Genomic DNA, 133,907 nt, shown 5'->3' on the forward strand with positions numbered 1-133,907 from the left:
GATCATCTAAAGTGTCAACAATGGAGGATGTGAGTAGCCCTTTTTTTCTTCACAATGGTGATCATCCTGGACTCATCTTTGTCTCACACAACTTAACTGGGAGCAATTACAACACATGGAGTAGAGTTATGGCCATGGCATTAACAATGAAAAACAAGATCGGTTTCATTGATGGAACCATTTCTCGTGCAGCTCAAACCAATCTCCTCTTTAACGCTTGGAATCGCTGCAATAGCATGGTGACCTCGTGGATTATCAACTCTGTTTCAAAGGATATTGTAGATAGCTTGATGTATATTGCTATAGCAGCCAAGATCTGGATCGATCTGCTGGATCGTTTTCGACACAGCAATGCTCCTCGGGGTTTTCAGCTCAAGAAACATCTTACAATGCTTTAGCAAGGATCTCTTGACATTAACACTTATTACACCAGATTCAAGGTTCTTTGGGAAAAACTCAAGAATTTTCAGCCATTACCGGCTTGTCATTGTGGAGGTTTACAAGCGTGGTTAGAATATCAGCAGTAAGAGAATGTGGTTCAGCTTTTAATCGTCTTAAATGATTCTTATGCCCAGACAAGGGGTCAAATTTTAATGATGGAGCCTCTTCCACATCTGTCAAAGGTTTTTGCATTGGTTATCCAATAAGAACGACAACGATCTATCAACAATGGAATTTCATCTTTGTCGGAGCCTCTTCATCTGGGTAATACAGGTTCTGCTTCGGTTAATGCTCATATTGGGAATTCAGCTTCTAAGGGAAAACGTGAGCGACCTCAGTGTAGCCATTGTGGATTGTAGGGTCATACCATTGATCGCTATTACAAATTGCATGGATACCCACCTGGGTACAAGCCCATATTCAGGACTCAATTGGGCCAGGCCCAAGCTAATCAGGCCATTTTTGTTGTGTCTGAGGATTTAGGAACCACAAATATGATGCTCAACAGTCTCTCCCCTAGCCAGTGCCAGCAACTAATTACCTTTTTGAGTTCACAACTACAACATAGCTCACCTACAATTGTGGAATCGCAACAACATGATGGTCCCTCAGTTTCTAGTTTCAGTGGTAAATTGACTTTCTCTTCTTCTTATAATTCATTCCCTCATAATTCATGGATTTTGGATACTGGGGCAACACACCATGTATGTTGCTCCCTTAATTTGTTCAATAATTTTTTCCTGTCCTTCAATTCAAGCGTTACTCTTCCCACTAGTGAATATATTACTATTACTCGTATAGGATTAGTCGAGTTATTTAACCATTTCACTCTTGAAAATGTCCTGTATGTTCCACAATTTCGATTCAACCTCATTTTGATTAGTGCTCTCACTCAATCTCATTGTTGCTTTGTCAAATTTGAGTTTGAATCTTGTTTCATTCAAGACCGTATGCAGAGGCAAATGATTGGGATAGGTAGGCGCGATGGGAATCTCTATGTTTTGGATCCAGCCAATCTTTTTCCCACACTTGCTCACACCTCAGGTCTTTGTAATAATGTTTCTAAGACTAATCATGAAATTTGGCATACTCATTTAAGCCACCCTTCCTATGTAAGACTTAATATGTTGAAAAATATATTGAATTTCAAGCATATTGTTGATCATTCACCTCATTGTTCTATTTGTCATTTGGCTAAACAAAAATGGTTGCCTATTCCCATTTCCAATTTTGTTTCACAATGTCCCTTTGATTTGTTGCATATGTCTACATATAGGGTGCTTTTCATTTACCAACACATGATGGTTTTCAATATATCCTGACAATTGTGGATGATTATTCTCGCTTTACTTGGGTGTACTTGTTAAAATCAAAATCTGATGTCAATAGTATTTTTCCTGCCCTTTGTACTCTCATTCACACACAATTTGGGCCCAACATTAAATCAGTTCGTAGTAATAACGCACCCGAACTTGCTTTTTCAGATTACTTTTGTAAAAAGGGGATTTTGCCATTCCACTCATGTGTTGACACTCCTTAACAAAATTCTGTGGTAGAGCATAAGCATCAACACCTTTTGAATGTGGCCCGAGCATTACTGTTTCAATCCAATATTCCTCTAGTTTACTAGGGTGATTGCATTTTAACATCTACTTATCTCATAAATAGAATTCCATCTCCCATTCTTTCTAATAAAACCCCATTTGAAATTTTGTACAATAGAGTCCCCTCATATAGTCATCTCCATGTCTTTGGATGTCTATGTTATGGTTCTACACTAGCACGTCATCGTACCAAACTCTCACCTAGAGCCATTCATTCAGTATTTCTTGGGTACCCATCGGGTTACAAAGGTTATAAATTGTTGAATCTTCCCATTAATGTCATATATATTACTCGGGATGTTATCTTTCATGAAACATCATTTTCTTTTCAATCCAACGGTTTGTCTTCCATTTTTTTTTTTTTCTGACAGTGTCCTTCCATCATCCCATTCCAGTACATTTCGTTCACATTTTCCTTCTTTTATTGATTCTAATCCAACCACTTCCACTAAGTCCCATGTTTCTTCTACTTCTCGGCCAACTCGTGTAACTAGACCACCAACTTATCTTCAAGACTACCACTATTATTCCGCCACACTTGCTTCCACAGCTACCTTATATCCACTCTCTAGTGTTCTTGGTTATGACAAACTTCCCCCTTCACATCAGGCTCTTGTCCATGCCATTTCTTCTCATGTTGAGCCAACTTCTTACACTCAAGCTGCTATGATTCCAGAATGGTAGGAGGCTATGAGAGCTGAACTCCATGCTCTTTAGGAGAATGGTACTTGGTCCTTAACAACTTTGCCTCATGGAAAATGGGCTGTGGGATGTAAATGGGTGTACAAGCTCAAGCTTCGAGCTGATGGGTCTCTTGAGTGGCATAAAGCTCGACTAGTTGCCAAAGGGTACACTCAACAAGAAGGTGTGGATTACATTGATACTTTCTCACCTGTTGTAAAATTGGTAATTGTTAAGCTTTTATTGGCTTTAGCTGCTATCCACAGCTGGTTTCTCGTTCAATTAGAAGTCAATAATGCTTTCTTTCACGGTGATTTAACTGAAGAAGTTTATATGAGCTTGCCTCAAGGGTATTCACATGAGGATGAGACACTACCATCTAACAATGTTTGCAAATTACACAAATCAATTTATGGCTTAAAGAAAGCTTCAAGGCAATGGTTTGTTAAATTTTCTGGTGTTTTATTGGACAAAGGATTTACTCAACCAACCTCAGATCATTCATTGTTTACCAAGCATAGTGGTTAGTCATTCCTTGCATTGCTAGTGTATGTTGATGACATTGTCATTGCCGGCAATGATTATAGAACTATTGAAAAGCTAAAAACCTTCCTTGACAATCAATTTAAGCCGAAGGATCTCGAAAAACTCAAATACTTTCTCGGTCTTGAAGTTGCCAGGTCACGAAAGGGTATCTCTGTTAGCCAAAGACACAATGCACTTCAATTATTATCAGATTCTGGTTTTTTAGGTTGCAAACCTGCAAGCACGCCCATGGAGGCTAACATTAATATATCACAAGATGATAGAAAGTTATTGGAGAACCCCAACTTGTATAGACGTCTAATTGGCAAGCTCTTATATCTTACAATCACACGACCAAATTTGGCTTACTCAGTGAATCGTCTCACTCAATACTTGGCCAGCCCTATATCAACTCATCTGTAAGGAGTTCATCGAATTCTACAATATATCAAGGGTACAGTAGGGCAAGGTCTTTACCTTTATGCTACATCATCAATTCATCTTAAGGCTTCTGCTGATTCGGATTGGGGAGCTTGCAAAGATATGAGGAGATCCATTAGTGGTTTTTGTGTCTTCCTTGGGGACTCCTTAATCTCATGGAAATCTAAGAAACAGGGCATTGTTTCTCGATCTTCAGCTAAGGTAGGATATCGAGCAATGGCCAACGTGACTTGTGAGCTGATTTGATTGACTACTCTTCTTCGTGATTTTAGTATTCAAAGCAAAGAACCTATTACACTGTTTTGTGACAATGAAGCGACTCTTCATATTGCGGCTAATCCTGTTTTCCACGAAAGGACGAAGCACATTGAAATCGATCATCATCTTATCCAAGAGAAGATACAAGTAGGTTGTCTCAAAACAATGCACGTGTCCTCACAGCATCAGCTTGTCGACCTTTTCATCAAGGCTCTATTTCCAGCACAGTTCAAATATCTCCCCAGCAAGATGGGAATTCATAATCTTCATTCTCCATCTTGAGGGGGAGTATTAAAGCATATTGTCATTTTTGTAATAAAGGCTGGTAGTACCCTTGATTATTACCCTTTCTTTGTTTTTTTTTTTTTTTTTATCTGAGTTGAGAGTCAGTTACGGTTTGTTACTCTAGCTCCCTTATAAAAACTAGCATATTTGGCTTTATTCTAAAGTAATGCAAAGAATAAAAAGAATCAGAGCATTCACTCTATTTTCTCTCTCTTTCCTTTCTTTCTGGTTAAAACAATAATATGCTTCTCTTTAGGAACTCTCATCGGGGCAGCATATTTTTTTTCTCCATTTTTCTTCCTCTCCCCCCATTTTCTCCATTTTGCTCCACACAGCCGACTGGGGACCAGCTTCAATTTTTTTTTCTTCCCCATTTTTTTTCTAGGTTTTTTTTCCCTTCGAACACCCACTGTCACTTTCCTTTCTTCACTCTACATTCTCTCCCTCTTTTCTAGCCTTCCTTCACGACTCTAGCAAAGACGCCAACCTTCATATTTTTTTTTTAGCTTCCATTTTTCTTCTCCCTACAGTCCTTCCCACACACTGCCACTCACCACTCGCACTTATTATTATTATTATTATTATTATTATTATTATTGTTATTATTGTTATTGTTGTTATTATTATTAGGAATTTGAGGGTAATCCAAACTATGGTAATCACCCCAGAGGGGGGAGGGGGGGGGGATAAATAGGGTGATGGTCTTTTTTTCACAAATTTAAACTATGCAAAAATAAGAGATAATTATATGCAAGTATATAATAAGCAATATAAAGACAATTGCATATAAATTAAAGAGTATGGAAGAGAGAAAGCAAACACAAGGGTTTATAGTGGTTCGACACAACCCGGCCTACATCCACTCTCCTCTAGCTTCAATCCCGAGCTTGAGGTTCTACTAATCCAAGGCTTCCAAACCAAGCCTTCAAGCAATACAATTGGATTATGGTTCCAATTCACCTTCTTGGACTTTTGGCTCCAAGCACCTTTTACATTTCTCAAGAGATATCCCTCTCTTGAACAACCCCTCAAGTGATACCTCACACTTGAGAAACTTCTTTTCAAAGGTTTACAAATAAAATGATCTCTCAAAAAAATCCTAGCACAAGAACTATAAGCTCAAATGATACAAGAGAAATTAAGATTGAATGGTGCACTAAAGATATGCAAGTTTTGGAATAATGGTGCATTAAAAAATACTCTTCCAAGGTTCAAATATAATCAAGAAAGATTTGGGAAGGTTTAGCTTGTGAAACAATGAAGTTTGGAGCCTTTTTATAGAAGAAAAAAGTCATACTAGCCGTTGGGGGTTCGACCGGTCGAGCTAGGAGTCGACCGATTGACTAGTCGTTAGGAAAAGTAACCGTTGGGCCTCAACCGGACCTCAACCGATTGAGGTTCAACCTTGATCGAGAAGAGAAGGCCACTAGGAGAGAGAGAAACTTTTTGGCCTCCCTCAACTGGCCCTCGACCAGACGAACACAATCGGTTGAACCGGTTGAGCCATTTTTTTGGCTCAACACTCAACCTTTTTCAACTTAAAACCTTTTAACACAAGTTTGAAAATCATTTAACATAAGGTTTTAGTTGAAAACATGAAATCATCCAATTCTTAAGATATTTAAAACAATATTACTCTTGGATGATTTTGGTGCATAAATAAAGAATGAAATGCATGAAAGTCCTAGTGCACCAACAACCTTACAAAGAAATCTTAAGAAGCTTTGGTCTTGAAAAACTCTTCTCTTTGAGGTGGTCTTCTTCTTCATGATTTATCCTTGGCTTGATTTGTCTTTGGATTGCCACTTTGGAAGTCGTCTTGCCTAATCACACTTGAAATATGATCATTAGTTCTAAACCTTGTTTTGTTATCATCAAAATCAAGATTAACCAAACCTTGGTTTCACAATTATTATTGTCGTTATTATCACTATATGTTTGTTTGTGAACCTTATGTTTAGGCTTTGTTAATTAATATGAAATTTAGTTTAATTTATTGTTGGTAAATTAATATGAAATTTGAGATAATTTATTGTTGATAAAGTAATTTAGAATTGGCTAATTTGGGTTAGATTAATTGATAATTTATATGGCTGTACTCCTTTTAATTATTTAATTCGAATATGATATAATATTGTGGTATATTTTGGATATGGGTTTGCATATTAAATTAAGTTGATTTCGATTGTGGATTTAGGTTTGCATATAAAATTGAGTTTGGATTATGAGATTTATTTTAATTTATCATGTTTTGGGTTTGATTAATTGAGCTTATATTTTGGCTATTAATTTGAAATTTTTATATTAGGGTTTATGACATGTGAGATATTTTTGTTGGGTTATATTTGTTAATTTGAGCCCAATTTTAGTTGCTGAAATTTATTGGACTAATTTGAAACTTGAATAATTATTTTAGACTCTATATATTTTTGGATATTTATATTTGTGCTATTTTTATTTTTGTATGAGCCCATTCTGCAATTTTGTTGGCTGAGTATGAATTTATGACACATGAAGCTTAATGTAAGTTTATTTGGATACATATTTTATTTCCCATTTGGTTTTATTTTTATTAGTTCTTGTAAATATTCGTTTGTATATATTTATTGAGTGTGTACAAAATTGAACATCGAACAAACTAGAAATTTTGTTTAAATGAGAGGAGGAATTTAGTAAATGTGTTTTGATAAACCAATAATTTTAAAATATTATTTTTACTAAAAGAAAGTTTTTTTTATTTATTTATAAAAATTCAGAAAAATGCATTTTGAAAAATTCAAAAGAATTGTTTTTAATATAATTCGAAATATAAATTTTTAATAAAATTGTCCAAAAATATTTTTTTTAAATGAATTTTTTTCCTCAATTAAAATTTCTTTTGCAAATAAAGTTGTGTCGTTTTAAATAATTTGTAAAAATTATTTTTTTAAATGAAAATGAATCAAAATATTTTTGTAAATAAAATTGTAAAAATTCATTATTTTATAAAAAAAAAAGCAAGTAAAATAATTTTTGTTGCCAAATTAAAATTTTGCAATAAATTTTTTTGATACAATGAGTACAAATAACTTTTTTTAAAAAAATTAAATATAAATAAAATTGAATCAAATCATTAATTGAAAATAAATTGATTTTTTTTTTGTAAATAAATAAATTAAAATCATTAATTCAAAATCATTCTTTATAAAATCCTTTGAAATTTCTTGAAAACTATTTTTTTAATATTTTTTTTACTTCAATAAATCATTTTGCATAATTCCTCGTGATTTATTTTGTATATTCTTGTAATTAGATTCCATCATTATTTTTATGTATATTAATTTTCACCATGTGTACATTGATTATTTTTCTTGGTATCCATAATTAATTAATTAATTACCACACTACGGCTCACCACCATACATTCCCAATAAGTAACTTGACCCGTACCCAAATTCGGTTTTTCACACACCTATTTTTTTCTTCAAGAGTCACACTTAGGGTTTTTTTTTTTCTTTATTTTGTTTTTTCCTTAAAAAATAAAACAAAAATAAGTGGCGACTCCAAGTCTTTTCAAAAAATCAAATTTTCGCCAAATAAATAAAAAAAAATGAGTTTCGCCATCAAGTGGAAACACATTGAGCAAATGGCGGGGTCCACAATTATAAATATTAAAAATGCTTCTTATAATCACTATCAAACGGACTCTTATTTTGAAGTATTAAAAAAAAACTAAGAACACTTTATAAAATAACTGTTTAACAAGCTCAAAGTTTTTCAACTCCTCAATTTCCATAAATGATGGAGGACGAAAGGGGGGACTTTCTGAAGAATCCTTCTCCCTACCCAAAGCCTTCAACCACAAACATTGGCCAAATGTCTCATATCCATCATAATCATCTAATGCATCCCAAGCTTGTGTGAACAATGCGATTGCAATTAGCAGGATGATATTCCTTTTCATTTTTTTGTTATTGAATTTTCTAAAGAAATTCAGACTTGTAGATATTTCAAGCTTGACCTATACACCTTTTCCACAAAAGTATTTTGATAATGTTTCTATTATTAGTATTTTTAGTGAAAATATTTTCTTTAGAAGTATGTTTGAAAAAACTAACCATCAAATATTTCTTAAAAAAGCATTACAATTGATGTTTTGATTTTTGTCTCACATCTTATTCTTCTTCAAAAACACCTTTTAAATTAGAAGTACTTTTTAGAAACATTGTCAAAAGAAAGATTAATTGGTTACTAGATTTGAATTCATCTCTAATCATGAATGCTTAATTTCATGTTCATTGTTAGATGTAGTCGCTGATTATGATGACTTTACGAAGATTTCCTATTTTAGTGATCGAGTAGTAGAGATTCATAACAAAACTATAACATGAAGGTATTAGTAGTCTCCCATGGTGGCTTTGAATCCCAAGGAATCTTCCTTATATATACCCTTATATTTGTACTTGTATTATATTTTTGAGTCAAGCTCTACTCTCTGAAAACATTAATCAAAATGAAATAACACAGACTTTATATGACTATATATATATATATTAACATGTTTATAAATTTTGTTGGATTCTATCGTAATCTTGTGATGCCAGGACTTATAGTAGTGATAAGGCTGCAAACCAAGATGTGCACCCCGTAGCTACTACTCTACCAAAACTACAAGGCCTTTTATTACTCTTTCGGGAAGCCAATTCCAATGGAGGGTATGATTATCCAGTGACCCCTATAAGAATTGCACCTTTGTCTTTAATTTTTTTCAGTTCTTGGTGCAAGACTGCAGAGTGCAGGTAGACTGATCAGTTGAATTTGTGGATTCTAAGACAGGGAGAGAGCTCGTACATCCATTGTACTTACCCGTCAATTAATTATATTTGAATTTTTATTTTTTAAATCAAATGTAAGAAAATAATTTTTTAAATATTTTTTTATTCAATACATTTCTATAATCAAACATAATATTTGAAACTTCATTCGTTTTTAATAAATCTAAAAATTAAGAGTTTGTTTATGAACTATTTTTTAGAATAATTTTGTATTCTCTAGAATAAAAAACATATTTGATAATTAAAAATTGTTTTTTGTTTTTTATTTTTTTCTAAGGATTATTTTAAAAAATAATTTTATATATATATATATATATATTTTAAACGGATTTTTTATTTATAAAAATTAAAAAATATTTTTTAAAAACCGTTTTTAAAAATAATTATTAAAGAAGTAATTATTTAAACTTTGCAAGCCTACTATAACCACTACTAGCTAGTTGCCTCACGGTAGACTACGTGGTTAAGGCCTGATGGGTGATATTTTTTAGAAGCCACCTTTCTCTAGCCACTAGATGGCAAGTGGTTATCCAATAAAAGAAAAATATTATAATATTTTATCTAAAATTGCAATAGTTATCTCATTAAAAACCTTATCCTAAAATTTAATAGGACAAAATTTGGACAAAAAAAAAGGTATAAGGCATTGGCATTTTCATCATCTTTGTTGCGAGGTATTTATTTCAACGCATTCGAATATTGTATATTAAGTGTCACAATTTAGTAATTAGTTGTGTGTACTTTTATGAACAGATGATCAATTAAGTTATCACTTCATCACATCTGTTAAATATTGATATTATTGCTCTTTTATATCTCATGAGTATAAAAGAAGTTAAAAAGAGATATATTTAGGAAGTATTTGATAAAATTTAATACTTAATTATTTAAGTTGATTTTAATTTAAATCATACTTAACTTGTTGATTTAAAATATATTACTTAATTCTTACTTTTAAGTATTAAGGTTGTTTAATAAAATTAATTTAAAATTTATTTTGAATTATTAAATTGACATATTTATTCTCATAAATCATAATTAGGGAAAAGGAAGTTAAGTAATATTAGAGGTTGTGGAATAGTAAAAGAGATCACGAAGGTAACTAAAATAAATGAGGATAAAAAAATAAAATGAAAATATAGATTTAATAATAAGTTAATTCTTTTTATTTATTACTTAAAGTTATTTTTTACTTTAAATCATACAATTAAGTTATTTTACAAAAAAATACTTAATTTACTTAACGACTTAAATTAAGTTATTAAGTCACGAAGTTGGTTTACCAAATGCTCACTTAGTTTTATCACTATTATTGGTTTTGAAAAAACTAGTTCATTTTTTACATTAACCTTATCTTTTCAAAAGACGAGATTTACATCAAATCCAAATATTTGTAATTTTAGAATTATTTTTAGTAATTTTTTTTAAAAATATTATAAAAATTTACACTACTCTTGAAAAAAAACCTTACATCGGTGGATCAAATTGTTTCTTATATAAGACAAGCTCTTATCATCCATCATAATCATAATTTATTGAGAGAGTATTTTAAACTACACAAGCTCTTATCATCCAAAATTGAACTGAAATGATCGATTTATGTATGTGGCTATAGTTTTATTATTATTAAATCAGGTTAAATTTGAGTATTACCTTGTTATATTCCTTTATATAATTAAAATAAAAGAAATACTTTTATTTCTTAAAAGAACTTCTTAACTATTTTTTGAAATGAAAATAAATATAAAGTCATTTTCTTAAAGCATTTTTTTTTTTTAAAAACCAAAAATAGTTTTTTTATTTTAAATTATCTTCATTGCTAAATTTTGCACTTTTTTTTTCCACAATAAATGGATAGCTGACTACCAAATATCACAAATCTACAATATGGAGGCTTAAACCGTTGATATCTAACGATGCGACATTAGACTAGTTAATAATTTTGTTATCATAATTATTTAGATAATAATAAATTTGAAAATAATAGAAGTAAAATAAACTAATACTTTTAAAATTATAAAATAACATGTATTAAATATAAAAATAAAATAAAATGATGTAATTTTCTTTTCATTTTTAATATATATCTTCATATTTATATTTATTCCTTCTTTAATTTCAAGAAAATATTAAACATAAAAAATAATATTATTGATTTTAAATTTTCTTATACATATTTTAGATTTTTTATAATTATTTTTAATATTAACAACATATAAATTATATACTTATAATATTTCAATTATCCATTCAATTATTAAATCATGAATTAATAATTTTTTTATTTAATAATCGAAATTTTAAGTCTACCCTAGACTTTGTAGTTACATGCCATAATATTTTTAATATTTTCATAGTATTTTAATAATATCTAATTAAAATAATATTAGTTTTAAAAATTCGGGCCAATTGACTCGCACTTTGCCCAAGACGTCCACATGCTAGTTAGTACAGCTAAAGGGTTGCCATATTTCCATAATAATAATAATAATAATAATATAATTTTCAAGTTACCTATCTCCTTAATGAAGCTTCTTTGGAGTCCTCTCTTTCTCCCTATGCTATAATGAGAGGCTCATTTTTGCTTCTCCACGTAGTCTTTGACTCTTTGTCACCCATTTGGTAGCTGGCCTCTTGACTCAAAGACAGAGAAATACGCCTTATGGGTAGGCCTTGCACCATGTGCGCACCACGGGCAAGCCAAATAGGCATCGCATGTGCACCAGACAGGCACCGCGAGCGCACCAGACAAACACCATGTGCACACCAGGCAGACATCGCGCTCGCACTAGGCATATGTTGGCTATGGAGCTGGTGCAAATGGAGGCCGAGGTTCATTTGGGAATTTAATTTATGATTATTTAAATATTCTATTATGTCTCCTCAAGCATATATGATGTTTCCTCCAGACATTATGAAAATGACCCGTATTGCTCTTTAAGGGGGTAGGTGACTCGAAGGGGCACCATGAGAAGGCCTTGACCGCACCAAGGGGGCACCATGGCACGACCTTGGGCGTGCCTAGGATACACAGATGACACTTAAGCACGCACACATGGGCTCCACGACATGTGTGGCGTGCACCTTGTGGTTGTAACGGCACAGGGCTTGGTGCGGCCTATTTTCTGCCCATGCAGGCACAAGGGCATCTAAGCCTTATGCAAGGGAGCCAACTGAAGAAGCCATGGGCGCAATGCCATGGCCTAATGGGGCATTAGACAAGCAGTTGACTCGTGCCTGATGCCTACACACAGCACATGGGCGCAATGCCCTGTGCACCAAGAGGGAAAAGTCATGGGCACAATGTCATGACTCATTGCTATGGAGCTTGACCTGATAATGGGAACACTAGCAACATGCTCAGGCCATGGGCACCTTGACATGGCATGGGCTGACACGTCAGTATGGGGAAGATACACTGATGCACTAGGCACCTAATCGGCTAGGTGGTGCATGCAGTTGATCAAGAGGGTAGCTAGTAAGTGCAGTTGGCTAGTGATAGCTAGCTAGGGCAGCAATTGATTGAGTCAGCAGTTAACTACAATGGACAGGCAGATGACTAAGGACTGATGACTGATGCAAGGAGACGCCTTGGGCTGAAGGAGTGTCACCAGCTAGGTAGTTCCATGAGCAGCTCACTAGTTGGGTGGTTATGCAAGCAGTTGTGGGTGGTTGTGGCCAGTTGCATAACCACCAAATTGACTCCATGTTTTGAATTTTGAAATTCAAATGTAAACTACAGGTTGGGTCTTTTAAAAGGGCCTCCTGCATCCTTGAGACAGGCATGAGAGATGGGGATGGTTCTCTGAATGCTTAAGGGTGTGAGCATTGTACTCTGATTCAGGGAAACAATTTTGTACCTTGTAGTGAGTGAAATAATACAAGTTGGGAAGGATTCCCGTAATTGTGATTGTTGTCTATTACTCTGTTTCTCTAAAGATTGGGAAAGAAGGTTAGCTAAGGAAGGGTCCTTAGCACCGCACACTTTAAAAAAATTGACTAAGATTCAAGGGGTGTGACAGTAGCCATACTTCCGATAGGGATTAATAACAAAGATGATTGGAGTCTCTCTTCTTAATTTCTTGAATAATAAAATGAGTAACAAATACGCTTCCATACGAGCGCCATGGCATACCATCCCCATCCTCGTCCTCGGATGAGCTATGGGATGGGGATGCTGTCAGACAACTTCTCATCCATATCATCCATTCCGAGTTTTTTACCATTTTAATTTCTAAAACCCTGTCTCGGCATTGAAGTCTGCTTAGCGTCAACAACAACTCTTTCATCTCACAGTTTCCATTCTTACAAGCAAAAAGGGTGAACGTGACTTGGCCGCGTTATAGCTTATTATAATGAGAGAAGGGAAAACACGGTGGATAGGTAACCGAGCTAGGCGGAGCGTGAACCACGTTGTGTTGTCAGATTTGTATTCACTTGCAAGAGCGAGCGTCCAACATGCATTTGCTAGGCAGCTCTTCCTTCTTCTACTACAATCAGCTCCTATTACTTCTCATTTCTCTGCATTTGCGAACACCATCCTCAAAGGATCACCTAAATTTATATTTAGTACAGTTGCTGGCATCAATTGGTAATATAATAAAGGTATTTAGTTCTTAAGAAATGTATGTTTTCACTAATAATTTTTGTCGGTAAGGATTGATAGTTGGGGAGTTCTGGACTGGCAATAAGAAGACTCCATGCATTCTGAACTCCAAATGGAAACAAATAGATGTTTCAAGCAACAGCCCAGCCACTCAGCCAGTATATCAAAAGTACCAAGGAAGAAGGAAAGCAAACCTGTTATTAAGCCAAGCATATACAGAAGGCTAAAGTAGTGAAGTTTGTCAGGTATGAGACTCAATAAAGGTATTGGAGCTTGCAGCGGTAATTTGTTGACAGATGTAGCTGCCAAAAGAAACACTAGTTAGGACCTACATATAGTATATCAAAAAAATTTATCAATTGGGCTTAATGAACATTAACTTCCCCCTTTTACTAGTAAGAATAGAGATACATATCATGGAATGTATTGCCAAAAGTTCATCCTGCCTACGTTACTATCTCCTAATTATTGCTTCAAGTTAACAAGGAATTGCAAAGTAGCATAGGCATAAAAAGAAAATGAGCAAATCTCTAAGCTCCCATCGACATCATCCATATATAAGAAAGGAGCTTCTCACCTGGGTTGGCCAAAATTAGTGCAGGGTCAATGTCAGGATTACGAGCTGCAACAGCTAGAGCAAGGCATCCTCCAAGAGATTCTCCAACAAGGTATATGGGTTTATTGGGTGAACGGTGGTTCTCTGACCTAACAGTTGTTTCAACCAGCTTCACCAATTCTGAACCATGAAAATTTAGAAAAAATTAATTTTTAAATTAGTTCTTATTTGACCAAAAAATAATTGAACATATTTCTAAAAATTTTAAAATAATAAAAATTATTTTAGAATTTATCGAAGTTGATTAAAGAGAAGAAGATGGTGATCAAGGAAGGTGAAATGGTAGAAGAGAAAAATGATAAGGACAGATTTATTATCATAACAAGGGTTAGGGGTTGAGATTTTTTAATGAATTCAAAAATGTTATTTTTATTTATTTAGAAAAAACTAAATATTTTGAGTTTTTTTATTTAGTAAAAAATATTTAAAAATAAGTAATAAATTAAATTAAATAAAAAGTTAAAGACAAACATCTAAAATATAAAAACAAATTACTTTCAACATGAGTTAAAAAAACAAACACCTTCTTTTCTTAAATGATATGAGCAACATATTCGATGAGGTTCTAATTTTTACTTTAAAAAAAAAAACAAAAAACAAAAGGTAGGACTTTTGCCTACTGTAATGATATTTTTTTGGTATGGATCGGGGAAGGAGCACTCCTATTCCAAGCAAGGAAATCATCTATAGCTAAACATTTTGCCTCCTATTTCTATTAAGCATATAAACAAAGGCTAAATAAGTGATCAACCTAGTTTAATTTAAATAGTATTGTATAATCAGAAAACTAAATCTAAACTATTTGGTAACTTTTCTATAAGGTAGGACTTTGGCAGTTTGCAAAAGGATTTTGTTGATGCCTGGTGTCACCGGGGTCTTCACGGGCACCAGATGGACGCTCCCTCTCAACTAAAGATGATTCCTGCCTCAGTCAACCTGCAAAAGATGTCCGGACAGGATGTTCGGACACACCCTCCGATGGTTTTGTTAGCCATTGCTCAGATGATCAATCTGCTCTTCTTTTTCCTGAGTCAGATCGCTTACCTCCCTCTTCGCATGAGGGCCCTTTTATAGTGTCAGAAGCTCTATCCCCCTTTAATGGTGGAAAGACTTTTTTGGCTTGTCATGATGGCACTGAGACGGTGGCAGAGTCATCATCACTCTGCAGGCGGCTATCAGAAATCGTGGGAGACGATTTGCCGTCATCCCTGTCCTTTCGCTCTGCAGGTGACGGAATGCGGGCTGTGATAGGCTGTCTGAAGTGACTTAGTATGGCCCGCGTTTTACGGCCAAGAGTCCGGACAACATATCCAGACAAGAGAGAGCACCGTCCGGCCGGGTAAAGGATTTGAGTGTGTCGTGTGCCCCCCTGAGGGAACCCGGGTAGAGAGCTGACGTGCCACGTGTCGCATGGGGGAATGTTGCGCGGGGTTGCCACGTGGGCACCTAGGGGTGATCCCTACGGATTTGACTTCTATTCCAGAAACACTTAGAACTCTTACCTTGAGGAGCTTGTAAACAAATACTTTATCCACTCCTACTATGTGTGTGTGTGTCCATTCAGAGGAGTGGGCAAGGGAAATTTTAAAGACTTTGGTGTTGAACTCTTATTGATTCTTATCAACTGGTAGAAGCTTTAATTCCCAGCATTGTTGAGCTCATTGATAATGAGTAAATAAGAAGAAAAAAATTATCTAATAGACACAATTTATTATGACTAAACCTAACCCTTTTGATAATTTATTTTTTTTTAGGAAAAGATTGATAGTTCAAGAACCATTTCGAATCATAGTACAATTAAACTCACAAAACTTGATTAAACAAGATAAACCTAATCTAATTAAACAATAGGATCTAACAAGGAAACTAAATCCTATAGCCCTTTTTATATAGTCTCATGTTGCTAAAGGTTTTTTATTTTTATTTTTTTATTCCTGTTTTTTTGGCTTACCCTAATTTAGATGGGGGTTTCAAAAGGTTTCATGTACAAATTTTGATTTTTTCTACTTCAACATTTTGTTACTTCTCAATTGGGATAAACTATCCATAACTAAGTCTAGATCTACTTCGATTGCAACATTTAACACTAAATACCTCCATCGCACCATTGCTTTGCTGACTCAAACTCTTGGGAGGATCATCCATTATCACTAGAAGTGAATAATGTGGTGATCATAAATATTTATATCAAAGTGATGTAAATGTTTCAGTGTTGGTGTCATGTACTTCATCCCTTTATAATGTCATGTGTGTGAATTAAAGTAAAATGCCTCATCATGTCTTGAATTCAAAGTTTGAGTTGCCTCGACTGATACTTCTAACATTATCGAGGGTACAATTTATTATCCTTCAACCTTTATGATTATACTTTTATTAAATTGTTTGTAATGGATATACTTATACCACTTTCTATACTTAAGTTTTTAGTTTCTTTTGATAATGATGGAATTGATGAGTGTTTATCGTTTCAGTAAAAAGGTTCAATTGTTATCGAGCCAAAAAGAATGTGAGAGGCTTTTTCATATAATGTCCAACTATGAGATTCGTAAGCTTACCAATAGTGGTCATTTCCTCTAGCTTCTTGGTATGATGATCTCTTTCTCTTTATCTCTCTCACCCTCACATAATTAAAGAAGCTTTGACTAGAAGTAGACATGTTTTTTTGGGAATTAAGAAAGGGAATATAACTATTATATATTAATAAAAAAGAAACATACTTTTGGTCATTTTAACACAGGTCTTTTACAATATATATCAGATTGTTAATACGAGACAAACTAGGCAAGTATCGAAGAACATATTCTAGAAACAAAAGGAAAAATATATTTAAATTTTAATCTAAAACGGAAGTGAATGAAAAGTAATTATTAATTCCTAGAATTGGTTTTTGAATATTCATTAAATGAGGTGGGTTTAGACGCAACAATTTGATCTACTCCTCATTTAATTGATTCATAAATTCATAACATAGCATCAATTGATGCTTATTAGCACAAAACTAATGGCGGTGTGCTAATAGTGGCAACAACATAGCATAATCATCCCTTCAAAGTTGTTAGCTCCAAGGGTTGAGCACTTCTCCAACTTCTACATGATGTTATTATCATGATAGCTTGTCCATTTATTACATCTAGTCTCCTGATGTTGCTCATGGTAGGCATTGGATGAGATTTTTACCATAGTCTATGTTAGCTTGCTTATTCTGCATATATTAAATGTGAAAGGAAACAAAACCTTGTGAAACTCCATCAGTAATGTGAAGGAAGTTGTTTTAGTGATCTCATCCTTGCATTAACTCTGTTCTGATTTTACTCAAAGGTGTATTAGTTAACCTTTAGCACTTGGTTCCAAGAGTCTGATGATGATCTTAGATTCCAATGTCGCATCAACTGAAAGAAACATCTATCAATTTGAAGTCTTGACATAGTAAATAGAATGTCCTTCAATCAACAAATTTATCTCTTACTCTAAGTAACTAAATAAAGAATTTTCTTAAGGCAATATTTCTTTACTACCACATAAATAGATAGAATTAAGTGTCACTAGATATTTGTACACCACAAATGGTCTACAATCTTCTGATATGGGATTAATAATTGATTATAACTCAAAGATAAGAAAACAGACTTTGTGATGGGGGGATTTGATTGGACATCTAAGTGGTAAAACAAAGGTTCAACCATTTAGCTATGCATCACTTTGGAAATATTATTGTACAATACAAATCCATATATTTACATTCACATTTATTTTTATAACAACTATTAAATTATAAATAAAAAATAATATAAAGTAATTAATATAATAATTTTTAAAATTTTAAAATAATAAAATACATAAACATATAAATAAAATTAAATAAAATATTTTTCTTTTCATCTTAAATATATCTTTAAACTTAAATATTATACATGTTCTATTTAATAAAATTTAATACATTTATATTTATCTTTATGATATAATTGAATATATCAACTATAAAAAATAAAATATTATTAAAATGTTTAATTATATATTCTTAAATGTATATAATATATAAATTATATATTTACAACATCAACAATTTGACCATCATTCAACCATTGGTCCGATCATTGAATCGTGAACTGATAACTTTTTTAGTTTAATGATCGATCCACTTATGAAAACATTAATATTGGTCGCATTTATAAAAATTATTTTTCACAGTAGTTGACTATATGGTTATGAAGTTTGAAGGTGTGAGTTTTTTTACTTGAATTGTTACTTAGCCAATTTCATTGATATAAATAAATTGTAGCTTCATTAATATGTAACAGGAAGATGGTGTTGATCTATTAACTACCATCAAAGGTGTTAGTTTTTATCGTCGTGCAAAATTCATTGACTATATTTCGGATTACATACCACTAACTCCTTCAGAATTCAACAAAGCAACTAAACCATTAAGGTAAATGACATTTAGTTACATTTGAAAAAATCAAATATGTTTTGAAATAACAATAAGAATGATCCATGCATGCAAATTACCCAATTAGTGTACTAATGCCATATTATTTCATATGTATCGATATTAAGTATGCTACTTGGTTATCATAAAAATGAATATCTAATTACATTTTGTTATTTATTAAATGTTTAGGAAAATGTGTTACCTTCATTTATGTAGACAAAAAGACATTCAAAACCGTTGCTTACCAAAAAAAAGCCCTTCATATTATTGTGACCATAAGTTAAGAAATAGAGAGACAAAAAAGTTATAAGACTTAAGAGATGGAGAAGAAGATGAATTGTGCTTTCCATATAGCTATCTTACTCATACATGCAAGAGGAGAGAGCATACATGATTGAAGGTGCAAGATGATACTACACAAGAACATTGTTAAATATTGGATAGTAATGGAATATTTTTATTAAAATAAATGTTTATATGTGCTAATACTCCATTTGAATTTTGAAAAGTTTTAAGGAAAGTACAAAGGAAAAAGTATAGAAAAGTAGAAAGAAAAAAATAAGGAAAAAAAAAAAAGAAATTAAAAAGTTCAAACTCAAATAAAATTTTCTTAAATACTTCTCCAAATTTATTTATTTCCTTTCCTCTTTTTTTATATAAAGAATGAAAAATATTAAAATATATAAAATTTTAAATAATTTTAATTATACTTGGTTTTTTGTGTACTTCCCAATAAACCAAATAAGATAATTTGAATTCTTTTTTGTTTTCTTATTTTTACTTTTTCTATTACTTGATCCAAATTTAGGTGGTGTTTATTTTTTGGATGAACAGAAAAAGTCAAAATATTTGACTTTTTTTATTCAACTAAAAATATCTTGTTGATATTAACCAACATAATTAAAGTGAACTTGTTATTAATAAGTTTAGTTTAGTTATATTGGTGACTCTTGATGAGTTACTTTTAACTAAATGAAAAAAGTCAAATATTTTGATTTTTTTTATTTAGCAAAACAAACACCACCTTAATCATTTTTTAATCATTTTACATTAAGAAATTAACTAATGAAATAAATAAATTTTTGAAAACATTGCCATATAACTAGAACTTTGTTTATTAAACAAAAATTATATTACAAATGTATATATGTGAGGTACTAAAAGGTACTAAACATACAGGGAAAGAACATAATCTTCAAGAAAAGGATTGTTAACTCATTATTTCCCCATAAATAGCGAAGAATGACAAAAAGGAAATCCTTCTAAGAGATCTTCTTCTTCCTTCCTTCCCTGCTTCCCAAGCCTTCAACTAACAAACCAAAGGCCGGCAACCAGTGCATCCCAAATCTAGATGAGCAATGGGGCTGCAGGAAGTGGATTAAGATACTTGCCGAGTCTTAACATCCTAAGCTTTTTGAGGCCCCATATGCAACCCCAATTCTAATATCCATTAATGACATGGTCTAGGGCATCCCAGACGTAAATGAACAATAAGTTGGCATGTAATGACTAAAAAGAAACAGCTTCCACATGGCCTCTAGAGGATGCATAGGCAAGATACGCTAGAAATCAGCCAAAGAGATACAGTTGGACAACTAGACTCCATAGTGAATGCTCATAACAAAACATCAAACCTCAGCATCTAACCCACCTGTGGCGTTCATACCATCAAACCCAACCTCTGGGTGATCACTGTTCACCACCTTTGTGCCCAAACTTTGACGGGTCTCTTTCCGACCATATATTTAGTGGGCCCTCTTAACTATGTAGACATATTTTAAAACCGTTTAAGGTTCTTTAGAGTTATAGTAGATAATATATTTACATGAGTGAATTATCAATAGTATCATAGTCGATTCCTGACTTTGATATAAGTTTTTGTTTGTCTAATCTTGCAAGGGATGTCCATCCGATGATACAATTTTGTGAGACATGAGGAGAACGTCATATCCACATGGGGATGATTGTCATGTTGGGCATGGGGATAATTTTCATGTCTATGTATATATATCTATCCTCTAGAGACTTAGGGGGTCACTAAGATTTTTTTTTTTTGTCAATTATTATAAATCATGTCAATTTTAAATTTAGTGTTTTGTACTTTTGTATTAATTCAGCTCTTTAGTTTTTTTTCCACGTCTACTTGTCATGAATATCTATTTAGTTCTCTAAGTATTTATATGGGAATTCAGTGTCTTAGTTTCGTTCTTATTGTATTCCCTGAAAAGATTCTGACTTCCATATAGATCTCAACCTTGACCTATGCCCTTTTTGTGGAAAATGCCATGTATGGCTTATTTCATCATTGGATTTGGGTTCATTTCTGATCATCAATAATTGGTTACATCTTCATTATTTACAGGTAGTCATAGATTAGAATGACTTAATGAAGATTCCCTATTTTAGGGATCATATAGTGGAGAATACGAAGAAAACTGTGAAATTAAGGTATTATAAGTTTCCCTTGACGGTTTTTTAACTTTTTTTCAAACCTATGCGGAATATTTTTTTTTGGCAGCGTTTTCACATGATTACTTTGTAATTTGTCTTTCTCATTTCTTTCCTGGTTTCTTTGTCTGAATTCCATCGTAATCTTGTGATGATAGGACTAATGGTAGTGGTGAGGTTGCAAACCAAGATTTGCACATGCCAGGAATTCTACCAAAACTTCGGGAAGCCAATTGAGACAGAAGGTATGCTTATCCAATGAATATCTATCAAGTTGCTTGAAATGCTTCCGATCGATCTCCCTTAAACATGCATACAAATAAAAGGATTTAAGTTGCAAGCAACCTAAACATTGGGCTAAGGTTTGCCTCTGCTTGAATAACACTTCCCAGGGGATTTCTGTCTTCAATTTTTTTTTTTTTTTTTTTCCAATTCTTAGCGTACACTGAATGACAAGAATCTCCATTTTGTGGTGAAGGAAGGAAGCAGGAACTAAGAGAAAAGGAGAAGGCTCATGAACCGTATTTGCATGTCAAATCTGAGGTTGAGAGTTGCCTTGCTTATCTGAAGGAGAAAAGGAAGGGTGATCCATATAGGAACATACTGCCCCGGTTATTGTACCAGGCCACACATGGCTTTACGTCTGAAATTCCCACATTTGAGCTTTGATTATATGTTTGGCCCGGGGTGGAGTAAGCCCCATTGTAGGCTGTGCACTCCAGACATGTTGTCAGGCGTTAGCCGTCCACTGCATGTCCCATACACCTTCCAAAAGAATGGACAAAAGTCGGCTCGAATTTATTTTTTTATACCAGACAATGGATTATTCAAATAAAACCCAGAATAGCAGTGACCTCAAGTTCTCTCAGTTACTGATCATTGGAGAGAGGGCATCTTCTTTTCCCCTTTTTTTTGGGTACAGGAGCCTTTGTTCAACTTCAATGTGGGTTGCTTCAGCTTGACCAAGAAAGACCATAGAAAATTTGATTGTGAAACAAAATTCTGCTCTATTTATTCCTTTAAAGGATGAAAAAAAGATAAAAATCTTTGGTTGTTAAGCTACTTTCATTGGAAGAGTCTGAGGTAGTTTATACAAAAATTTATGGTTTCAAAGTGATTCAAACAACAAAAGTACAATCGTCCGTTGTTAAGCTACTTTCAAAATGATTTTCTTTCTCGTTTTATCCAAATATTTTGCCCAATTTTTGCTACAATTGATTAATCTTTGGGCACCATTACCTATTCATTTAGTTTAGGTGATTCCATAATATGAGCATTATGTCAGGTTTTGAAGAGTACAAGGAAAAAAAAGTTCAAAAGCCGTCTAGCCATGTTTTTTCAAAATTATTTTTAAATTAAAAAAAAAAATAATATATTTTTTTTTATGTTTTTATAAAAAGAAGGGTATTTTACAAATTGTTCTACCTATAAATTTATCCTTGTTGATTTTTACAACAATAAATTTAATTACAACATAATAAGTTTTGAATCGCCAGTCATCATCAATTGATACATATATTAAAAATAAAACAACTTATGAACTTATTATTTTTTAAAATCTTTTGTAATATCAATAATTTCTTTACATTATCACTAAGTTATTAATCATTAATAAAAAATGTTTTATAATAGCATTCTAAATTAATACCGACTCATATATTTTTATTGCTTGATTATTTTCAAGATTCATTTCATATTATTTTTCTTAACTCATTACATCCATAGACAAAAAGATACCAAATAATATCAATAATTTCTTTACATTATCACTAAGTTATTAATCATTAATAAAAATTGTTTTATAATAGCATTCTAAATTAATATCGACTCATATATTTTTATTGATCGATTATTTTCAAGATTCATTTCATATTACTTTTCTTAACTCACTACATCCTGGACAAAAAGATACCAAATAATATCAATATAACATACATCATGAATCATAAGTCATTTGAGGAGATGATTAATCAATCATATGTGATAGTTAGGAACATATAAAATTGAGTTAAAATTGATAGGCTCAATTCTTATTGCTAAATATTATTTAATATTATAAAGATCATTAATTAATCCAAAGTGGACAAATACAAAATGTGTGTCGGCTATTGCCCGTCATTTTCATTACAATAAGACAAATTTAGTATCTCCAAAGATTTCATTTTTTCGAAAAATTAATGGGCATATTATATTTTATTTTGTAGTGTGACCCCACTTTGTTTTATTATATTGGAATTTAAAACCTAATCATTTTTTTAATCTCGTTCGATGCATGGAAACAATGTACTTTTTTTTATTCTATTTTATTACTAAGCCTTCAAAATTATTTATTTAAGTTTATGGAAGAAAGTGGGTATCCAAAGTGATCCTTCCTCGTCATATGCCAATACCATACCACCATGGGATGTCATATTTCATCACCATATTGTAGTGATTAAAAAAATTTAATTACAAGAATAATTATTTCATATTGAAATATATTTTATTCTATACATTTGGTGTACAAATAGGATTATTCGCTTTATTTCCTATGTTATCCTCACCACGTCGGCATATGTTTGTCACATTGTTGTATTAAACTTATCAATCATTAGTTTAAAATTATTAATAAAATTCAAGATGTTGAGTCATAACCTAACCTCTTAAATGGGAAAAAAAAATACAATTATTTATTTTAAAGAGACTAATCGGGGTTAAATTGACGATTATATTAAATAGAAAAATAATGACTTATTTAATTAAAAGGATTATTAAAAATCTAATTTTAAAAATTTAAAATTTTTTTTTTAAATTTTATTTTAATAAAAATATCTTTATTATTTTATTATAAAAATAATTTTTTTTTTTAAAATATACGGTAAATATTTAAAATAGTAAATAATATTTATATAAAAAATGTGTTACTTTTTAAATAAAAATATAAAAATAATAATAAATTTACTATAAGTATTTCTCCCCTTCTAACTAATTGTTTAAAAAAGAATTATTCTTAGAAAAAATACTTCTTGAAGTAATTTTTACTTCTACCCTTCTAGTTTTTACCAATTTTAATGGTCCAGCAGCCCTCCTGCCGCGTGGATACGCGTGGATATTTCATGTAGACTGAGCGATGATCCGAGTCTTCTTTGGTATACTTTCTTCAAACAAAGAAAATTAAAGGAAAACTGAGCAGATTTTCCTCTCAACTCAGAATGTGCTTACTCCACCTATGAACCCACGCCTACAGTAGGTCAATCAGAGGAAATTGGGTCCATTACGGAAGTGGGCTCCAGAAATTTCTGACGCACGACATCACACCCTCGGACGATGGTAGAATCTCTTGGCGGCAGGTGATGCGATTGATCAGGCTTCCAAGCACCAGGTCGTACCTTCTTCGTCATCCAGTGAGTTAAGACTCGCCAGGTGTCAAATTTGGCATAGTTTCAGTTGAGATGGTGTCCAAAACTTCTCATTGATATTATCCATTTTTGACCTTTGTTTCCTAATTTTTGCAACATGTGCGGACATTGAAGTCTGCTTATCAAGCACCAATCAACGGCAACTTTCCATTCGTACAAGCTCGAAGGAGTAAGAAAGTGAGTCGCAAAGTTACAACAAGAGAAAGGAAAATGCGATAGGTATAACCGAGGCCAGGCGTGAACCACGTTGAGTTGTTAGATTCGTATTGGCCTGGAACATCGAGTGCAGGCTGCAGTGTCCTTGGCATCCTAGCTACCAACAAATATCTGTAAGGCGGTTCTTTCTTCTTATACTATAATTAGGTTCTATTATTTCTCATTTCTGTGCTTAATTTTCAAGTTCTGCTGGAGCGCCACACTTCTGGTGGACCCGTTGAGGAGACATTGCCCCATGGCGGCCACAGGAGCATGCTTCATCGCCGGCGGTTTCTTGCCGATGTTCGGCCGGGACATGAAGTCAATTGCAGGAGGGTTGAGGACGAATTTTTCGGTTTCGATTCGGCCGTCTGCTGTGTTCACCGAACAAACACCAGCGCCCGGAGTAACAGAAAGAGGGAGATTCAAGAAGATGAGTGAAGCCGATATGATCTCGAAGCATTTTGATAACTCGGACGTGGCGAAATTGGAACAGCGGAGTTTGAAGGATTACTTTGAGCAGTCGAAGGATTTGATCAGGTCAGACGGTGGACCGCCTCGCTGGTTTTCGCCTTTGGAATGCGGATCTCGGTTGGATAGCTCTCCCTTGCTTCTCTTTTTGCCAGGTTTTTGTCTTATTTGCTCTTTTTTTTTTTTACCTCGGGAAATTTTTTTGTTCAAAGTATTTTATACGAAACAGAGTTCTTTTTTTCTCTGTCCTTTGACTAGGATATCAAAGAGAGGCCACTACCTTCAATAACTGTATGTGATTAATAGGATAAACGGGTAAGAACGGATTTGGGGAAATTTTTTTAAATACGGGTCAAGTACGGGCAGATTCGAGTATTGCCTGAACTTCTCATTCTGGAGTGGATCAACAGAAAAACTGAGCGCTGGAAGTTTCTTATTTCGCTTTTTCAATCTGTATATTGCTTAGAACCCATGTTTAATATTTTTGAAATTTGCAGGAATTGATGGTGTTGGACTTGGACTTATTTTGCATCATCAAAGGCTTGGAAAGTAAGCATTCACTCAAACTTAATTGCCCCTTATTAGTTAAACCCGTGGAGAATATGCTTGTACTTGTCTGTCTTTGAAAAAGCTAGATGATGAGATAGAATTGTTTCCTATCATAGGCCATGTTTGGTATAATTATTAAATTGCCTAATTTATGATTGTTTTCTTGAATGGAGGCTTTTTGATATATGGTGCTTGCATATTCCTGTTGAGGATCGAACAACGTTTACAGGTTCCTTTCTCCCTTTCACTCAGTTTCTCATTTATTTCTCTCCACCCATATAAACTAGATATAGTCTGTATATTTTAGTTATTTGCTGCTACTTCACCTTGTCTCTGTGGCTCTGGTTCCCTAAACTGTCATCACAAAATGGATTAAGGAGAAACTCAATGCAGAATAACAGTAACTTCTTTTAGTCTCCTGAGAATAAAATGAAGCAGAAATTATCTGTTTTTTTTTTGAAGTTATTTTAATATAGATTAAGAAGAGAAACTGATATGCAGATGACATGACAACACGGGACTGAAAGGCTTAATGAGAAAACTAAAAAACCCCAAATTGCTACAATCACAAATAATGATTACTTGATAACTAAATAATTTATCAACTTTCTGCAAATAGAGCTTGTTTTTATCATTGAGTATTATTGGATGAATAAGATGCATTTCTTTGTAGTGTAATCTTTTCTAAATTTCCATGGTTCAGAATTGGTGAAGCTGGTTGAAAGAACAGTTAGGTCAGAGAATTACCGTTCACCAAATAAACCCATATACCTAGTCGGAGAATCTCTCGGAGGATGCCTTGCTCTGGCTGTTGCAGCCCGTAATCCTGACATCGATCTTGCACTGATTTTGGCCAACCCAGGTGAGAAGCTCCTCTCCTATGAATGATGTTGATGGGAGCTTAGAGATTAGCTGATTTTTTATGCCTATAATCCTTTGGAATTCCTGGCAAACTTAAAACAATATCTAGAAGCGTTCATTAAGCAGTAAGGTGAGCAAATTAGGACATGAGGCAAGCTGTCTGTAACTGAGATCTGTCAAGGCTTAGATTTGGACACCACCACACAATTAGGATGAATGTTTGGCAATACTTTCCATGATATATATATCTGCTTAAAGTAATTTATTGAGTACAATGGATAAGAAGTTTTGATGCTATACATAGTTCCTAACTTATGTTGTTTTGGCAGCTACATCTTTCAGCAAGTCACCACTGCAATCTCTAATGCCTCTATTGAGTCTCATGCCTGACAAGCTTAATTTTAGCCTTCCTTTTATACTTAGCTTAATAACAGGTTTGCTTTCCTTCTTCCTTGTACTTTTGGTATACTGGCTTGGCAGTTGCTTGAAACATCTATTTGTTTCCATTTGGAGTTCAGGACACATCAAGCCTTCTTGCCAGTCCAGAACTCGCCAACTGTCGATCCTTATCGAATGAGCATCTAAAATATTTACACTGCAAATAGAAGAACATGAATTTGAAAAAAAATTCCATTTGCTTCTAATAAAAATTGCTATTAGGAATGGATTTTAGTAGCTGTCTCTTCATTATTCCCAAAATTATTAGTGAAAACCTGCAGTTCTTAAAAATTAAATACCTATATTATATTATACCAATTGATGCCAGCAACTGTACTAAATATAAATTTAGGTGATCCTTTGAGGATGGCGATTGCGAATGCAGAGAAAGGACTTCCTCTGCAACAAAGAGTTGGAGAGCTACCACAGGGTCTTGTTGCACTGCCATCTTATCTCTCTGTAAGATTCTGACTTCAAAACATAATTAGACCATCAGAACTATTTTACTTTGGTTTAATGGATAAAAGAATGTCTATAAGAGATGTCTTCCTCTATGTTTGTCAATATGTAAAGGACATTGTTATAGGCATACTTTTTGATGTTTCACATCTACATGCTTTATACGTGCCAAAGAGGTTTCCTGATGCAGGACGGGAAAGTAAAATGCAATGAGAGTAGTAGTGTAACTGGAAAAACTCTAGGAATCGCTCCTAGAAACCTTTAGGTTTCTCACCCAAGTGTTCTTTGTATCACGCAAAGAAAATAGTGGTTGTTGGAAACTTTATCATTCACTCATTGATTTCTTTTCAAAAGACAGATCAACTACTATATAGAACTTTTCTGGGGATTTCGTGGGAATTAGTCTCATAGTAGTAATGCAACTTGAAAATAACAAAAACTAGGATTAACTACTACTCGACCACATTAAAAACTCTTGGAAAATGTTAATATTAATGACTAAAATAGTAACTTATAGAATTGACTAGGCCCATAATTTGATTTCTTGGAAGTACTTCTAGGCCAATTCCATATTGAATTATACAAGATCACAACTAACCCATTATCATTCAGAAAATTCCAAATTAAAGCTTAGGTCTTGGTACCCATTCCTTTTCACCTTTGGTAAACTTTTAAAGGTGGTTGCCTGTTATCTCTATCAACCCATCATCTCCCCCACCCCCTCATCCCCTGGGCCTTAGGAAAACTCAACATTGAAGAGTTAAAGGCATGAAACATAAAGGTCATTATTCAAGTGTTAGAATTTTCCATCTGTGATCCATGTGCAATTTGAAATTGACCTCCCTCCTCTAGTTGAAACAATTTGGTGATCAATAACATCTTCAATTTCCTCCTTTAATCGAGGAGCTGATGGTAAGCGAGCATTTGGGCCATCATTAGTTGTAGTATCTTCAGGATTAGAATATAGAGTGAGGTCCTTGATGTTGAAAATATTACTAATGCCCATATTTTCCAACAAATCAAGAACATAAGCATTAGAGCTAATTTTTTTGAGCACTTTATACGGACCAACATTCTTTAAGTGAAGTTTCTTGTTTGCACATTTAGGATATCATTCAAGCCTAATCCTTACGATAATCATATCTCCTTCATTGAAATCATCAAACTTTCTTTTCAAATTAGCATGTGCCTTGTAATTTTCATTGTTGAGAGCAATCTTCCTTCAAACATCATCGTGTATATGATGTATATGTTTACTAAAAGCATTAACTTCACCACTTGGTCGTGCCTCCATTGGTTATGAAACTAAATCAATAGATTTCCTAGGCAGCAACCAGTGATGATCTCACCTGTAGATTTGTTTATTGAACTATTGTATGCAAACTTGGCAATCGGAGGAATTTGTTTTAATTAGTGACATGTTCTCCAACTAGGTAGCAAAGTAGATCATCCAAACTTTAGTTCAATACTTTTGTTTAGCAATCAATTTGAGGGTGAAAAGTAGGAGAAAATTTCAGCTTTATGTTCAGCATCTTTTATGAACTTCTCCAAAAATAACTCATAAACTTTGCATCTCGATTAGAAACGATAGTCTTGGGCAAACCATGAAGCCCAACAATTTCTTTGAAGAAGAGTTTAGCAACATGGACAACATCCAAAGTCTTTGAACATGGGATAAAATGCCCCATTTCAAATAAATGGTCTACCATGACAAATATGAAGTCATGTCCCCTGAAAGTTTTTGACAAACCAAGGACAAAATCCATGCTTGGGTCTTGCCATGGCTTATGTGGCACTGAGAGTGGCATGTACAGTCCTGTATTTTTCTTCATTTCCTTTGATTGGCATGTGCAACATTTAAAAACGAATTATTTGCTTCTTTTTTTAAAACTTAGCCAATAAAAACGATCTTCTATCATTGCAATCATTTTATATCTTCCAAAATGACCGGTTGGCCCTCCAGAATGTAGTTCCCATATCACGTTCTCTCAAAATGATGTGTTAAGTAAGCAAAGGCCTGTCCCTTTGAGGAGGTATCCATCATGTAGTGAAAATTTAGGATATGCTTCTAAGTTCCCTACTACTAGGGCTTGCAAAAATGATAATTTTGCTCCAAAAAATCAATCCTACAACTTGTATAGCCATAGAAGAAAGAATATACACCACTCGAAAGAGAATCAGTTGTCTTGTTCTCAATACTTGATTTATGCTTAATAAAGAAGGTGTATTCTTGTAAGAAGGGAACCTATTTCCCATGTTAATGGTTAAGCTTCTTTTGAGAATTGACATACTTGAGAGCTTCATGATCAGAATATTTCGTGTTTCGACATTGCTTAGCTGAATGTGGAGGCTATCAAGCTAATCCACCATCTGAATTAATATCTCATCACATTGGCTATCAATTAATTTTCCTAAAACTCCTTCTAGACCGTGTAGTCATGATCTCAACCTCAGTCTTATACCAAAATTGATGTAGGATAGAAAAGTTAAATGCAATGAGAGTAGTGGTGTAATTGAAAGAACTCCAAGAATTGCTCTTAGAAACCTTTAGGCTTCACACCCTAGTGCTCTTTGTATCATACAAAGAAAATAGTGGCCACTAGAAATTTATCATTCAGTCATTGATTTTTTTTTTTCAAAAGACATCAATTACTATATAGAACTTCTCTAGGGACTTACAATTCCTTGGAACTAGTCTCATAGTAGTAATGTAACGTGAAAATAACAAAAACTTGAACTGACTGATAGATCACATTAAGCATTCTTCGAAAATTGCAATATTAATTACTGAAAATAGTAATTATGGCCATTGACTAGGCCCATAATTCAATTTCTGGAAAGTGCTCATAGGCTGAAACCATATAGAATTATATAAAATCTTAGATAAGCCCATTATCATCCAAAGAATGTCAAATTAAAGCTTGAGTCTTGGTGTTCATTCCTTTGCGCCTTTTGTAAACTTTTAAAGGTGGCTGCCACTTGTCTCCATCATTTCTCCATTAAAGTTTTTCTCAATTTGCAAGTGATCGTATTCTCTATTGTCCAAAATACTAAGCCTTGTATGTAGCGATTCTGACCAAGAAAAACCAGAGAAAGAGTCACTTCGGATTTTGTAATACTCCAAGTATCATCCTTAAAGACTAGCCTACGGAATTTGTCAAAATAGGCCTAAATGATTGCATTAATCAAATTCTTTAAATTGAAAATATTTGAAAATCTATTTGAATACAAAAGGATTTGCTAAATAAATCTAAATTAAAAATGCAAGATTATATTGATTTTTGATTGAAATGTTCAAGAATAGGGTTCCCACAATCCAACTTCAGGCTTAGGACTTTAGGCGAAACAAGAGTATTTATTTGTATAAATCTAGTAATATTCAAAAAGTGGGCTAAATGAGATCAACTTAAATAACTTAGTGTTGCATCTGTCTCCTTAATGTAACATTTTATTTTACTTTAAATTACCTATTAGATGAATGGAATTGAAATCTTGGTTTGGGTATAGGATTTGTAGGCCTTTACCACTATGTGATGACAATGGTTAAACCTTAGATAACTAGAGATCAAGAATTACCAAGAATCCCTAGTATCAAAGAATGGACAATTGTACCACCCCCTAATTCAAACCAATCTTGAGAGTATCTCGATTATCATTAATTATGTTTTTAACCAATCATTCATTCTGATATTGAGTTCAATTTCTCATTGTTTCCTTACAAGCCTTAACCATAGGTTTTTATGCTTTACACCCTAAGAAAACTCTTTAACCTCTCATGGGTGTGTTTTCACAAGCACAATCCATTAAAGAAAGATAAAGAACCATTCTTGAAACTTAAAAAAAACAAAAAAAAACAACATATTAATTAATAATAATGGAAAAAATAACAAACTGAGATTTTGACTTATAGTCTTCTTTTTTCCAATCTAAAAATAATCTCGAACTCCCTTGAAAACCTAAAAATTGAGTTTATATAGTTTCCACCAAAAAACTTGACACATGTCATGTTCTTATTGGCCACTTCTTTTAAAATAATTACCTAAAATGATTAAAAAAAATAAAATTATGATTTCTAATCATATGGTGCGCACTTAGGGCAGTGGAGTGCCCAAGATGCAATTCCGAATTAGAAGAGGCAAAACATCAATGTGGCAGTGTGCGATTTCAAAATTGGGGTCATTTTGGAATGAATTTTGAATTCATAAGTTGAATTTCAAAATAATTTCGAAATGGTTCTTCAACTCTGCGTAATTGTCTTCAAATGGTCATAACTTCTTCGTTTTAGCTTCAATTTGCACACCGCTTGAAGCATTGGACTTTTGACTTCCCAAGCTTCGAGACAATATATAACATGCCCAAAAAATGACATCAGGAATTGCTCGAAATTTCACCTCAAAGTCAGGGTACATATTGTGGCCTGATTTTAAGTTCCAAATTTCCATGTGAACATGATTGTATTTGCTTCAAACCTCCTTCATTTTGGTTGTATGCCCTCTATCTCACTTCATTACATTCCTTACTAGTATTTCATGCCCAAGACTCACTCATTTCAACCTTTCTTGGACTCTCAATGGTTCACAAGTCCCGAGTCTTTTAGTTATGGATGCTATTTCCTTGGTTGATAATAACTTTTGCACTTACTATTTTTTTTTCATCCCTTAAATCTAGAATTAAGCTCAAAATAGAAATTAGATCCATAACTAGGGTCTTAACATCAATTTGAGTTAAGTTGGGTGATTTAAGCTTTTTATATTGCATAAATCATATCACATATGTGCTATTGAAGCTCATATTTTGGCTCAAATCAGCAAACCTTTATCATTATAGAAATAATATATTATTAATATGTTTCTACAACATTCAAACTATATTAGCCACGTATTTAGAGGAGTTTTTGTTCCATGTAGCCATAAAAAGGAAAAAAAAATACCTATAAAAAAAACTCTATATGTGATTATAGTGTAGAAGCAAATTCCTGAAATCAAGCTTCATCAACTCAATCAGAGACCACCTAATGGTTGAATTCATGTACTGTATAATGGTTAATTATGTTGGTCAACTATAATTAATCCCTTATAGTTTAGGCTATCATTTTGTAAAGTTTTGTAAGTAATTTTGTACATCCTATATTTATATGGACATTCATTGTAAATGAATATAGAAGAATTCTCATCAATTCAGATCTCTAACATGCATGACTTTTGTAGTAGTTACCTATTATTTTCATGTTCATTTTTCTTATATTGTGTTGTCAATTTTGTGAAAAAGAATTGATGGTTAAATTCACAGGTTTTGTTTGGTATTTTACCTAGAGAAACCCTTCTTTGGAAGCTAAAGATGCTTCGCTCAGCTTCTGCATTTGCCAATTCACGTCTCCATGCTGTTAAAGCTGAAATATTGATACTTTCCAGGTCCCTACTCTTTGTCTCAATTGCATTTGAATGATTACTTATATTGGAAAATTTGATATCGGGAAACCTCTAGGTTTGTTGAACTGACTCAATTACTTAGTAGAAAAAATAAAATTGGAATGGAATTTGCAGGAGTCTGTTTTGTGTTTTTCACATTGGTTTCATAGATATGTTTTAAAGCAAGAGTCAAATGCTTATATCTAACAGTCTTCTAAAGGTTTTTCCTAACTTGAACCTCTTGACACCTTTGTTCTCGAGTTGAAGTGGATGATTCCATTGAACAGTGAATACTAAGTAATTCTAGTTCGATTCAACTATATAGTAATAATAACAATAACAATAACAACAACAATAATAATAATAAATGTCATCTCTGGTACTCTTGGGTTTAACTCAACAGATAAAAAGAATTGAATGAAAAGGCCTATAGGCTTTACCATGTAAACTAGAGAAACACCAAATCAAAACAAAAGGAAAAAAAATGGGATAAGAGAGACAAAATCTATGTAGTGAACAAACAATCTTTATTATTGAACATCTTATAAATAAGACTTCTTCAACTCCCCCTTATTGCAATGGTATCTTTTTGGTATGGATTAGGGGGGAGTACTCCTATTCCAATAAGGGAAATCACCTATAATTAGATGTTTTAGTTCTTGTTTCTATTAAGCTTATAGATAGAGACCGAATAAGTTACCAACCTAGTCTAATTTAAATAGTATTATATAATTAGAAAACTAAACCTAAACTATTTGGTGACTTTTCTACTAGGAAGAACATTGACAGTTCACAAAAAGACTTAACTCCCATAACAGTTAAGCTTATTGATGAGGGATACACATCCCACCACTCAAAAATCTTACCTTGAAGAGCTTGCAAAAAGATACTTTATCAACTTTCTTTTATTGGAACTTTGTGTGTGATTGTGTGTCTATTTGGAGGAGTGAGGAAGGAAAATTTTGAAAACTTTGGTGTTGAAACTCCCATTCCTATCAAGATAAGGATCAATAGGAAGAAGCTTTAAAATGTTAGATGTGTGAATTAAATTAAAAGACGTCATCTTGTCTTAAATTCAAAGTTTGAACTACCTTAATCGATAATTCAATTTATAAACATTATTTAGAGTTCAATTTATTATGCTTTAACCTTTATACTTTAATATATTGTTTGTCATGGATATACTTATACCACTTTTCATGATTAAGTTTCTGGTTTCTTTCTAGTATGATGAAGTTGATTAGTGTTTATTTTTTTAGTGGAAAGGATAAGTTATTATCGAGTCAAGAAGAATGTGAGAGGCTTTGTCATGCACTACCCAATTGTGAGATTCGCAGGTTTACCGATAGTGGTCATTTTCTCTTCCTGGTATAATGATCTCTCCTTTCCCCCTTCTCTCTCTCTCTCTCTCACTTACACACAGACACACACATATATGATTAAAGAAGCTCTAATAGATATATTTTCTTGCAGTATTTTCTAAATACCAAATGGGGATTGCAAAAGAGAACATAACCATTGTATATTAATTAAAAAGGCTACCCCAATTAACATTGAAGAAAAAACATTTTTGGTTGTTTTAGCACAAATTTTACAATGTTATCTTGTTAATATGAGACAAACTAGGCAAGTCCTATAGAGCATATTCTAGAAACAAAAATAAAAAATAAATAGAACTTCATTTAAAAAGGAAATGACTAAAAAGTAATCATTAAGTCCTAGAAATGGACAAAAAAATTATCATACATTTTGAATATTCATCCAATTGAGGTGGTTTTTGAAACAACATTTTGTCCTACTCCACATTCAATTGATTCATGAATTCATAACATAGCTTTTATTGATGCTCATTGGCACAAAACCAATGGCAGTGTGCAATTGGTAGCAATAACCTAGCATAACCATCACTTCAGAGTTGTTGGCTCCAAGGTTGAGCACTTTTTCTCCAACTACTAGATGTTATTGTCATGATTCCCTGTCCATTTACTGCATTTGTTCCCTTGATGTTTGGTCATGGTAAGAATTGGGTGAGATTTCTATCATAGTTTGTGTCAAATTGACTATTCTGCATATATTTAATGTGAAAGGAAAGAGAACCTTGTGAAACTCCATTAGTAGTATGGAGGAAGTTGTTTTTGTGATCTCATCCTTGCATTCAATATTTTAGTATTCTACTTAGAGATGTATTAGTTAAACGCACTTGGTTTCCACAAATTGGATGATGATCTTTGACTCTAATAATACAATAACTGAAGGAAATATCTGACAATTTGAATATCTTTCTTAACTCCTGCGATTTTTCAAAAAAATATCCTTTTATGTTCTTCATTAGCAAATCTAAAATCTCTTACTCTAAGGTACTAGATAGAGAATTTTCTTAAGACAATGTTCCTTTCCTAAGATGTAAATAAATAGAATTAAAACACTCCAAATTTAACCTAAATACATTTATGTAAATAGTATTTGTTGGTTTTATTAGGTTCTAGAAAATTAATTGTATCTTAAAATTTTATGGCTTATGCTAATCTTCTCTATTCCTTTTGAGTCCAAGTATTTGGATTTATTTGGACTTAGTTCGACTATGCATTATGAAATAGTAGGTATAGATTTGTTATTATGTGATCTTAATATTGTTTACATCAATAAAAATGGTTTTTCGTAGGCCCTAAACTATATGGTTTTGAAGTTTGAAGGTGTGAATTGTTTTACTTGAATTGTTACCTTACAAGTTATATTGATATAAATAAATAGTAGCTTTGGTAATATGTTACAGGAAGATGGTGTTGATTTGGTAACTATCATCAAAGGTGTTAGTTTTTATCGTCGTGCAAAATACCTTGACTATATTTTGGATTACATACCACCAACTCCATCAGAATTTAAAAATGTAGCTGAACCAATTAGGTAAGTGGCATTTTGTTACTTTTGAAAAACTCAAGCACATGTTATAAAATAATAATAACAATGTTGAATTCATAATACCCAACTAATGACACATTGTGTTATATGTAATGGGTATTGAGCATTCTACTTGATTATTAGATATTGGGAGACGACAAAAAATGTAGACTTCAGAGAAGAAGATAATGAATTTCACTTTCCATAGAGTTTTCTTCTCATACATTCAAAGAGAGAGATAGTGCATGAGTAAATGTGCATGCTCATAGAACACAAAACACTATTAAATCAAGAAATTATATTATACCAGAGTGGAAAAAAAAGAGTCAAATATGGTTTTGCAAACCATTCTCATTAGAGTTTTTGTATTTAATTACATTATACTGGAATTATACCAATTTAATCTCTTTGTCTTGAAATTATGACAATCCTAGATGGTTTAATAGCATAACTTGCCCCGTTATGCTCTCAACTTTGGAGGATGGGAAGATTGTGAAAGGACTAGCAGGAATTCCTTCTGAAGGGCCAACTTTGTTTGTTGGCTATCATATGTTGCTTGGAATTGAAACGATTCCCCTAGTGTTACAATTTATGGATGAAAGAAATATTCTTTTAAGAGGGATAGCACATCCAATGTTGTTTAAGAGGTCAAGTGGTGGAAGTTTACCTGACTTATCAAGGTTTGACACAATTAGACTTGTGGGTGCAGTTCCGGTCTCAGGCACTAACTTTTATAAACTCATGTCTTCCAAGTCTCATGCCCTATTGTATCCGGGAGGTGTGCGAGAGGCTGTACATCGAAAGGTAATGTTTTATTGGTTACATTTAACATTGATCTCATAGACTACTGTCCATAAAACACGATTTCTTCTTTTGGTTCCTACAACTGAGATTCATGTAAACACTTGCAAAATATGTGTGCATGTATATTTCATAGCCATGAAGTAGACATGTCGGGGTCACAATTTTAAAATACCTTTTGCAATACTCAATTGTTCATATTGTTTAGGGTGAGGAATACAAGTTGTTTTGGCCAGAACAATCTGAGTTTGTCCGAATTGCGGCTAGGTTTGGAGCCAAAATTATACCCTTTGGAGTTGTTGGAGAAGATGATTTTGGTCAGGTAAACTTGATTACTATAATGTCCTTCAATCATAGCTTCTTTATTGATTATTAGTTCTCCTACCAGTTGCCATGCAAGTAAGTTCGCATGCATGCTAACACATACAGACACTCGTATATAAGCACATGTATCCTCATGAAGAATTATCATTTATGTTGTTTATTGAATTTAGTTTAAATATTTCTTAATTTGGACACTCTTTTGTTCCAAATTTTAGAAAAAAAATTTCCCTAAAAATGAATTTGTCTCATGTCCCGATAAACATGGTGTATTATAATCTAGTTTTGTTAGGATATATAACAAAACAGGACCTATATGCTTGTATGGGAATATTTTACAATATTCATCATATAAAAGAACATTTTTACCATGGTCAAAGTGACATAACTGTTTGGTTAACACTCATCATATGAAAGCGTATATCTAATTGGTTAACACTTAACACTCCCACTTCACTTCTACTTGCAACCTCATCTTCCTTGCATATGAGATCAATAAACTTTAATACGCGGGCATAAAAAAAAGATCATTCAACCTATATAAAGCTCCACAATTGCAAATGACATTTCTCACCATAAAGATTGCTAACTCCTTTTTTTCCATAAATAACGAGGATGACAAAAAGAAATCTTTCTAAAAGATATTCTCCTTTACAAGCCTTTAACCATAGTAACAAACCAAAGGTCAATATCTAGTTCATCCTAAGTTTAGATGAACAACAGAGCTACCATAAGTAGGTTAAGATATATTTTGAGTCTTAACTTTCTAAGTTTTGTGAGCCCCCCTATGCAACCCTAATTTTAATGTCCATTAACATGATCTGGTGTTTCCCAAGTTTAGATGAACAATAAGTTTGCTACAAGCATGTAATGACTAAAAAATAAATTCCACATGGCAATAAAGGCCGCATAGGAAAGAAAGATACTCCAAAAACCATCCAAAGATATACACTAGCATGACTAGACTCCATAGTGGATGCTCACATGAAAACCTCAACACCCATCTTTAGCATTCTCCCCATTGTACCCAAGCTTTAGATCTCTATTCACCACCTTGATGTCCAAGTTTCCAAGGGGTCTCTACCCACCATATATGGATCATCATCATTGATCATATGGGTATATTGGAGTCAAAGTCCATCTCATACAATACAATTACATGACAAAAACACAAAAAGTTAAAGCATTCAAAAAGGACAAAGAAACATCACATCTCTTTGCTCCTAAGGCCTCCTAGCCAACTTTTATATATCCATAGTAGAAGAACCATCATTACCACTCATAAAACATATAGTGTATCACTCATCCTTAAGCAATGTGAATCAAAGCCAAAGACTACAACTTCCCATAAAAGGGTCCTATTATAGTATTGAATCGGTACATACTAAATATGACCAATCAAATTATGTCACATGTTCATATGGTACCTTAATCCAATGTCTTAGATATCACCATAACCCTGAGGGGTAGCTCAGTTGGTCCGGTCTTGGGTTTGCTCCCTAATGGTCACCAGTTCGAGTCCCCTCAGGGCCACTGGAGGTTTACCCGGTCGTTAACTTCAAGGCCCCGTGGTATTAGTCGAGGTGCGCGTAAGCTGGCCCGAACATCCACGGTTATCAAAAAAAAAAATGTCTTAGATATCACCATGTACTTTCAATGGCCTAAAAAATTGCATGTTTGGTAGGTGTAGGTTTGGCATCATGGAATTTTCCCTAACAAAATAACAAAAATAAAATGACATCCCTAAATTGATTGTATTAAGTATCGCATCCCCCGATGTCATGGTTGAGCTAACTATACTATCAACCTAAGAGACAAGTGTAATGGTCGACAAGCTAACAAAGATTATTAATGTGAAATCACATTCTTTGTTCCATTCCATTGCATCCACTTCTTTCCATTCTAGTCCTTGGGTTGCAATATCCATAATCTGCCATTTGCTTTTATTACCTCAATCAAAATAGCTCCACAATCCCTTTTAATTTCCCATATTTTCAATTTGCTTCCCTCTCCAATCAACCTCAACCTGTATCTTCCACCTCAGCTGCCTTCTTGACATGTCATTGGCCTTTTTTCCACATCAACAATAATCTTGCCAAATTCCTAATTGTTAAAATGAGTTGAAATAAAACACATAATTATTTCCCATCCCCTAACATTAAAATGAAAAGCAAACCAAATGGAATGTTGAACGATAATTGAAAAACCTTATTAAAGGAAATGTTTACATAATTGTGAAAGATTTCAATTCTTTTTTCTCTTTCAGTTGGTATTAAAAAATTAGGAAACAAGAGAAACAAATATGTGAAGACACTTGAGATAAATTTGGAGGTAAGTTGTATATTATTAAATGAGAATACATTACAAATGTACATAGTATATTGAAAGTAGTGGCAAAGCCATATGCTGGCAAGGGAGATATGTGCCGCCTTTATTAGAATACTTATGTTGAGGTTGACAGTTGTTGGTTTAGGAAGCCCAAAATAGACAAAAGCAATCACAGATGGAGGTGAACTGGATGTGTACATTGAATATTAGTGTTATATTATTGAGAATCAGTAAACATGAGTTGAAAGCTATGAGGAGTAGAGACAAAAGCCAAAATGACATGGAAGACCTCATGCTTTCATCAAAGATGTATCTCTGTTCAATTTGGATAAAAAAATTGGGTTTGGGTTGATGACAGAGGTGGTTAGTAGGGTGCAGTTTTTATCCTTGTTTTTTCCCTCTACAGACCAGGGGCTTGCTAAGAATTTTTTGTCAATTATTACAAATCTTAGCTGGTTTTAAATTTAGTGTTTGGTATGTTTGTACAAATCTGTCTCTTTAGTTTTTTCCATGTCTACTGATTATGAATTTTTTAATTCCCAAAGTATTTGTGTAGGAATTTTGTGTCTTAGTTCCATTCTTATGGTATTCCCTGAAAAGATTCTAGTTTATAGAGATTTCTTGCTTACCTATACCCCTTTTGCACAAAATGCCATGTATATTCATCACTGGATTTGGATTCATTTCTGATCATCAATAATTGGTTGCATCTTCATTATTTACAGGTAGTCATTGATTACAATGATTTAATGATGATTCCCTATTTTAGGGATCAGATAGAGGAGAACACGAAGAAAGCTGTGAAATTAAGGTATTATAAGTTTCTCTTGATGGTTTTTTTAACCTATGGAGAATTTTCTCATCTTCTTTTGGCATTAAGTTCTAGAATCTGAGTTTTCAATTGGCAGTGTTTTCACATAATTAGTACTCTTCTTACATACACTTGGAAGATTATCTAGAACTTGCTAATTGTCTCTTGAGTAAAGAAGATTATCTAGAACTTACTAATTGTCTTTTGAATAAATCATGTCTCTCCACTATCCTCAAAGTCATTTAAAGGGAGTATTTATTATATGGCTGGAATTTGTCCACACCCAGACAAAAGTTCCAAACAGAAAGAAGCAATGGTTTTTGGAACCCAAAAAAAGGAGGGAGGGGTGGTGGGGAGTGTGGAGGTATACATCAAATACAATAATGGTGAAAATTCTTTTCTACAAAACAATGAAAAATAAGAATATTGAAATTGAAAATAAATGAAAAGTAGATATCCTTGCAACCTTACTTGTTAAATATAAAAAGATTTATACTGAGCTTTAGTCAAAATTATCAAGAATGAAAAATATTCAAATTGATGGGGCATAGATATATTTCTTTACATCTTTGTAATTTGTCTTTCTCATTTCTTTCCTGGTATCTTTGTTTGAATTCCATCATAATCTTGTGATGATAGGACTGGTAGTAGTGGTGAGGTTGCAAACCAGGATTTGCACACGCCAGGAATTCTACCAAAATTGCCAGGTCGTTTTTATTACTTGTTCGGGAAGCCAATTGAGACAGAAGGTATGTTTATCCAATGAATATCTATCAAGTTGCTTGAAATGCTTCCGATCTCCCTTAAAACATGCATACAAATAAAAGGATTTAAGTTGCAAGGAACCTAAACATTGGGCTAAGGTTTGCCTCTGCTTGAATAACACTTCCTAGGGAATTTCTGTCTTTAATTTTTTTTTTTTTCCAATTCTTAGTGTACCCTGAATGACAAGAATCTCCATTTTGTGGTGAAGGGAGGAAGCAGGAACTAAGAGAAAAGGAAAAGGCTCATGAATTGTATTTACATGTCAAATCTGAGGTTGAGAGTTGCCTTGCTTATTTAAAGGAGAAAAGGGAGAGTGATCCATATAGGAACATACTGCCCCGGTTATTTTACCAGGCTACACATGGATTTACATCTGATGTTCCTACATTTGAGCTTTGATTATTCCTTGTGCTGTAAGTGAGACAAATCTGTTTAAATCAAGGTATGTTTTCCCCCCAAGGTGGAGTTAGCCTCATTGCAGGCTGTACACTGAAGGCTTGTTGTTAGGTGTTAGCCCACTGTATGCCCCTAAACCTTCCAAAAGAATGAATAGAAGTATACATTTATACCAGACAATGGACTACTAAAATAATATGATGTGTTGAGGGATAAAACCGAGCATAGTAATGATCTCAAGTTCTTTCAGTTCCTGATCATTGAAGGAGAAAAGACATCTTCTCAATAATTGCTCTACTTCCTCCCTTCTATTCAGGCCATGAATGGGTTTATCTGTTATTAAATCTAGCCTATAAAATTAAGAAATGAAGTGTTGGTCTGTCTTCAAGGTGCTCAAGCTCACTGCACTGTAAGTGTTTCTTTGGTATAATTTCACATAAATAATATTCTTCTTCTTTCCTTTTCTTTCCGGGCATGGGCCTTTGTACACACTAGGCCGGTGGTACTGCAATAGTCTTTGCTCAATGTGGGTTGCTTCGGCTTGACCAAGAAAGCATATAGAAAATTTTATAGTAAAACAAAATTCTGCTATATTTTTTCCTTTAAGCATCCCCCAAAAAAAGACAAAATTTGTTGGTTGTTAAATATTAACTAATTTAATATTTTTCCTCTCTGCCTATATTGGGATGTGGGTATAATGCATAACACATCATAGAAGTACCAATTCTTATTTGAATACAAATATTATTATCTTCAAAAAAATATTAAAAGAAAGATTTTTGTTAAAAGGAAAAAAAAAAAAAAAAAGAGAAATTTGAAGGGTTATTTAAAAAAAAAAGTATTAATTATGTGAACTAAAATATAAGAAACCTGAAATTTTCAGTAAAGAAATCTTGAAAAAATATGATACTTAATTAAATTGAAAGAAAAGAAAAATTAAAATTGAAAATAAATTTATTTATGTAAAAAAAATGAGAAATTTAAATTTTTATAAGTTTTATTTTTTATTAGTTGCAAATGTTAGTTATTATAATGATACTTATTCTTCATGGAATATATGTAAATCTCTAATATCAATTCTATTTGTTTATTTAATTTTTTTATGATTAAACATTATATGATATAACCATAAACATATATTTGACAAAATGTATTTATAAAATAAAAAAAAAATTGTGGCAAAATATATATGCATTTTTATAAATTTGTGTGATATAATCATTTATGATGTAAAATGTTTTTTTAAAATAATAAATAATTCTATGACATTAACATATATATTCTCATCAAATAAATAAATAAATAAATATTTGATGACAAAGTACATTGTCACCAAAGAGTAAATACTTTTATAATTTAAAATTCATTTATTTGTGATGCAACATTATTATCAAAATAATAATTATTATATATATTTCTTAAAAAATGGTTGAGGAGTTGGTAACAAAATTATTCATCATCAAAAATAAAAAATTAAAGACAAATAATTTCATGCATATTTCATCATAAAAAAAAAAAAAAAAAATCTCTCTCCATATGTTGAGAATGGTAATTTTTGGCATCAATGCTCTAGCGACAAATTTTCGTGACAGCGAATATTCTATGACAGAATCTCTCTTTACAATTTAAAATGCATAATTAGTGATGGAATTTTAAATGTAGACAAAAACAAAAAAATCACTAAATCTCATATTTATTGTAGTGATGCAATGAAAAAAAAACCCCTACAACGGATAATAAAACAAATACGATGATTAAGTTCATTTCTATCAGCAAGTTTAAACATTCTTACACATAATTGGTGTTGGTAGTAGCTAAGAACCTTTAGGGTATGCAAGACTTTCAAGTTTTTTTATTTGGATTTTGAGAATTTGAGCTATAGCAGATATTATTAAAAAGTTTCTCATCCTTTTGAGTAAATTTGTAACTTTTTTGATATTGTCTTCGTTAGAAAAAATAGGTTAATTCAACATAAGATCATCACCTTAAAGGAGGGAGAGGGTAAGTGAATAGGGTGATGGTATCTTTTTTCAAGTTTAAACTAAGTGAATGCAAGAGACAAGTATATGCAAATTATATAATAAAAACAATATAAAGACAACTACCTATAAAATAAAATAGTAGAAAATATAAAATGCAAATACAAGATTTTTATAATGGTTCAACGTAACTTGACTTACGTCCACTCTCCTCTAACTTTAATCCCAAGTTTGAAGTTTCACTAATTCAAGACTTCTAAATCAAGCATTCAAGTAAATATAATTGGATTATGGTCTAGCAAACCATTTTGGACTTTTGACTACAAGCACCCTTTACAATCCTCAAGAGATACCTTACTCTTGAACAATCCCTCAAGTGATATCCCACACTTGAGAATCCCTAAGTGATATTCCACATTTAAAAATCTCTAAGTGATACCTTACATTTAGATTTTTTATCTCAAAGATATACAAATAAAGATAAGAAATACTCTCACAAAATTCTAGTAAAAAATTTAGGCTCAAATGATACAAAATAAATTAGGATTGAATGGTGCACTAATAATATGTATATTTTAGAATAAGGTGCACTAAAACACACTTCCCCAATGCTCAAGTATATTCAAGAAAGGTTTAGGAAGGTTAAGTTCTTGAAAACAATGATGGTTGAAGCCTTTAAATAGGGAAGAGAAGCTTAAACTAGTTGTTAGGTACATTTGGGGGTCAACCAATAGAGCATCGATTCGATTGATTCAACTGTTGTTAGCATTTAATGCTCTTGCAAATGATCGTTGAGGTTTGTTTAGACTTTGATTGGGAAAGGTCTAGCCTTGACTAGGAAAGGGGTATCCTCGACTGAGAGAACAACCCTTCTGGAAAAGAGAAGATATTTTCATCCCTTAATCGATCCTCAATCAAGAAAGGTTAATCGGTTGACTCTTATAAAAAAAAAACTAAAAAAATATAAATTTTGAAGTATGTCTGTTATTTTAAAATTTTCATTTTATCTATTAATTAAAGAAATATAATGAATTACATAAAATAAGATAAAAAACTTATAAAAAAAATGTTTCTCATTATGAATATAGACAATTTTTTTGCTTTAATTTTTTTTTCTAATTTACATAACTATTACATTTTTTTTTTTAAGATTCCTTCACTGAGAATTTTAGTTTTTCTTATATATTTCAATTTAAATAATTGCATATTTTTTCTAAAGTTTTTTTTAAACCTCATTTTTCTTTTAATTTTTTTCTTAAAATGTCTATCTTTGAAAGAATAATTACACAAATAAATGTTGATAATTTTATAAAGAATATTTCAATTTTTAATTTTTTTTTCAAGTTTTTATTCACTCATTGATAAGATAATGAAAAATAATCATAGTTAGACATAAGTATAAAGATATAAATAATGTTGAACTCAATTTTAAGGTTGTTATACCTCTTTGAACATAAATTAAATTTATAAAAGATACGAAGAAAAACTCATCAAAAAATATTGATAAATTAAAGGGTCATAATTATAATTTATTATAATAATTATTAAGAGGCCAAAATGTCCTCTCGATAGGTGAGGGGGTGTCATCATGTTTCTAAAATATAAACCAATATTCAAAACCCCCATGAGAAAATGAAAAATAAATCACGATTATAAATTTTTTTGCCACAAACTTACATTAATTGAAAAAGATTATTACCACAAAATATCATTCATCGTAAGAAGATATTTTTTGTCACAAATCTTATCTCAAGATAAATGTCTTTTTTTTTTCCACAAATATTATTCATTGTTATAAGTAACTTTTAGTGAATTTTTTTTATTCATTGGTAAAATTAATTAGTGTCGAACTTGTTGCAATAATTTCATGACAACTTTTTCGTGGCAAAAACATATTTTTCGCGAAACCCAATTTTTAACCACAAAAACATTTATTGCAAAACTTTGTATTTGTTGTAGTGATCATTGCTCATAAAACTATGTAAGAGGTTTTCTCAACTATAAGTTATGTCACACCAGTCTAGTAGACCGTCACTATGGTAATATCTAATGCATACATCAATCATATGGTGAGTTGAACAAATATTTTGTACATTCTCTACTCATATAGACCAAAGACCTAGTGTCTAGTTTCAAAGATTGTTGGGAAACTTCACAATGGGAAGATTACACTCAAGATGCTATGAGAGCGGTATCCAACACATACATCCATGACTAATAAATCATGTCATTGACTTCCGTATGTGTTGCAACTTATCTAAATCCGGACAAGTCCTTGATGATGGAAACATATCACTTTATCTATTTTACCCAATCTCTTCTATTGGACCAATCAAAATATTATACATCTCACAAGTGATGTCTTGTCTTTCACCAAAATTATTGATTAAAGATGAAGTCAGTTGTCAAAGTCGAAGCAACATTGGAGTAGAGAGATCAGCTAGAGAAGAAGAGTGGAGTAGGAACATGACATGAAAAAATGGGGAAACAATGGGTTTATACATGTCGCATCAGCACCATGGTACGTAGTGGTTGTTAAGAGTCAATTTGGAACATGGGGAAGTTGGTGTGTTTAAGCAAATAATGGTTTGTTGTATTCTTCATTGAAGTATTTTTTGAAAGCATTTTTTTTTTTTTTTTTGTGATAGTAGAAATTTATTTTCGAAAACATATTAAAAATGATAATAAAAATTGTCGAGTGGAAAAATATATTTGACCAAATATCTAAATATAATCATATATGTTGAAAATTGAGATTCAAAATTCAATATGGTATAATTAGTACAAAGAAATTTTCCTTTTGATGACTATTTGAATGATAATGTCATAAAAAAGTAAAAAGGAAGAAAAATAAAAACAAATCTTGCACACACTTTTTACTTCATTAAGCCAGATTTTGAACTTTGTTTTTATTTTGAAGAGAAAAATGGGTTTTAACTCATTAATATGAAAATATATGGAAAACAAAACTCCAAATTTTTTTAATCAGTATTATTTTTATTTATTTAAAATAATAATAATAATAAAAATAATAATTAGTAATGGATGACTTCTAATATCTTAGTTTTTTAATTTTTACTAACCATGAGAAAATGTCAACATAGAAAAAAAGTTTTTTAAATTTAAAAAAAAAAAATTGTTTATATAAATTATTTAAAAAAATATTTTTTCTATCATTGTAAATTCAATTTATAGAATATTATTTAATTTTAATTCAAGTCTTATTAAAAATGAAAATAGTTTTATGATTATAGATAAATTTAAAAAGTAAATAGTTTTTAGTAAAATATGAATAGTAATATTATAATAAAATCATAAATAATATTTTTTTATAAAGAAAAATATTATTTTAGTATATGTTAGAGAAATATGGATATTAACATTTTTGTGTTAAAAATGAATAATAATGATTTAAAAATAATAGTTGCTACTAATATTTCATTTAAAATGAATAATAATTTTTTTTAAACTTTTTTAATATGTAAATGAATCAAGCTTTTTATTACATACACATATTTAGTACTAAAATACGAACACAATAATATAGAATGTTTTGATTTAATCAGTAATTAATTTTAATGATTTTTTGAATTCTAATTTATTTTTCAAAATTAAAAGATTCATTAAAGAATTTAAATTATTAATTATGTGTAATTTAGTTTATAATCTTTTTTACATAGTGAGAAATTAAAAAAAAATATAGATGTATATATAGGAGAAATAATACAATCATAACTCATAATTTATCAATTTTGATCTTTTATTTATTTATTTGATTAAATCTATTTTTTGAGTTTCAAATTATTTCTAAAAATTGTTAAACTCATTAATAAATTTATTTTATATATAATATTTTATTTTTAATCATTTTATATGTTTATATAATTATTTATTAAATAACATTAAAAATAATAATATAAAATAATAGTAAGATGTTATCTGAAAACACTCTATTTTCTATTTTTAAAAATAAAATATAAAAAATAATTTTTCCATTGAGAATAAAAATTGTTTTAAACATCCCTTAAATATTTTATTCAATTTTATAAAAACAAATATAAGAATTACTGTTCAAAGGCCAGACTTAGGTGGTGTTTGTTTTTTTAGCTTTTTGTTGAAAGTAATTTAGTTTTAAAATTTAGGTTGTTTGTTTTTCTATTTTTTATTACTTATTATAAACTTTTTACTAAATAAAAAAATCAAAATATGTAGTTTTTTTTAAATAAAAAAAATAACATATTAGTTTTTTTTTACTTTTTAATACTTAATAAAAATAAAATATTAAAAAGTAAATAACGTAATATTTAATATTATTAAATATTAAGATTGTATTTAGAATTAATTTGACTACTTGAATTCATGGTCTCATTTCAACGGAACATGCAAAAAATGACAGCGCAGATCGAGATTGTGACATATTTATAATTCAACGTGGGAAAGGACAAGCCTTGCAATGCATCCAATCACGAATCACGCCCTGCAAAATATCGAAAGATCCCCAAATGACCAATGAGGCCGCATCTCGCAACCTTGATGATTGGCGGACGGACTTGAAAGTTGCAACTTTATCTGGACTTTTTCTAAAGGTGGACGGACTTTTTCTCGACCCATCCATCTCAACCTTTTCGCCAAATGATATTCCCTAAAGTCATATCAATTACAAAATCACAACGTGTATATTATTACCCAATTTGCCAAATACAGACTTCTCACCCACTTCCGTGTATTTAATCTTGTAGGTGCTAAAGCAGTCAAAGTGAGGCAGGTGTGCGGCGTGCCTACTGAATTCTTATCTTAATTAAATGATTTCCAGTTCTGGTGATTATATTTATTATAAGCAGCCGGCCCCGCACGCGAAGAGCGTCAGCGTTCAGGTAGTGGTGGTCGAGATTGTGCCATGGCGGCCACCGGAGCGTGTTTTGTCACCGGCGGATGCTGGTCGGTGTTCCGGCGGGACATGAAGTCGGCGACAGGAGGATTGAGAACGAATCCGATTTCGGTTTCGACTCGGCCGTCGACAATGTCTAGTGAACAAGCACTGGCGCCGCGAGTGGAGGAGAAAGAAGGGATCGAGAAGACTATTTCGAAGCGCTTCGAGGACATGGAGGTGTCGGAAGTAGAACGGCGGAGTTTGCAGGATTACTTCCAGCAGTCGAAGGATTTGAGCAGATCGGACGGTGGACCGCCCCGCTGGTTTTCGCCCTTGGAGTGCGGGACTCGGTTGGAAAACTCTCCTCTGCTTCTCTTTTTACCAGGTCTTTGCCCCGCCACTCTTTCCTTGATTCATCTTTTCTTCTGGTGAATTTTTTTTGATGGAAACTTTAACAATAAAACAAACAGAGCCATGACTGGATTATACTTTTAGATTCATCATAGCTTCTTGATTTATATTAATTGGAAAAGTTAATAACAAGGCGTATGGATGTTCGTTTGCTGCAGTCTAATTCAGCAAACAAGCTTGTGGTTTTCCTCATTCAAACAATTTGATTTGGTTCTGGCTCTCTCCGCTCCATTTCATTTTTGTTAATGCATAACTCCAACAGCACTTTCATCTTGCCTCTAATTTTCGAACTAAAGTTGGCTGTCTTCAGGAGAAATTTCCATGATGAACAATGCTGTTTGGAGTTATGCATTAAATTCGATTTTGCGAATTATTACATGAATTCAGCTTTATATTGACATACGTAATTTGTTTGACAATTAAAGATCTAGGTATCCCTTCGGAACATATATATTTTTTTCACAAATTTATAGACCAGTTCTTAACTCGTGAATGTTAAATACTTGTCCTTCAATATCAAATGATGATATAGGAGAACATCTCTCTTTCTTAAAAATGAGAAGATTATTTAGGAGCAGAAGGAATACGCCATTCCAAATAAGAATAAATAAGATAGATATAAGGAACTTTTGTAATGCTGGAATGAATGAATGGAGAAACTAGCAAAGCGGTCATTATCATTGCCAATATCAATATTTGTCAGTACTAAAAAATTTATTATTGTTATTATTATTATAATCTGCAAATTATTGAGAATTTGCTATTATATATTTTGAATTTTGAAGGGATTGATGGTGTTGGAATTGGACCTATTGGAACATCTCTCTTTCTTAGAAATGAGAAGATTATTTAGGAGCAGAAGGAATATGTCATTCCAAATGGGAATAAATAAGATAGATATAAGGAACTTTTGTAATGCTGGAATGAATGGATGGGGAAGCTGGCAAAGAGGTCATTATCATTGTCAATATCAATATTTGTCAGCACTAAAAAATTTGTTATTGTTTGTCATTATTGTAATCGGCAAATTATTGAGAATTTGCTATTATATATTTTGAATTTTGCAGGGATTGATGGTGTTGGACTTGGACTTAGTATGCATCATCATAGACTTGGACAGTAAGCATTCAATCAAACTAAAGTTACAAATGGAGAATATGCTTCTGTCTTTGTGTCTCCAAAGAAATTTGATGATGATAGAATTATGATCTGATGCCATGCCAATTACCTTTGTCCATATAATCATTAAGTTGCCCAGCTCACTATTGTTTTCTTGAATGAAGGATTTTCGACATATGGTGCTTGCATATCCCTGTTATGGATCGAACACCATTTACAGGTTTGGTTCTTTTTTATTTTATTTTATTTTTTACACTCACTTTCTCATGTGTTTCTTACTACCCATGTAAACTTGAGATAGTGTGTACAGAGTCAGTGATGGGCAGTGTTATTTTGTACATTAGCTGCTGCATCATTCTGTGTCTTTGGCTTTAGTTTAAAGTAAAGAATGATAGTGGTTCCTTGCACTGTCATTACAGAATTGAACAAAAGAGGTACTGGATGCAGAACAACAATAACTTCTTTTTAGTATGTCCTAGAATATAAATCCTTTTTGAAATTTAATATAGATTAATAGAGGAATAAGTATACTGAAGAAAGCACAGCATGCCTGACTATTGAAACATGCCCGAAAGGCAGAAAGACCCTAGAAATCTAAGCCAGAGGGGAAAGAAACCTCAAATTGCTACAAGTACACACCAGAACTGATCATGAGGAAGTAAACTAACCAACTTTTTGAAAACAAAGATCATGCTTACTGTATTTATCCTCCTAAATGGGGACACCATAGGACAAGTATGTTGAATTTCGTTTTAATATAGTCTTTTCCAAATTTTCATCGTTAAGAATTGGTGAAGCTGGTTGAAAGAACAGTACGGTCAGAGAATTTCCATTCACCAAATAAGCCCATATACCTTGTTGGAGAATCTCTTGGAGGATGCCTTGCTCTAGCTGTTGCAGCCCGTAACCCTGATATTGATCTTGCACTCATTTTGGCTAACCCAGGTGAGAACTTCCTTTTTGTAAATTATGTTGATGAGAGCTTATACTTTCACTTGATTTATTCACTGCTATAAATGGTCCTTTTCAATTCCAGCAAAAATTCAACTATATATGGGTGTGTTTATTGATCAGTTAGACTGATCATATTAAGAAACAAGACATGCTATATTTTACTGAAATTGGATAACCGATTTTTCACTGTTTTAACTGATTGATTGAATTTGACTTGATCAAATCTCAAATGCCTTTAAGAAAGGTGGTTAAGACTTAAAATTGGAAGCTACCACATATGCATAATGTACTTTTGGTTCCAGGGATACCCTCCATGATATGTGCAGCACTCTTAGTAAGAAAAAGCAAAAAACTAAAGTTCATTGCATGCAATTGATCAAAATCTTTGCATGCTATTCATAGTTACTAATTTTTGTTCATTTGGCAGCTACATCTTTTGGCAAGTCACCACTGCAACCTCTAATACCTTTATTCGATGTCATGCCTGACCAACTCAATTTAGGCGTTCCCTATGTGCTTAGCTTGATGACAGGTTTTTGCTTTTCTTTTTCCTTTTATTTTCATCCACTAGTTTCAATAGTTGCTTGACACATATATTTGTTCTTACTTTGAGCTTGGAATATATCGAGTTTGCTCCAGTCCAGAATTACCCAAGTGGCAATCCTTATTGATGAAGCTATTATAATATCAATCTGCATCTAAACTATTAATGCCGCAAATGGAAGACCATGAATTTGGAAAATTTGCTTCTGGTGGAATTTGCTATTAGGAACTGATTCTAGTAGTTTTCTATTCTTTATTCCCAAAATTATTAGTGTCATAAGAACTGATCTTCTTGCAACTTAAATACCATATTGTATCTTCCCAATTGATGCAAGCAGCTGTACCATTTTTAAATTTAGGTGATCCTTTGAGGATGGTGATGACAACTGCAGAAAAAGGACTTCCTCTGCAACAAACAGTTGGAGAGATATCAGAGGGTCTTGGTGCACTGTCAGCTTATCTTTCTGTAAGATTTGACCCTAGAACATAAGTAGACTATGGTATATGTTTTGCCTTCTTTTAGTGGACAAAAAATTCTCTAATTGAGAAATCCTACTGTATGTTAGTCAATATGTCAAGGGCTTTGTTATTGGCATCATTTTTATTTTTTATTTTTTATTTTTTAATCTTTTTTGTCAAAATTCTCTATACATGCCAGGGAGGTTTCCTCATTATAGTTTTTCACAATTTGCGGTGCCTTCTTGTCAGTGTAGACGTGACACATAATTGTATATTGTTCTTGAAATGTCCCAGATGCAGGATTTCTCTAGGAGTTCATGTCATGATGATCGTCTCAGATTTATTTTTTGTTGATGAGTCTCTTGTCTTTTTTATCATATTTCATTTTCTTCTGACTTGATACTCTCATTTTAATTTTTCTTATCTTGTGTTGTTGCTTTTGGACAAAGAATTGATGGTTAAAGTCACAGGTTCTGTCAGATATTTTGCCTCAAGAAACCTTTCTCTGGAGGCTGAAGATGCTTTCCTCAGCTTCTGCATATGTGAATTCACGTCTCCATGCTGTGAAAGCAGAAATACTGATACTTTCCAGGTCCTGACTCTTTGTCTTCTCTGCATTTTTCCTTTTTATTGAATTGTATGATTGCTTATTATAGAAAAGTTGACACTCAGCTACTTCTAGGTTAATTAAACTTGATTTAATTGCTTAGAAGAAAAGTAAAAGTAAAACAGAAAATGAATTATTGAATGGCAAGCTTAGCAAATCTAGTCTTGCTCAACTATTGTATTTCTTTCTTTTTAAATTTTTTTATAGTTGACCTTCTTGTAGCCATTTCTTAACTTGAAGCCAATATAACTCATGAGTTTGGCCAGCTGCTCATTTGAATGGACAACAAGGTATGTGCACCTTACTGTGTAAGTCTTAGAACACTCAAGATCAAAGAAGATGAAATATAGAAGAGAGACAAGATTTGATCTTGTGTACACACATCCACTACTAGGAAAACGTCTCACCATGAAGAGCTTATATTAGACCTTGACGAGCTTATATAAATAATAACTTCATCACCATATTGTTAATGTTACCATATACAATTTAAGAGTCAGATTGGCTGTACATATACTTTGTACATATACGAAAAGATTGACAGATTGACTTACCATGTATATGTTAATGTTACCATATACAATTTAGGAATCGTTAGACTCCATGTATAGGATATACGTCTGTATATAGATGGATGTAGAGGATAATAAAAAGGAGAAGAGTTCTCGGTTTCTGCGGGGTTTTTCTGAGTATTTTGACATGGTATCAGAGCAAGGTTTCGGCACCTTCTGAGTGGAGTTTGTGCTTCTTGGAGGTTTTGGCACTTCCTGTTGGTGCATTTGTGGTTTTATTTTTTTGGTGATTGCTATGGGTGTTTTTCTGGGTTTCGATCCCTTCAGTAGCTGCGTTTGAGGGGTGTATCTCGGCAACTGTTGGCTCATTGATGATACGCATCATGTTGAGGCACAGTAACTCCCGCATCCTTGGTGGCTTGATTTTCAGTAGCTGTTGGCTTATTGATGATACGCATCACTTGAGGCAGGCACTATAACAACAACGTTCTTCACAGTTGAACCGATCTTCTACCAATCAAACGCTTGGCATCGAAAACAGTGTTGATCGGGTTCATCGTGACCTAGTTCTTGGCCACTTTTGTTCCAATTTTCTAGTGGGTTATTTCCTTTGTCTCTCGGTTGCATCATGTCATCAGATAAGTTGGAATCGTTTCCTATTAGATTTATTGGCAAAAATTATTGTGCTTGGGAGTTTCAATTTAAATTATTTGTCAAGGGAAAAGAATTATAGGGACATATTGATGGGAATAATCCCGCACCTCGTGATGCCGAGGCTTTGTCTAAGTGGGAAATTAAGGATGCTTAGGTTATGACCTGGATCCTTAGCTCGGTTGAACCTCACCTTGTTCTCAATCTGAGGCCTTATAAAACTGTTGCTGCCATGTGGAATTATCTCCACACGGTTTACAATCAAGACAACTCTGCTAGGCATTTTCAATTGAAGTATGAGATGACTAATTTCACACAAGGAAGTCTTTCAATTGAGGAATATTTTTCTCTTTGGATTGATTATTTCGACATTGTTTATGCTAATGTTCCCGCTGCAGCTCTCTCTGCTGTCTAAGCAGTGCATGGAACCAGCAAGCGGTATCAATTCTTGATGAAGCTACGACCCGACTTTGAAATTGCATTGTCTAATATGATGAATCATCATCTTGTACCATCTTTGGATGCTTGTTAGAGTGAACTTCTGCGTGAGGAGTAGCGTATCGTAACTCAAGCTACCATGGACCATCGGGCTAATGTTAGTGCACCTGTTTCTGTGGCTTATGCAGCACATGGGCGGAATAAGGGTCGAGACATGCATGTTGTTCAGTGCTTTAGTTGTAAAGATTTTGGTCACATTGTTCAGGATTGTCCCAAGAAGTTCAGTAACTACTACAAGAAACAAGGTCATATCATCTCTGCTTGTCCCATTCGGCCTAAAAGGAAGCAGGGTACTGCTTATCATGCTTCCACTGGTGCCTCTAGTTCTGCTGCATTGCCTGCTGTCTCGTCGATTGTTCCTATTTATGCTCCTACAGCCTTAGCAAACCTGAACACACTTACTCCTAAAATGGTACAACAAATTATCATTTATACTTTTTCTGCTTTTGGGCTCTCAGGTAATCATACGGTTTCTTCTAAGCCATGGTATTTTGACTCTGGAGCCTCTAACCATGTGACGAATACTGTTCTTTCTCTTTCCAATGTCAGAAATTATGATGGAAATCTGAAAATTAACACTGCCGATGGCAGTTCTCTGCCTATCAGTGTTGTTGGTGATCTTTCCTCTTCCTTAACTGATGTTTTTGTGTCTCTTGACCTCTCCACAAATCTTATTTCTATTGGTCAATTGGTTGATAATAATTGTAATGTCAATTTCTCCCATTTTGGTTGTGTTGTGTAGGATCAAGTGTCCAGGAAGATGATTGCGAAGGGGCCTAAGGTGGGACGAATCTTTCCTCTTCATGTTTCTCCTTCCACTATTATTCCTAGTTTTCCTTTACTTTCCTTTGCATGTAATGTTGTTGGTTCTGGACATAAGATGTGGCATAAACGTCTTGGCCACCCAAACTTTGATGTACTTCGTACTTTGTTTAATTCTGGATTATTGGGAAATAAAACATGTTCTTCTCTTGATCTTTCTTTCGATTGTACGTCATGCAAACTTGGCAAAAGTAAAGTTCTACCTTTTCCTCATCTCGCATCTTGTGCCTCACAATGTTTTGATATTATACATAGTGATGTTTAGGGGATTGCACCTGTTGTTTCTCATGCACATTACAAGTACTTTGTTACTTTCATTGATAACTTTAGTCGTTTTACTTGGGTTTACTTCCCCCGAGCTAAGGCTGAAGTTTTTTCAGTCTTTAAGCGCTTTCTTGCACTTATTGAAACTCAATTCTTTGCCAACATCAAGGTCTTGCGCTCTGATTCTGGAAAAGAATGCATGTCTAATGAGTTTTAAGACTTTCTTCAAAGTAAAGGGATCATCTCTCAGCGTTCTTGTTCTTCGACACCACAAAAAAACGGTGTCACTGAGAGAAAAAATCGCCACCTTCTTGATGTGGTAAGAACTCTTTTACTTGACTCATCGATTCCTCCTCGTTTTTGGTGTGAAACACTTTTTACTGCAATTCATTTGGTCAATCACTTACCTTCTCCTATGTTAAATCATGTTTCTCCTTTCTCTAAGTTGTTTGATCATTCTCCTTTATATTCTGATCTTCGTACATTTGGTTGTGTTTGTTTTGTGCATCTACCTACTCAGGAACGACATAAACTTACTGCTCAGTCTGTTAAGTGTGCTTTTCTTGGTTATGCTATCCCTCACAAGGGTTATGTTTGTTATGATCCTCATGCTCGTCGTATACAAGTTTCCCGGAATGTGATTTTCTTTGAAAATCGATATTTCTTTCCATCTCATGTTGAGCTGTCATCTGTATCTGTATCTCTTTTGCCTAGTTTTTCTGAATCCCCAACAATTGTGGAAAAGTTCAAACCTGGTTTTGTGTATGAAAGACGCAGTCGACATGAGTCCAGTTCCACTTCATCTGTGCCCCCTTCCGATCTTGACCCATCGCCTGATCCTGCTCCTGCTTCCACCACTCTTTGTCGGTCTACTCGTCTTTCTCGACCCCTTGATTGGTATGGATTTTTCTCTCCTGTCTCTCTTGTTGCTACTTCATCCACTATTTCTATTCCTTCTTGCTACAAACAGGCCATGGAACATGAGTGTTGGCAAAATGCAATGCAAGCAGAGCTTCAAGCACTTGAGGAGAATCATACTTGGGATATTTTTCCTTGTCCTCCTACAGTCAAACCTATTGGGAGTAAATGGGTTTTCTCTGTAAAACTTCGTTCTGATGGCTCTTTGGACCGATACAAAGCTCGCCTCGTAGCTCTGGGTAACAAGCAGAAATATGGGGTTGATTATGAGGAGACATTTGCTCCTGTTGCCAAAATGACCATGGTTCGAACCATCTTAGCTATTGCCGCTTCACAGTCATGGCAACTGCATTAGATGGATGTGAAGAATGCTTTTCTTCATGGTGATCTCCAGGAAGAGATTTACATGAAGCTTCTCTCTAGTATGACTAATTCTCCTCCTCATGATGTCTGTAAGTTAAAACATTCTTTGTATGGGCTCAAGCAGGTGCTCCGGGCTTGGTTTGAGAAGTTTTGCAGTACAATTCTTTCCTTCAGTTTTACCCAAAGTTAGTATGATTCTTCCCTCTTCTTTCACACGTCTGCGTTGGGTATAGTCCTTCTCTTGGTTTATGTGGATGATATTATCATTACTGGCACTGACTGTGGTTTGATTACTAAGCTTCAGAGGCTGTTACATACAACTTTCCATATGAAAGATCTTGGACAGCTCATATACTTCTTAGGATTGGAAGTTCATCATCGAGCTAGTGGTATTTTCGTGAACCAACACAAGTATATTCAAGATCTTATCACTTTGGCTAGTTTGGAGGACACTTCTTTTGTTGATACTCCTATGGAGGTAAATGTCAAATGCAGGAAAGATGAAGGGGACCTTCTGGATGATCCTACTCTCTATCGGCGCCTAGTTGGGAGTCTTATCTACTTGACCACTACTCGACCTGATATCTCCTATGTTGTTCATTAGGTCAGTCAGTTTATGACTTCTCCTTGGCATCTCCATCTTGCTGCAGTTCGACGCATCATCCGCTATCTTCGAGGTTCACCTACTTATGGGTTGTTCTTTCCTACCGACTTCTCTCTTCAACTTGTTGCCTATAGTGATGTTGATTGGGTTGGGTGTCCAGATACATGTCGATCTACTACGGGTTGATGTATGTTTTTAGGTGATGCCTTAATTTCTTGGAGATGTAAGAAACAAGATCATGTTTCTAAATCCTCTACTGAGGCCGAGTATCGTGCCATGTCTACTGCTTGTTCTGAAATTGTATGGCTACGCGGTCTTCTTGAGGAGCTTGGGTTTCCTCAGACTACTTCTACACCTCTTCATGCTGATAACACTTGTGCTATTCAGATTGTCACCAATCCCGTTTTTCATGAACGTACCAAGCACATTAAGGTTGATTGTCATTCTATTCGAGACACCTTGGAAAGTCGGGTGATATCTCTTCCTCACATCTCTTCTAATCTCCAAGTGGCTGATATCTTCACCAAAGCTTTGACTCAACAGCGGTATCAATTTCTTGTTAGCAAATTGTTGCTGGTTGACTTACCAACGTCAATTTGAGGGGGGATGTTAATGTTACCATATACAATTTAGGAATCAGATTGGTTGTACATATACTTTGTACATATACGAAAAGATTGACAAATTGGCTTACCATGTATATGTTAATGTTACCATATACAATTTAGGAATCAGTTGGACTCCATGTATAGAATATACGTCTATATATAGATGGATGCAGAGAATAATAAAAAGGAGAAGAGTTCTCGGTTTCTGTGGGATTTTTTTGAGTATTTTGATACATATTGCAACTGTTTCATTTTCCTCTTTCTTTTGGGAGATGTAGGAGAGGATTAGCCCTTTTTAAAGACTCTTGATGTTGATTCCCATTTGAATCAGGAAAACATCAATAGCAAGATGCTTTGACTACTAGTCTTGTCAAACTCATTGACAAGGAGTTTAAATAATAATATATAATTAGAAAACTAGATCTAACATTTAGTGAATTTTCCTGTTAGGAAAAACACCCACAGTTCACTTCAATTCCTGTTCCAGTTTAGCTTATAGACAAGGATTATGCATCCTGTCAGTCAAAACTCTCATCTCAAAGAGCTTGTAAATGATACTTCATCAGCTCTTCCATATGGAAAGTGTGTTTTTTATTTTTTATTTTTAGAGGGGTGTGGAAGATAGAAGCCACCTTTTTAAAGGCTTTTGATGTTGAAACTCCTATTCCAATCAGGAAAATCATTAACAAGACTGTTCTTTAGCCGTTAGACTTGTTAAGCTCATTGCCAAGGACTAAATAAGAGCCAAACCTATTCTAATTCATAAGGTAAGGTCTAATAAAAAAATAAATCTAACCCATTTAGTAACTTTCCTCTTAGGAAAAGACCAACAGTTCAAAAAGCGCTCAATTTCCTTGTTCAGACATGATCATCGAGAATAATCAAACTATAAAAAACCTCATGTAATTAAAAAAATCCAATTATGAAACCAAATCCTAAGCTGTTTGTTTCATTCAATGTTGCAGTAAAGATGTTTTCCCCTTTGCTTCGTGATTTTCTGTTTTTTGGCCCTTATTTCCATTTGTTTTTTCAAAGGGTTGCACACACTAAACATGTTATATACATCATTTCTGATTTTTCTACTTTTAAAATACAAAGCATATTATTACATCCAAATGGACCCAAAATCATCCATTACTAACTCTAAATCAACATTCATTGGAACACGCCACCTCAATACCATCTTCACAAAATTCATCCACTGTCAGGCCATTGCTCTGTTAACTCAACTTTTTGAAGCATCAGCCACTATTAATGCAAGTGAATCATGTAGTCATCTTCAATATTAACAACAAACAGCATAAATGTTCCTATGCTGGTGTCATGTACTTAAGTCATTTAGAAGGCAGTAGATGTGTGAGTTCAAGTAAAAGGCCTCCTCATCTCTTCTTGAATTCAAAGTCTGAGCTGCCTAAAGTAATTTTTCATCATATAAACATTATTTATTGCCATCTTTTCACTTTTCAGCCTCTATAATTTTATAGTAATTCTTTGTTTGTCATGTATATACTTGTAGCGCTTTCCAAGCCTTAGTTTGTGGTTTCTTTCCAGAATGGAATTGATTTACTATTTGTTTTTTCAGTGGAAAGGATCACTTTCTATCAAGTCAAGAGGAAGCTGAGAGGCTTTGTCATGTGCTGCCAAAATGTAAGATTCGTAAGTTTGCCAACAGTGGTCATTTCCTCTTCTTGGTAGGATGATCTCTCTCTCTCTCTCTCTCTCTACACTGATATTTTTGCAGAGTTCACCACTCAGGCTCAGATTTGGAATCCAGCATCAGACAGCACATTGAAGCGAAAAAAGATCAAATATGGATTGAAAAAAGAACATAACCACTATATATTAGTTAGAAAATTACCTTGGTTTTTAATGGTGTTCTGAATCAGCATTGAAGGAAAAGCATTTTTTGCCTTTTTGGTACTTGCTTTGCAATGCTATCTTGTCAATATGAGATAAATTAGGAATGTCCTAAAGTTCATATAATTCAAACTAAAAGGAAATGAAATATTATTTAAACTAAAAGGAAAATGAAATAAAACCTTATCTAAAGGGCCTATAAAAAAACCTTATTAAAGAGGACACGAATAATTAGTAATTCCAAGAATTGGACCAAACATTTTCCAGACCTTTGCAAAATATTCTTTCTGCTGAACTCCCTTTTGAACAACATTTTATCCTGCTTTGATCTCAGTTAACTCCCTAAATGCATAAAAAAAACATCCCTCAATGCTCACTGGCCCAAAACCTACACTAGCATGCAGGAGCTGGCAACAAGCATAGCATAACTATCACTTCAAATCTGTTGGCTCCGAGGTTGAGCACTTGTTCTCCTACTTCTAAATGATCACATTGTCATGGTAACCTGTCTGTTTATTGTTGTCTGCTCTCCTGATCTGCTTAATGGTAATATTTGGATGAGATTTCTATCATAGTTTGTGCCTGCTTGCTTATTCTGAGATACATTAAATGTGAAAGAAAAGAGAACCATGTGAAACTCTTTTGGCATTATGAAAAGATTGTTCTTGTTATTCCCAACCTTCTATTGTCCTTGTTAAAATTCTACTCAGTGATGTATTAGTTAAGTTTTGGCTGTTAGTTTCCAAGAGTAGGGTTATGATCTCTGACTTCAATATCATATCAACAGAAGGAAACACCTGACAATTTGAATGAGTATCTTCTCTCATACCCTGAGCTTTCTAATAGAAAATCCTGCAACCCACAGATTTAAATCTCTTACTAGAAGTTGCTAGATAGAGAATTTTCTGAAAGCAATGTTCTTTTCCTGAGATAGTGGATAATATAATTGAAACACTCAGTTTAACCTAAAACTGTGTATTTTAATTAGCATATTTGTTGTTTTTCTAAGGTTTTAAGGAAACCATCTAATTCACAAAAATTATGGTTTATATTGAACTCTATTCTTTTCTATTCCATGAATTTGGATTTAAATTTAACCAGATAGCAGACTCTATGTTATGAAATAATAGTTTCAGATTTGTTATTATGTGATCTTAATACAATATGAGAGTATAAAATTTTACTTCAATTGTCATCTTTCCAGTTTTGTTGTTGGTATAAATGGGTACTTCTGTCAATATGTAACAGGAAGATGGTATTGATTTGGTAACTATCATCAAAGGAGTCAATTTCTATCGTCGTGCAAAATATCATGACTATGTTTCAGATTACATACCTCTGGTCCCGTCTGAATTCAGACAGGCAACTGAAGAATATAGGTAAGTGATATGCTATTATTTTTGAAAGTACATGCATGTTATAAAATAATAATAACCAACAGGAATCCATAAAAACTAACTAGTCTACAGTGGCACATTATTTCATTTTCATATGCATGGTTATTCAGCATGCTACAGTTATCACAAGGATCACCTGATTAAGTAATGCTATCTATTAGATATATGAATATCTCTCCATTATGGAGAGGAAACTGTGCCACCTATGCTTGTTAATCTGTGTTGAACTACCAATCTTACTAAAAACTTAGGCTATTAGGGTTTGGGTCCATAACATATTTCATGCTTTAACACCTTCTTTCATGTGTAGCCCCATACCCACTTGTGCATGTGGTAGAACATAAACAACAATAGCTGCAGGCAAATCACAAATTTGTGACCACACATGCATGTGGGAGACACATACAACAATAATTGCGGCAAATCACAAATTTGTGATAACATACAATTAGATAGATAAATAGATAGAGAGGTTTCAAACCGGGGACCTCTAGTTTATTGAAGCTCTGGTACCATGTTGAGTTATCAATTTTCCTAGAAGCTTAAGCTAATAGGATTTGAGCTCACAATGTGTATTATGCTCTAACAATGTGGACAAGAAACTTTTGACCCCTGTTTTCCAGAAAAAGTATTGATATCATGATTATCATAAGCCAAAAAATAGGGATAATAGGAATAAAAAACTAAGACTTGGAGAAAGAGAGGGAGATGACTCACATTTGCTGTGGAACTCTCTTATTTGTATATGGAGAGGGAAAGAGACTGCATGATTGGTGGTGCATGCTTGCAGTACACACAAGGACCCCTAGTCTCATAGACTCCATGACCTATATTATACCAGAGGAAAGAAACAGATAGAAAGTATGCCCTAGCTCAATTTAAATGGTTATTTTCTCATTGGAAACCAGGCTCTGTACCCTGTGTGTACCACATTTCTGATTGTGCCATTTTTTTATAATGCTCACGAACAGGATTATTTCACCAACTATCCTCATAACAGTGATAATAATTTAATTTCATACCCTTACGATTATGATGATCCTAGGTGGCTTACTATAGCTACTAGCCCTGTGATGCTTTCGACTATGGAAGATGGGAAGATTGTGAGGGGACTTGCAGGAATTCCTTCTGAGGGGCCAGTCTTGTTCGTTGGCTATCACATGTTGCTTGGACTTGAATTGGCTCCCATGGTACTACAATTTTTGGCTGAAAGAAATATCCTTTTGCGAGGAATAGCGCATCCAATGATGTTTAACAGATTGAGAAGTGGAATTTTACCTGAGCTGTCAACATTTGACACATTCAGAGTCTTTGGTGCAGTTCCTGTCTCAGGGTCTTACTTTTATAAACTTATGTCTTCCAAGTCTCATATTCTACTATATCCAGGAGGCATGCGTGAGGCTCTGCATCGGAAGGTAACATTTTAGTAATTACATTCTACATTGAAGTACATTGCTCTGGATAAAAGTGTTTTTTTTTTTCCTTTAGGTTCCTACAACAAAAATTCATATAAACATGTGCATTATATGTGTGCATGGCTGTGAAAGAAATATGCCTTAGAATTTGAAGTATTAAACTCTTTTTTGCAACACCCAACTGTTTACATTGTCCAGGGTGAGGAATACAAGTTGTTTTGGCCAGAATCATCTGAGTTTATCCGAATGGCGGCTAGATTTGGAGCCAAAATTGTACCCTTTGGGGTGGTTGGAGAAGATGATATTGGTCAGGTATGGGCTTGACTACTACAATATCCTTTATGACTGTCTTCTTTATCAATTATTGGTTTCCAGTACCATACAGACCAGCTCATGTATCCATCCACCCACACTCTTAATACATCCTTACAAAGGAGCAGTTTTTGAGGCTGCTGATTAATTTAGTTTGAATGTATTCACTTTTCATTTGAATGCTCTATCATTTCGAATGATGGTTTAATGCTTTCCCCAGAGTTGGACTGTTGGATTTATTTCATGTTTAAGTTGCATGCAGGATATATATCATGTGGAAATCCGGAAGGTGCAGCTGTGCATACAGCTGTACCGTATACCTGTACCTCTAGCTGTATTGCCAGCTGTACCACATATAGTCGTTTCCTATTCTAATTTTATTTCCTGATTTTATGGAAGACTTTCTCCTAAAATCAAGGATTAGATTTCTTTTTTAAGGCAAGGTGACCTCTGTCATTTATGTATAAATATTGATGCAATAATTAGTTTAAATCGAGTGAGAAAAATAACAAGAAGTGTTTTTTCTTTCTCAAAAATTTTCATGGTATCAGAGCTAATTCTGAACCATTCAATCCATTCATGACCAAATATGGAATGACCACCAAGAAGGACTCCTCAACCTCATAAGTCACCTCCATTCAAGAAGCTCCTATTCTAAGCAACAATGGAGGATTAGATGGTGCTGCTCTTCTCATTACTGGACACAAACTGAATGGGAAAAACTACCTTCAATGGTCTCATGCAGCCATGATGTTCATATGTGGTAAAGGGAAGGATGACTACCTTCCCAGTGCAGTGCCTCGACCTATGAAATAAGATTTGAAATTCAAATGATAGAAGGCTGAGAATAATATGGTTATGTCTTGGTTAATTAACTCAATGAACAATGACATAGGGGAGAATTTCATACTCTATGAAATGACGCAAGAAATCAATCTGGGAAGCAACAAGGGAGACTTATTCCGATACAGAAGACACAACAGAGTCATTTGAGATAGAAAGGATCCTTCATTATTTACGCCAAGGTGAGTTGTCTGTCATTGAATATTTTAGTCTTTTAACTTGCTATTGGCAACAATTGGACATGTTTGAAACCACCAAATAGGACTGCCCAACGGATGCAATCAAATACAAAAAGATTGTTGAGAAGAAATGGATCTACAAGTTTTTATTAGGATTGAAGAAAAATCTGGATGAAGTTTGAGGCATAATATTGGGAACTAAACCTTTACCCAACATCCGAGAAGTTGACTTAGAAGTGTGCCAAGAAGAAACTAGAAAGAAATTGATGTTGCGGTCACAAACCGATCAACCTGTCTCCGAGGGTTCAGCCTTTGCGGCTCGGGATCGCCCTAATCCTTTTAACAACAATTGACCAAGAAAAGGGAGACCTTGGTGTGATCACCGCCGAAAATTAGGTCATACCAAGGACACATGCTGGAAAATCCATGGGAAACCAACGGATTGGAAGCCGTCACATCATCAAAATGATAGAGAAAGCTGAGGACACCATGTCACTGTTGAGGACAACCCAACACTACCTAATTCTAGTCCGTTCAGCAAAGAACAATTGGAATTGTTGTAAAAAATGTTCAGCTAGTCCCAACAGGTGGAAAATTCCTCTAATTCTATCACCGGGTTTGGATCCTTAGCTTAAAAAGGTAATTTTCTTGCTGCCTTAAAAGGAAAAAAGGAAAATTTGAGTCCTTGGATTATTGACTCAGGGGCTTCTGATTATATGATTGGAGATGCCACAATTTTTCAAAATTATACACCTTGTTTTGAGGATTATATGGTTCGTATAGCCGATGGTTCTTTCTCAAAGGTGGTTGGTACAAATTTTGTTGTCATCTCTAAGGACCTAATTCTTGACTCTGTTCTTTTGGTTCCAAACTTGGATTGCAATTTGTTGTCCATTAGGAAACTCACTCAAGAAAACATTGTGTTACTAAATTTTTTCCAAACCATTGTGTTTTTTAGGATTTGAATTTGAGGAAGACAATTGGCAATATTAATATGTGTTTGAGACACTATATCTTCAAAGTGACTAATTATATTGAAAGACAACCTTATCCGATAGTTGGTGAAAAACGGTCTCTTTCTGTCTTTAATTCTAATACAAATAGTGATGTTATGTTATGGCACTATCATCTAAGACATCCTAATTTCATGATCTCAAAAAACTCTTTCCATTATTATTCACTAAAAATTCAGATAATTTTCAGTGTGAAATTTGTTAATTATCCAAGCATATTCGCAAACCCTATCCAATTCAATCATACAAACCATCTCATCATTTTTCCATGATACATAGTGATATTTGGGGGCCATCTAAGATAAAGAACATAACAAGGACTAGATGGTTTGTGTCTTTTGTAGATGATCATACTAGAATTTCTTGGATATTCCTAATGAAATAAAAATCAGAAGTAGGTCAAATTTTATAACATGATCCAGACCCAGTTCCATGCCAAAATACAAGTATTGAAAATTGACAATGCAAGAGATTATTTCAATTCTATTATAGGGGAATTCTTATTAAAAGAAAGTATATTTCATCAAAGTTCTTGCATTGATACTCCTTAGCAAAATGGCATAGCCGAGAGAAAAAATAGACACTTGTTAGAAGTTGCAAGAGCCCTTATGCTCTTCTCTCATGTCCCAAAGAATTTTTGGGGAGAAGTTGTACTTATTGCGACCTATCTCATCAATAGAATGCCTTCTCGTGTCTTGAATTTCCAAACACTATGCAAAGTCTTTCTCAAATCATACCTTAGGACTCAACTCATTTCCTCCATTCCTCCGAAGGTATTTGATTGCTTAGCCTTTGTTCACATTCCTCAACAACATTGAAGTAAGCTTGATTCCAAGGGCACTAAGTGTATTTTCCTAGGATACTCTCCAAACCATAAGGGCTATAAATGTTACTTTCCCATCACAAAAAGGTTCTACACCTCCATAGATGTGACATACTTTGAAAATCAATCCTATTACTCCAAAATTGATATTGAAGGGGAGAATAGAATTCAAGAATACCAGTTTTGAGAAACAAAAACTATGATCAAACCTCAAACACTTGAGTCTATTATTGTTTACAACTATAACCCTATCTCTCCTGCTCCAAGTCTCTCACTCCAAATGATTGAATCCGTGGACACTGAACCAAGTACTCCTCTTGGCCCAAACCAATCTCAGACTGTCAATAGTAGTGAGTTCATTGTTTACTCAAGGAAAAAGAAGAAGTCTCAATAAGATATAGAGCAACAAACACATCCAGGACTCATATATGAAACTGAACCGAATTCAGTCCCAAAAGAGACACACTCAAGTAACATTGATTCTAATCCTAATGAGTCAGAAGATGATGAGCTCAATTTGCCAATTGCTAAAAGGAAATAAGTAAAATCTTGCACAAAGCATCCGATTTATAACTTTATCTCCTATAAGAGTTTGTCACAAGGTTATCAGGCTTTTGTTATCAGTCTTACGGATATTCGGATTCCTAACAATATCCAAGAGGCCCTACAAATACTTGAATGGAAGGCAATGATCGAGGAAGAGATCCGAGCTCTTGAAAAGAATGACACATGGGAGCTTGGTGAACTTCCAAAATGAAAGAATCCAATCAAGAGTAAATGGATCTTCACAGTCAAGTACAAAGCAAATGGGAGTGTTGACAGGTACAAAGCTCAGCTAGTTGCTAAGGGATTTATATGGTCTTACGAAATTGACTACCAAGAAACCTTTCCTCCAGTTGCCAAATTAAACACAATTCGTGTTTATTGTTGTTAGCTGTTAACCGAGATTGGCCTCTTCATCAACTGGACATCAAGAATGCCTTTCTCAATGGTGACTTAGAAGAAGAAGCGTATATGGAAATTCCTTCAGGTCTTAAGACTGAGACAAAAATTAGCAAAGTTTGCAGACTAAAAAAAATCTCTATATGGTCTCAAGCAATTTCCTTGAGCTTGGTTTGATTGTTTCACTAAGATCGTAAAGAGGTTTGGTTACTCCCAATGTCAGTCCGACCACACTCTATTTGTAAAACGCACTATTGAGGAAAGAATTGTCATTATCATTGTTTACGTGGATGACATAATCTTGATTGGAGATCATGTAGAAGAAATAGGCAAGCTCAAGAGTTTTCTTACCCATGAGTTCGAAATCAAAGACTTGGGGAATCTTAAATATTTTCTTGGGATGGAAATTGCTAGATCAAAAATAGGTGTTGTAGTCTTCCAACGTAAATATGTCTTAGACTTGCTAAAGGAGACTGGGATGCTTGGTTGTAAACCTGCAAACATACCTATGGACTACACTACTAAAATAGGAACAATCAAAGGAAGTGATCCAGTGGATAAAAGGAGATATCAAAGATTTGTGGAGAAACCCATCTATCTTTCTCGCACAAGACCAAACATTGCCTTTTCAGTCAGTGTAGTTAGTCAATTCATGAACAATCCAATTGAGGAACATATAGAAATTGTGTTTCATATTTTAAGATATCTCAAAATGGCTCCATTAAAGGGACTCTTGAGGCCTTTCCCTACGAGTTTGGGCCGTCTCATTTTGGGCTGCCATCTCTTAAGGGTTCTGGGCAGGCTAAGGCAAAAGAGCCTGTTGTGCTTGGGTTGGTTTGCTGAGGCCTGGCCCTGCCCTGCCCCTAGCTGAGGGAAGAGCCTAGCTAGGGACGTCCTGCCTTTACAATATTTCTGGCCCAAGATTTATGGGGGGCCTAGACCATTCCATTTCTTCCTTCTGGGTGTACGAAAGTCTCCGGAGACCTTCGGCTGAGGAGCAGCTTTTAGAGGAGAGTTCGAAGACTGACTGCGCTCTAATGGAGGAAGTTTCGAGGTATGGGAACGCCTCTAACCCTTGTGGAACGTTGGTTGGTGATTTCTCCTCTCCCCCTTCTTCTTTTTCTGGTCGGACTCCATTGGGGGAGTATTACGACCGTTCTGGGGCAGGATTGGAAAAATTCCAGAGGGAATCATCGGGCCGCATGGTTATTGGTAAGGAGTCTTCAGTGATGGAGATGGAAGTTAACAATGGTAGTATTGAAGAAAGTGGAGAGGAGCTTTGCTTAGCTAGTGCTATGCCACTTGAAGTTAGAGGTTGGGAGGAGACTAGTTGGGAGGAAAACGATCTGGCGAGGTTCAACAAGTTTTTGGGGTTTTCGACAGAGGGATTGGAGAAGGACATTTTGGAGTTTTTGGTCAAAATCAGAAAAAGAAGGGAGAGAGTCCATAGTAAAACTCTTCTGGAAAAATCGAAATTTGAAAGGGAATTGAAGAGACTTGAATACTCCATCAATTATGAAGGAGTGAGGAAGCAGAAAGGTACAATGCAAGGAAGAGGGTGCCAGATTTTGGTTGTCCAATGAAGTTAAGGTTGTTGAGCTGGAACGTGCGTGGAGCTAACGATAGCTCTAAAAGAAAGGTGATCAAGGCCATGGTTAGAAGTCAGAGGGTGGATTTGTTCTGTATCCAGGAGACGAAAATTCAGACAATGTCAGAGGGTGTGGTGAGGAGTTTGGGCTCTGGGAGGTTTCTTGATTGGGGAGCCATGGGTGCTCAAGGCTCTGTGGGTGAGATTTTGATTTGCTGGTACAAAAGGTCCTTGGAATTGCTGGAGATGGAGGTGGGACAATTTTCTATTTCCTGTAGGCTCAGGAATGTTGAAGATGGGCTTGTTTGGATTTTCACTGGAGTCTACGGGCAGTTCACCAGGAAGAAAAGGGAGTCTATGTGGGAGGAGCTAGGGGCAATAAGGGGCATCTGGGATGATCCTTGGTGTTTAGGGGGGCGACTTTAATGCCACCCTCTCCCAAAGGGAAAAGAGTAGTCAGGGTAGTTTAAATGGTGCAATGAGAAGGTTTGCTCATGTGATTGATGAACTAGAGCTCCTAGATCTTCCTCTGCAAAGGGGTGTGTTCTCCTGGAGTGGGGGTAGGAACAATCAGTCCTGGGCTAGACTGGATCGTTTCCTGGTGACACAAAGCTGGCTTGACTTGTTTAGGGGGGTTGTCCAAAGTAGGCTTCCTAGGCCCACTTCAGATCACTTCCCCATTCTGTTGAAGGGTGGCGGGCTAAGTCGGGGACCCTCCCCGTTCAGGTTTGAAAACATGTGGCTTAAAGTTGATGGTTTTAAGGATCTCCTTTGAGATTGGTGGCAGGGAACGGGGAGGAGAGGGAGGGCCAATTTAGACTGGCTGCTAAGCTGAAGGTGTTGAAGGAGAAAATCAAAGTTTGGAATAGGGATGTGTTTGGTAGGCTGGAAGTTAGTAAAAGCTCAGCTATCCAGCAAGTTGAATTTTGGGATAGGGTGGAATGCGAAAGGGGCCTGTTAGAAAGAGAAACGGAGTTGAAAATGGAAGCTAAGGAAACTTTTAAAAAGTGGGTGCTTTTGGAAGAAACCCATTGGAGACAATTGTCAAGGGAGCTATGGCTAAAGGAAGAGGATAAGAACACGGGGTTTTTTCACCGGATGGCCAATGCCCATTGGAGAAACAACTCTTTGGATAGAATCAAAATCAATGGGGTGGAGTTGGCTGAGGAGCAGGAAGTGAGAGAGGGGATTGTGAATGCTTTTCAGCAACAGCTCTTGGAAGAGCTAGGATGGAGAGCTGGCATTGAGGGGCTGCACGTTCAACGTCTAAACCACAGTGAAGCTGAAGCTCTGGAGATGCCCTTTACCGAGGAAGAAATTTTCTTAGCTCTGATGGAAATGAACGGAGACAATTTTATCTGTTTCCTATTCCAATTTTATTTTCTAATTTTATTGAAGACTTTCTCCTAAAATCAAGGATTTTTTTTTTTTTTTTTAAGGCAAGATTACCTCAGCCATTCATGTATAAATATTGATGCAATAATCAGTTTGAATAGAGTGAGAAAAATAAAAAGAAGTTTTTTTTCTTTCTCAAATTTCTTCATATATGTACAGGAACATATAGGAAAATAGAAAGTGTAAGTGTGGAAATTGTTGAGGACTTTTATTTTTAAGTAGAAAATTTATTTTACTACTGCCAGAACTACATCAGAAATTTACCTGAACATTCTTGATGCAAAGTAGTGATGCGCGGAAATGCACAACGATGAAACAGTCTTGTTAATGACACTGAATGTTAGAACTGGGTGGTGATGTGCCAATCTAGCTTCTTGTGGTCTGGTAAAATTGACTCATCAACACATCCACTCAAATTATATCTTGGCCGGGGTTTTTGGTGCTGGCTACATAGACCTATTAACCCATTCTGACAGGGCAACACATGGTTCATGGTTAAACATGATGTGGGACAACCCTAGGATGGTTGCCTACACTCAAGGGTAGGTGGGCTAGGGTTTTATTTTTAGGGTGTAAGGAGAGGAACAAGGAATAAACTTTATGGTAGAGAAAATTATAAGATAAGAAATAGAGAGAAAGAAGAAACAATGAAGAAAAGATGGAAAACCTTAGAGTCTCACTAAGGCCTGCTAGGAGTCTCACCTAGAAGAAAATCAATGGAGTCTCACCATTGAGGGTTGCAACCTTGCAATGAAAGAAAGTATAATATTATTCATCAAAATTCATTCCTTTGATTTACATTGATTAACCTATTTATAGGCTTCTCTAAGAAATCCAAAGTCTACCAAGACTCTAATAACCTATTCTACTAGGACTCTAATAACCTATCATGACTCAAATTCTAATTATATTATAACTCAACTAGCTAATCCTAATTAGACTCCAACAAATACCAATCCCTATTCAATTCTAATTAATATTAATCCTACTTAAAGTTTACTTAGGTTTTCCCTTTCTTCCTTGAATAAACTTTAAAAGGCTTTCCCCCATCAAAACATGTTCAAAAGATGAAGAGAAAGCCAAACCAGATGAAATATTGGTAATAGAAAAAACTTTAAAGGAAATGTCTACATATTGTGTGAAAGTTTTCAAGTCATTTCTTATTTGATTTGATGTTGAGAAATTAAAAAGGAGAAAAATAAATTTGTGAAGATAATCTTATACATGGAGGTTTATCATAGATTTGCAAACAAGAATACATAACCAGTGTACACATTTAGGATTCTCAAACGCACTATACATAAACTAGAAGGAAATAACAAAATCTTTAAGTGTAAGAAGTCAAGGAAAGTTTGAGAATGAAATTTCAAATTTTACTGTAGTCTTTGATACATGAGCCCCAAAAGAGGATTAGTGAAACTATATGTATCTCCAGAATTTGCAAAGGGAATTTCTCACCATTAAAATTTTGGTAATCTTCTCTTTCCATAAAAGTTGTAAGAAGAAAACGGGAAACTTTCTGAAGGATCCTTACCCCGCTCCCCCCTTCTCTTCCCTAGCCCTTAACCACCAATAACACAGTAAGCAGGTTGAGATCCCTTTTGAGTCTCAACTCCCTGAGGTTTTTTGAGGCCTCCATGTGACCTGAGTTTTGTAATTGTGGTTATCAGTCAATTCTACTGGTTTTATCTCCATCCTTAGCCTTTCTTCTTGTGCATAATCTGATTTATACATCCCTATGCCTTAAATTTATGTGCACATCTGCTGTCGTTAATTCTTGTCATATATATGCATACCTATTGACTAACTTGCACTGATTGATTTTAAAATGTTGGGAAGCCTTTATGTTTTGAGTTCATTGAGTCTGAAGATCAGAGGTAATTTTTATCTTTTGGCCATGAACCGTTTGGAAGTCAGTAGCAACCACAGAACATTTAAAACCAAAGTTGATTGCTGCCTATTGGTATAGCTATAAAATGACATAGACCATGGCTCCATATTGTCGCCATTTCTATAAATGATATATATACTGATGTGGTTATCTATTATAGGAGCATTGTTATTTATGTTCTTTTATGCTCGTGTAGAGTATGATGGAGAACATGAAAAGCTCGATTTTAAAGTAGATAATATGTGCATGTGTGTGTTATTAGGATCAATACTGATGTTAGAAAAGGCAAATGATATAGAAGAGGCAGGAACAGACACAAAATAAAAGGATTTTTTACATGGACGTTGCCAGATTTTGGTGATGTTTTTGGGTGAGGATTATGAAAGTGAACTTCCATTAGGAGGATAAAGCTGTTCGAAAGATCACACCAGAGCAAGACATATTTGGAATATTATACTACCAGTAGTTCTTGTCCAAATGCCTGCAATACAGTAGGTTATGTCAGTTATGATAAATAACCAATCCACTAGCAAAAACAAATCCTGAAAGTTAAGATAAGACATGAAATCACTTTGGTTTGATGTCAAACATGTTTACTATTGAGTTATATATTCTTATGGAGATAATTGCTGGAGAAGTCAAGGAAAAAAAGATCTTTCCATGGTTTCTGTGGATTCAAACAAAGCAAACAAGTATTCCTAGGGAATCAATTTGGCGTGGGGCTAGTGAAGAATGAGCTGCAAGCAGCTATTTTGTGATCATGCCTTTAAAATCTATGAAGTTGCACACTCAAAACAAGATTTTGTTAAGATGACAATGTTGAGGTGGATAGTTGGAAGTCTAGGAAGTGTGAGATTAGACATGCAAAATCAAAAGTGGAGATAAAGTGGATACCTTGAATTGAAGTTCCATCATTGGGACTAGCTGAGTGAGTGTGAATTGAAAATAGTGCGTGGAAGACAGCAAAGCAAAAAAGGACCAGGAAGACCCCATACTCTGGCCAAAGATAGACTTCTGTTCAATTTAGATGGCAATTGCGGATTTTGTTCCTGACAAAGTAGTCAGATTGATGTATTACTTACTTTCTATCAATTATTACAATCATAGGTTCTGGTTTGAAATTAATCTTTTGGACTATTGGTCTAATCCATGTCTTTAATGTTTTTCTAAGGGTTAGTAATCATGAATTTCTATTTAACTCTTGGATAGTTTCATTCTTTCCTCAATGTATTTTTAAGAATTTTGATTTCTAGACCACAAAGTAACATGTATAGCTTACTTCACAACAGGATTTGGGTTCATCTCTAATCTCCCATATTCCTTGTATACAGGTTGTAATTGACTATGATGACCTAATGAAGATACCCTATTTTAGGGCTCAAATAAAGGATTTGACGAATGAGTCTGTTATATTGAGGTATTCCAAGTTATTGAAAGCTATGGAATCTTTTCTCATTTCTCATGATTTTTTTTTCAGTTTTGGTGTCTTGAGTATGTTCTCTGCTAGAAGCTGTGCTTTCTTTTGGTACATATTTAATTCATATGTCTACCTATACGCAATAAGATCATCTAGAGCTGACTGATAATTTCTGAGGAAGTTTTTCTTTTAGTCATTCTAAGAGAGTATTTATTACATGACTGGGATATGTTCTACATCCAAACACACACACACACATGCACACACGTGCAAAGTAATACCTTATTGGCTCCTGATGCCCCCAGAAAAAAAAAAGAAAAAAAAAAAAGGAACACATTGCACCAAGTAATGGTAAAATATTTGTTTTGACACAAGAATGAGAAATAAGAATATTTAAAATAAATGGAAGACATATTCTTGCAAGTTTTAAGCCTATAAAAAAAGGGTTCCTGCAAGTTTAAATTCATTTAAGCATTAACAAGCTTAGTACTAAATGCATTCATAAACATTACCAAAATGCTAAGTATACAAATTGATGCATACTTAGTATGGCTATATTTCTTTACATCTTTATAATTTTATTTCTCATTTGCTTACTGGTTTCTTTGAATTTCATCCTAATCATGTGATACTAGGACTGAGAGTAGTGGTGACGTTGCAAACCAAGATGTACACTTACCAGGAGTTCTACCAAAAATTCCTGGCCGTTTCTATTACTTTTTCGGGAAGCCGATTGAGACAGAAGGTATGTTTGGTGGAACACTGCTATAATTGGATTATTAATCTATTTGCTTGAAGTGCTTCTCTCCTTCAAATATCTAAGTTCAGGGATTTAGTTGTGAAGAACCTTGGGGACCTACAACTTTTGGCTATGGTTTTTGCCCATGCTTGAATGACATTCGATGGGATTTTTATCCTTGGTTTTTCAGTTCTTAGTAAATGACCTGAATTTCTATTTTGTGATGAAGGGAGGAAGCATGAACTAAGAGACAAGGAAAAGGCTCATGAGCTGTATTTACATGCCAAGTCTGAAGTTGAGAGTTGCATCGCTTATTTGAAGGAGAGAAGAAAAGGCGATCCATATAGGAATTTATTTCCCCGGTTGTTTTATCAGGCTACGCATGGCTTTACAACAGAAGTTCCTACATTTGACCTTTGATTATTCCTTGCATTGAAGGAGGGAATCTTATGTTAACAGTGGTTGAGAGAGGGAAGTTTGCTCCAGCATGGAGGTGACCTTATTGTAGGCTGTACAAAGTAGGCATGCTGTTAGCCCAGCCGCTGGCAATTCAGTTCCGAAAAGAATGAACAGTCAAAGACTCTGGTTCTCAATCAGACACTGTGGTATTCAAATCATATGATTCTTTTGAGGAATATAACCAAGCAAAGAAGTGATGTCACATTATCTCCATTTCCGATAGTGGATATGTAGGCCACGGAGAGAGAGGCCATGTTCAGTGTAATTGCTCAATTTCGAGGCATGTATAATAATGTGGTTATGATGTGAATTCCATTGTGAAGGTGCCCAAATTGTACTCCATGACAATGGCTCTACTGTTTACTCATGGATATTTTTTTTTCCTCTTTCCCAGGCATTGGAGCTTCTTGTTGCCTAGCATCACCCACTATAGAATATTAGGGATTAAGCATTGCAATTATTATCATCCAATAAGCAGGTGACAGTGACACTATCAGTAGTTGTTCAGTGTGGTTGTTCTTCGTGAAGTAAATGTGGAAGAATGCCAAAGAAAAGACTGCAGATAGATGTTAGGAAGGAAGTTCATTACCTCATGGTAATGTTGATGGCCATTCCTTTTCTTTCCCCTTATGGTTCCTTTACTAATGAATTTTGCTAGAATTGTATGACGCCAGCATTTTCCTTTGTTTTTTTCCCCCCTTTTTCTTTGTTTTTTTGGCTACAAGCTCAATGGGACATGGCTCCGGTCGTTTCCGGGGATGGGGCCAGATAGATTGATTCAAAAGTTGTTTAAGTAAAGGGTCAAGGCAGCCTGTCGGAAGAGCAGTGACTATAGTTTTTTTCTCATCAACAAATAGGCCGAAGCTGGAGTGGTACAAACATTTGAAAACTTTTTCCAATTACTGGAGAGTCCAAATCATGGTTTTCGGTGGGAAAATGAAATTGCCGGACTAGTTTTTCTTTTGGGCCAATCCCAAAAATTCGTTTCCAAATAAGTATCCGTTTTGCCTTTGTTCGCCTAGATCATTTTACAGAAACCAATTGCAGTTCGGTCGTAATGGTGTTACAGCAAAGGCCGTGAAGTCCAACCTCTACTCAATCCTGCTAAGTCGCTTCATGAACCAGTTGGGCGTAGCCGCGTAGCAGGTGGTTCATGGTTGACACTTAAAGTAGCGATCAAATGGGCCACAAAGCCGGCCCAAAATATGGCCCACTGATTGGGAGGCCTCAACCCTTTTCAAAAATCATCTTTAACGTCAGTTCTTTGAATTGAACTGACCGTAGCTGATATCCCAAATCATTTGTTTCCTTTTCTCTTCAGTAGGGGAACAAAAACTAAAAACGAAAAAAATCAAAGAAAGAAGTTAAAAAGCAGCTGTAAAACAGGTGACCCATCTCAGCCGTTCCCATCAAAACACAAGGTACAATCAAATGGCTGCAATTGTATCAGGCTATTGGTCTTCGCAGAGGCTCCAGTTAAAAGTGAGTGATGACCCCACCATATATTGCTCCGCCTCTGAAGCTCAGACCGTTAAAATCTGGTTTAGGGTTCGCAGAAGGGTGGGGTCCTGACTCCTGACCCACCTTTTGCCGCCATAGCTTAGCTCAGAAGCCAAGGGGTATTTCCAGAAATAATGTAAATAATCCATGAACATGAAAACATGCACTCACAGTAGTGTATATATATCGAAAGAGAATAAAAAGAAGAAGAGGAAGAAGAAGAAGTTGAAGCCCATAAGTTATCATCTACTCATTAGTGTTAAACAGGAGTTCGAAACATAAGAAGATGATAGACATGTGAAGCAGTAAGGTTGAAGTTCAACAGCTCCTAACTCAAGGAATATGGAATGGATTATACCAGCGAACCTTCAACTTGCTATATATGTATACTAGGCTAGCATTCTCACCTTCTTTCAGGCTCAGTTTGGTGGTTCCAAGGGGAAACAAAAAGACAAAAACGAAGAACATGAACAGAAAATGAAATAAATAGAAAAAAAAGAGAAGAAGATTATAAACGGAGGGTGAGGTCAAGGTTTACGTGGTCAGCAGGCTCAGTGGAAGGGGAGAGAGCTTCGGGAGTGGAACCACCATGAACGGCATGAGAGATTGAGCTTGAGGGGTGGTACTGGTGGGCTCGGAGGGGTTCGAACCAATGTTCGAGAAAAGGTGCACCAGGGCCCGGAGAGGGCTCGGCATTAAGACGAGCCAATCGTTCTACTGCGAAGCTTCTCCGAGCGGCGGCGCGCTCTCTCTTGTGTGCATTTTGGTGACCTCCGAGAGCTTGAGAGGTGTAGAACTTGCGAGGGCAGTAGAGACAAGGGAAAAGCCGAGAAGCTGAAGCTGGCTTTCCGGTGGCTGATTCCGACGGTTGTTTCAGGAAATCGTACATACCGGAGTCCGCCATTGCAGAGCAGAGCAAATACGAAAGAGAGATGGGGTTGAGGTGAGGTTTATATGGGGTTTTTGTTTTTGTTTTTAGCTCACAGAAAGCTTACACGAACTCGTATATGATTGGTTAGAGAATAAAAAGACCAAATTACCCCCTATGGGATGAAAATGGCCATAATATTTTACACATACCCTCCTTTTTTTTTTTTTTCTTTTTTCTTTTTTGAAATAAAAACCCTTCTCAGAAAATCTATCGTCAAGCCCTTACCATAAGAAAAAGGAAAAAAAAAAGAAAAAAAAAAAGGAAAGAGCCCATTCCCCTCCCACCCACCTCAAAAACAAAAATAAAATAAGTAAATAAATATAATATGAAGCGTGAAACTTTGGATTTTATGATTGGGACGATATATTTTATTGCAGTATTATTCAGTCATTTTGTGATTGGTGGTTGGAAAGCTGGTGGTGCCCTTTAATTGGTTGTAGAGTGCCCCGCTTTAATTGATTGAAAAGTGTCACTTTGAATGTAGCCCATCAAATTACAATATTCTATAGCAAGACCTACTACTTTTCTTATAAATCTGGACATTAACACTATAGTTTCTGGTTTCTAAGGATGTGAGCTAAATGACAACCTCTATTTTTTGTACAAATAAACCCAAAAGGAGAAAGGTTTAAAAAGTGGGGTCTGAACTTTTAAGTAGGGTGGTGAGGAACAAGAGTCATTAGTTGGGTTAGTTGGTGGGAGTGTAGGGTTTGGAGGATATTGTGGGGGAGGGTCGTGACGAAGGACAATGAGCTAATACTGATGAGGGTGATGATGAGGATGTGACACGTGTACGGCCTAGAATTTGATACACATAGGAAAAGCCTCATTGTCTAATCCCACAACACTAGCTGTGGACAGTGGTATGGTACTTGTAAAAATTCAAAAAAAAAAAAAAAAAAAAGAAGGTTGGAGGGGAAGAATGGGGAAAAAAGAAAAAAGGGAAGGGTGATGGGAGGGAATGGGAAAGGAAAAGGGAAGGGGGAAAGGACAGGAAGTGGGAAGAGATAGGGCATGAGGTGAGTGGAGTAGGTGTTATGTCGGACAGCCCCAAACGGGTAACTAATTCCCTCCCTTCTTGTAATCGACAGCACAGCGCTGGCAAATGGGGCACTGCCATTGCAGATGGGGGAGAATGCAGTGAGACTCAGACACGTATCTCAACTCTGGTTGGTTCAAACTGGAGGGTCCAATCATATACGCCTTTTACCATAACAAGTGTGTTTTGAGAGAGGCACAAACATAGGTGTTTATCGCGGATTTGGAATATCATGGAGGCCCACCTCCACTGCACCTGCGAGTGAGTGATGAGATGAAGATCCAAGATACAGAATTATATATATATATATATATACATGTGATTTTTGAACAACGGGCTCCACCCCCAAAAAAGCGGGGGCGAAGAACCTCTGACCCACTTGCCCTCTCTTTTGAAGCTACAAAGACCTTTCAGTCTCCAGGGTTTACTATGTCCAGTACACACTCTCTTCTATTCCACCACTTTCATGAGTCATGACTCGCAAGCCCCCTCTCATGATTTGTCCTTTCACTCATTTCCAATTTACTCCCAGCCCCAGATCATGGGTCAGGCCACTTCAATATCATCACATCATCACATGCCAAACAAGGGGGTTACTGTTCATTATCTGCTTCCCTTACTAGGCCAAGCCCAAATGAAAACAAGGGTTGTTGCGTATTATCCAGGTTGATTTGGGCTTGCTTGACTGGGCCAAACCCAATTAAATTATGGAAAATTTGAAATTGGGTTTTTTGTAGCAGAGGTGAGAGGAGACGGGGTTTTGGATTGGGATCTTGAGTTTAATTCACCATATGACTTTAATTGCAACCCAGGCGGTGAAGGGAAAATGGGAAATGCAATCCATGAAATCAGCTGAATAGGTGGCACAGAAAGATGAGTCTTCATTTGGGAGATGGATGGGTGTGGGTCCAGTTGTACTCCCAATATACTGGAAATGGAGTCCAGAGCCCCACCCACCTTTCGCTTTCACTTGTGCTTATGACGGTTATATTGGCATTGGAGAGAGGACAATAACATCTAGTCTATCAAATTATTGAGAATCATAAAGTCTTTACAGGTAGAATGGGGTTAGTGTCATTTGAAGTAAGATGACTAAGAACATGTACAAAGCCCGCAAGGGAACAGCTGAGGAGATGAATTCAAAGATTTCAGTTGCCGATGTCAAAGTATTTGGGATCTTCTGGGTAATGGTATTCCACGTTCAACTGCCATCAGCCAGCAACAATTCTCATTAGACAAACATTCAGTGCTGATATATTAAACAAACAGAGAGAGAGCGAGAGAGAGAGAGAGAGTTCAATAAATTTTTTCCTTCTTTTTTTTCCTTTTTGTTTGGCAATAGGCTTCAAGATACACAAATTCTGTATAGAAAATGCAAAAGAATCCCCAATCCAGCCTTTTGTGGGCAAGGCACCCTTTCATGTTTTGAAACATTTTGACAGGTTCTGAGCAGGTTACTTCCATTGCATTTCTAAGGCTTCAGGACCATGGCCATCAGTAATAGCATCATTTGGCCATTCAGCTAATTGAGATAGCTGAGAGACCAAGTGAGTAATAACTAATTGCTACCAAAGCTGGTGCCATTAAAATTGTTTCAGAACTAAGCACTATTTAACCTAATATTAACCTACTTAAAATATGGTTCAGTTTGCAGAACCATCAACAGCTCTTATTAAAGCAATTATGAGAAAAAGAAAGCCTGAAAGCCCATCAAGATGTGTAACAAAAATATATTTAAATTTACAGCATTTGACATTTCCTGTCTGAGGCATTAACATCATAAATATCAGATGCAGATTTTGGAACCATGTAAAAAAGCAACACAAAACCATGTTATATGTGAAGCTAGAACCACATACCTTGCCCTCATCAGCATCCGAATGTCGTTGAGGGAATACAACCCTCAAATCATTGTATAAATAGAATCTCCTCTCTCCTTCAATGTCTAAGCAAGTTCTTTGTGGTATTGATAGAGGATCAGATTTGCATCTCTGAATGGATCTAGAACATTTCTTCGAAGGGCATAGAAAGCGGAGATGAAGAGCGTACCGCAGAGCACCAGCACTGGTAGAATTCTCATTGGCTTTCGAACAACCATGGGCAGATTTTCTGTCATTTTCATTGCATGCATCCCCCCAGCTCTCACTTTCAAGAGTTCTTGAGGATTCAGCACTGTTGCATCCCTCCTCAAGCAAAAGGGAAGGTACATCAATCCTCCCTGCATCCCGTGTATCTATTGAGTGAACTAAATCTGAACCATCCCTTCCTTCGAAACTAGTACTTGGTTCTATAGATCTCATAGCATTAAGCATGTCAAATTCATATGAAGTAGTGATTTCCCTGCTATTCTCTACTTGATGGCTTTTATCTGAGGATGAAATCAACTTGTCTTTGACTTTCATGTCATGATCTCTCTGTTCACCATTCACCCGTGGAGAAGTTGGGCAAGAAGATCCTATAGTAACCTTTTGGCGCAAGAATGTCTAATTTAATTTGAACAGAAAAATGGCATCATAATCATCATTAGAATATTGCTAGAAAAAAAAAAACGAATACTTCAAAACAGAAATAGTCCATTTAGTAATGAGCAGGTTGAAAATAAAGAAATCTCTTCATTTCTTTTCCCAAAGTAGTAATGCATCTGCATTGATGATCTATTAGTGATATCTCCCTATACCAATTTTTATGTAAAAGCTAAATGAAGATAATTCCAACATCTTAAGAAAAAGGTCAGGACACCAATCTGTCTAACAAATAAAGCATAGAAAACAATCCAGTAATCATTCCAACTTACTTTGGTACCACTTGGCATGTCACTCAAATCATAGTTGCAAAAGAACGAGTGTAGGGGTGTCTTCTCTGGATTGCTGAGAACCTGGGAAAAGATGATAATAAAAAATGAAAACAGAATAGGAGGAGAGATCCATGAGCCCAAAAATGTTACACCTGGATTGACTGGAGTGTTAAAACTCAATGGGTATTTAAACCATGGAAAGAGAAATCATGCAATTTGTTCTACAATACATCACATGGTACCGGGAATATTGTCTACAGACTCCTTTGATGAATTTTCTGGACTCATTTTTAGCTAGAAGTTAGAGAAGTTCAGGGGTTAATGTATTTTTCTGTTTCTTGCTGCCTTGCATGTGTCCAGAGTCCTTGAACACACTATATTCTTACCTTTAAATAAATTTGTTCACTCATGATTCTCCACAAATTCAAATAACAAAGAAAAGCAACTCCAAAAACAACTAAAAAGATTCTTCTCATTGGCTGAAATGGTCTTTTTGCCATGTTATTAGTAGTAATAGTAGTGATAATATTAATCAAATTGATTGGCCATTTGAATGGCCAAAACTCAAGAGGGATGCAATGGACAAAAAAGGGTCATTTTTTCGTTTTTTGATAAGTAGACAAAAAAACTGGTTTTCTTATTCACCTAAGCTCCTATCAAGGTTCACTCACTTGAAGCATGATTAAACTAAAATGAAACAGAGTTCCACAACTCGAACTGTCAAAATCGAAGGTTAAAGAAACATGAAAGAAAGCTTAAAGCTAGAGTATATTTAAAATAGTAACTACTCGGTTGTGAGAGAGAAGAAACAAAATACCAGTTGTATGCGCCCTTTCATAGGTATCCGCAGGTGACTCTTAGCAGTTTGTGAATCATCATTGCTAAGGCCTCTATTCAGTTTTTGGGCCCTGAACCTTTTTGATAACAAATTTCCTGCAAGATCTATGGATGCATAATACAATAAGTAGCTATCTCCATCAACACTGGATACTGAAAATGGGAGTTTCCGTGATTTTGGTGAGAAGTCCCCTCCAGTAACACTTAGAACAGCTAAAAATCCATCAATTCTCTACAAAAATAAGGCACCAACAATAGGCAGTTGAAAGAAAAATCAGATATCTTTGGAGAGAGATTCTCAAAGATTAAATAAGGAACTATCTACAGAAAAGGCTATCTATATTACACAACACAAACACTAACCTGATTGAATTTTCCATATGAGAACCGACCAGACAATAGGGACTCCTCAAATGAACCAACTAAGGACCTCCTAACAGGAAGTCTGCTCAAATTTCTAACTAACTTCATATATTGAGGTGTGGGTGCTGAATTTTGTGACAGAGGCCAACTTATGCCAGTACTTTCCAAGGAAGATGAGTAAAACTCTTTGTGCAAAAGCTCAACACCATCAAATGATTTTCTTGTCGTCCTAAACACCTCTTCTTCCTGGGTGAAGAAAATGTCTGATACAGCTCCATTGAGCGACTTTTCCATATTCTTTAAAGTTAAATAATCACTGTGCATTTCTTCTGTGACATTCCTGCACCCTCCTGCAGTTCTCATTCTTTCAGAAAATTTTGGACCAAGAGGAGACAATGATAGAGGAGGCGAGACCACCTTTTTTGGGGATATCATTATTGACCCAGTTTTGGATCTTACCTTACTTGATTCTCTAAAGTGATTAAGTTCAGGTGAAGATACACAAGTATTGTGATCCTGGTTCAGGCCATCAGTTTGAAAAATGGAAGTTGCTCTACTATTATCATAAAAAATGTTATTGTGTTCTGAGCAATTAGATATAGACCAGATTGGTGAGGTGAAATTCTTCTTGCATCCAATATTTGCCTTCTTATGATCTTGCGCCATCACACCCCCAAAGCCACCATTAAAAGCAGGGGTATTCATCGAAAAATTGCTGCAACCAATGTCGAGAGGATCACCATTAAACTGTTCTGGAAAAAGCATACCATTCAAAGGTGACAGCATCCGCTTCCTGGCTAATGACCCACTGGACTTGCTTTCATTAACTGTGCTACCAACCGGAGCAGTGGAATGGCCATGGTCAACTGAATCTCCCTCCAATCCAGTACTCATAGAATTCATTCCACCCGATTCAAACCCCACAATCCTAGAAACAGGAGTCTGAATATCCCGTCTGTGTTTAGGAGGGAACCAAGCTACTTCATCCATAGAACTTATCTTCAGAACAGTGGATGTAACATCCACAGTCCCTTTCTGTTCAAACAAATCATCTGAAATCTTTGGGGGCTCCAAGGAGCTTTTCCTCTGGAAATCTCCTGAAGGAGAGCATATGGAATCCCCACCCATTCTGCTTGGACTTCCTCGAGACATTCCATCCAAATCACATGTACTCAAACCAGCAAATTGTGGACTTTGCAAAAATGTACTAATCGATTCTGCAACTTCCTCAGCAGTTTTAATTGATGATACTTGTGGCAAGCCCATAGTTTACAAACTAATGGGCATCTTATTTCCTAGAAGACCTAAATGGGTCCTTTACTCTGTTCATCTTCCCAACTGCTGTATATTCAAATATATAGTTACTCAGTTTTGCCAATCCAAAAGGAATCCTCTTGCATCCATGTAATTAACCAACACAAGAAAAGCTGCCTTCTCCTTAAAATACCCTTCCAAAGAAGAGCACAGAATGCAGCACTCTGCAATATCAACTAAATCTAAAGAAAATGTCCAAATCTACAGAGATGCTAATGCTATATCCACCAACAGCATCGGCATTTCAACTAGTGGCCCCTTACAAGGTTGTGGACATGGACCCAAGCACTTACTAAATATCCAAAAATAATCAGTGAAATCTATATTCAGTTCTTCACACCAGCAAGCAATGAGGAACACAGAATTCACAGCAGCTAGCAATGCAAACGCCTGACAAAAAAGTTCCAAACCAAAATTAGTTTTCCAAGTGACTTGAAAAGAATATATGAAAACACTAAAAACAAGTAAAATTAAATAAATACGTTGTTGCTTTCCAAATTTTCTCTTGATTGATGAAACCCACAACTATAAACCCTTTGAACTCAATCACTGTCCATCAAGGAACATTTACAGGACCAGTTGACTGGTACAAACAATTACAAGATAAAACAAGTTTTACTCTATGAAGAAGGCTAGAAGCCCATAGCCATGAGTTCTTTGATAATAAACGCTAAGCAAACTGCGATAAACACTACCTCAGAATCAAAACACACTCCAACAAATCATCGATCTGCATAATCTAATGGTTTTGACAGCAATCCAACAAAAGAAGGCGGCAAATTTATGATCAAAGAAACAGAAATGAAGACTCAAGGAGAAGGGGTTACTTGTACGGCACACATTCACTACAGACCCCTAACTTTCCGTCATCATCTACTCCAAGCAACTTCATATTTTCCACCCAAAAGAAGAAACAATCAACCAAAAGCATTTGCAACCCACAAAATCCCCTCAAAAGCAACGAAATCAAAACCCACCCAGATCATCAAAATGTGAAATGATACACAATTGTTAACGCACCAATCAATGAATCTGACCTTGACTCTAATGTAATCCTTTTCTTTTTCATTTTAAAATGTTGAGATCACACAATCAAATTTTAAGGAGAACCGGAAGGAGAGAAAATGTGAGGAGAGAGATGGAATTTTTCCAGTTGGGTCTCTTAGGGAGGTGGTTGTAGGATTGGGTTAGAGGTTCTTGGCAGCCCCATTTGTTTCTTGTGTCTCCCCTCTTTTATCTCTGTGTTGATAATCCCAAAACGCAGCACCCTCATCACCACCCTCACCCCCCACTTGCTCCCTCTATTTTCTGCCTGTAGTTTTCTTTTTTCTTTTTCTTTTTTCCCTTCTTTTTGGAAATTCCAAACTAAACCTCTCATGACCCTTCCACCTTAATTCAATTTCTGTCACCTCTAATCCCTCTTCCCAAAAATTCACCTTGGATCCATGTTTTTTTTTTTTTTCCCTTTTCTTTTCCAATAAAATGATCATTAAATTGGTTTGAAAACAAAAAATCAATAATTAAAATTATTGTTATTTAAGAGGGTTATTATCAATACTCATAGATTGAGTTCCTTTACATGTCATCAATTTATTCAAACAAAGAACAGAGAATTCTTCAATGGAAAAACAAAATATACTTTTTTGGGTAATAAAAAGCTTTTCTTTTAGAAAAGGGGCATGGGTATAACCGTAATACGCAAGCCTTAATCATTCCACGTGGACTGTCGCTGCACAGATCCAACACGTGGCAGCAAAGTATTGTTCGTAGTGGCACATATCGCCAGCCTATTGGTGAAGAATTCAATTAATTCGTAGGGCGAAGCAGCAGAAAGGGAAGACGGTAGCTGAATTGAATTATTCTGTTTCGTTCCCCCACAGTCCACTGTCCATCCAACAAGAAAAGCTGCTGCCTGTTGCCGGTGCTGTGCTGCTCTTATTAAAGTGGGCCTATTGGGCCTCTTCACTCTGCTCAATGTTACGCTAATAATAAATTAACTTTAAGAAAATACCAATCTATCAAAATCCCTACCTACCAAAGTCCGCCCATCGGGTATGAGTTATAAAATCTAAACCCTTCAATAATAATACAAATGAATGAAATCATGATACAAAGATATTTTCGAAAGTGATTTGAGTATAAAGCCATAGACCGAAGGTATACACGCGACACCATGAGTAACGATACATTTTCAATATTATAACCGTCTTTCTTGTAGAAATCATGGAACCAATCAATGCAAAATTGAGGGAAAAGGATTCCTAGGAAACTAGGTTTAGCAAGAGAGAAACATAGCACTACTCTGGTGTCACTGTAGCAACTAGGTCTGCATCATGTGTGTGTGTGTGTGTTTTTTTTTCCCGGGAAAATTTTCCATTGCAACAACCACCTGTGGAAAAGGTTTATATACATATCAGGGCAACACTTGATTCCATATTTCTGGTCCAAACAATACTGGATGTAAAAAGTGAACTCAAAAAGAAAAAGAGAAAAAAAAAGGAGGGGGGTGCCGGGGGCGGGCTAACCCATAGGGCTACAGGGACAAAAGGAACTGCTGCAGAAGTAATGAAACATCGGCTTGTCAACTAAAATGGCCTTGCAGCCTCTTCCATCATCTTCTTTAGTCTGGTCAGTCTTTGTATCTCTTTGAGAACCTGAAGTCATTACAAAAGCAAGGCGAAAGTGTATTTAGTTAGTTTAGTTTGATAATTAATTAGTGATCACTTTGTAGATGATGTCATTTACCTCCATAGCCATGTCTTCAGTGGTTACTGCATCCAAGTCATCGTAACCTAATTGGGAAGCTACTTCTGCTAAGAACAAGAAGTAGTTAACACCAACAGCAACAATGGTTCCGGACAGGGTTCCCTAGAAGAACGATGGGGACTTACTTTGGAGTGAAACTGATGCATCCGCTGTTGCATATCCACCTTTCATTTCTTCATACACCACAGCTAGCTGAGCAAACACCTGGTTATCACCAGTCTGGAGCAGTGATTAAATAATCAGGCAGGTTCAAGATTGCTAGAAACAAGGATGCTTATTGGCTAAAAGGTTGATCAGGCAGGCTAACTCAATATTTGCAAGGGAACCTCTGACCTCAGAATAAGATTCTGCAGTAGATAATTCTGTTACAGGAATTTGAACCCCTTCTTCTATCATGTTCTTGGCAACCATTTCTATCGGTACATCAATCCATATTGAAATTCCATGTCTCAGAAGTGCCCTATCATTGTTAAGAGAGGATGGTTGAGGATAAGAGAACTGATTTTGACCATAACAAATGACTTGACGAAGCATTAGAAACAGAAAAACCAGAAACCGGTTTCCATACAGATTAGTTGAGCTCTGAACTAAACCATCTCCAGCACAAACCACCAGCCGACCCATGGATGATAACTGTTTCAATACTTCAGTCTGAAAGAAAATGTCAGTTTAAAGTTAGCTGCTGGATTAGCTAGCATATCAATGAAGCAGTTTGTATAACAGATAGCCTTAATTTCTAGGGTTGAGTGTGCAGCATTGGCATCATGCTGCCTCTAAAGGCAGATTGGGGTTTGCTCTTTTGGTTCAGCTGCTTCTCAAATTGATTAGCCCCAATAAGAACCAGTTTGACAATCCCAGTCCCTAGCCCTGTACATAAGTAAGCAGACACACAAGCAACAGGATAAAAGTCCAAAAGAATCACCTCAGAGTCATGAAATCCCTTCTCATCTTGCTCTTTTAAAGACTTGGCAGCAGATTCACCACCGCAAGCTTCCTCAACCAAACTATCACTGCAAGCAGAGAGTAAAAGTACAAATTTTTTGCTATCATATCCACAGCTACAAGATCTTCTTCCAGGCTTTCAACAATAAGACGAACAAACCTGTCAAAGTGATAATATCGTAGTGCATCTGCTAGAAGTTTCCCCACATTGGTTTTAATGGTGCTGTTCATCCCTTTACATTGAAAAATCTTTGTATCATACATATAAGCATTCATACCCAAAACCCAAGTAGAAACACATCAATTAGGATGCAGCAATGCCTACCCACAAGAAATATGGATGTCCCTTTCAGTACAGGGGATATCTCCATTGCCTTCTTCTGAATTAAAACAGAACAGTTAAAACGAGCACTTCAAAATATAGAAGCTCATCAAGCTCAAGTTATTTCTCAATCCATGGGCATTTTCTAAAGCATAAGCAAAACCTTAAAACACAAATGTGAACTTAGGTTATGTTTGTTCCCGAAAAGTACTAAGGAAAGAAAAAAAAATGTGAAAGAAAATTATTTTCTCATATTTGATTGTCCTACGGAAATATCAAAGAATTAAAAGAGTTAGAGACTTATACATTTTTAAATGATTTAATCTTTATATTGATGAGTTAAAATAAGTGAAATAGGTTTGAAATAGCAAATAAAAATAATTAAGACTTTAAATCTATTTTCTTCTACTTTTCCTCTCTATTTTCTTTCCCTTACATTTTCCCTCAAATTTTCTAGGAACCAAACGTAACCTTAATTTGAGTAGAGATGGAATGGGATCTCACCTTGACTGCAAGAGAGAGATCAACGTCAACAACTTTTGTTGCTGAAACTGAACACATTCAAGCAAGAAATCATTGAAACCACCCAAAATTGTAGCAGATATCAAGTTGTTTAACAACACTAACTAGAAGAGAATCGAGATAGATAACTAACACAGAAAAAATAAATGGGGAAACAAACAAACAGATACAAAAAATTCTGGTACCATGTTAAGATATTGGCACCCCAACGGCATAAACTCCAGGGAAGGGGCATACAATGGATGTCAAACTAACAGTACCATGGGCAAAGAGTGGATAACATCAGGAAGGTTCGAAAAATATGTGTCCTTGGATTATTCTACTCTCATGCTCATATTTCAAAGGAGCAGCCATAGGTTGGCTACTTGCATAATTGAATTGTAATCGCAAACCAAGAAATTTCACCAAACATTTGGCATGAAACCCAGAAATGTTTCCAGTAAAGAAAAGCTTAGCGGATCAGTGTCTTGTTCTACGAATAAGACAATAGTTATCATAATAAACTGAATCAAGAAGGAAGATGGATGAACTCACTGGAAGAAGCGCCATCAGGAAGAGAGAAAGTGATGGAGAGGGATTTGGGGGAGGAGGTAAGAGGAGGAACACAGGGACAGAGAGAGGGCAGAAGTTGATGAAGAGGATGGCGCTTGGGTTTAGGAGCCTCGAGCAAGGACCGTGGGAATCTCGGCGTCACCACCTGAAAATGACGATGAAAGACATGAAACGCTCTGGTTGAGGCTAGTGTCGCCATATCTCTCCCCTCCTTTCTTTGCTTCTCGACTGATTTTATTTATCTGTTTCCCGTCCCACCCTTGGCTTAGGGGTATTTTGGAAAAAACCACCGCAATTTTAGAAATTATTTTTTGTAATGTGATAATTTAAAATTTATTTTTAAATTTATTACCGTAAGACAATTTTGTCTTAAAAAAAAAAAAATATATATATATATATATATATATATATATATATATATATAAAGAATAAAGAAATTACAGCATACCTAGATTTTGATCGAAATGCATTTTTTTTAATTCAACATTATATTGAAAAAAAAAATTTCATATACACTTGTCTCACTTGAGGAACAGTATGCTTTATATGGTATATGTTACCGGTATGAAGGCAAATGATACAATAAAATATGATATATTTGACAACTGTTTATAAAAACAGTTTTTTGTTTATGAAAAAGAAAATAAATACATATTTAATCGATAATCATTTTCAAAACAAATTTTTCAAAATTAATCAAATATGAAGAATGATCGAAAATAAACACTACATATAAATATTATTTTAACAAATAGTTACAAACACAAACAAGATTCTAAAATCCCAAATAAGTTCTGCTCCAAAAAATGTCACAGAATAGTTTTTGGAAACTATTTTTAAAAATTGCTTTTGGAAAACTATTGTTAAAAACTATTTTATGAAAACTGTATTCAAAAACATTCTCAAACCATTAAAACCAGATGATAGCTACGAACCATACAGCGCCACTGCGGAGTAGAGAAATAAAGTGGGGCTTATAACCAGAAAGAGGTCTCTGAGCCAGGGCCTCTACTTCCAGTTGGAGTAGAGGCTCAGCCTCCGCAATTAGCCCTGCAACCCAATATCCGAAAACATAGCTCATAAGGGTTACAATCTCTATTTTCTGTGGACACCGATCATTTTATTTCGTGAACTCTGGCCAAGGTCTCAATGCAACCACACGACCTAGAGTATATACTTTGTGAAATAAGCTTTGATTACATCCCTCCAGAGGAAATGACAATTTCTCAGGGAATCAAGATCCCAGTATTGCATACATTTACAAGCTATGAGAATGGCAGTACAGGATGTTCTAGAAGTGTGCCCGCATTGAACCATTATCAACTTCCACAAGCAAAGCCCTAACTACTCCAGGACAGAAACCTCAGCTGGAAATTGCATCAAAAGAAATACTTAGGCCTGCCTTAAGTACCAAACTCTAGGGCAGGGATATACATGTATATTGAGAAACCTCAAAATCAATGACTCTTGCCTTCTTCTGAAAAAATGAAACATCCTTGCTTGACTGGTAATTCCTTGACCAATAAAAACAAAATTCCTCATTTGATGATATACAAGAAACGGTGACCTCTCTGCTGGGGTGAGTTCTCATCTAATCAACAACAAACGGTGAACCAATATTGTGATGAGAAGCTAAACAATTCGTGAAACGTCATTATATTTACAGACCTCACCCAACACTAGATGATGAAATGCAGATCCTGTCCCACAGGCCCAAAAGAATCAAAGCTTCACCAAACAAAACATGAAATCAACTCTCACCTGCATCCAGTGAAGATATTCCAGAGTCAGAGGAGAAATATAAGACTATAAGCAGCACATAAATAGACAATTATTTTGTTTGATTCAATATAGAATGCTAGGATTCTTTCATTGAGCCCCAAAAATAGAGCGTGGCAATTTGTCTGCAATATAACAGAAACTGACCTGCTCTTCAATTTTGGAGCCTAGAAGTTTATTTCCTATTGTTGAGCAAGTGTTTTAGGGTGAGAGAAAGGGAGGAAAATGCCCAAAATAATTCCTGTAATTAATTATAAAGCATATTTCATAACAAAATAAAGAAGCAATATTTACCAAAACAAACATGCAATTAGTAAATATCATAATATAACATTTATCAAAAAATAATTATAAAATAACATTGTCAATCTAATCAATCAAATACATTACTAGAAAGAGTATAAAGACCAGCCTGTCGAACACTCAATCAGAATGAATTCAGTGTTCTGAAGATTAAAAGGTGATGTAGTGGAGGCCTAGAGATATCCAGAGATCTGACCACCTAATGTAGCATTTAACAAGTGGAACATGTACACCAATGGCAAGCGCATAGTGTGCCTACAAAAGCTTATAACTGTTAACCTCCATGTACAATCCATAGCTATATATATATATATATATATATCAAGACAAGTTAGAACAATATTATCAAGGTTTGGTTCTCCATTGCATCAATATAGTGCTTCAATCCACAAACCATAGTGTACTTCTTGGAAACAGCAGGGCTCCGTTATGGAATGTTCCAAGACTTGTCAAATGAGACTCGGGGGTGATTATCACCAAAAAGCTTCAAGCATCTATAGCTTGACATTGACATTACTGCCCCATTTCAAGATGAGAATTAAAAGACTGATGGGAACCGACTTAAATGCCACATTCAAAAGCAGTATGCAATTGGAATTTTGACCGCATTTGATAATGCACAAATATAGAAAAGAATTGTTCCATAATTTCTCCACCAATCTTATGGTTTGAAGCAGAAGATTATTAATATACTGATTTAAACAAGTTCCAACCCCCACATCCCTCTCTCTTTATCCCTGAGACACAATAAGAACCCTACCCTTCACCAAATCACCAAACCCCTTCCCCACCCCCACCACCACCATTGAGAATTGAAGAAAGAGAAAAAAATCTAATAATATGCATTTATTTTCAACAGTAATAGGACCTCAGATTTCAGAGCAATGAGAGTTCTTGGGAATCATTTATTTTTTTCCCCCTTTTCAAAGGCCCAAATGCAACTGTAAGGCATTATAAATGACTATATGAAAGTAAACAAGGCAATGTTTCTGATATCACAACTACATAAAATAGATACAAGTAATACTGCAGACAGGGCCTAAACACACACACACACACCAAGCAATGTAATACTGCAATCATGGCCTAAATGTCACACTAATTGGGAGAGGTAATGAATGTGGTCACCAAGTTACCCTAATTTGACAGACTAAAGAGACCATACACAGACAAAAGCAATGTGATACTGCATGCATGACCTAAATGCCATACTAGTAGGAGGAGATAATGAATGTCATCTCCTCATTACCTCTGATTTGACCAGACTGAGAGGCCACTTCAGAGATCGTTGATGTTGGCTTACTATTTGAGAGAGAAATAGGTGTCAATGGTGGAGAGCCAACTTCTTCAGCCTTGTCTGGATTTTGAGAAGATTCCAGAACCTTGGTCACATGTAATGCCGTAGCTCTCTGACTGCTTGATGGTATGGAGTAGCTCCTCGGGACAGGAGGAGTTGGCAGTGGAGAGGCTGCATTTGATGCCATTGAAGAGGTTTTACTTGTTGCAGAAAGCTCATTTCTGGATATCAAAGGAGCAGAATGGCCAACCAAACCGGGAAATCTAGCTGGCTTGGTTGCCAAGCTGACAGGAGGCCTAGGGAGCTCATGGAGCTCATTTATTCTGGGAGAAGATACAAGAGGAGGAGAAGCACTTGGAGATATTTTTGGGGACGAAGAAGGCTGAGGAATTGGAACACGAGAAAGCAATCCAGAAACTAGTTGGGGAAGTTCGGCAGGGGCAATGGGACCACTGGAAGATAGAACAGGCTTTGTTGACCATGGCTTACCTGTCAATGGACCTGAAAAAGCTAGTCTTTTGACCTTTTTAGTATCAGATGTGTTCAGTGTATCAAGCTGTGGAAGTGAAAGTCCCTCAGCCAGAGGAGGGGGCAGTCGGATGGCAGCATTATTACTGTTGCTCTCTTTGAGAACTGATTGTGCTTCTGATATGGTTGAACCTGACATGTGATCATCTCCAGAATCTTTCTCATGCTTCTTTGGCTCTAAGGGGGAAGAATGCCACAAATTGCGGGTGCCTCCATGGAGGCTTGTTGGCCTTGTTCGGGGAACCGAATTGCTTGTTCTTGAAGGAGTTGAACTCTTTGCACCAACTGGTATGGGTAGCACATACGTGTGCAACTTCCGTGTGGATGATTGTGTTCTTATCCTTTCAGATGGATCACTCTTCTCTGCAATTATTGGAGCAGAATAACTGCCTGCTCTAGGTTCCCTACTGAAACCCTGGAGATCCCCATGGTTTTTTTCTGGATTTAACTGCAGATGGAGAGACTGGGTTAAGAAGCTGAAGAATAGTTCACATTTGTGAATTTAAAGAACAGATCCTTGAAGGTTTGCAACTGAGAGGCTATGAAACTAAACATGATAGTACAAAATGGTCATGGCTCATTTCTATTCGGAACATTGAAAATAATTAGTGAATTTGAGATGCAGTTTCTGCTTGTCATAGCATGAAGTTGGGTAATGGATAAGCAAATGAGTGAAAAATAAAACTGGGCTATAAGCACTGAAAAACTTAATCTTGAATTATAAGTGTTAAATAAGAAGCAAGAAACTTGTTGCTATCATCTGAAATTTTAAGTGTTTCACTTAGTAAAAAATTAGCGTTTCTTTTATATATATATAAGTAAAGGGACGTATATGTATTAAAAAGAGGCGCCAAAATGGCGACTCAAGGTATACATGATAGATACACCCCACCCCCACACAGCTAAAACAAAAAAGGCTGCCAAAATGGAGGGTATGAAAACATCCCCACCCTCAATGAGAGTCCAACCAATCAATGAAACTAATTAGCATCGAAGGACCATCCTTTATGAACAACTTAGTCTTTGACCAAAGAAAACAAACAAAAGAACTCTTTAGTCTTTGGATGGAAAGCACGTCATTTTCAAAAGCAATTCTATACCTTGCCTTCCCAACTGTCCAGAAGATGCACAAGGGGCCTACTCTCCAAACTTCCCTTCTCTTCTTACCCACATAGGACCCATCCCAACCCAAAAGTGTTGCCTTAACTGAAGATGGCAGCACCTAAGGCACCCCAAAAATAGTGAAGAACATCACCCATAAAACCCTTGTGTGGACCAGCATTTTTCACATGTGTCCCCACTTAACAGCAAGACTCACTTTTTCTTAACACAATAGAGGAGGATGTGATCTATAGATTCTTCGTGCATTTGGCAAAAATAACATCTACTCTTCTTGCATTTGGTAAAAAATTAGCATTATAATAGTTTATTATTCAAATTTGTTGCCACACCCTTAATATGACATTCTTTAATATTTTTTAGTAATATTATATTAGTAAATACCTGATTACACAAAATGTTAAATAGACAGTATCCTTAAAATAGTTTAAAATGTATCAATTTGATACAAAACTTATTCTTATATTCACACGTGAGATTCTAAAATCAAAAGTTATGTCACATGTGTACTTGAAAATGAGAAATTTCTCAATTTGAAATTATAATTCAAATTAAAGACCCAAACTTCTTCATTGTAAAGATCCCTAACTAAATAAAAGTCAAAAGACTCAAAATCAAATCCAAGTAAGATTCTCAAAGACACCAGCAAGACATTAAGTTTTATTCCTAGATTCTTTAATGGAGAAGGCCAAAAAATTATAATACAAATTATTTATTCTATGTAAATATACCCTGAAGTATTCAATCAAATAAATTTTTTTTTCCTTGCATGACACCAAATATTATTACTGGCATTGTTCAAACTTAACGATCCATTGATAAAAAGCTTTTAGCTTCTTTGTTAACAAAATTTATTGCAAGAAAAAAAATTTTATTAACAAAATTTATTGCAAGAATGAGTGAATATTAAAAAGAATTTAATTTTCATGGGGAAAATAGAATTTACAAGTGATATAACTTTAGAAATCACTTACAGTGTTTTGCATAAGTGCTAGTCAGGTCTCTATTACTTAATGCATTAAGTGGTTTTGAAGTTGGATCTAGTCATAAGTGACAATCGATTCAAATTAGCGGGATCCACTGATCTTTTACATTTCAGCACTTGATATTGTTATCAAAGAACATCTAAGGTGGTGTTTTTTTTTTTGGCTTTTTGCTGAAAGCAATTTAGTTTTAGAATTTAGGTTGTTTGTTTTTCTACTTTTTCATGACTTATTATAAATTTTTTACTGAATAGAAAAAGCCAAAATATGTAGCTTTTTCTAAATAGAAAAAATAACATATTGGTTTTTTTTACTTTTTAATACTTAATAGAAATAAAATACTATAAAAACAAACAACCTAATATTTAATACTATTAAGCATTAAGGTTCTATTTAGAATTAAGTAAAAAAACAAACACCACCTAAATCTATTATCCAAGGGTTATACACGATTTTACCTCCACCGTTTCCACCGTTGAAGCTTGGGGAAAAGAAAGGTCTGATTGATCCAACTGCAGAGCAAGCCACCATGTTATAGACACAAATATAAGGAATGGCAGAAGTACAAATACAGCATAAGAAATTAGTCACTGTCTAAAAGCTCAGCAAAATGATGATCACTGTTTATCAAAAAACAAATTTCCTATAGCATTAGTTCCTTACCTCCATAGAATTTCTTGTTGCAGACACAACTTCAATCCCCCTCTTATTTTGTCTATAGTCAAAACTCAATTCCCCACCCTCACTTGCATCATAGCCATTCTCGCCATCATCTTCTCCATCTTCCACATCATCATCTTCAAGTCCACTGAATTGGTAATCAATGTGTTGTCGTTCTGCAACCACTCGTAAGTGTTGCTCAACTGCCTCAAGAGATTTAAGTCCCTTTCGAAAGAAATTCAACTGTTCAAATAGCAGGACAAAATTGAGAATGGAAAGAATATGAACATCCATCCCATTGAGAAAAATAAGATGTTTTGACATTTGAAATTTGTGTTAAGGTAGAAACAAAACCTGAGCCGCATGATGACGAGCTGCCTGTGTTAGAAGACTTCGGGACTGCCCTTGTTTCAGAGATTTCAACCGAAAAACGCATAGGGTTGCCTCATCATTAAATTCATCATGAGCTGCTGTCAATTGCTGCAAACTTTCTCCTTTCCCACTTTTTGACCTTCCTTTTTCTCTCTGTTGCGCCTTCATGTATTCATACACGTTTCTGAAGATCATATACCCAATTAAGAAGAAATTTACTTCAACCAAAGGCAAAATATCTTAAAATAGAAAGGTTCAGACCTCTTTTCATCACACTGCCGCTTCATTTCCTACACAAGCAAACAAAAGAAAGGCCTCAGAATAATTGGCACCAATAATTGTATAAATGCCTATGTATTTCACCCCAAAAAAAAAAAAAGGAAAAACTTAAAAATGAACTCCCTGCTTTGATGACATGAGGAAAAGGAAAAACAAAGGAGGTGGGAAGACACTGTTTGAATCCATGGGTCCTATCCATTTCACATTTATATTAAAAATAATAATAATTCTAATACAGCACAAATTTCAAAGATTCCATTGCTGTCTAGTAAGGAAAATAAGAACTTTTTTATTTTCAGAAGACACAAAAACATGTCCATAAACACAAGCACATTTAAAAAATATGTCCAAAACATGGGCGCTTTTTAAAAAACATCAAATGCTGTTTTTTCATTTTTGGGGGAAAAAAAAATGAAAGCACTTCATAAAACTTGACCATTAACTGAAAATGACTAGTTTTTTGGCATGCTCATCATTTTCATTTCTGCAAATAGGAAAATTTTCTAAGATGTCATTTCCACACCTGCTACCAAATGGGCCCTACATTTTCAAACATTTTTTTTGTTGTTGACACAAGATAAAATTTATTGTCTTTTCAAATCAAAACATGTCATGGTAATTTTCAAATTAAGGCAACTACATAAATTACCATAAGGAGACATTTTTCACTTTCTAAAAATTCAGGAAAAATTATGCTGGTACAGTTTCTCGACTCAATTAGTATTATGCGTTCAAGTAAAACCACCACAAATTAGAAACCATGACAAAGATGATACATAGGACAACAGCATGCACATTAGAATAGAAGATCAAAAGCTCTAGGGATACAATAAGACCAAATATAAACCAGTTTGAATAACAGAATATGGGTCATGATTATCATGGCATCCAATTGGGACTTATGAGAAAATATATGATTATGATATGCTAAAAAAAATAAAGGAACCATATAGACAAACCTCTACTGTCCGAAGTTCATTGAGAAGAGACTCTGATGGGTTTGTAATTGTCTGGATAATATGAGACCGCTGAAGGACAAAAAACATGTAATTACTAGGTTAAAGTAAAAGGCAATATTCTAAAATGACTGTGTGTTTAAAGTTGACTGCATAACAATCCACACCCACATAGCTATCAACAAGTTTCTGAAGATCAAACTGCACTTTTCCCATCATTAACAAAACTTTGCCTGCAAATAAATACAAAGCGTTATAGTACCAGTTGAACATCCCAAATTTTATATGATGATTAAAATTTGAATAAGATGCTTGCTCCTAAATAGAGGCAGAATTAATGAAAACCTCCCGCACACTCCAAAACGACCCCCACCCTCAACACACACACACACACACGAGAAAAAAAAAATGAAAACCAACCAAACACACAAAAGAAAAATAATGAAGCCAAAGCAAAATTTTTGCTTTTCTCAACAAATATCAAGTAATGATCTCGTTAATTTAGTAATTTACAGCACATGAAACTGAACAATCTCAAATGCATTTATGGCTAAGAAGTAGGCAGCCTCATATTCTTAACAGGAGATCACCTTCATCACTGTAGTTATGGCATGTTTAATGGCACATACACCCAAACAACCTGCCAGGGGCCACACATGAGGGCTTTGTGCTTTGGCTAAAAGATGCATGCCAAATCTTAATTAGGTAATTTTACCCAGGTGTTTTAAGAAATTAAACATCAAGTGAGATACACATGGAAACCATCATAAGTTTGTAAGGTTTGTTAATCAAGAGTTAGGTCATGCATGCATTAAATAAGGTATATCAATCCTTACCACTTTCTTCATCATCATTAATTGAGGTTTTTTCCACTAGACAAGAGCCCATTTCCCCCAATGACACTGAAAATTCTGCAAGCATAGCTGGAGTTAAATGGCAAACTTCTTCCATATCCTAATGAAAGAGGAAGCAAGGGGGAGAAGACATGTGCATGCACATGCGCATGAGCGAGAAAGATCCATGCCCTAAGAACCTATCTACTAACTTGATAATCAATATAAATTCCTGCAGATGAACTTAAATTGAATTTGTACCATATGCACTGTTTGTTGTAGCAGCAGCAGCAGAAAGCAAGCTATCATAGCAATTTCTCATTTCTTGCATATCCTGTGAAAGCAGGGAACAGAAAGAAAATAAATAGTAATACTTTTAAGGGCCTAGGTCAATAGCATAAAAACCAATATTTACCAAGTTTTCAAAAGTCATTAACTAAATGAAAGAAAATGATAGCCCATAAGAACACAAAAGATCAATTAATTTCCATTTCACAGAACTCAATGGAGTCAGTTATAGTGATCATACTACTGGAAAACTATGCTAAACTTGCTCAATTAGGTGAAAGTTCTGAATTAGATTGTGCTGCTTTGAAATCTGATGGAGTTTTCTTTACCTGTTCAAGGGGTTAGTTTACTTCTGCACATGCTTCATTTGCTCTACTCCGTTACTTTGGACACATTTGGCATGGTGCTTTAACCTTGTTCAGAGACACTTATACTGGTATTGACCCCACAGATTTGGATAATCAAGTGGAATTTATATCATTCCAAAAACTTGAGAATCCAACTACAAGAAGCCAAGTTGTCTGAAACAAAATTTCCTTAATATCTTTCATGTTTATTTTCTTTTTGTAAGTTAATTTAGGGTACCAAATAAAAATTTTGACTTGTATCTTTTCCTTTTTCTGACTCTGTTATCTAATTTGGTGAATTCCTTTGAACCTCAATTACCTATTTCAATCTTTTTCCTTTTTGAAATGATTATGGGGATGAAAGGCTCTCAACTCCAAAATTCAAATAGTGAACAGCATTCTGAAACTATTAATGAAAAGTGAAAACCTTGCTAAATTCGATGGTTAATATCCCAGTGGTGCTCTTTTCCTACTCTCCCTTCCACAAGTATTTGAATTTACATAATCTGTATAATCAAAGGACGTAACAGTGAAATTTAGTCTATACAACACTGTTCTTCCACACACATAACACACAAAGGAATAATATTAAGAAGAAAACCAGGGCATGAAAAAGTTTCCTAACAGTGATTTAGGCAATGACGTGCAGGCCATTGCCCAGTATTAATATTTGCTCTTTCTTGGCCAATTGCCAAATTTAGCATATTTTCTACTTCTCATCTTACAGATATATGTGCTACAAAATTGAAATAATCAAAGACAACAATGACACTCTAGTGAACATTTATTTTGATCTGCTTAATCAAAACAGTCAGATTTTCTCTTTTTCTTTTCTGTTTCTTTTTTTTTTTTTTTTAGATTTTTGATAAGCTAGAGACTTTCTCTTTCGTCATTCATTATACCTAGCAAGCTTCAGGAAAGTATAGAAATACTCAACCTCTAGAACAAGATGCTGTAAAATTCATTTTAAGTCATTGAATAAAAATGAATTTATGCTGGAACTAGAATGAAACACTGCCCACGTTACCAAATGACCCTAATGCTCTAACTCTTCTTTTCCTGAAAGTTTAATCCTAATCAAATAACAATAAAAAATTCTTACACTCTATTTGGAAGGCAAACACTGTAAGGTAAAGGAAAGAAAAACTGAGCTTAATAAATTCTTTTAATTCTTTGTCCAACTCAATTAAGGGTTTGAAAATAAATGAAGTTTCAAATGATCTTTTTACATTTTATTTTCCTTTGTATCGTCCACTGCAACCCAAAAAAAAAAAAATTAAGATTCCTTCTGATTTTTTTCCTTTTCCTGATGGTGTTGGGATCCAGATTAGCGTAACTGAATTCACATGTTGCTTGACAAACTGATTCTACTCCAACTTTAAATGTTTGATTTAAGAAAATTTTCAGCAAGTAATTATAATTAACTTTGACGGTTTTTTTTTTAGAATGAATTCCTAGAAATGGATACCCAAAAAGGTTATGCTTCTGTTGTATTGAGTACAGAGTCCCCAATAAATGAGAGATCAATCTTTAAAGAGGAAATCAGATGGAGATAACTACTCATACATGAAAATAAGTTCACTTCATTGAAACTCAGACTAGGATAGTGCACCCAAACTCGTTTCCCAATTTTACGAATCAGAGAAGCTTCAAGCCTTCAACCATCGTCACCACGAATTTACAGAAATAACACTAAACGCAAGCTCAAAATATTAATACATCAACATCGAGCTCTGTTTCAGACGCCAAAAATTGAGAATACCGAGAGCAGACACAGTAAGGTTGGAGTACCTGCGAGGCCTGGGCTAGCTCATCCACGTGCGCCGAAAGTTGAGCATCTCTTTTCTCCTTGGAAGCATCGTTCTTTGGCAGCGCAAATTTCCGAAGCTTTCCCAGAGACTTCATTCTCCAGAAACCCTAGGAAAATGAGAGAGCAAATCGAAGACTCTCTGTTCCCCAATCTGCGAAATAGAGATGCGAACAGCCAAATTTATGAGCAAACACTGAAATTGAATCGATTTTTCGAACTTCAATGTCCAGGTCAAAACACTCGTAACAGATCAAAGCCGAAAAGAGAGAAGAGGCGAAGCGAAATAAGGAGACGGAGAGGAGTGAGGAATGAGAAAATAAGCGAAAATGGAAAGGCAAGAAAAAATAAAAATTAAAGTGACAGAAAGAGAGAGAAAATTCTAACGTTATTCGCCGAAGTGAGCAAGCATCTCCTGATGCGGTGACGCGTGGCAGTAAAGGTCAATTTGGTAATTAAACAGGGAAGGATGGTCTTTCGTACGTACAACCTCGATCTGAGGGACAGCTGGGCTTCCAAAGGAGCGAGTATGAGGTGACGAGTAGGCTGGGAAGTGGGTTACTCATGACTGGGAACCGGTGTCTAGAAGGAAGTCAGAGTCGGAGATCCTACGCTGTATGCTTTGAAAAACAGAACCCTACTCGCGCGGGCAAGAACAAAAGGGAACTCGCTGTGGTAAATGGACTTTTGTAGCCAATATTCACCGAAGGTGACATGAACTGCTGACTGTGACGGTTCGGACGGTCAAAGCGGTCTCTCGTGGCAGATAGTGATTGGTCATACAAAATAACACGTAGACATCAGATGCTCTCAGTAAGGAAACAGAAAAGTCAGATTTTGCTGACATAGAAAGAGGCATTTCCAGAACACGCACTGTCTCCGCTTTGACCACCGCCCGACGGTGGTATCACGACCGATCTTTTCTACAATTACCATTTCACCCTCTACCCATTCAAAAAAATACAAGAAAAAATACAACACAAACTAACATAAAATATTAAAATCATCGCATATTCCCTTTACAAAAAAAATCTTTTATCCCATCGTGTCAATGGACCCTGAATTAAAAATCAACATCATTCCACCGTGGTTCATTGGGTCATCACGTAAACAAAAGAGGAAAATTGCACAACACGAATGGTAGTCCATCATTCTAGTCAAAGGTAATTATATCATTTTTTATTTTTTATTTTTTATTTTTTATTTTTCTCCAATAGCATAATAAGTACGTTCTCCATGCTACATGAGGCATGCTTCTCCTACCAACGCCCTATTAATTTTGATTTATTTTAATAATAATAATTATAAAAAAAAATTATGTTGAAACTTCAGTGAGCTGAGACTGGACTGTTGGGAATCGAAGGGCATTCAACACTTGTTTACTTTTGTTTTTGTTGAATTATGAGTTTCGATTTTGAGATTTTTAAAGTGAAAAAGTCCAGCAAAAGGCCAGGAGAATTATTATGGAGCGATGGCGACAGGGAAGAAACCAGAGGTTTTGTCGTTTGAATCCAGATTTTCTCTTGGTCAAAGAGGCGTGTTGCTTCAAGCTCAAGCGTGGAAGCGTGACGAAATTTAGAGCAAATACTTGTAGGTGTCACGTGACACAATTTGGGTTGGCAAAAGTCTTCATGGCTACTGTGACGTATTCAATGGTAGCAGTAAACTATACATTTGAAAATCTTTCCCACCTTCCATTTCACTGAATAAAGTCTAAGTTTTGAAGCTTGAAATTAAAGATTTTTCATATGCAGAGTGGGTCCATTGATGAGGAAATATTTGTGTTGTGTCTTTGGTAGCATAGCAGATGGACTGGTACATGGCATGAAGATGGGTCTCACGTAAAGCCCGAATTGTCTTTGATAAAAATATAATTGTTAGAATAAGTTAGAAAAATGATAAATTTGACTATTGAAAAAGTATTTATTGAATTTTGGTGAGTATGTTGACAAAGGATTAAAGACTACCAAATGTAATCTTTCAAATATTATTTTTAATAAAAAAAATGTCATTTCAAAATATCAAGATTATTTAATATGGTCTTTTGAATCTTCCTAAATCTTAAATTTAATTATGAAATAATATTTCTAAAAAAATTTAAAATTTTAAAAATTATCCACGTGCTACAAATAGGTTCAATTTTAAAACTTTTAAAATATGAGTACAAAAGTTTAGGAGTAATTATAAGGCAATTCAAAGATTTTTCAAATTAATTTTCAAGATCTTTGAATTCTCAAGTTTCAAATTTTAAAATTGAGATTTATAAACAAATGATCTGACATACGTAAGCCTTCTATCAAGTCAAAACCCAAATTTAAACTTAAAATCAAAGTTTAAATTACCTTAAAGGCCTGCATCACACCAAGACCCAAGTTTTTTTAGAGTCTAAGTCACATCAAGATCCAAATTACACATAGGTGTAGGTTAAGCCAAGGTTCAAATCACACACTCAGGTCTTAGTTAAGACAAGACTTAAATTACACCAAATCCCAAATCAAATCAAAACTTACAGTCAAGTTAAAACTTAAAATAAAAACTTGTTTAAGAGTGTTTTTACTCAAAATGTTTTCAAGGGAAGTGTCTTCTCAAAGAGTGTTTTTAGGAAAATAATTTATTGAGTGTTTCTTCAAGAAACACAAGTAATTTTTCAACATTATAAATGATTTTTTAAAATTTTAAAAATATTTCCTAAATTTTACCAAACACCTTTTTTTTTCTTTTTTTCTTTTTTTTCCATAAACACTCTTCAAGGTAAAAGTGCTTTTCAAAATAACTATCAAATGGACTTTAAATCAAACTAAAACTCCTATTAAGATGAATCTTTTTCCAACCCTTGATTAATAACTAGAAAATGAAGAATTAGATGATAAAATAAAGATTATACCTATATATATTGAGAAATTTATGTGTACAAAGACTTCGAGTCAAGTTACATCCTTGAAATCCATATTTATAAAATTACAAAAAGAATTCTTCCAACCATTGAGATTTTTTTTTTGCCATTTTTTTTGCCCTTTAGAGTTTAAAGGTTACATTGCTTGGAACATATATTTGCAAATTATATGAGACATGGTTTGAACACTTCAAGTGAGGCTTGATATGCTCCTAACATAAATGAAATTTATTTGAAAGTTGAGATAATATCTCAATAATCCTTATTTACGAGTTGTCTTCCTTTTCCTAAACCAAAATGATCAATGAATCAACATGATCTTCATTTCACCTTCTTTCACCTATGTATCTTAACTGTTTTTAGATAATTGTTAAGTGGATTAAAAGTTAGTTTTTATTAGTTTGTTCATAAATTTTTGTATAAAGCGACCATGTAGGGTAGAAACTACCATCGGTATTCAACTACCAATAATCACCTCTTATTTGTATGTAGTATCTTTTTTTTATGACCATTGATAATTTATATTAAGTGGTTTTTAGCTCCTTTTAAACTGTCTTACTTTCCTTTTAAGGATAAAGGTTACCAATAAAAAACTATCTTGGGGAGAACTTTAAATGTGGCAACTTGAGTGTTTGTGCTATAAGGGTTATCAGTTAAATCTATCTAAAAAACTTAAAACTAGAAAGGCATAGCTAAACAATATAGAGACATGATCAATTCAAATCCAAATTCAATGTTAATAGAATTTGTATATTCTTCTAATAGAAAAGGAAAAGGGTAAGGCATTTTTTGTAATAATAGGGAGCGGGTTTCATTAGATCTATGTCAATCGTCAAAATCAAATAAAGGTTAAATGATAGTTTGATTCATTAAGGGGCATAGATCTAGGCCTATCTATTCTGTCAATCATCAAAGGTTGGGTGAACCACCATGGACAAGACCTCCCAAACTTTATTCTTTTCCATAGTCCAAGGGTGAACCATAATAGAGTAGTGGGGCATGGTGGTGGCCTATTGATGCCATTCTAGACCCAAGAACAAATAGGCAAACCAAAGTCTTAATTCATACCAATCACACCCTTCTTTGTTTGAGTTGTCTTCACACACATACGTGGATCGAAAGATCTCAATCCTCTTGAAAGGTACAAATACATGGAGATCTTCATGAGCCTAGGGAACCTATAATATCTAGAAGTGATTTATTTTTCTTAATTTCTTAATGTGGATATTAGTCAAATTAGGTAGTTTATTTTAATTAAATTATCGAGGTCAATATTTAATAGAATCAATAAAAATAGGACTTAAGTGAAACAAATTTACCTACTAGCTAGAATGATAGGGAATTAATGTCTTCTAAAACCTATAAATATTAAGATTTGTAATCCTATAAGGGAGTTTCCTCTATCAATCAATGGATATATTCAAATCCAATATGCCAAAGATTATTCCATTTATTAAAGGCCTATCCAATTCATACAAATTTTTTAAACGCTAACAAGTAGTTACAAGATAATATCATATTTGACTAACAAATAGTTTATAAGATAATATCATATTTGACTAAGTGACAATATCAATTCTTACCCATCATGACATCATATTAGGTTACGTGACAATGTCACTCTTTGCCACTCATAATATTATATTAAGCGATACGTCACAAATTAGAGGTAATTTGATTGTCAAATTACTAACAAAATTGACGAAGTTAATTGAAGTAGTGGAAAAAATATAAAGTCTTCGATTCACATGTATAAAATAATTAAGAATACTTTGACATGCCTCAAACATATCTATTTTTTTTCTTCAAACATTTTCTCTTAAATTTTTTCGGGGAAACAAACCTAGCCTTGATGATCTCAAATGAATTTGTGGTAATGCAAAAACAATGGAACTACATGCTAGAATTTCTTACACTAATTGTACAACTAATCATATACTATATATTACACAACAAAATTATGAGTAAGAGAAATTGCACCAGAGACCAAGCATATATACCTTGCACTGTTTCTCTTACCAATAGGCTACAAGATCATCTCATCCAATACAGGCAATTGACAGAGAATTTGCAAGAGATTAAGAAAATGAGTGAGAGAAAACTTAATGAAGTGAAGAATGTCTTCAGTCATTAGGAGGCTTTTGCACCCTCTTTCTGGGGCCCGTCTTGAGAAGATGAAAAACTGGGGTTATACCATGCGCTGACGTTCCAGAGATTTTTTATGGACCCATCCTTTTTTAACACCTTCCTGAAACTCCTTCGTTTTAATCCTTTCTTGGGTGATTTTGGTCTTGATCCCTGAAAAGAAGAGGAGAAAGATATTGTGAACTGGCAGAGGATAAACAGGACAATAAATTGGTCTTGTTTGTTTTCTAAATGCTAACTTCATATCCTTTTGATATTATAATGGCTTATGTATTGTGAGATTAACAGGGAGACCAGTGCTTGCTAGTTGTGAATGGATCATCATATATATACATATACCTCATTCGGAATTGGAGATGCAGCCCCCTCCTTCCTTTGTGACTTCTTCTTCTCCCTCTTCGCTCCTTTAACATGACCTGCCAATAAGTAAACCATAAGGTATTTATTTTTGGATTAAAATTCTTTCGTTCTCCCCTTTTCATTTATAGTTTTTATAATAAAGCAATAAAGATCAAAAGTGTAACAACCCAACTGGGTAGACAGCATCTATCCCACTCTCATCGTTGACACAACCTTGGGATCAAACAGGAAGACATCGACATCAAGGATAATGATCGGTTTTGATACCATTTGAACTATACAATATCAGGATAAATCATTTCTGACGTCATTTATAATGGCCAAACAAACAGGCATCTACACAGGTGTCAAGAATGATTTAGGATCGTTCTGATATTATTTATAATGGTTCACTTTTAATAGCGTAGATATTGTTCGAATCCAAAATACCCACAAGAAGTTTTTACATATCATAAAATATTTAAGCACGGGTCAAAATGGCATTGTCCCTTAACATTCTCTTACTTTTGAGGCCAAAGATCTCACCATCATCCTTGTCTAGTTCCCTCGAGTAGCAGTTGATACAGTACTCCCTAAAACTTGGTGACCGTGGATAAAAGAGGTGATCTTCCCTGTCCGAAAGCCATCCTTCATCGTCTTGGTCACCGCTGTCATCCCAATCGTCCACCCTCCCCTTATCCCTTTCCTCCTCTTTCTCCTCTTTCTTGTCTCTAGACTCTACTATCTTCACGTTCACTTCATCTAAGGAAGGTGCCTCCACAAGCCCAATACTCACAACTGGGATATGAGAAACATCTTTATCACTATGTTTGGGTGCAGAACCTTCTTCATCCTCACCACCCTGTTCCTCAATCAGTTGCTTTGTGGAGAGGGTGCCCTTCCCAATGCTCTCGCTTCTGCGCAGCCACGTAATGTCCTCGAATCGACGCAACAGGCCGGGTCTGGCTGGCTGACCTTCCTCATCTTGCTCCAACCTGGAAGCTTGGCAGCCCATTTGATAGAAAAATAGCATATGATTGGAAAAACATTGAGGAGGAAGGGTTGGCTTGGTGGTTACACGTCTGAACGAATTCAGGATGCAACGTTTATTTCGGAGTAACCACAAAAGGGAAAATGGCGGTGGATTTCTGTCCCAAATTCCTTACAGTTAAAACGGTTATGCCTGTGTTGGCCCCAAGGCATCTGCTCCCCTCTGGTTCAAGTGAAGCCTCTCCTTTACAAATATAGCTTATTTTTAGAACAAAACAAAGACTTTTTCAGTTTACATGGCATAAAGCTAAGCCCACACACATCAACCTGCTTCCTTCCAACTTTGTGCCAAATTTGAATCAAAATTAATATAAACTTTTAAATTGTCCCTTTGGGCCAATAGACACTCACGACTTTCTAGGAAGTCAAGAGGAGTTTATTTATATATAGATTCATGAATTTTTTCTAAGCCTAAAATAAGCATCCCTTAGACTAAACAAACTCCCAAAGACTACAGGAAAAACAAACTCTTAAATCAAGTCAAGGCTCTAGGAACTTTCTCCTCTGAGTGTAAGCCAAACACTCATTGTAGGACTAAACAAACTCCTAAATCGAGGTCGGTTTTAATATCATTTATAATGATTCACTTTTAATCATGTAGATATTATTGCTCTGAGCTTAATGAGTTTTCAAGACTTTAAAAAACGTCTACAAAATTAAGAGAAGTTTATTCATATATATAACTATAAAAACTTTTTCCATCATCCAGCTTGAGATATCAATGTCATGTGATATGTCCAAACCCACCACTGCCCGGCCAAGTAGATCACCTAGTCATCGGGGCACTTTGCTAGTTTTTCTATTATTAGAATTTCTATTATTGGAGAAGAATCTGTTTCATCCTTACATCATGGCGGCAGCTCCTCAATCAAATTCGGTTGCAAAAATTTGTGATTCGTTTCGCATAATCTTCAGCACTGTATGGTATTGCATCACCTGGCATTTTGTTTTGGATCCGTCCTTGATTTTCTACAACTGTGGACCATACATTATATTCCATTCCATCACTCACCACTCAAAACAGCATCTGAGGCACTATATAGGGTGATTCTCGTCGAGGATTTGGATTTTATAGGCGGATGTGCCAGAATTAAAGGTTCCTTTGAAGGAGATAATGATCTGTATTAATTACGTTACATTGAAGTTATCAACTGTCATGATACTTGCTTCATTCGGATAATGGATATGATCAATAGGTGTCTTAGTAGATGGAAGAGTAACCATGATTTCCCAACCTATCATGAAATGGTTGGACACTGCTCAAGGGAATATCATAATAGCGTCATAATCCCCATCTTTACTTATGATTGTAAGTTAAAAAAATTTCCCCCACAATTATGATTTTGGAGTTCTTTCAAGTATTGATGTTGCTGAACATGGCAGTTCAAATGTCTCATTGTGTAATCATTAGGACATGTTAGCAGATTATTTTTCTCTTGAATACAGATAACATGCAGCCATGACTGTAAGCAATTAAGCACGTCTCTGATTATTTCCGTGAATGGGGATGCTTTTTGTTGGTGGGTCTTGGAGCAGTAGTTGGAAATTGGATTTGAACTCCATGAATGGAACAGCTCAGTTCCTTACCACATGGGCATTGCATTCTCCTTGACTGGAAGGTAAAGTTTTGCATGACAATTACTCAATACCCCCAACCACATCAACCATGTTCCATGACAGGATCAATGATACTCTGGAAGATGTATTTGTAGCCTATACTGCCCCCAAGCTGTCCATTTCATTGACCAAAATGGAGCCAATAAGTCAGCATTCTACGCCAGAGTCCTACTCGTCCCCTTCCGTCTCAGAAAGATGATGTGGGAAATACTGATAGCCTTGGATGAATACCAAACCACCGCCTCAAGAAACTGTGGTCTGCAGTTCTCCCCCTTTTCTTTCTCTTCCCATTTTGTTTGTTTCTTCATTCCTGCTCTGCTAGGGCAATTGACAACAACTTAATTGGTAAGAATCAATTACTGAATTCTGGGGTTCCTTGTATTTGTGCATTACATGTGGTTGCACATGTGAGGTGTCTGTGCCCCAAATTAGAATGGGTCCTGCCAAAATACAATCATACATTTCCCAGATATTGAGCTAATACAATGGTCTGGCATTTTCCCCTCGTGTATTTACCAACAGATTAAAGAAATAGAAACAATAAAAGAATGGGTGTTGGGCTAAGTGTACATTAGGTGGGTAGATCCATAACACTAGGCTATATCAGCTGACACAACGAATCTTATTCTCATTTCCATGAGGGGTTTGCCTAATCCAAGTAATGGAAGTAATTTACAAGACCTTTTGTGCCTTGTTCCCTCCGCCAACATAACCAACACCATTCTTTAGGAGAGAACAGATTGTTTATTGGAATCATTTATTGATCAAGCAGTTTAAAACAATGTCTATGCAAAATCGGAGAACAGCGAATCTTTCTGCTATTATATTCGACCCAAACCAATAATTCAAACCCAAAAAAACAAAAACAAAAAATGCAGAAAAGTAGTGGAGATTCGATGTAGGGAAGCCTTTTTTTCCTAGAGAAGAGGTATTAAGTTCCCACATATTGAAAGAAAGATGCCAAGTAGCCCCATGTGCAGATGCTCTATCCCACCATCATCTTTGTGGGCATGTTTGTATGCTTACCCATTTGGTATTTTTCCTTTAATTTTTCACAAAAGCCATGATTAGATAACATAGACCCTCTCTTTCTTCTTTCTTTGGATGCCTATCTTTTGTTTATTTGCTTTGGATCATCTTTTCTCTCTCAAAAATCATTTGCCTTTTGTTAATAAAAGCTCAGATACTTAAGCAGCAATCAGTGCCACTGCTTTCTCACTCACTATGATTGTCTTGAATGTGATGGAACTGTTAAAAGCACATAAGAAAGGAATAATAATATTGATTGGAAATCTTGGGTTTGCTTGCAAACCACAATACCTCTAGAACAGTTAAAATGTCTTTTCATTTTGTGGTCATTTCATTGGTGGCACAATAGCTGAACATCAACTGATACAAGCAGCCTATCAAAGTGGTGTTCAGTGCTCTCTCATATATGAAGATGAAGAAAAACATGAGTAAGCACTGCTCCCTTCCTGTTCCTGATCTAAACCCACACCAGAGAGCTCACTGATTTCACTTGAAGATGATGGTGAATAAGGTTGAGGGGGACCTGGATCAGAGCTGTTTTCCACCACCAAATCAATGATGCTCTGAGCTTTGTTGTTGGTAGAGGGCTGGGAACTGACCCCATGTCTCTTTGGTCTTCTCCTCTTCTGAAACATCCTGTATACAACCCAATCTTCCATTTCCTCCACACATTTCTGCAGATGGAATTCAGAAACAAAACAAGAGCATTCAAAAAGGAGTAAAATAAATCACCAGAGTTCCAAATTCAATACTATTCCACTCTGTACCTGGGTTGAACTTGGAGCTGTTCCAAGACCCACAAGGCGATATTCATGCATCACCCATTGGGTTCTCGTCCCCGCCCCAAGCTTTCCTTCATAGAAAACCAGAGTTCTCTTCATCCCCACTGCTCTGCTGCTCCCAGAAGCTACAATTTGTATGTCTTTGCCAATAGCCTTCCAGTAACCACAGCCGGTTACTCTTCTGCATTTGTTCCCAAAACCCTTCCCACTGCTGAAAAAATATCTCCTCTCCTTCACATCACCTAAACCGCACAAGAAATTGAAACAATAAAACAAGAAGAAAACGTTCAAAATACTTCATACATAATGCGGGCAAGCGCAATTTTTATGAACAAAAAGAACCCCAAAAGAACTCAAAATTTGTAGCCCAAACTAACCAGGCAAATCCCAAGGATTGGTTAGGAAAACGTCAAACTCAGGAATGACTGAAGCAGGCAACGGAAAAGAGAGGGCCTTTCGTTTCAAATAGTGCACCACCAGCTCTTCATCAGTGGGGTGGAACCTGAACCCAATAGGCAATTTCACCATCCCTCCACTCCTGACAAAGCTTGGCTTCTCCATCTCCAAAAAGGATGAAAAATAACTAAATAAACCCAAAGATAACAGCTCGGAGTTTTTATTCAGCTGAGTAGAAGAAGCAAGCAACCCATGTTGGAATATTTATAGTGCATCAAATAGAGAGAACAACCAAAGCAAAAGCAAAATGCTTTGCAAAGGAGGGATAAGGGGTTGTGGGCTTGTGGGGGAAAGTAGAAGAAAGGACAGGGTATATATATAGAGAGAGAGGGGGGGGGAGGAGGAGAAGGGAGTAAAGAAATGTGAAATTCCTCAACTCCAAACACCACTTGGCTCTTACTAGGAACTCGGAACTCCCCTTTCTTGACTTGGGCTGCTTTTTTTTGACACTCGTTTCCCAAAACGTGTAAGACACATCCATGGGCCACGGCCTGTGCTCGGTCAATAAGCATGCGCTCATTGACCATCCCTGACTCCCTCATTCTCCATCTTCCTTCAAATTTTCATGATTTTCATGATTTTCGTGATTACCATTTGGAAAATTAGTGTCGTCTTTTGACCTTTCATTTATAAAACCATGTGTTTAATAAACCAGTTAGTTACCAATTGGAAATGGTATATCAAAATTCTTATAATTTCGATGTAAAATCCATGTTCTTGAACTATCTTTTTGTCTTCCTGTACAATATTATGAGATAATTCAAACAAACAGAGTCTCAAATGTTGTGTGAGATCGATTCCCAAATTTTTTGTAAAATCTACTCCTTTTATATAAACATTTTTCATTCTGAATCTAATATTCCTTTACGATTTTCAAACGTTCTTACATGATAAAGAAAGAGTACATATATATATATATATATATATATAATGTCAGTAACGTCTTCCTTCATCCTTATTTGAAATGTGATATAAGACATTTGTTCAAACAATATATAAAGGAAACTTTTATGCATCTTTGAAGAATAAGTCAGGCGTTTGATAGCCTGAAGTAAAAGGCTTAGCCATTGACAAGCTTGTGGGAACAGAAGAAAGACTTGAAGAAGAAACCCAAATAATATAAAGAAGAAGAAAGTCAACTTCAAACCCATTTAAACCATTTTTTTTTCTCTTCACAATTGATATTATAAGACAGACCCATCTGCTCTTTCAAATAAACGCGTCACATGAGTGGAACAGCGTCTGGGAACGTTGAACCAAACCAAAAAAAAAAATGGGTAGGGGAGGGGAAGGGAGAAAGGGTTATTTTAAAAACAAAGTTTGGTTTGGTGTGAAGGGGATGTAGCAGCAAAGGACAAGAGAAGAGAGGCGAGAATGAAAAGGAAAAGAAAAAGGAAGAATAATAGGGTAGAGAAGGGAGGCAAAGCAAAGTACCAAATCCGTATGCGAGCATACGAGTCAAACACGACAATGATGATGATCACAATTTGCGCACACGCACCCCATCTCACGTTTCCTCTTTTGAAATTTCAAGCTTTCCTCTTACAGTCTAGAGATGCGTGTTTGAACACATGGATTTTGATTTCTCAGGAACAAAAAGTAAGCCTTATAACAAGAAAATGGGCGATGTAGCTGGTGTTTCTGTCATTGAAATTGACACTGCACTGCCACAAATTCACCTTAATGGGGGTGGGCAGGCAGTGGGGGTGCCATCATTTCCTTCATTTATTTTTCTATCATCTTCTTGTTCTTCTGGGTAAGAGCATCAGAGTATGACCATTTCTTTGGGGAAAATGATTGGGTATTCAACCCATTTCCCCAATTGATTCTCTGGTACACCCACCATAAATACAAACACAGAATATTAACCAGGTTTTGTGTTCTGATTAAGGCACAATTCCAAGGGGCTTTTTTAACTTTTACTGCAATTTTAAAAATTAATTCTTAAAAAAATGGTACTTTGAACAAAAATTCTTAAAATATGATAATTATAAAAATATTTTCAAATCTATCGCACTTTTGACACCATTCATATTTTTTATATTAATCATACGTGTTAAAAGAAAATTTGAATTTACACTAAAAGGTATGTTTTGAAGAGACACATTTTATAATTTTATAAAATTAAATTTATATTAAATGTATCTCCTCAAAAGATATTTTTTCATAATTTTTTTATTAGTCATACACGTTAAAAAAAAATTGAATTTATACTAAAGAAATATCATTTTCACAATACCATAAAATCAAATTTATACTAAAGGTATATCTTGAAGAAACATCTTCGATAATTTTCATATTACTCACATAGTGAAAAAAAAAATTAAATTTACAATGAAGGTGTCTCAGCAATTTCACAAAATTGAATTTATACTAAAGTGTTTTTTGAATAAATTTTTTTCATAATTTTTATATTAGTCACCTATTAAACAAATTAAATTTATACTAAAAGTGTCTTTTGAAGAAATCTTTCAATATAAATTTAATTTTATGAAATTGTGTAGGTGTCTTTTGAAAACACACATTTAGTATAAATTCAATTATTTCAATGAATGACTGATACAAGAATTATTAAAAGTGTCTCTTCAAGGGACACATTTAATATAAATTTAATTTTGTGAAATTGTAGAAAATATTTCTTAAGGAAACATCTTTAGTATAAATTCAATTTTTTCATTATGCAACTGATATGAAAATCGTGAAAAGTGTTTCTTTAAAAGACACTTTTAATACATATTCGATTTTGTAGAATTATAAAAGGTGCCTCTTGAAAAAACACTTTTAATGTAAATTCAAATTTTTTTAATGTATGTTATTGATATAAAAATTATAAAAGGTGTCTCTTGTAAATTTAATTTTTTTGTATCGTGTATCATTAATATAAAATGATGAAAGATCTTTTCCATGGATAAAGTACAGTAGATTTAGAGATATTTTTCATTGTACTGTATTTTTAAAAATTAATTTTAAATACACCGTACAAATATCAAAATTCCAAGAACTGGTTAGAAAACTAGGGTGTTGCTCTTTCTTTTATTGTATTGAGGGTAGTCATTGTGGGTGTCCCCAGAAAGCCTAGCATGTTTTTTGCTTCACAGCTTCAAACAGGGCAGCCATGGCCCATATCCATGCAATACAATATGAACAGGGCTAATTTCAAAACCTCTTACCTTATTTAAAATCTATAAAGTTTTGAATTTTGGTTTTTGAGTCTCTACTCTCTAGGTTCCAATCTCTTTGTCCACTTGCTATTTTCTTGGTTCTTTGATAAGGTGTATGAAGGTAGGATGAATCAAATTTTTTAAACATTTGTGAATCTAATAAAAGTATATTGTACAATTATCTATGGAGGAAAATGTTTTAAACATTTAATTAAAATGATTATTTTTAAATTTTTACAATATTAATGAGTATTTTTGTCATGCATTGTGTCATTAATAGAATTGATAAAAGGATAAAAATAAGGGTGTGGACCCCGCATTTCGGTTCAATGCGTTTCCCACTCGATGGCGAGCTCGATTTTCATTTCAAAAAATTGATTTTTATTGATTAAGAAAATGACTTGGAGTCGCCACTTATTTTTGTTTTATTTTAAAGAGTAAACAAAATAAGAAAGAAAAACTTTAAGTGTGACTCCTTGTTTTGGAAAAGGTCGGTTTACGAAAAATCTTATCGGGTTCGGGGGTCAGGTTACTTATCGGGAAGGTACGGTGGAGACCGTAGCACCCCTCTAAGTCCCTAGAAACAGGTCTCTACTAATAAAATGAAACAATCATGACATCTAATAAGGAGATCAATGGGTACCCGAATCTATCATGCACGTATGAGTATTAGAATATGCATAGAGAATAACCAAAGTGGAAGTGGATGCATACTTGATCAGCAAATGGCAACGCGTTATCACAAAATAGGGTTAGTGCATAGTAATGAACATAAAGTATGTCACTCATATCACCAAACAGAAAGAATCACCAATAGCACGCATGACATTTCATTCAAATTCATTTTATTTTGAAGAAAATTTATTGATGTAGGGCCCCCACCAAAGCCCGTTTATTTTGCATGAATTAATTTCGTGAACTCCATTACTCGGAATTACAGAATTTAAATTCATGCTTATTTTAAATCATGAAAAAATCAAAAGTTGCTCGCCAAAAAGAAAATGGTGGCCAAATTTATTGAAAATGAGATCTTGGGAACCTCAAGAAAATGCTCTAAGGATGAAGAAAAAGGTGGTACGTTGGCCGGACAAAATTCCGGATGCGAGATATCCGGGGAAGGTTGAACGTCGGCCAGACAGAATTCCGGATGTGAGATATCCGGAGAAGGTGGAACGTCGGCCGGACAGAATTCCAGATGTGAGATATCTGGAGAAGGTTGAACGTCGGTCGGACAGAATTCCGGATGTGAGATATCCGGAGAAGGTTGAACGTCGACCGGACAGAATTCCGGATGTGAGATATTCGAGTGGAATGTCGACGGAGAAGAATTATGGATGTAAGATACTCGGATAAGGTAGAACATTGGTCGGATAGAATTTCGGATGTGAGGCATCCGAGTGGAATGTCGACGGAGAAGAATTCCGGATGTGAGACATCCGAATTAGGTAGAACGTGGTTATGAGTAGCATGAAGGATAGGTATGGGTTGTATGGATATGGGGGCTTGGGGAAGTGGTTTTAATGGGTATGTGAAGGAGTGAAGGATGATATGCACCCGTGAGACTCCATGTAAGCGAGGGAGTGGGATGGAGAATGAATGAGAGGAAGATGGGTGTGGTGAAGGATGCTTGATTTCTGCAAGCTTGAGTGAGGAAATGGGTATGACGACCTAGAGAGAGAGAGGTGGATAGATGAACCCAAACTTTCCCTCAACTTTGGAGCCTTGAGTATGTACTCAGGGAGGAAAAGAAAACAAGGAGATAACAGGATAGTCGCAAGAAGAAAAACATGAAGACTTTAACCAGTATATCGGACCCATTTCATCCTTTCATCCATGGGTCCAACATCCAGTGAGTTAAGATGGAAAATACTCGTCAGAATAGGGCATAAAACACAGCAAGCTCTTCCAATATTTAATCAGTAATCATCAAAACAGAACAACCCAACAGGCAGAAATGAAAAATCACTGAGAATCAGCCTTGGACAGTATGAAAAAAATGGGAAATATACAAAAAAAACAAATGGTCATACCTGGAAATCTCCCTTCTCAACTCCGTGTCCTGGATTCTTCCCAACAACCCTACGCTCCTCCGTTCTTAACTTCCTACTCAAGTTCAACCCCTTTTCTTTTTCTCAAAACTCTCAGAATAACTCCTCTCTTCCTCTACAATGTTGTCCCCTCTTCTGTTCAGAAAACCTTCTCCCGTTTCCTTTTCTTTTTCTTCCCAACGATCTCTGCCGCAACCACATTTTTTCTGCCCTAGGCCTTCTACAGCCACCTTTTCTGCCCCACTCCTTCTGCAGTCACCTTTTCTTCTCTCTCATCCACGCCCCCTGATGACCTGTGGGACCCCCCCTCCATAAAGTTCCTCCACGTGTCAAAGTCCTACTGCAACTTCAAAAAGCGAGGTTGATTCCTTATGACCACAAAGGATGTGACACGTGGCCCACTGGGATAGTGACACCTGATTAAAAATGTGATCTGCAAAAACAAATAGAAAAAAAGTGACTCATGCCTAAATGAGGGTCTACAAAAGGTTATTTGAATAAAATTATTATAAATTAATTAATTTTAATTATACTGTTTAAAGACCAGATAAGCATAAATTTTTTATTTATTAATATTTTAAAATAAAAAATACTTATATATATATAATTATTTTTATCATGTCATTGAATGCATCTAAATTAGATAAATTTATATAAAATATACTTTTAAATTCCAAATATTATTATTGAATGTCACGATATATCATGTATTAATTTTTTTAACAAAACAATCTCAAAATGTCTATTTATTACTTTTTATATCACTTTTTAGAATTTTTTTTTTTATATTTTCATGAATTTTGTTTCATTTTCGTTATACTAATATTTTATATCAAAATATTCATTAATATATTTGTAAAATCTAAATATTAATATATTGATAAAACCGATATTTTATCATCGGTCCTAATGGTATGATAATCCAAAATGGAACTAATTGAATATGCAGCCCCGCTAAGAAAATCTGGAAAAAAACATAAATTTGTACCAAACAATGCATTTATGGCAATACAAAAAATCTTGCAAAATTTATAGTAGGTACAAGACGGATCCAATTTTTTTTTTTCCATATTTTACCTGATTTAATTTATTTCTTTGATTCATGGATTTTGAAGACAATATCTATTGCTTTAGTAAGTTCAATTTCCTTACCACCTTTAATAAAAGTATCATCAAGTGACACCTAAATATAAATATTAAATATAAATTTATTGGATTAAAGCTCAGTCACACCCAGCTTGAAGTGGTGGTACCACCAAATTATTGGGCCCCAACACAGAAAGGGTTTTGGACTCGTGCTATTTTGAAGGATTTGCTCATGGACCCAACCAGAAACTTTGGGGATGACCTAGACGCTTCCAGCGGAGGTTGTGCGGAGAAAGGATGAAAGTATGGTGGTTGGATTTTAATATTTTAATATAAAATATCGATAAAAAAAATTTAAATGATATAATAAATATTTTAAAATTATTTTATAATATATATATATATATATATATATATATATATTTAATAATAATATGACATACGCTTGATTAAAAAAATGAATTTTATAAGTTTATATTTATTATTAAATTATATCAGATATTATTTGATAATAATATTATGATATTTGATTATGATATATTTAATATTAAAATTATGATTTATTTTAATTTAATTGTATTAAATGATATAAAATAAATAATGATACATGAAAAAAAAATTAATTTTTTATATTTAATTAATATATAAATTATATAAAAAATTATCACAATAATTTTTTATATTTTTAGTGATCAATTAAATAAAATTTAAAAATAAAAGAATTAGAATTTATTTGTTTATTATTATTATTTTTTAATATTTCGTTTTTACGAAGGTTTTAGTATATGTTTATTCTGGTGCATATAATATAATGAGTAAGTATTGTACCCAGTGTTGAATCCAAGCTACCGGGTTTGAGTCGCAGCGCCTGCAACAAGCCAAAATTGTATAAAATCGCCCGATAAATCGGCTGGGTTCGAGTCGCAGCACCTACAACAAGCCAAAATCGTATAAAATGGGCAAAAACCCATACTAATATTCCGAAATTTTCATCGGTGTGGACAGTGCAAAAGATTGAAACATAAATTGAAGATTTTACTGCAAATTACTAATACAGGAACAGAGTACAGATTAAGATACCCTCACTGCAAAAAAAGACCAATTTATGTACATTATGCATTCGGGGCATGACCCAGACTGAGACACAAAAGTTTTTTTGTTATAAAATTGCAACTTAAATCATCCTGTAAATTGGTAGTGTACAGTAAGCTCGTTTCGGAGTTCAGGAATGTATCAACTCTGGTATGAGCTTAAGAAGAAATGAGAGCTCCCGCTGTGAGAACTGAGGCTTTGATTTCACCTGCATCTGTCCTACCCCCTCCGGCAAGCTCTCCTCATCACCCTCCTTGGATGGCTTCATCAAATCTGAAACTGCCTCCGTTATCTCTTTAACCAAATCAACTATCACTCCCTCCACACCCATCAAATGTTGCATGTAAACCGCCTCTGCTACATTACTGAAACACCAAATAATTCAACCAGGCATAAGTCAATTGTGCGATACCCTACATGGGGAAATGAATAAGCAACTGATAGAAAAAATCAGCAACTTACTTCAATTGACCGTATGTCAGGAGAGAAAGTTTGGACTCTTTGATCTTAGTTACAGCCGCTGGATTTCTAAAGACTGCTTTAACTTGTGAGACAATCCCTTGCAACCCACCCTCCAAACATAGCTTTACAGCCTCCTCTAAGGAATTTCTTCTAACATCGTAGTAAACCTCGGTCCCTCCATTAGTCAGGAAGAAAACCTGGTTTCAGTCAATGGTGGCCATCACCCATCAGTATTAACAATCCAACTTTTTTCAACAAGGACAATGAAGAGGGGATTTGTATAAAGTCCTTACAGGGTAGGAGCTCTGCAACTTTCTGACAAGCTGAGCTGCATCCGGCTGGAAAGTGGAGAAGATTATTGGCCTGTCTTTGGCGTACTGAAACACAACCTGGACCACAGAATTCAAGAGAAATTAATGAGCATGGATACAAAATCCCATGAGCCCACTTGACTACACAAATGCATGCTGGGGTTGTTTGAGTAATTGTTTTCACCTCCACCATGGCTTGAAGAACATGGGTGAGATACTCTTGCTCATAGACAATGTTGTCATCGAACTTCAACTCTATATTGAAGCCCAGAGAAGGCTCCACCTTCTCAAAGGCTTCTTTCAATGTACACAAACAGTCATCTGCTTCAACATTCCAGTTCACAATTCTCCCATCTTTGGTCTTTCTCAACATTGACTTTCCCACCTGCATGTTTTCCATGATCAGTCCAATCATTCCACAGAACAGAAAGAGAGCGATTGAGAGGGAAAGAGAGAGAAAGTAAACCACCTTTCCAGGCTCTCTTTGGGGGCCATAGCGAAGAAAATCAGAGAGGAGCAACTCTGTTACTCGCTTCTCGTACACAACACCCTGAAAATACAATTCCCAACAACATTAATCAAATTCCCCAACATAAAAACAAAATTAAAAGAAAAGAAAAAGATGGGATGGAGATTCTTACGTTATCTTCGGAGAAGATGAAGTTGTCGTGAAAAATAACAGGGATGTCATCTTTCGTCACCTACAAAATTCACATTCATTTTTTTACTTTCCCGTCTAAGGGTCTTGCCTCACCACCTTACTTCTATTGTTTGAAACGCAAGAACTAAAATAACAAAGACAACCCCCAAGGAAGAAAAAAAAGCCCCAGGCAAAATAAACACATCAGTACCTTGGAATGCAAGAAAATTCTACAAATTATGAAACAAAAATAAATAAAGAAACAAAAGATCGATTAATCAGATCATTGGAGGTGACCTTGATTTTAGGGCAAAGAATCCAAGATTTACCCTCCCTAAAAAAGGTGCCCAGGTCTAGAGCGAGCTAAAGATATATGAAATTACTAAAAATACCCTGGGAGACAGGTGTCCAGAGATTTAATCTTAACCATGAATGCAGACAAAATAAAGATTACGCGGCGAGCGTACGACGCACCGACAGCACGACGTGTTTCCTAGTCGATGGATACACAGATCTTTCCGGTGACCGGGAAACTCTCGGAGGTGAAAAAGAGGACCGAATAAGACGGAATGGCCGGGAACCTCACCTGAACGTCAAACTCGACGAAATCGACGGAGAATTCGGCGGCAGTGTTGAAGGAGAGGATGGAGTTCTCTTTAATGGCCTTCATTCTCCTATCTGAAGATTGCAACATGTTCATGCCGCTCCCTCTGTGCCCAATCACCAGAAACTTTGGAATTCTGAACGATGACCGACCTACGTCAACGCCTGAAACCGAAAACCAGATCAGCAACAACAACCAAGAAAGAAAAAAAGAAAAGATAATCCGACGGAGACAAAAAAGGAAATTATAAAGAAAAACAAGAAATCACCAGCTGAAAAGCGCGTGGAGTAGAGGCCAAGAGAGGCGTTCTCCGGCACCTGATCGAGACAGGGGACGTCGGAGACGTGAACTGCCTTGAGAGCCATTGTAGGAGAATGCTTGGTTTTCCACGGAGGGGAAGGACACAACGCTTGTTTCCGATATTTGTCGACGATATGGAGCTCGCCAGAGGGGTATTTATGGGGCACCACCCCACGGAACGGGATCTTCGCACCGAATATTCCTCCTCCTCCACCCCTCTCCAGTCATATGCCTTCGGATATTCTCAATTTCTCACCCTCCCCACCACCCGTGACATATTCCGTCATTTTTAACGCCCGTTTCCCTCCGCGGTTTCAGGTCCATTGTCGATTACTGTTAATTTTGGAGGGCACTGAAAATTATTTTGTCCACGTGTCAAGATCTGAGCTGCTGATGGAGAGGGCGTTGGGTGGGTGTCCTGTGTCCGTTTGTCCTTTGTCGTGTGTCGTGCGTCGTGTCTCAGTCAAAATCGCTTCTAGAGAAATTCTACCTGCATGGGCTTCACAAATAGAAGTCGAATCCGAGAAAAATACGTTTCAAAATCAAGAGGAATATCCCGCAAATATGCCTTTTACAAACAGCCCATGGCGGGCGAATTCAAGAATGGTTTGTACTTTACTTTTTTGGCCAGCATTGAGGAGTAGGAAAAAATTAAAAAAAAGGAAGTGCGTTTTTCATAGACTGACTTCAATGTGAACGAAAGAAAAAGGAAAAAAACTGAAATCATCAAGGTTGGAATTGTAATGCAGACACCAAACACGTAGAGCCAGCAGGGCAAAAGCAGGATAGGGGATAAGGCAAAATTAATGGGAAGATGATGCGCAGCCACGATGGAGTTGGGTGGTGCTGGAACGTAGCTTCCTTATGCCTTCCCCTAAACGCCAAGTTGGACCCTCTCTCTTTCTCTCTCTTCATTTTTATATGTCAACCCAATGAGTGGATTATTGAATAGGACCATGACCCAACCCCGAAGTGAAAGAAACGAAATAAAAAAACATGGGAAGACGTGGATCCACGTCATTCTCCATGTGCATCTGGCCTGGCTCTGTTAACCCTCACCCAAACACCCATTTCCACCCTTTTATTTTAATCCTTACATTATGAGTGTAGACTCCCGATTCAATAAAATTTGATATCCACGAGTAGTACTTACTACGTGTATTTCGAAGTCACATTCATTAAAAATTAGGTCACATAGAACCGTCGTAACCAGTCCTTTAATTAATGAAGACGAACGATATGGTCTTCCTCCATTTATTGATCATATCATTTATATAGACTGAAATCTCCTAATTCATCATATCGTGATTATAGCCCTTATTCTAGTAAGGTAGATGGCACCCACCCAATGACATAATCTTGTTGCGGAAGGTACCCCAAATTGACAAAATTTTAAAAATTATGAACTTTACCATTATAAATAAAATCAAATCTTTTTTTTTAATTATCAAAATAGAATTAAAAATAAATAAATATTTTCTTATTAACAATTTTTTTTTTTTAAAAAAAACCAAATATTCTCGAAGTGGAAAGAAAATAAATAAATAAACAAACAATATCTTGTTGACGAATTTTTTTTATGAAAAAGATGAGTTGTTAAAATTAAGAAACTAATTTTTTTGAATTAAATAATTAAATCTTGAGAAATTCTAAAATTTAATTTCCTAATTTCACCTATAAATAGAGACAACTTTTTTCAATATGGAGGGACTTTTTCGAATAAGCAAAACGACTCCACGTAAGAAAATAGATTTTACAAAGAAAAAAAAAACGTTATAATTACCTACAAATCTAAGAAATGACAAAAGTGTTATACACGATGATCTTCTTTTTCGATAAATTCATTCGAGAAAAAGTCATTTATGATCCTCGATTAATTTATAAAATCAAGGAAATATTTTCATCATCGTCATTCCAATTGACTAAGGTGAAAGAATTGAAATGATATATTATTTTATAAAAGAATATTATCCAAAAATTAATCCCATTATTTAATAAATTTTATTTTATATATATTTAAATTATTTTGTTTATTTTCAGGAAATTTATGCGTATACATCAAAATTTGGTCATATCATAATGGCATGCACCGAGAAGGCAGCTAATTTTTTTGGCTGAATTAAATTAAACATAAATTTTCCCTTTACTTTGAGGAGTCCTGTCATCTTATTTTTGACGTGGAAATGACGACGAGAGTGGCATATTTGTCACGCTGCAACTTTATGGACACCTATTAAAGTAAAATATAAAAAAAATAATAGAAAATTGTGAAAAATAAGGTTCGGCGTCATTTGTATTTTTTTTATTTGCCAACGTGTACTGTAAAATAAACTACTTAAGGATACATGCGACCGTAAGGAATCTCAAATTTTCTTTGGGAGGTGCCACGGCGCCTAGGGGTTGTAAGAAAAAGAGACTAAGAACAACCAAAATGAAAAGACCATTCAAGATGGGGATGGGACCATTTGATGCGGGTGCAGGTGGGAGTAGAGCAAGCTCCGAAGGGAGGCATTGCCGCTCGCAGACGCCCAAAAGCAAACAGCATCCTATTGCGCTCATCAACAGTGGAGTACAGCATCCATCCATGAAGTTTGGGTTGTCTCATTGAGTCATTTCAAACTTCACATTCCTTTCAACATTACTAAGGAATTCCGTTCTTGTTATAAAATACCTTTTTCTTTCTTTCGATCGAATCCTTACCACAAAATGAGATCGATCAGAGGGTGTTTTATGTATGTTTATTTTATTTATTTATACTATGATTTTATTTAATTTAAATTTTATCATACATTTTTTACGTCTAAGATTGAAAGTTTGGTAAGTACTAAATCGAACTTTAATTTAACATTTTTCTTTTTTAAATACTTGATTTTTTTTTCAATTTTTTTTTCTTTTAAAGTTAAAAACGCTTTCTAAAATCACAGTCAAATCGACTTTTATAAGAGTCCATTTTATAGTAATTTTAAGCAGTGCTTTTAAACTTTTTAACAGTCTATTTGATAATAATTTTTATAAACGCTTCCAATTTTTTTTACTATTTAAAACTTTTTATTTTTCAAGTATTAGAAGAATTAGAAACGTTTTTAGGAATTACTATCCAACATGCTTTAATACTTAAAATTTTTAATATTTAAGTGATAAGGAGTATAAACATTTCCTAAAATCACCATTGAACGGACTCTAACCCACCCGATGGAGAAGTTCATGGTAGGTGATGTTTATTAGTGACATTAGTTAGAAGTAATGTATAAATAATCGAGATTATAAGCTAATATATTAAATACATAAGAAAAAAAAGACCCAAAAAATATAAGTGCACCAAGATTTAGATGAAAAAACCTTCAAAGAAAGAAGTGATAAAGATCAAAAATCTTATTCTCTTTTACCTTTATAAGAAAGATAACCTTATCGTGTGTTTAATTTCAATACATGCAAAGAAATAAGGAGGTGAGCATATACAATGTGGTTCTCACATGTATCATCAACTGCAAAAGCTTCACTTGTTTAGAAATTGCCAAGAATTAAGAATTTATTCTGTACTCTAGATGCATGGAAGTTATTCCTTTGAAAGCATCTGATTTTGATTGACAATAAATTAACTATTTATTTTTAAAAATATAATAATTTTTATACAAAAATATGTAAACTTTCCTTTTGTTTTATTTTTTTTTTAAAATTTAAAATATGTGGACGTGAAAATCATTTACTTCTTCCATGCATGTTTGATATATATATATTTTCTTTTTTTTTAAAGATATAAAATCTAATATAAAATATAAAAATTAATTATTCTAAAAAAATAGATAAATATAAACACTTTTTAAAATTTTTAGAACTTAAGACTTTCTCAAATTTTTGGTTTTTTAGGAGAGTAGTTATATTTTGTATAAAAAGTTTTCATTTTTAAAAATAAAAAATAAAATAATATTATTATTTTAAGAACCTTAAAGCTTAAATGAGGTTGAGGTCTACATTAGTAGTGCCTAAAAAAATACTTGATAAGTGATTCTTTTAAAAAAATCTTTAGAAAAACTCTTCAAGAAAACACTTTAAATATAAACCCTCTTAAATGTACTCTTAGTGTTTGAACAATTATTTAAAATCACTTTTGGAAAGAATTTCAATTATAAAAACAAATAGAAACATTCTCAAATGCATTATAAGTGTTTGACAAATTATTTGAAATCCCTTTAAAAAATTTAGAGTTACACCCAATGATTTTTGAACAATCACTTATGGATGATTCTTCAAAAAAAATTCTTCTTGGTTATATAATAGTTGTTGGTTCGTGATCTATGAGAGGTTCAAGGCAAACCTTTCATTACTAGACAAAGATCACTATGAATATCCAAGTGTCCTTCGGTTGAGAGGCGAATATATTAAGAGTTGAGGGAAGGCCTCTTCATTATTTTTCTTCTTTCTTTCTCTTAAGTTCTAGGTTTGTTCTCATAGTTTGTATCTATCAAGACAGAACTGGTAGGAGGGTGAGTCAACCTTCTTCTTAGGAATTGGTGAGTTAATGGTTCAAATCTTGATACCCTCACTAAGCTCATCATTATTTGTCTTGACTTATGTTAGGCAATGTGCTAAGTTCAGAGAAGTGCCTCCCATCTGACAAGATAGATCCTGTCTTAGGGTCCACTCCTCATACATGTTCACGAGTTTCCCTTAATCTGCATGCTTCGTGGGGTTTGATGGATGTCTAAATGATTAGCATATGCATTCTTAGTCTTTTCAAGAGCTTTGAAGTTAGGCACTTCTAAAGTGTATTATCATGGATTGTTTGTTTGATGTTCATGACCGTAGCAAGGTGTTGATCAAGATTTGTATGTTGATTAGTTTGAGCTAAATGTAATGAGAATTGCTTCAGGGAAAGAATCTATATGTAATGTTGGAATGCTTCTTCAGAGTTCAAGCAGGTTGACCCGGTTAAGTTTGCGAAACTTGTCGCTAGTTAAGGACTTGACAATGAAGAGGAGTTTGGTCATCTCCTACATAAATTGGTCAGGAGCTAGAGTCGTTCCCCTAATGAGTTTATGGTAGGATAAACCCAATTAGCATAGTGGCATTGAAATGCATGACGTGCAGGTTGAGCCCCTTTAATCCTTGCCCATGGGGTCGCTGCATGGGTCTTACCGCTGTGAAGGAACTCTAGGCCCAAGACAAGTGGTATCAGTGTAAGGTAGGAGGTCGAGCATGGTGGTGTTCCCTTTTGACGATCTATGGTTGATGAGTTATCTCTCTTGATGGCAATACAAGTAGTTTATGAAGCCTGACGTTGCAACGGTGCGAGGGTGAGCACTATGGCATGAATCAAAGTTGCACTTATGAAGACCTGTGAGGGAGTATGGGTGCCTCCGGATCACGAGGTGTCGCCGACTGTCTAGTAGTGTGTGTGGGTGTTGCTTACTAGGGATGGGAATTGGTGTCTGGGTCCACACTTTCGGGGTGTTACTAGGTTAACACGACGAGTGATATCGCATCCAATGTGTGGACGTCTCTTTTATCCTAGTGGGTTTTAGCAACGAACCTTTGGTGATTAATAACTCGTGGGGAGCAACAACATTCAAAGGCATCATTTGGTGAAGAAATGAATCCTTGCATGAGGGCATGCAAGAGTTTTGGTAAGGGAGAGTGTCACAAACTATTTGTTTGGTGTCTGTGATCGTAGCGAGATGTTGATCAAGATTAATATGTTGATTGGTTTAAATTGAATGTAATGGGAATTGCTTTAGGGAAAAAGCGTGTATGTGATGTTGGAATATTTTTTCAGAGTTCAAGCAAGCCGACCCAATTAAGTTTAGGGAATTTGTCGCTAGTCAAGGACTTGACAATGAAGAGGAGTTTAGCCATCTCCTACATAAGCTAGTCGAGAGTTGGAGTCGTTCCCTTGATGAGTCCGTGGCAGACGAAACCAGTCAACATAGTGACATTGAAATACATGGCGTGCAGGTTGAGCCCCTTTGATTCTTGCCCATGGGGTCGCCGCATGGGTTGTTCTGCTGTATTGGAACTCTAGGCCCATGATAATATGGTGAGGCACTACTATGTTTAGTCACTAATTTGTGGGGTGAGGATGTTGTTGTCAATGCAATTGATGCAAGCTACTAACATTCGACAAGTTTTGGATATGATGAAATGAGAAGCAAACAACATTGTTTGTGTAGTGCATATTAGTACCTTGTTGTACTTGGCATTTAGTACCTTCAATGGTTGATCCAACACCTTGATTCAACCAGCACCTAGTACCTTTGTTGGTAGATCTCGCATCTTGGTTCATTTAGTACTTATACCTCCAATAGTATTACCAAAGACACTATTAAATCACTCTTTTTTTTTTTTTATGTTGTTTCCAAGTATTGAATGATTTTCTTTCAAAATATTTTTAATAAAAATGTTATGCACTAAAAGTGCTTTATCCATAATCACTTAAGTCAAGTTATAAATTGAGTTAGGGTTTGATAAAGGCTCAAATTAATATAAGGTTGAGTTAAGGTGAGGTTACCTTGTTTCCAAATATTAAGTGATTTTCTTTCAAAATATTTTTAATAAATTTGTTATTAACAAAAGTGTTATACACTAAAAGTGCTTTATCAAGAGTCACTCAAATTGAATTATCGATTGAGTTTGGGTTTGATAAAGGCTCGACCGAATCCAAAGGTTCAGTTGAGGTGAGGTTGAGCGCAGCCCACCCAAGTATGACTCGGGTCCACACCTCTAAGGGATGGGTTTTGTTTTGGGCCCGAGAAAGCGGGTTTAGGGGACCCGGGCACGTTGGCGTGTGGGTTTAAACGTTAGGGTTTTGGGAGACATCATCAAAAGGAAACCTCACCACGCATCAGCCACTACCATGGATTCTTCGCATCTTAACTCCGCCGAGTTGCAGCAATTTCTCAGTGTAAGATTCTTGTTTATCCCTACTCAAACTATCTCTAGATAATTTATATATTTTCAATGTCATTTCATAGATGAATCCTTGCCCTACTTCCACGAGCTTTAAAGCTTTGATAGGAGCACAAGATTGGATTCTGTAGGAGTAATTTTTCTGTGATTATGAATTTGGGATTCAATTAATACGAGTCTATATGATGTTCCCAATCTGTTAACACCAATTTGAATTGGGGATGCTGTTTGAATTCTGGTATCCAATGACTACAACCGATCAGAAGCAGCAGAAACAGTAGTTGTGATTAGTTTTCATTGGGAGCTTCGATTTTTGGTCCATGAAAAGCTTCTTGGAGCTTAAGAATCGCTGATTTGGGTGCCCAGGGTTTCAACAGATCATAAGATTACGATTGCTTGAAAGTTAACCCTTCTGATTAGGATTAAGATCATAGTTGTAAAAGGCACAAAAGTCTCCCAAGGCTTAGGCGCACATCAATCCGATAAAATATGATCCAAAATACAATCCAAGCAACAAAAAATTTTGAGATTTCAAATGTTCAAAAGAAGCATTCAACGAAAAAATGTAACAAAATGAAATTTTCAAAAAATAAATAAATAAATAAATTAGATGGATCTTCGTGCAGGCCTTGGCAAAATAAGGCATTATAACTGGGGAGTGGTTGAGCCTTGGGCCTAGCACACTTTAAGATTATTGATAAGAAAATAAATACTGTGCATTGATTCTTTGAGTGGAAAATAAGTTTCAGAGTAAAGCTTCCTATGGTAAATGTTTATGAAGGTTTTTATTTGAGTGGTTGGGATAGCCTTGGAGAGACCACACTGAAGGGGGATTAATTCACATCTTAACTTACAAACAAAGCCTTGCAAGGTAAATGGTTATAGAGGTTCCTTGGGACTAAGATCCATTGTGGACTCTGTGATCAAATATAAATATGGTTTTCAGGAACTGTGGCTGGAGAGATTGACTCATTGATGATGTTCTTGAAAGCTATGCTTTTAAGTTTCCAACAGTTCTTGGTCATTTTGGATTCATTGTTAGAGTTGAGTATAGAACTTTAGGAATTGTGCTCTCTAAGTTGCTTTCCCATGTCATTTTAGAAATTCCTGCAAAAAATAATCTGTGTTGTTGACAATATTTTACCCATCCTAGCTGTTCATTATCTTGGAATTTTGCTTTCTTCAGAATTGAATGAACACAATTTTGATGAATTTGTCTCTTCATTTGTTGGGACAAATGCACTTCTCTATGCCTGTCCCAAATTAATGATGTTGGTCCTTGGCCAACAATGGCTCCTTTTTCCTCTAAATCATTTTTTTCCAATTACTTTTGTAGAAGCAATAAATCCTCTATCCTCTCTCGTTTCAATATTATGTTAAGTCTATATATTTTCTTTTAATTGGCAACATTTGTGCAGCAAGAGAAGAAAAAAGCCATGCTTAATGAGATGGTTGCAAAGATCACAAATGTATGCTGGGACAAGTGCATTACTGGTACCCCTGGTAGCAAATTCAGCTCTAGCGAATCAGCTTGCCTTTCAAAATGTGCTCAGCGCTATATGGACTTGAGCATCACCATCATGACTCGCTTTCAATCCATGCAATAATTTTTGAGTATTTCCCTGGTACCCAAATTAGTAGATTGGTCATTCCCCCGGTACTTTAGCATTTAGGCCCCCCAATCCACCCCCCACCCCTTTTTTTTCTTTTGTTGGGTAATTTGATTTGGTTACAAAGTGTTGCCTGTAATGAGCAAATTGCGCGACACTTCTTCTGAAACTTAAAAGAGATGAAATATCAGTGCTCCTGATTTTTATTGATTTTAATGTATGTGTCATGGTGGAATGAAAGATGCATTCTTGTTTGTTCCTCCCTCCCGGTTCTTTTAGTTTCTTTCTTTTGTTGTTTGCATCATTCAAATGCACTTCAGCCTGGACATGGAAGATATTGACCCAAGACTTCTGCCGGTCAATCCTATCAGATGATGCATGATGGTCTTAATTAAAGAATGCAGCTGGATTAAGGAAGTTCTTCAATTCCAAAAATCAAATTTTGCATATGAAAAAATTGTTGAAGATCGCAAGTTAAAGTACTGATTTCACTGGATGTATGTTCATACTGCGGACAGAATCTGGAAGAGGTATATCTTCCTGCTTTGGCATCTGCATTTCTCTGGGCTCATTTTTATCCAGCTGATTAATCAGGGTGTGAAATTTTATGTTCTGAGTAGCTGAAGTCCATGTTCTGGCTGGCATATTTGCACGAGGGATCATACCCAGATGTCTTAAACTTTTGCATTAAGAGTACACATCCTGATTTTACTGAACGGATCTCCTTTGTACCATGTAGCTTCACAGAATCTAACTGTTAGAAGGCAAAGCCACACACTTAACTATTCCGATAAACTAGCCATCATCAAACAACTTCATCACAATTTGACTAGTTGATTATAGGATTGTTTTAATTCTTTTTCCTACACCTCCAAAGAGACAAAACAGTGGATTCAAGATCTCTCAGGTGTACTTGTAAGAGAGTATCATAGAGTCTGCTAAACAGTTCATTATTTGACTACAAATGCTTGAGAAAAGAAACTAAAAGTGGTCTTGCTAAAGGTTGGGGTTGGATTGGTTGCCTTAGGATTGAATTCCAAGCAGTCTGTTTCAGGCTTCTGGACCACGTACCCTACCAAAATTTTGATGTAGGGTTGCTGCAAGTCTGCTCCTGATAAGATATTCTCTTAAATTAAGATATTCATGATATTAAAATCTGAAAATTTGATGTTGTAGGCTTGTAGCTTCTGTATATATAAGAAACAACAGAGTCAAAGGTAAAAAAGAAAAGAAATAATAACAACAATAATGATAATAATAGAAATGAGTGAATTTTCTGCATTCCAGATTTTCCATAGTTTCAACTTTCAAGTGATGAAAAACCCAGCTGCCTGTTAAGTGTTAAGTGTTAACCACCTACCCCATGACATGATTCAAACCCTCAAAAGATATATTTTGTATATAAATAATTTAAGAGTTGTCTAGTTTCATAATTTCAAATGGGGAAAACAATAAATGGTAATGGGCACATTGGGCAGAGTGGAGGGACAGCATTTTCCCAAGTATTAATTCCGCAAGATTAAAGGTGACCCCCCCTTATTTACCCACTGGAGAATGAAGATACACTCTCATACTAAAAGTCTAAAACACACCACCACCTCTTCTCATAGAACCAAGTGGGTTTGGTTTTTGGTTTTTGGGATTCTATTCAAATCTGAGTCAATTGCATGTGCTCCATGCCTCCATCTACATCAATATCAAATCTACTAAAGAGCCATGGAAATCAGAGAGCTGTCCAACTCTCCCATGCCCAGAACACCTACAGACCTACCCTATCTTATCTCTCTCTCCCCCTCTCCCTCTCTCTCTCTCTCTCTCTCTCTCTGCTTATTCCTCACCTTTTAGCCTCCTATAATTAATAGGGACAACCAAGTCTTTTTTTTATATCTGATGACTCACTAGAAGTCAACCCTGTTCCGAATGGCCATAGCGCTTACACACGTTGACACATGGACGACAGAATCTCATTTTTACCTTATTACCCTCATTTTTGGGCATGAAATACCCTATATGCCCCTGTCGTAACGGCTACTTCTACCTTCATAGTATTTGAAATTTTCCAGCTTTAACATATTTCTGACTCTCTCCCCTGACCAGTCATTATAATCTTCTTCGCATTTCACAGACACCATTGAATGACAAAATAAATAAATAAAAAGAAGAAGAAAGGAAAGGAAGAAAAACAAAGGAACATGGACACTCTTTTCTTCTGTGTGGGAGAGAGGGAGGCATTAATGGTGAAGACAAGACCCATTAATTTGTCTGACGATAACTTAATGGCATGCGTTTATCGCTGCATTTGTCTGTTCGCCCTCCAGACCACCTTCATTGCTACCCCATCTGCCCAACCCTCCTTTTTCTCTTCCTCACTTATCTCTGCAACCCACTACTCCAGATTTCAATTAATGCTCTTCTCTCTCTCTCTTGCAGTCAGTAATCACATGTGAAAGGTGAACAAATATTCTAAAAATTTATCATCTTTTACAAAATTTCACCATAGAAAGCAGAACCCACTTTTCCAAGACCCATGAGACAAAATCATGGTTTTCTAAGGCCAAAAGGCACTAGTTTTAGGGAACAACCATGAGGTAAACTAGCATAAAATGCTAATTATAGATGGAAATTAGATTTTTATGATATATGGATACTTTTCTTTTTTTTCCTTTTTTCCTTTTTTTTTTATTTTTTCTGCCCCTTTTTTACTTCACAACTGTAGCTTGTTGAACTCAGAACTGAGTTGAGTGGAGTATAGCTCTGGCTTGTTGAACTTTAAGCCGGCTCCTGTATGTGCGGGGATTGAAGAAGAAGCACTCAAGGCTGATGGAGAAGCTTCATTCCTTGTTGGATGGTTTGATGGTGGGAGTCTCATTGGAGGAGGTGGTGCTGCACAGACTGGGATCACTGACCTGATTTGAACTGCTGGGGCAATCCTGTGTGGTTGGAACCCTCCGGTGCCCATGGTCCTGGGAATGTGAATACCTGCGGAACCCTTCATTGCTGATGGTGTTGGATTCCCAAAAGGATTATTCTTGATATGGGTTTGCTCATGTGGTTGATGAGGGCTATCAGGCAGTGAAGTGTTTAGCTTCCCAGCATTCGGCAAGGGAAATGGCCGGTAGATAGAGTTTGCCCCATAGACACTGCTCGCATTTGCATTGCTGGGACACTCTTTTTCGGTGGGCTTTCTGATGAGATTTGATTTCCCATCAAGCCATTCTTCCTCATCCCTTTGATGCTCTTCCAACAGAGTTGGTACCTCTGGCATTTTAACTTGTGACCTGCCGATGGCTTGTACTGGGATAGGCCTGGTTGATGGGTAGAGAGATAGAGTGTCTCTGGGTGAAATTGGTGGTAAGATCTTTGAAGCTGTTCTAGGTGGAGGTGGAGGAAGAAGAGCTACAAAGCAGTTTTGATTTTGTGCAGTACCACCTTCTGGGACAGAATCCATTAATAGATCCATAGGCCTCCACTTTTGAAACTGTTGGGAGTTATTAGAAGTGGATGAAGAACCAGAACCACCATGACCCCTCACCATTCTTCTTCTTGCTTGATTCTGATCCCACCTCCTGATTGGTCTGCTTTCATCTTTGGACCTGAAATTTGAGAGAACCCTTGCCACCACGACCTGTTCTTCACGAGACTCTGCTTCCTTACTTAAATGGGATAATGAACCCAAGTTTGGCACTGCAGCGACATACACATTGATTGGTGATGCGGAAATACAAACATAGCAGCATTCGAGGAAAAATCCAAAGAAGGGAAAATCAGAATTTACCTCTTTTCAAGGCAGACCAAGCTGCTATTGCAGCATTCTTTTCAGCTTGCTTCTTTGTTTTGGCTGACTCACCTGTAAAATTCATACCAGCTAGCTCTACTGTACAAGTGAAAACAGGGACATGGCCAGGACCTGATCTCACCGTGGTGTAAACTGGAAGGTTCAAGCCAGCTCTATGAGCAGTTTCTTGGAGGAGGTTTTTGTAGACTCCAGTCTCATCCTTTCAGTTCACAAGCAAAGAAGAGAGAAAAAAACAAACAGAAGATAAATGGGTGTTCTTTAAGCCCTTTAACCAATCGAGATAGACATTTGCTGGAAGTAATCGAGTGTTGAAACTTACAAGAACTCTGGCAGTTAAAGACCTTGAAGGACCCCTTGTGGAGAGGACATTGAGAGCCACTTCAGCAGCTGCATGCTCTGCCTGCCTCAACGTGGTGCAGTAACTGGGGCTCTCAAAGATCTCACCATTGAAGTTCACAGAAGCTTTGAATCTCGGTGCATGATCAGGTCCTTCTCTGATGCAGGCATAAGAAGGGAGGTTGAAACAGCTTCTCTGGGCAAGTTCTTGCAGCTGATTCTTAAACATGTCTGCCATGAACAAAATCCATCCAAAACAAAAACCACAAAAAAGGAAAAAAAAAAAAAAAACACACAAAACCCATTTGAATCCCATCAATTGGAACCAAAAAGAAAAACACCCAAAATATATAAAGACGAGAAACAGAAAACCCATCGCCTGGAAACCCCAAAAAAGGCTTGGCAACTGCAATACTAGCCTGGAGACATGAACCTAAAGCAACAGTGAAGAAAATGAACTCCACTCACCTACTTCACCGGTTTTCTCTCTCACTCCTACATTGGCATGGGTGCCTTGTCTCTCAGGACAAAAGCAATCTGAATCTGATAGTATATTGTCTTCTGCCAAGAAGCAAAAAGGGGAGAAGAAAGCAAATGGAAGGTGTGTGACCAAGTGAAAAATGTCAATGTGTAGCTTTAAGCTAAAAGCCCTTTTGGGTTCTGGCGTTTATTCACCTTTTGGTTTTTCCTCTTTTCCCACCTCTCTCGGTCTCTCCCTCTCTATTTGTTGTTTGTTTTTTACCCACCAGGAAAAGGAGACGGGAATTTGGATTCCATCTCTGTTTTAACTCACGCTTTCCGATTACTGCACACTTTTCCAGGAAAATGGCCTCTCTCTTTCATCCATAGGGGTATTTTCGTCTTTTCATTATTCTGTTCTATTTTCTTCCAACTGCAGAAACAGCCCAGTGGGTTTTTTCGACATCTTTGACTCGACAGTTGCATCTCTCTCCTCTGACTTTCTTCTGATCAACCCAATCGGATTCTGACGTGTGTCCAGGCATGCCCGTTATGCCCTTGGTAAAAGTTAGTTAGGAACTTATATGATGACAGTTTTACCCCTGTTGTCTCAAATACCTAAATTGACGGGGTTGATGTGGACACATCTTGGTGCAGTGGCCCACTTGGCGGGACGGTAGGTTTGCTGCATTCCTTGGGCCTCCTCATCAATTACTGGACTTCTTCTTGGGCCCATTTCCGTTTCTGCAAATATTGGAAAATCTTTTTTGAATTGTGTGGTTCTGTACAAGTGTCACTCAGTGGACCCTTCGATCCAAACAATTCAAGTGTTAAAAAAATTCAGTCTTTCATAAACATAGGTGGAGGATTCTTATTTAAATATTTATGTTAATATTTAAATGATTTTCAAAATAGTAAAATACTACAATAAAAAAATTTATGAAATTCTCAAATTTAGTCATTAAAATGAAAACCTCATTCCCATTTATATTTCAGAAATTTATTTCCAAAAACTATTGTGTTTGCAAATTATTTTTGAAAACAAATTTTTATTAGTTAAAATTAAAAAAAAAAAAAGTCAGGTAAGTATTCAAAAACAATTCTTAAAATTAATTCTGAATTATTTTCAAAAACAAAAATTAGATAAACAAATTTATGTGATCATACGATTCTGATGGTGGGTGGCGAGGAAAAGTGAGTTGGGCACTGAGATTTTGGAAATTCAAAAGAGGAGAGGTGAGTTGGGCATTGATGATCGAACAAGTACATCATGGGAGGTTGAGTAGAATAATAGGCCCCACTGCAAATTGCTGGATGAATAAAGAAAATAGATCACATGTATTCTAATATATTTTCATTTCATATTCTGTATCCAAATAGAAACGCATGGGATTCCAAATTCCAATCCCCATTTTCATTCTCTCCTTTGTACTAAACTCTCTCTTCAAAAGAGAATTAAATATTTTCAAAATATTTTTTGAATTAAAATATATTTTAAAATTACTGTATTTTTTCCATATCTATCCACCATGTGGCTAGAACAGGGGGCTTGGTATGATTGTTTTGTCCAGCTTGTTTTCAAGTAGGAGTGGTAACGAGTAGGTCCCCAGCGACAGCAGAAAGTCTTAACTACATTCTGCCTCTTTTAAAAAC

The 133,907-nt window shown here is 35.2% G+C and overlaps 11 protein-coding genes across 33 annotated transcripts; 3 read left to right on the top strand and 8 right to left on the bottom strand.

Annotated features, from left to right (window-relative positions):
* The first annotated feature begins 24,286 nt into the window (after positions 1-24,286).
* Positions 24,287-41,468, top strand: LOC100251524 (phytyl ester synthase 2, chloroplastic). Of its 4 annotated transcripts, none has more exons than XM_010662401.3 (16): positions 24,287-24,553; positions 24,664-24,878; positions 24,950-25,370; positions 25,713-25,764; positions 25,938-25,993; positions 26,468-26,626; positions 26,955-27,059; positions 27,416-27,522; positions 32,812-32,933; positions 34,190-34,298; positions 35,704-35,834; positions 36,263-36,632; positions 36,838-36,951; positions 40,004-40,089; positions 40,729-40,838; positions 41,063-41,468. In XM_010662401.3, the coding sequence occupies exons 3-16, from the start codon at positions 25,001-25,003 to the stop codon at positions 41,251-41,253; spliced, it is 2,082 nt and encodes a 693-aa protein (XP_010660703.1). In that variant the 5' UTR covers positions 24,287-24,553; positions 24,664-24,878; positions 24,950-25,000; the 3' UTR covers positions 41,254-41,468. The 4 variants fall into 4 exon arrangements, with proteins under 4 accessions (XP_010660703.1, XP_059598551.1, XP_010660704.1 ...); XM_010662402.3 differs by having other exon boundaries at positions 24,314-24,534; positions 41,024-41,226; XM_002274094.5 differs by having other exon boundaries at positions 24,316-24,534.
* Positions 41,469-47,951: 6,483 nt separating this feature from the next.
* Positions 47,952-74,099, top strand: LOC100246358 (phytyl ester synthase 2, chloroplastic). Its single transcript, XM_002275197.5, has 14 exons — positions 47,952-48,484; positions 49,578-49,629; positions 49,794-49,849; positions 50,416-50,574; positions 51,011-51,115; positions 51,486-51,592; positions 52,056-52,177; positions 59,015-59,123; positions 60,538-60,668; positions 61,732-62,101; positions 62,300-62,413; positions 72,419-72,504; positions 73,140-73,249; positions 73,473-74,099. The coding sequence occupies exons 1-14, from the start codon at positions 48,127-48,129 to the stop codon at positions 73,661-73,663; spliced, it is 2,070 nt and encodes a 689-aa protein (XP_002275233.2). The 5' UTR covers positions 47,952-48,126; the 3' UTR covers positions 73,664-74,099.
* Positions 52,187-59,006, top strand: LOC109123920 (uncharacterized). The gene is made up of 3 exons (XM_019225039.1): positions 52,187-54,265; positions 54,596-54,634; positions 55,109-59,006. Exons 1-3 carry the CDS (start codon positions 53,933-53,935, stop codon positions 55,154-55,156), a joined length of 420 nt encoding a protein of 139 aa, XP_019080584.1. The 5' UTR covers positions 52,187-53,932; the 3' UTR covers positions 55,157-59,006.
* Positions 74,100-75,710: 1,611 nt separating the features above from the next.
* On the bottom strand, positions 75,711-76,106 carry LOC104881652 (zinc finger protein 2). The gene has a single exon (XM_010662468.1). The coding sequence runs from the start codon at positions 76,104-76,106 to the stop codon at positions 75,711-75,713; it is 396 nt and encodes a 131-aa protein (XP_010660770.1).
* Positions 76,107-78,168: 2,062 nt separating this feature from the next.
* Positions 78,169-84,149, bottom strand: LOC100256630 (uncharacterized). Of its 8 annotated transcripts, none has more exons than XM_010662405.3 (6): positions 83,518-84,149; positions 81,167-82,870; positions 80,784-81,035; positions 79,967-80,047; positions 79,032-79,655; positions 78,169-78,377 (listed from the first exon to the last, which is right to left on the bottom strand). In XM_010662405.3, exons 2-6 carry the CDS (start codon positions 82,430-82,432, stop codon positions 78,321-78,323), a joined length of 2,280 nt encoding a protein of 759 aa, XP_010660707.1. In that variant the 5' UTR covers positions 82,433-82,870; positions 83,518-84,149; the 3' UTR covers positions 78,169-78,320. The 8 variants fall into 8 exon arrangements, with proteins under 8 accessions (XP_010660707.1, XP_010660706.1, XP_010660708.1 ...); XM_010662404.3 differs by having other exon boundaries at positions 83,501-84,149; XM_010662406.3 differs by having other exon boundaries at positions 83,176-84,149.
* Positions 84,150-84,654: 505 nt separating this feature from the next.
* Positions 84,655-87,846, bottom strand: LOC100266919 (probable inactive shikimate kinase like 1, chloroplastic). Of its 4 annotated transcripts, none has more exons than XM_010662409.3 (10): positions 87,567-87,846; positions 87,015-87,061; positions 86,518-86,568; positions 86,349-86,437; positions 86,169-86,256; positions 85,815-85,897; positions 85,580-85,706; positions 85,372-85,450; positions 85,226-85,290; positions 84,655-85,134 (listed from the first exon to the last, which is right to left on the bottom strand). In XM_010662409.3, exons 1-10 carry the CDS (start codon positions 87,781-87,783, stop codon positions 85,066-85,068), a joined length of 915 nt encoding a protein of 304 aa, XP_010660711.1. In that variant the 5' UTR covers positions 87,784-87,846; the 3' UTR covers positions 84,655-85,065. The 4 variants fall into 4 exon arrangements, with proteins under 4 accessions (XP_010660711.1, XP_010660710.1, XP_010660712.1 ...); XM_010662408.3 differs by having other exon boundaries at positions 85,372-85,465; XM_010662410.3 differs by having other exon boundaries at positions 86,349-86,421; positions 86,514-86,568.
* An 836-nt stretch (positions 87,847-88,682) lies between these two features.
* Positions 88,683-99,494, bottom strand: LOC100244600 (uncharacterized protein At2g33490). 9 transcript variants are annotated; one of them, XR_009467573.1, is made up of 12 exons: positions 99,120-99,494; positions 96,955-97,027; positions 96,697-96,771; positions 96,032-96,093; positions 95,864-95,932; positions 94,887-94,915; positions 94,608-94,809; positions 94,257-94,496; positions 94,052-94,105; positions 90,970-91,939; positions 89,253-89,345; positions 88,683-89,175 (listed from the first exon to the last, which is right to left on the bottom strand). XR_009467573.1 is itself a non-coding variant. In XM_010662414.3 (11 exons), exons 1-11 carry the CDS (start codon positions 99,231-99,233, stop codon positions 89,335-89,337), a joined length of 1,899 nt encoding a protein of 632 aa, XP_010660716.1. In that variant the 5' UTR covers positions 99,234-99,494; the 3' UTR covers positions 88,683-89,334. The 9 variants fall into 9 exon arrangements, 5 of the variants coding, with proteins under 5 accessions (XP_010660716.1, XP_010660715.1, XP_019080722.1 ...); XR_009467571.1 differs by having other exon boundaries at positions 90,916-91,939; XR_009467570.1 differs by having other exon boundaries at positions 88,683-89,345; positions 89,511-91,939.
* Positions 99,495-104,158: 4,664 nt separating this feature from the next.
* LOC100249748 (uncharacterized) lies at positions 104,159-105,527 on the bottom strand. The gene is made up of 3 exons (XM_002275050.4): positions 105,038-105,527; positions 104,513-104,589; positions 104,159-104,326 (listed from the first exon to the last, which is right to left on the bottom strand). The coding sequence occupies exons 1-3, from the start codon at positions 105,525-105,527 to the stop codon at positions 104,159-104,161; spliced, it is 735 nt and encodes a 244-aa protein (XP_002275086.3).
* A 2,914-nt stretch (positions 105,528-108,441) lies between these two features.
* On the bottom strand, positions 108,442-109,813 carry LOC100256653 (NAC domain-containing protein 68-like). Its single transcript, XM_002273613.5, has 3 exons — positions 109,368-109,813; positions 108,976-109,232; positions 108,442-108,882 (listed from the first exon to the last, which is right to left on the bottom strand). Exons 1-3 carry the CDS (start codon positions 109,549-109,551, stop codon positions 108,598-108,600), a joined length of 726 nt encoding a protein of 241 aa, XP_002273649.1. The 5' UTR covers positions 109,552-109,813; the 3' UTR covers positions 108,442-108,597.
* A 6,942-nt stretch (positions 109,814-116,755) lies between these two features.
* On the bottom strand, positions 116,756-120,198 carry LOC100261754 (glycerophosphodiester phosphodiesterase GDE1-like). The gene is made up of 8 exons (XM_002273432.5): positions 119,119-120,198; positions 118,833-119,014; positions 118,248-118,307; positions 118,076-118,156; positions 117,791-117,991; positions 117,589-117,684; positions 117,296-117,492; positions 116,756-117,198 (listed from the first exon to the last, which is right to left on the bottom strand). Exons 1-8 carry the CDS (start codon positions 119,213-119,215, stop codon positions 116,964-116,966), a joined length of 1,149 nt encoding a protein of 382 aa, XP_002273468.1. The 5' UTR covers positions 119,216-120,198; the 3' UTR covers positions 116,756-116,963.
* A 9,907-nt stretch (positions 120,199-130,105) lies between these two features.
* LOC100254871 (double-stranded RNA-binding protein 3) lies at positions 130,106-132,538 on the bottom strand. 2 transcript variants are annotated; one of them, XM_002275016.5, is made up of 4 exons: positions 132,264-132,538; positions 131,779-132,026; positions 131,439-131,658; positions 130,106-131,347 (listed from the first exon to the last, which is right to left on the bottom strand). In XM_002275016.5, the coding sequence occupies exons 2-4, from the start codon at positions 132,022-132,024 to the stop codon at positions 130,368-130,370; spliced, it is 1,446 nt and encodes a 481-aa protein (XP_002275052.3). In that variant the 5' UTR covers positions 132,025-132,026; positions 132,264-132,538; the 3' UTR covers positions 130,106-130,367. The 2 variants fall into 2 exon arrangements, with proteins under 2 accessions (XP_002275052.3, XP_019080214.1); XM_019224669.2 differs by lacking the exon at positions 132,264-132,538 and having other exon boundaries at positions 131,779-132,033.
* Positions 132,539-133,907: the final 1,369 nt, after the last annotated feature.

This window comes from Vitis vinifera, chromosome 14 (assembly GCF_030704535.1).
Source record: "Vitis vinifera cultivar Pinot Noir 40024 chromosome 14, ASM3070453v1".
Lineage (NCBI taxonomy): Eukaryota > Viridiplantae > Streptophyta > Magnoliopsida > Vitales > Vitaceae > Vitis > Vitis vinifera.

Bases quoted from the DNA above. Each gene is read 5' to 3' on its own strand.
- LOC100246358 (XM_002275197.5), top strand. From the start codon at position 48,127: ATGGCGGCCACCGGAGCGTGTTTTGTCACCGGCGGATGCTGGTCGGTG. The intron at 51,116-51,485 runs GTTTTTGCTTTT...TTTTAAATTTAG, and splicing joins TGTGCTTAGCTTGATGACAG to GTGATCCTTTGAGGATGGTG. The intron at 62,102-62,299 runs GTAACATTTTAG...TACATTGTCCAG, and splicing joins GTGAGGCTCTGCATCGGAAG to GGTGAGGAATACAAGTTGTT.
- LOC100251524 (XM_010662401.3), top strand. From the start codon at position 25,001: ATGGCGGCCACAGGAGCATGCTTCATCGCCGGCGGTTTCTTGCCGATG. The intron at 25,765-25,937 runs GTAAGCATTCAC...TCTTGAATGGAG, and splicing joins CATCATCAAAGGCTTGGAAA to GCTTTTTGATATATGGTGCT. The intron at 40,090-40,728 runs GTATTATAAGTT...TTGTGATGATAG, and splicing joins AAGAAAGCTGTGAAATTAAG to GACTGGTAGTAGTGGTGAGG.
- LOC100249748 (XM_002275050.4), bottom strand. From the start codon at position 105,527: ATGGGCTGCCAAGCTTCCAGGTTGGAGCAAGATGAGGAAGGTCAGCCA. The intron at 104,590-105,037 runs GTAAGAGAATGT...ACTTATTGGCAG, and splicing joins TGAGATCTTTGGCCTCAAAA to GTCATGTTAAAGGAGCGAAG. The intron at 104,327-104,512 runs GTATATGTATAT...TCTTCTTTTCAG, and splicing joins CATCTCCAATTCCGAATGAG to GGATCAAGACCAAAATCACC.
- LOC100244600 (XM_059742455.1), bottom strand. From the start codon at position 99,233: ATGAAGTCTCTGGGAAAGCTTCGGAAATTTGCGCTGCCAAAGAACGAT. The intron at 96,772-96,954 runs GTACAAATTCAA...CTATGCTTGCAG, and splicing joins TACAACAAACAGTGCATATG to AATTTTCAGTGTCATTGGGG. The intron at 95,933-96,031 runs GTGGGTGTGGAT...TTTGTCCTTCAG, and splicing joins AGAAACTTGTTGATAGCTAT to CGGTCTCATATTATCCAGAC.
- LOC100266919 (XM_010662408.3), bottom strand. From the start codon at position 87,783: ATGGCGACACTAGCCTCAACCAGAGCGTTTCATGTCTTTCATCGTCAT. The intron at 86,438-86,517 runs GTGGGTAGGCAT...TATGATACAAAG, and splicing joins AAGGGACATCCATATTTCTT to ATTTTTCAATGTAAAGGGAT. The intron at 85,466-85,579 runs GTCAGAGGTTCC...TCACTGCTCCAG, and splicing joins CTGCAGAATCTTATTCTGAG to ACTGGTGATAACCAGGTGTT.
- LOC100254871 (XM_019224669.2), bottom strand. From the start codon at position 132,033: ATGGCAGACATGTTTAAGAATCAGCTGCAAGAACTTGCCCAGAGAAGC. The intron at 131,659-131,778 runs GTAAGTTTCAAC...GTGAACTGAAAG, and splicing joins CTTTAACTGCCAGAGTTCTT to GATGAGACTGGAGTCTACAA. The intron at 131,348-131,438 runs GTAAATTCTGAT...ATGTCGCTGCAG, and splicing joins TTGGTCTGCCTTGAAAAGAG to TGCCAAACTTGGGTTCATTA.
- LOC100256630 (XM_059742427.1), bottom strand. From the start codon at position 82,432: ATGGGCTTGCCACAAGTATCATCAATTAAAACTGCTGAGGAAGTTGCA. The intron at 80,048-80,783 runs GTATTTTGTTTC...ATCTTTTCCCAG, and splicing joins TGAAAGGGCGCATACAACTG to GTTCTCAGCAATCCAGAGAA. The intron at 79,656-79,966 runs GTAAGTTGGAAT...AAATTAAATTAG, and splicing joins ACATGCCAAGTGGTACCAAA to ACATTCTTGCGCCAAAAGGT.
- LOC100261754 (XM_002273432.5), bottom strand. From the start codon at position 119,215: ATGGCTCTCAAGGCAGTTCACGTCTCCGACGTCCCCTGTCTCGATCAG. The intron at 118,157-118,247 runs GTAAGAATCTCC...TTGTATTTTCAG, and splicing joins TCATCTTCTCCGAAGATAAC to GGTGTTGTGTACGAGAAGCG. The intron at 117,992-118,075 runs GTGGTTTACTTT...GAAAACATGCAG, and splicing joins CCCAAAGAGAGCCTGGAAAG to GTGGGAAAGTCAATGTTGAG.
- LOC109123920 (XM_019225039.1), top strand. From the start codon at position 53,933: ATGGACCATCGGGCTAATGTTAGTGCACCTGTTTCTGTGGCTTATGCA. The intron at 54,266-54,595 runs GTACAACAAATT...TGTGTTGTGTAG, and splicing joins ACACACTTACTCCTAAAATG to GATCAAGTGTCCAGGAAGAT. The intron at 54,635-55,108 runs GTGGGACGAATC...GCCAACATCAAG, and splicing joins TGATTGCGAAGGGGCCTAAG to GTCTTGCGCTCTGATTCTGG.
- LOC104881652 (XM_010662468.1), bottom strand. From the start codon at position 76,106: ATGGCGGACTCCGGTATGTACGATTTCCTGAAACAACCGTCGGAATCA.
- LOC100256653 (XM_002273613.5), bottom strand. From the start codon at position 109,551: ATGGAGAAGCCAAGCTTTGTCAGGAGTGGAGGGATGGTGAAATTGCCT. The intron at 109,233-109,367 runs GTTAGTTTGGGC...TGTGCGGTTTAG, and splicing joins CAATCCTTGGGATTTGCCTG to GTGATGTGAAGGAGAGGAGA. The intron at 108,883-108,975 runs GTACAGAGTGGA...TTCCATCTGCAG, and splicing joins CAGCTCCAAGTTCAACCCAG to AAATGTGTGGAGGAAATGGA.